The sequence below is a fragment of the Myotis daubentonii genome, chromosome 6 (assembly GCF_963259705.1).
Source record: "Myotis daubentonii chromosome 6, mMyoDau2.1, whole genome shotgun sequence".
NCBI classification, from domain to species: domain Eukaryota; kingdom Metazoa; phylum Chordata; class Mammalia; order Chiroptera; family Vespertilionidae; genus Myotis; species Myotis daubentonii.
Genome location: NC_081845.1, coordinates 93,850,159 through 93,994,337, shown reverse-complemented (window position 1 = coordinate 93,994,337; position 144,179 = coordinate 93,850,159). Strand labels below are relative to the sequence as shown.

The 144,179-nt window shown below is 46.4% G+C and overlaps 2 protein-coding genes, 1 non-coding gene and 1 pseudogene across 4 annotated transcripts in view; 2 read left to right on the top strand and 2 right to left on the bottom strand.

Annotated features, from left to right (window-relative positions):
- SPDEF (SAM pointed domain containing ETS transcription factor) overlaps positions 1-10,697 on the bottom strand; it is an 18,199-nt gene extending 7,502 nt beyond the window's left edge. The window contains exons 1-2 of one of the 2 annotated variants that reach the window (XM_059701924.1): positions 10,297-10,697; positions 1-137 (exon numbers count right to left, since the gene is read on the bottom strand). The exon at positions 1-137 is cut by the window's left edge and continues 328 nt beyond it. In XM_059701924.1, the coding sequence (XP_059557907.1) occupies positions 1-108 (108 nt within the window). In that variant the 5' untranslated portion in view covers positions 109-137; positions 10,297-10,697. Of the gene's footprint in view, positions 138-8,457; positions 8,481-10,296 lie in introns of those variants that run through there. The other variant, XM_059701923.1, reaches the window with a different exon arrangement.
- A 21,705-nt stretch (positions 10,698-32,402) lies between these two features.
- ILRUN (inflammation and lipid regulator with UBA-like and NBR1-like domains) lies at positions 32,403-137,300 on the bottom strand. The gene is made up of 5 exons (XM_059701939.1): positions 136,958-137,300; positions 92,182-92,336; positions 83,265-83,462; positions 55,776-56,104; positions 32,403-35,495 (listed from the first exon to the last, which is right to left on the bottom strand). Exons 1-5 carry the CDS (start codon positions 137,113-137,115, stop codon positions 35,460-35,462), a joined length of 876 nt encoding a protein of 291 aa, XP_059557922.1. The 5' UTR covers positions 137,116-137,300; the 3' UTR covers positions 32,403-35,459.
- On the top strand, positions 109,939-110,045 carry LOC132237739 (U6 spliceosomal RNA). Its single transcript, XR_009453583.1, has one exon. It is a non-coding gene; the product is annotated as a U6 spliceosomal RNA (small nuclear RNA).
- On the top strand, positions 137,114-141,417 carry LOC132237637 (keratin, type I cytoskeletal 18-like; annotated as a pseudogene).
- Positions 141,418-144,179: the final 2,762 nt, after the last annotated feature.

Below are 144,179 nucleotides of genomic sequence, written 5' to 3'. Positions count from 1 at the left end.
CGCCACCCCGGCTGTCACCTTCTCGGGGCCTGTCCGCAGCACAGTGTTGGGGGGCAGAAGGAGGCGGCTGGGGGGCAGGCTGCTCAGGCTGGGGCTGGCGCTGCCCATGCCGCTGCTACTCGGGCCAGCGGCTGCGTCTACAGAAATAAGAGGGAGTCAGGTCCGGCTGCTTCCCACCCCCATGGGGCCGCTAGGCTGGTTACAGGGATGAGGGGCCCCGTGGGCAGTGGCTGGGCCTGAGGGAGTCGGCTTCTGGGTCACTGGGCAGCTAGGATGGGGCTGGAAAGACAGTGGGGCGGGGGGGGGGGGGCGGCGTTGGGGCAGGATAGGACGCGGCAGCCCCCTCACTCCCAAGGAGCCAGGCTGCGGGCAGCGCAGGTCTTTACGCGTGTGGGTCGCTTAAAACCGCCTTCTGCTTCTTGACCTCCTTCAGGCCTCACAGCGGAAGCCACGAGAGTCCCACTTGACAGATGAGCAAACTGAGACCTAGACAAGGAGCCGTTAATGTCTAGCCCCGTTTCCCCTCCGGCCCACACCCGGCTCCCAGACCACTGTCCTGTGGAGGAAGTTCCTTCTGAGAGCTGGCCTAGATCTTTCCTGCTCTGGCAAAGCTTGCTTTCCTTTGCTCGGCTCTTGAAGGAAGTTGGGAAGGGGGAGGGCCACCATCATCTTTTTTTTTTTTTTCCCCCACCACCATCTTCATCCGCCAGGTGCAGGAAGAGAGGAGCGAGGAGGGGTGCGGTGGGATTAGAGTCCCTCACAGGGTGGGCAGGCAGCCCCCTCCCCTTCCCACAGGCCATTTGCGGGGTGCGTGTGAATAAATTCCCAGTGTGAGGCTGATGAGGTGGTCAGTGAGTACCACACAGGTGTGCCTGGCCCCTGCTCAGGGCTCGCACCCACCCCCCCTGGTCCTCCCCTGAAAGGTGCTGCCCCAGGCCCCTCTCCACTCCCAGGCCCTGAGGTGGTGCCCACGTGCTGACCTGCAGGCCCACTTTCTGGGGGCAGCGGGGCTGGTGAGCAGGCCCCCCAGGGGCAGCGGCTAGAGCTCCACCCCCCCATCAGTCACCCGGCTCTGCGGTGCCCGGCCCTGTCCTCTGAGCCCGTGACTGGAGTGTGCGGTCTGGGTGACCAGGGCACTGGAGACAGGGGCAGACACCAAACTGGGGTTTCTGGGGTATTTCCGTGCCGTGCTGGCCCAAGACTGAGGATTAAAATAATAAGAGAAGGAGACACCAGCAGCGGTGGAAGATCACCAACAAACACACGCTGCCCAGGTACGGGGTGCCGCCCCGGGAGGAAGGAGCGTGGGACCTGCCAGGATCCGTGCCCCCCGGGCACTGCCCCCCGAAAGCAGAGGCTCTGGGGGCACACCCGCCAGCAGCGCCGGGTCGGCGCCTGAGAACTGTCTGGGAAGGCGAGTCCTCAGGCCGGAACCGGGGCGGGGGGAGCAGTGCCGTCCATGGCCCTGGGTGATCCTGACGCGAGTTCACGTGGGAGACGCGCTGCCCAAGGGCATCTGGCCATAGGGGGCTGGTGGCTGCCCTAGCGGTGGAATTGATGTGCCCGTCTCCAGGCCCCGTGGGACCGACCTGCTCCGCTGGTGGGAGGGAAAGGAACCCCATTTGGGAACTACCCCGGCTCCTCTAGGGCCGCAGCCAGCCCGCTCCACACCCGCGCCCTTTCCTCGGGGGAGCATGGCCGGGTGAACGCCGCCCAGGGGCAGCGGCCCCCCATCCCGTCCCGTCCTGTGCGGGCCCAGCCTTCCCAGCTTCCTTGGCAGCCCTGCCATCGACCGTGGCGGAGAGAACGCCAGCAGGAGAGAGGGCGTTCCCTTGGAAGCTCCCTTTCAAGGGCTCCTCTAAGTGACAAGGAAGGAAAGGTCAGGGGTGGGGCGGGGGAGGGCGGGATGGGGCTTCGGGGGACAGAGGGCAGGCCTGGATCGTCCAAGTCCTTCTGTGCAAACATGCTTGTGTGCCGTGGGCTCACATTATTTGCCCAGGCAGCACCCACAGCCCGCTCTTCCCCGGGTCCCCACCCCGGCCAGCACCCACGCCCTGCCCCTAGGCGACCCCGCCCCTGGAGGGCCCCCTCAGCTCCCCGCCCGCCCGTCACCCCAACCTGCCTCCCGCCCCGTCCACGTCCCCATCACCCCAGCCTGCCTCCCGCCCCGTCCACGTCCCCATCACCCCTGCCTGCCTCCCGCCCCGTCCACGTCCCCATCGCCCCTGCCTGCCTCCCGCCCCGTCCACGTCCCCATCGCCCCTGCCTGCCTCCCGCCCCGTCCACGTCCCCATCACCCCTGCCTGCCTCCCGCCCCGTCCACGTCCCCATCGCCCCTGCCTGCCTCCCGCCCCGTCCACGTCCCCATCGCCCCTGCCTGCCTCCCGCCCCGTCCACGTCCCCATCGCCCCTGCCTGCCTCCCGCCCCGTCCACGTCCCCATCGCCCCTGCCTGCCTCCCGCCCCGTCCACGTCCCCATCACCCCTGCCTGCCTCCCGCCCCGTCCACGTCCCCATCGCCCCTGCCTGCCTCCCGCCCCGTCCACGTCCCCATCGCCCCTGCCTGCCTCCCGCCTGTCCACGTCCCCATCACCCCTGCCTGCCTCCCGCCCCGTCCACGTCCCCATCGCCCCTGCCTGCCTCCCGCCCCGTCCACCGCCCCTGCCTGCCTCCCGCCCCGTCCACGTCCCCATCACCCCTGCCTGCCTCCCGCCCCGTCCACCGCCCCTGCCCGCCTCCCGCCCCGTCCACGTCCCCATCGCCCCTGCCCGCCTCCCGCCCCGTCCACGTCCCCACCGCCCCTGCCTGCCACGTGAGGACAGTTTCTGCCAACACCCGGGCCACGTGCCAGGAGCGGAAGCTTTTCCAAGAAGCAGGAGCCCTTGCCTCCCTCGTGGCCCCGCGTTTGCTTGGCCTCGGCCACAGGTAGGGTGGGAGGCCGCTGCTGTGCTTCGGGGCCCGTGGCACGAGGGGTCAGTGAGGATGAATGGGCAGGGCAGGTGGCGGTGTTTGCCGGGCGGGGATGTGATGACACGTTCCCGTCACGTTTGTCAAGGGAGCTGTGTGGCTCTCGCATCGTCCCCGTCCCGCTGCCGGGAGAGAGGCAGCAGGGCCTCCTCGGTCCTATTGGTGGGTGCGGGAGTCCAGTGCAGCCAAGTGACGTGCACCCGGGTCTCCACTCCTGCCTCCCCCGCACCCCAGACCAGCTCCCCATCGTCTTGCCCCTGAGCCCAGGAGCCTGCTTGCAGCCGGAGCTCGGTCCCTGGAGAACATACTCGCTACTGAGAAACCTTGAAAGCAAGAGACACACGAGGCGCAGGTGTGTGCGTGACTAGCTGTGCGGCAGGAAGAAAGGCCGCTCACTCGTAGATGAGACCCAGGGGCCCAGGGCTGGGGGCCCCTTGCCTTACTGGTCAGGGAGCCAGGAGCGGGTGTGCCCGGCCTGCAATTCTGGCCTCTCCCCCGGGCACCGGGGCGGACTCGGTGGGAAGAGAGAACTGCGGTGAGCACCTCTATGCCCCCTTTCCTGCCCACAGCCTGGGTGACGTCGACGGGAGCGCCCCATTTTCTAGATGCTGACAGGGAGGCTCAGGGAGGTCACGCAGCTGCCCGAGGTGCCCGCTGGCCGTGGGGGCTCTGTTCGCCGCACACGGTCCCTCGGAGGCTCTGCTGTGGCCGGTTCCCTCTGCCCACCTCTGGACTGGGCAGCGTGATCCTCCAGAGTCCATTCCCACCTCCTGAGTTCTCATTCCACCCACGGTCCAGCTCCTTCCTCTCCATCCCCCTTCCATCGGGCACCCCTGCCTCAAGAGCCTCCCATGGCTCCCACCGCCTGTCCTGCCTGACCCCGCTGGCTGGCGCCCACCTCTGAGCCCACCTGCTCCCCAGCCCAGGTGATCATGTGACTGTGTTATAGAAGGGACACAAAGCCGGAGTGGGGAAGGGGTTCATTTGCTGGTTGTGCCGGGTCTGGCTCAGACCAGGGGTCAATGGACACATCCAGGCGCCCCTGTGCTGTGGGCAAGACCTGGCTCTTCCCTCTTGTGTTGTTGTCCCCCTGCCCAAGCTGCCCTTCCTTCTCATCACAGCTCAGCCCAAAGCCCTCCTCCCCCAGGAAGCCCTTCCGAACAGCTCCCTGGTCTGACTTCCCAGCGCTCCCCATCTGTGCCATGCAATTCAGCTCTAATTACATTCACAGGGGACTGTCGCCCATGAGAACACACGTTACTGAGAAAAATGAAGCTCGGTGAGTGGCAGGGACGTGCCCATAGCCACACGGCAGAGCTAGGACCAGACTAGAGGCCTGCTGAGCCTCAGGCCACTGCTCCCCAGACCTCGGTCCTGGGAGAAGCCCAGTGTTTGGCAGGTCCAGGTGCCTGGACGGCAGACCCAGCCCTCCCGACAGCCTCTGCTGGCTGGGCCCAGGGCTGCCCGTCTCCTGAGCGATGCTGCCCGTTTCCTAACCTCGCGCGGATCTGTTCTGGATTAAGGATCAGGGTGTCCTGGCTCCACCTGCCCCAGAGGCTTTGGCTCCGACTCCAGACAAAGAAACTTTGGTAACAGCTGGTGGAGGCCAAGGCCCAGCGACAGGGACAGGCCCTGGGGCAGTGGCCAAAGGGATTAGCCACCTACCGCCCCTTCTCTCAGCACCTCCTGCTCCCCCACGAAGACAGGTCGAGGGGATGAGGCCAGGGACCCAAAGTCACAGATTCACAGCAGCTCTCCTGCCACCCTGGGCCTGCTCTCACCCCTGGGGCCAGGAATGTGGCCAGGTTCTCACTCCCACCCCCTCCCCCGATTTCTCTAAAAACAGCCTCAGGGAAGTGGTGTTACCAGGGGCTCTGCACTAAGGCCTGGGCTGTCCTGGCTCCATGATCTTTACCCGGGAGGATTGTGAGGGGTTAATGTGCCGGAGTCCCCACCTCAACGCTGAGACCCAACCGCAGTCTGCCCAGAGCCCAGGACCCTGGCTGCAGACCCCAGTGAGGAGGGCACTGAGGGGCACAGGGTGGGGCCAAGTGACGGAGCCCCACTCAGCTCCGAGTCGGCCTCACTTCCACTGGAGCAGACCTTCAGCCAGCTTACCTGCTGGGGTCCCCGGCCCTGGCTGTCAGCCCTCCCTCTGCACCCCAAGGGCCTCCTTTATTGGGTCAGAGTCAGGAGGCCGCGGGGTGACTGGGCCTGGCCAGGAGCCATGCATGGTCAGCACCTTGGAGAGAAGCCTGGCCACAGGAGGTCCCGGCCCTGCCCTAGGCTGCCCCTCCAGACACCCCCTGCTCACCCTGCCGCTCCTCCCCGGCCCCCACTTCTCCTTGGACGGCTCTGGCCCCCCATGGAGCCACAGCTGCCTGGCCCTTTGACACTGCTCTTCAGACTAGCTGTGCTCAAGAAAAGCCCCAGCCCCTCCTCACTGACCGCCTTCCACGGCCCAGAGTGCTGGCCTCTCTCCAGTGGACGGCCACCCTCGTACCCAGGCAGGGCCCCGGGGCGGCCACCTGCAGGCAGCCCTCTCCCAAGCTCCCTGCTGCGGCCATCCCTAAGCACCTGCTGCCACGGGGTCTCCGAGGCGAGAGAAGGGAGGGGGCTCCTGGAGGGACTCGCCCGTCTTGGGCTCAGCTTAGGTTAGACCCGGTGGCTATCCCCACCTCCTCGGCTCCTGACTCGTCCAGCCACTGGCCTCCTTGCTCAGGAGCCCTGCTCTCCGGAAGGTTCAACTTGAGGAGCCAGCAGGGGCCGGGGAGCTGGGGTGTGTGGGAGACAGGGGGATGGGATGAGGCCATGTGGGGGCCAGAGAGTGGTGGGGAGGTGGGGGACAGGGCACAGGAAACAACAGGGTCAGGAAATATCAAGGAAACCTGGTCTCTGCCATTGTTCCCGCGGATCCCACGGCAGCCAGGAGCCGCAGGCACAATTCCATCAGCTCTGTCCCCCTCTGGCTCCTGCCGCCGCACTGACTCGCGTCCAGCCCCTCCGGGTCAAGGTGAAGGGTTCTCTCTCCACTGGGCTCTCCCAGCCTCAGTCCCGTGTGACTGCTCCAGGCCTTGGGGACCGAGTCCCACCCTCTGTTTGGGGGGCTGGGTCCCCTGCACCTGTTCCCTGGAGTCGGGGTCCAGAGCCTCTGGAAGACGTGGCCCACCCTTCTGGGCTGGCAGGGCACCCGCCCAGCGGCCCTCACCTCTCGTGTCGGCATCGCCCTTGGGCCGCCCCTGCCCAGGGCATCCCCTCCCCAGCGCCTCGGTGGGCACAGACGCCCAGCCCAGACAGGCCCAGGCCAGGGAGAGCGAGAGGCTGAGGCCAGGCCAGTACCCGACTTCCCGCATGTCAAGTACAAATCCTGCCAGACGTTCAGTTTCCAGAAACCGCAAATCACGTCCTCACTCGGCTCTGCTTGAGCGCACACCGTGTGTGAACACCTTCCGCGTTTCAGGCCTGGCGAGCTCCTGGCCCTCCCTGGCCGCCATGCCCGGCCGCTGCACGTCCCCTCTTTGGTCACCACCCAGAGGCTGCCTCCACAGCCCCCTTCCGCAGCCCCTGCGCCCCTGCACTCCTCCGGCACCTTGTCTACCCTCCCGCCCCCCAACACTCGCTACCTGACAGGGCTTTGTGGGTTTGAGCGTCGGGTCCCCACTCTCCGCCCCTGGGCAGCGGCCCCTGCGTGAGGACACACGATTTCACCTGCCTCTGCCTGTGGCGCTTTCACCAACCCTCAGCCCCGGGGGGAAAGGGGGTTCCCAGACACTGCGTCCTGGGGTTGGCATGACAAGGCAGAGCAGTGATGTGAGCAGATGCTTGTCTCCCGAGAGGGTGCCCACGCTGGCCCCTCGCACCCGGTGCTCACCCTCCGTGGCTCCTGCAGGCCCACAGGCTGGAAGGAGACGGCTCCACCAGCCCTGGGGTCCTGACCGGGCTGAGGGGGGATGTGCCCTGGGCCCAACACCTAGGGCTTGGAAAGGGCGTTAGGTGAAGTGAAGGCACCCCAATATTCAGAAAGTGATAACAGTCCAGAATGGACTGTCCTGAGAGACTAAGAAAAGAAATCACTTAAAAAAAAGGTTTAAATGGGGGTGGGTGGGCTATTAAGGGGTTATTAGGCAGCCACCCCCAGATCTCTCGCCTCAATCCCAGAGCTGGAGGGAGAAGGAGGGGGCTCCTCCATTCTGGTGGTGCCCTTTCTCCGGTCCTGGTGGGCGCTGGTCCTTCCGGCCACCAGCAGGGTCACACTAGGCCCCACCTGGGAGGAGTGGGCAAGGGAGAAGGGCGCGCACCCTCCCCTCCGCAGAGGGGAGAGAGGAGAACCCGGCAGGGCACGTCCTGAGCTGGGAACATGCAAACGAGGCAGGGGAAGGAGCCAGGCATTAAATGTCAGCAAGAGCCCAGGGCAACTCGCTTGTGCAAAGTTTGCTTTGGGAAGAGTTGTTCCACCTGACAGGCCACTTGCTCGGCTGGGGGCGCAGGGTGGGGCGTGGAATGGGATGGGGTGGGGGAGGGCCCCAGACCAGGTTTGAGCCCCAGCTTCCTAGCTCTGGGACTAGGGAAGTGACTTGGCTTCCTCTGAGACTCAGTTGTCCCGTCTGTAAAATGGGCCATCAGGAGCATGTCTTAAAGGGGTGGTGAAGATTGAGGGAGCGGGTGGATGGAAATTCCTTGTGAATTATGGTGGGCTGAGCATACATGAAGGTGGCACCTGGGAGCAGGTGAGGGAATGAGACTGGAGAAGAGGGGAGAGAAAGGTGCCCTGGCTGGGTGGCTCAGTTGGTTGGAGCGTTGTCCCATATACCAAAAGGTTGCAGGTTTGATTCCCAGTCAGGGCACCTGCCTAGGTTTCGGGTTTGGTCTCCGGTTGGGTCGTGTATGGGAGGCAACCGATGGAGTTTCTCTCTCACATCAATGGCTCTCTCTCTCTTATCCTCTCTCTAAAATCAATTTTAGAAAAAGAGAGAGAGGGAAGGGAAAGGTAACGGGGTACAGAATGAGGAGAACAAAGGAAGAAGCAGGTGGTGACGGTGGAGGGGCAGGGCTGAGGGTGGAGTCTGGGGAAGAGTTGAGGGTGGTGGTGAGGGAGGCCTGAGCCCTGCCCTGAGGCCGTCTTGCTCTCCAGCCGGTCTAGGACAGCTGTGAGCTTCAACCGCCCCTCCCTGACCTCTAGGAGGGGCCAGAGCCTGGGCCACAAGGCGGGGAGGCACACACGACCCGGCCAGCCAGCCTGCTCCACCAACTCCTACACAGCCTTCAAAACCCGGCTCCAGGTTGCCTCCTCCGTGAAGCCCCCCTGAACAGATGAAGCCACCTGCCTAACCTCCTGACATAGGCGGTGCAGGAGGAAAAGTGACTTCCCCCAAGTCACACACCGTGGGCCTCCCGTTCCTTCTCGCCCTCCCCGGAGGGTCTCTGTCCCCAGGTCAGCCTGAACTGACCTCCTAGGTCGCACTCACGCTGCACCACGCCCTTTAGCACCAACCTGTGCTCTCATTGCTTCAGTTATTAACTGTTTATCTGCAACGACCTCGGTGGGAAACAGTGGGCTCTCCCAGGCTCTTCTCCCTGCTGCCTGGTCGCCATCTCTGAGCCTTGATTGAGCACCTACTGGGTGCTCCACTCCCTCAGGCTTGGTTGACAGAGCAGCTCATCTGCTCAGGGGTCCATGGGACCGGCCGAAGTGTGTTAGGATTGCTGACACCGTGAGCAGGTCTGGTGGGGACTGAGTTTTCAGCTCTGGCCCCGCCTCTGCCTGGAGCAGAGGGGTCACTTGTCCATTCACTGTTGGGCTCTCAGAGGGGAGGGTGGTCCCCTATCCTGTGAGTGCTCACCTCCTCCACACCCCAACCTCCCGGGGAGCCCTGAGGATGTATCCTCTCCCCAAAGCTCTGTGAATTTGGGGTGGTGAGACTCCAAGTTTGGCGTCACTGGCTCTCGCTCCTCCTCCAGGGGGCCAGGGGGCAGGCAGGACGGTCCTCGCTGGCCTTGGCAGTGGTCTGGGTCTCCCTATCTATGGGTCGCCTCCTGCCCATCCCTGCCTGCCACCTCAGAGCTGGGCAGCCCAGCGCCTGTTTGCTTTGTTACTCAGCTGAGCAGCTGGTGCTGGGGAGATGCCGCTTTATTGGGGGTGCTGTGAAGCTGTTTATTGGGAAGGTGGGGGCAGGAAATGAGGCCAAGTCCTAGCCCTGGCTAGGGAGGAAAAGAAAGGCCATGACCTCCATAGAGGGACAGACACTTGAGGCTTATGGCCTGGGTGTGCCCAGCTGGCAGGGTGCGGAGAAATCCAGGGCTAGCTTGGTGGGACTGCCCACTCCCTAACATGCACAGATGGGCACACATTCATGCACAGACACCTGCACACACAAGCACACACATATGCACATTCACACACACAATATACATGCACACACATGTGCGTACACTCACACACAATATGCACGTGCGTGCGTGTAAGGCACATACATGCACACACTCAACACGCGCTCACGTGTACACACATGCGTATGCACACACATGCACGTATACACACTCACATATATACGCACCTATGCACACACCTTTTCTGACCTCAGGGGAGTCCTCAGACCTCCAGACCCTTCAGCTTCCCACCCGTCACCCCCGCCACCTACTTCCCCCTCCTCCCACAGAAGGAATCTGCAGATCTTAGAAATGAGCCTCTTCATGGACCCGTTTCTCTCCGAGTGTGCCCAGCCCGGACCAGGGGCCTCTGCTCCTCCGGGTGCCCAGGCAGCCAGCTGGTTTGCTCTGCAGCTCCCCAACCTCCTGGTTCCCGTGCCCACCACTGCCCTGATGGGCCCCTGGCTCTGGGCTTGTCCCCACTGCTCCAACCTGGACCCTGCCCCTGAGCCTCCAGACTCCGGCGAGCCCCCACCCACGTGTGCCGGCCCGGGGAGAGCTCTGTGGCCAGCAGCCCTGGCAGCAGCAGGAAGACCGCTGTGATCCACCGGCCGAACACAGCGGCCAGGTCTCAGCCGAGTCTCTGCATCTGCAGAGCAGCCACCCGCAGGCCAGCAGGTGGGCTCAGCGCTGAGCCCGGAGGGGCCATCACAGACACGGCCCCCAGGCCTCGCCCGGCCAAGGGACTCACCGTGGCGCTGGGGCGGCCCAGGAAGGCAGACTGGGCAGCACGCAGAGAGGCGGGGGCTTCTGAGGGTGAAGGACCAGGTCGCAGGGTCACTGGTGCCTGGGAGGTCCCTTCTGAGCTTGCAAAGTGCACCTCCAAGTCCTCTCAGTCACCCCGTCCCCGCCGCTGGCAGGAAAAAGCCCGTGCAGGGCACTGGGTACCTCCCCCTGCACTTACCCGTTAGCTGCCTGGCGCCCAAGTCGCCTGCTGCAGTGGCAACCTCCGGGGCCAGGAGGAGGCGGGGCAGCTTGGGCCACTGCTGAGTCTCAGCCGGGCATCTGGGGAGCCAGTGGGACCAGGGGCCAGCAAGGCTGGGGACAGAGGTGAGGGCCGCTGGCGGCCTGGCCACCCTCAAAGGGTAGCCCTCTGAGGTCTCAGGGCTGTGTGCCCTGTAGAGAGCCCCAGCGCCCAGCCCAAGGCCACCTGCTGGCACCGTGGCGGGACCCAGCCGGAGGGCTTCCTGGGGGCCTCCGCGGGCTCTGGGCACTGGCCTAGGTCCCCGGGGCAGTGTGGACGCAGCTGGAGTGCAGGAATGTGCTGGGAGGAAGTCAGGCTGCCGTGGGATGAAGAGTTGGCTGGGCCTGATTTCCCATTATAAGTAATCCTTCCTTATTTACCTGAACAAATACACTCCCTGCTTACCTCAGACCACAGGCGGGCTCCCGGTTAACCCTTGCAGGCCTTCCTCTCCTCACCGGGGGAATCTATACCCTGGCAGCCAGGGAACTCATTCATTCATTCACACACTCACTTACATTTGTTCATTAGTTGATGCATAGCTCCTAAACTCATACTGTGTGCGAGGCACAGGGTATATATCAAGAGGGAGCACTAAAAGGGACCAGCCAAGGGTGAGGGACAGACAAGCAAGCAGCAGTGGAAATTCAGAGCCTCAATGGAAGGCTGTGGGAACCCTGAGGCCAGGGAAGTCAGGGAGGGCTTCCTGGAGGAAGTGCCTGGCTCCCCAGGCCAGGGATGGAGGGAGTTTCAGAGAACCCTGAGGAAAGGGACCTGAGGCTCATGGGCCACCCGCCCTGCAGGGGAACGATGCTCCCTGTGCCCCTGGGCACAGGCCCGGCACACAGTGGTACCGGAAAGGGCTGGTAGCTAGCTTTCCCAAGCCCGATGCGGAGATCGGCCAGCAGCAGCTTGCTCTCCCACAGCCCCTGAAGGGTGGAGGCAAGGAGGGAGGCTGCGTGCACACCCACGTCTAGGCACCCACCGCCCAGGCCCCTCCACGAGTCCAAGGAGGGCCACCCAGTCGAGCTCCCAGCTTCCTCCTCTTCCTGCCAGGAGGGCTGCGGATGTCTCCGGAGGGCAGGGCGTGGCTCCTCTTTCTCTGGAACACTTTGGAAGGCCACGGAGCACCAGCTACCCCCATTCTGTCAGATGAGGGCATTTTGTTGCTGTTTTCTAGTTTCAGAAGGAATTGTGTGACTGCCCACACGTGAGCACTCCAGGGCTTCCGGAAGATTCCCAGGCCTTCGGAACCAGCCCTCACCCCAACTGATGCCATAGTTCCCCGGCCTGTGGCTTCACTTTTCACCCTGGAGAGGCCGTGCCTGCCTGCCTGCATCGTCACCGGCACGTTGGTGAGGATGAGGTAGCAGAGTCGTTCTGGAGAAGGTTGGGTAGGATGGGATGGAGGAGGTGATGCAAATTCTAAAATGGCTACAGTGCCCACCCCAGCTCCCAGGGTCAGTAGAAAGAAAGACCCCCTTTCCCAGGCAGGACCTCCCCCAGGGCTCCCTGAGGGGCAGGCAGCCCTCCTCTGCACTCCCACAGAAGCGTGGGCTTACCCTGCCTCTGATGCGGTGCTCAGTAGACACTGGCTATGTGCCAGGCACCGTTCAGTGCGCAGGAGACGCTATGACATTAATCACATACAAATACTCTAGCCTGGGTAAGGACAAGGACTTCCCAAAAAATGTTTATTGAATGGATCATGTGTCAGAGATAGTTTCCCTAATGTACATTCTTATCTTTCCTCTATAACAAGCCCCTCATTTCCAGCTGGGAATTAAGACTATGCCAGACTCCCTTGCAGCTAGCTGTGACTAATCAAGTAAAAGTGTCATGTGTCAATTTCTAAGAATCTTTCTTTTTTAGGTTTTTGGTTATTTTTTTTAATCCACATCTGAGGATATTTTTCCATTGATTTTTAGAGAGAGTGGAAGAGAGAGGGAAAGACAGAAACATTGATGTGAGAGAGACACATCGATTGGTTGCCTCCTGCATGAGCCCTGACCAGGGCTGGGCTGGGGAGGAGCCTGCAACTGAGGTACATGCCCTTGCTGGGAATCGAAACCGGGACCCTGTTGTCTGCAGGCCGATGCTCTAATCCACTGAGCTAAATTGACTAGGGCTCTGGGAATCTTTCTTAAAAGTAAAAAAAGTAAACCGGCATGTCCATTTGAGCCTTTTTCGTTATCCTTCCTTCATCTTGCTGCCTGGAAGGGCCAAGTATCGACGCCTGTGGAACACTGCCCGGGGACGCTCAGAGCTGTTGCGAGGAGTGAGATACTGTGGGTGAAGGGGCTCCGTGAACCCAGACGCCCTGTGCCAGCAGGGCCTTGCTCACCCCCAGCCACATGCCATGTGTTTGACATGCATCATCCTAGTCCCCATAGCAACCCCTCCAGGCAGATATTATTATGCCCAGTTTTCAGGTGAAGACATGGAGGCCTGAATGTTTCAAATGTCTCGCCCCAAGCGAGAGGAGAGCCGTGTCGTGTCCCCCTTGACCTGTCCCCTGCTCCATCCCCGTCTGGACTCCCCAAAGCACAGGGGGTTCTCCCTGCGCTCCCCACCCCGGGCGGCTGCTTGGCTGAGCGGAGAGGAAGAACACCAGGAAGGGCCAGGGCGGGCTGGAGCCAGAGCCCAGGAGGATTACGTCCCCTCGTCCCCCGTGGCCGGGCCGAGTGTCTAGTTTTCCAGTCGGATAATAAAAGAGACCAATGCTGCCCTGACCGGTTTGGCTCAGTGGATAGAGCGTTGGCCTGCGGTCACAAGGGTCCCAGGTTCGATTCCGGTCAGGGGCATGTACCTTGGTTGCGGGCACATCCGCAGTGGGGTGTGCAGGAGGCAGCTGATCGATGTTTCTCTCTCATCGATGTTTCTAACTCTCTATCCCTCTCCCTTCCTCTCTGTAAAAAATCAATAAAATATATTTAAAAAAACAAAACGAAACACAGACCAATGTTGAAAGAAAAAATTACTTGCCCAAGGTCAATAGCTGGGAAGCAGATTCAAACTCAGATCTCCAGTTCCCTCGATCAGCCATGCCTGCTGGGACCCTGTTACTATATCCTGCCCCCTCCGGTCAGGTCCCAGGTGACTGGGTCCACCAGAGCCCTGCCTCCTGCCCACAGCTCCCGAAAGCTGGTGGTCCACCCTCCTCCGGCCAGTGCCCCCAGGGTGGAATGTGCCCCTGCTGCTCTCCCCCAAGCCAGACCCCACCCAGCTACGTGGGCGACACCTGCCCATGCCCGCCCTCCCCAGCTCTGGGGTCCCGCACATGGGCCCTGGTGACTCCATCCCGGAGCTTTCTCCCGACTCACTGAGATAACATGGTCTCTCTTGTGGGGGTTCTGAACCTTACGGGTGAGCTGGGGGCTGCCGCCCAGGGAGTCTGCTGCGACGGCCGGAAGGGCCTCCTGGCACCGGCCGGAACACCTGGGCAGCCGGTCACTCCCCTTTTCTGTTGTTGAAACAGATCTGAATTGAGTTGCTTCTACTTGGGAGTGGGACTCGGCCCCTCCCCCGGGCCCTATGCAGAGCCTCTCCCACAGCCCCCTCCTCAGTCGCCTCCCGTGGCCCAGCCCTCGCAGACGTCCGTGTCCGTTCTGTGAGCTCCACTTACCAGCTTTCTCTTCTTCCCAAGATTCTAACTCAAGGGCAGAGACCCTGGAGCAGCGGCAGCATCAGACCCAAGCAGCTGACCTGAGCCCCCCTCCCGACCTGGTCCCCTGGCCGGCCCTGAGCGCGGAGAGCGCTGGGTGGGAGGCAGGGCGCAGGGCGCGGGCTCGGGGGCTGCCGCTCACTAGGGTGTGATGCCAGCGGGTCTCAGGCCGCTCTTGAAATGGAAACTCGTGCCCTGCTGACCTCGTGCACAGGGGGTCGTGATGAGTGAGTGACATTCGACCAGGGGAGTGGACGCCCTTGGAAAGCCAGTCTGTCTTTTCATTGGTCCCAGCCTTTTTTCTGCCCCCAACTCCCGCCCTCTGAGGACCCACAGCCGGGAGCGCTGCAGGGACAAGGCTGAGACCCACACCAGGCACCGAGGGATGGGCTGCCCCTCCCCAGGCTCCAGCTGTGGGAGGTGGGAGCCTCGGGGAAGCGGAGAGGGCTCCCCTGCTGAGGGGCAGGCTGGTCACCCAGATGGGACCGTGTGGCAGGGTGGGCAGGGAGCTTGGTTTCTGGGACCCAGAGACCATCCAGCCCTCAGGGCCCAGCGGGAGACCCTGAGACCAGAGAGGCGAGGGCAGACCCGCGGGCACCCAGCCCAGCCTGTGCTCGTGCGGCAGGAGCTGTCTGGGCTAACCCTACAAGCCCAGCACCCGAGGGTTGGCGGGCCTTCTCAGCTCAGGCGAGGAACAAGGCTCCTGAACTCCCCAAAGTCAAGGCTAGAAGGCGGCAGGGCAGGATTCGGGAGGGTCCGTTGGAGCCCTCTGCTCAGGACACCCGGCTGCAGCTGGAGGGTGGACACAGGGACCAGGAATACCCTATGGGGTGGGGCTGTGTCCCCAGGGGCCACCCAACGAGGCATTTCCATACACAGGAGCGTGCCCCTGGGCACCTGTGGACCATGCCACACGGCTCTGCTCAGACCAGCATGCACGAATTGAGCACTTGCCTGTGCCAGGCCTGCACCAGCATGGGGGGCGGGGGGCCGGGCACACTCTGTCCTGAGTAGTCACAGCCTGGTGGCCTCAGAGGGCACAGACTCCCAGGTCCCTCCCAAGGCCACTGTGGGCTACTGGCTTCATGAACACCTATTATATGCAAAATGGGGAAACCGGCAGGTAGGAGATGCCAAAGGCGTCCCAGCTTGTGACCTGGTTCCCAGGCGCTGGGCATCCTCCCAGGTACCCCACTCCCCGAGAGGGTGGCTGAGCAGACGGGCCCGTCTGTCCTGTGTCCGCGGCCCGACTGTATCCCCCATCCCTTGCCAGGAGCCTCATCCATCAACCCTCATTGCTGATTCAACCTGGACGCCATCTGGGGAGGCCTCACCCAGGGCCCCAGCGCAGCCCTCAGGGTCCCCGAGTGCCGCTGTGCACTGAGCCAGGCTTGTCCTGAGGGCAGACAGCGCGCACACAGCACCCTCCCTCCCCGCCCAGGCCGCGATGGTGGAGCAGGGTGGCGTCCCTGCCTGGCCTCTGCCTGGGGAATCCATTCACCCCGCAAATCCGCGCTGCAGGCCCGTGGACAGCCTGGCCTGCGTCACGGGATGCGGCAGTGAGCCCCGTTGGATTTACGTTCAAGGGTGCTAGGTGGGGCGTGGGGAGCAGCGTCTCCTGGAGAAGGTGGGATTTGAGCAGAAGCATGAAGGCGGAGGCGCGAGCCCTGCGTTTAGCTGTGAGCCCCGGGTAGAGGCAGATCTCCAGCCAAGGCCCTGAGGCGGCTGCTGCCTGGAGCAGGGACTTGAGAGGCTGTGAGGAGGCGGGTGAGCTGGAGCGGAGAAGCGTGGGTGGGGAGGACAAAGCGGGGGCAGTGGAGGCAGACTGCGGGGCCTGGAGGCCGCTCCCTCCTTTCCGAGTCCTCCCTGCCGAGCACCTCACTCAGCTGGTGCTCTCTGGTTGCCACGTGCCAGGCCGATGACTTCACAGAGAGGACCAGCCCTTTTGGTAGCACCCTATCCTCAGTGTCCCTGTGTAACTCGACGAGGAAACTGAGGCAGGGGGAGCTCCTGGCCGCGGAGCTGGGACCTGAAGCAAAGCCCTGCTCCGAGCCCGGGCAGGGCCTCCGTCTCTGCCCCCTCCTGAGCGCCAGGTGCGCCCCTGCCTGGCCGCCGTGGGGGGCGGAGGTGGAGGGCTGCGTCACTGCCCACGCGAGCCAGCAGAGCCTTCCAAAGCCACAGGCCCAGATAAGAGCACAATCGGAACCTGTTCTGCCTGCGGGGCTGGGCCTGGCGCAGCGAAGGGGGAGCCGCTATCAGCAGCCCTGCCCTCCCCTTCCCCATTAGCCCCTTTGAGACCTACCCGCCTTATCAGGGGGCGAGGGCCGGGGGAGGCTGTTGTGCCTTTGTGTCCAGCTGTGCAAGGTGGCCTTCCGCCCGGCCGGCCTCTGCCCAGAAGAGGCCACGGGGGCGCATGTGGCCCTGGGACACTGAAGGGCCCCTCCTCTCACACAGGCCTGTGCGCGTGCTCTGCCCAGGTGCTCCCCTTCCCTGCCCTCACCCCACACCCTTGCATTGAGCCTGCACCCACCCCCCCCCAACTCTCTCATCCCTTCCTGCAGACTTCACTCAGCCCGCATTCCCCCGCAGCGCAGCCTCCAACCCCTTTCCCCTGTTCCACGCCTGACCTCCCAGTCACACCTTCAGCAAATGTTTATTGAGCAGCTACTATACGCCAGGCCCTGGGCACAGCAGTGAACAGCACAGACCGGCCTCGACCCCCCATGGAGCGGCAGAGCCTGATAAACAAGCACAAACGGGTAGGATAGAGAGCATTCGGAGAGGGACGCCTGCGGCTAGCGGGCAAGAAGGAAGCAGGGACGGGGGACAGAAAGTGTGTGTGTGAGGGTCAGAGAGACCGGCCCCAAAGGAGAGATTTGCATCAAGGCCGGAAGGGTCCCACGGCTCTTCCTCGATGGGGTTAGAGTCACAAGCACAGAAGGGAGAGCCAAGAGGAGGCTAGAGACCGACCAGTCCACAAGCTTCCTTCTTCCTGAGGCTCAGAGGGGGCAGTGAGGTGCCCAAGGTCACACAGCAGGATGGCAGCTGAGCGGAGTAGGAATTAGAGCCCAGCCAGGACCCTTCCCCTGTTCCTGCTGCCCCCAGCCTGGGGCACTGCCAGGGCCCTGCGGTGAGTGGCCTGCCAGGGAGGTGGCAGCCGCATCTTGCTGGTGTGTGGAGTCCTGGGGTGAGACAGGCAGGTCCTGGGGCCCGACTGTGTCAAAGGAGCTCTGAGGAGACAGGTGAGACAGGGGTGCTGAGGGGCGCTTCTGCTGGCGGGCTGCTGGGTGGCAGCCCCTTGGGGCCGGGCGATGGGGGCGTGTCCATCAGGTTCCTGGGCTGCTAGGGAGGAGCCCTGGGTCTGGAGTTCAAATCCCATTCTCCCTGCAAGCTAGCGAGGGCTCAGGGCCCGCGGAGTGGGGTGGGCGTGAGGCTGCGAGTGGGAGGTCCTGCATGTTCTCAGCAGCGTGTGATGCGATGTTGGGTGAAGCGCCTCTTTCCCACACCTGTGGGTCTTGCCCCGTGTGGGGAGGGGTTGCTCTGAGAATCTGCTAAGCCCTATGGGCCCCCTACCTCAGAATGCACACCCCACACACGATTCCAGGGGCTCACAGACCCTGGCACCCCAATGGACCCCAGGTGAAGAGCCCCTGTCTTGAATGGTGGGTAAGGTGTGGGCAGGACTGTAGGGTTCCCCTCCGGCTCACAGCACGTCGGGCACGCACGGGGCTCTTCACATCGGCCGCCCGTGCTGCTTCAGCTCCAGCGGGTGCGGCCCTGGGAGCTGCTGGGAGGCCCCCCTCCCGACAGTGCTCACCCAGCACTCCCTGAGCATCGCTGCCTGCCCGCTGTCCTGGACACTGGGGCACAGACTGTGTTCAGTGCCCTTGTGCACTGGCAAGGCTTAGCTTCCAGACTTTTCTACGTGCCCTCGGGCTTCATCTTCAGGACCCGCATGGCATCTCCTCTAAGAAGCCCCCTGCCCCGCCGGTTCTCAGGACCAGCATGTGTCACACAGCAGCTCCCAGTGCCCGGCCCTGGGCGGGGAGCCCACAGGGACGAGGCCGCTGTCTTGCTGGGTTGGCCTCCTTGGGCTCCAGTGCAGCGCCTAGTGAATATCTGTGCATGGAATCGAGGGATGGACAGGTGCACAGACCAACGGACGGACAGATGGATGGACGGTGGGATGGAATTTGTTGGGGTTGAGGGTACCGACTGGGAGGTGGGAGGTGGGGACTGGGCTGAGGTGGGCCTGGGAATGTCCCTGAGGAGGTCAGAGGTGCCAGGCTGGGCTCCCTCCTACCAGGTCCCAGGAAAGACCTAAGTGTCTTGGACAACAATGGCCACAGGCGTGTGGGAACGAGCAGGGCCAGGGGAGGGGTGACTGATCTGGGGTTTGCTTCCTGATCTGGGGTTTTTAGCCGTTCCCACCCCACCCTGCGACACCCCCTCCCCTGAAGTGCTAAAGGCCTGCCCATGGGGAGGGGGAGGACCTTGAGCTCCCACCTCCTGCTCTGTGACCCTGGATGGGCTGAGACACTGCCTGCCCTGTGCCCAGACCAGGGCCTCCTGAGAGAACAGGGGCCGCCCGAGGTCACGTAGCCGGGGTGCCGCCTCCTCCTCTATTGTCTTCACCTCCGGCAGCGCCTGCCCAGCTCGGCCAAGTCAGAGGGGCTTCCCTGAGGGTCCTTGCTCCCGATGGAGGGCCAGGCCTGCCTCTGAGGGTCCCACCCCAGTGGGAGGCACGAGCAGCCTGGCCCAGCTACCCATCCCTGGGCCACCAGTGGGCAGCCCTCCTCTCCCCCTCACCCAGCCCTGCTTCTGTCCCCACCTCCCTCACCCCCAAGGCTGCCCCTTCCTTTGGTGCCATTCTGGAGGAGGAGAAACGGGGGGCGAGCGTGGGGGGGGACAGCAGCTGGGAGCGATCCCCTCCCTGGGGTGCAAAGACTGTGAAAGTGGGAGAGGGTGTGTGTGAGCCCGCGGACCTCCACTCCCCAGAGCTATGGCTCTCAGAGCCAGCAGGCGCCGGCAGCTAAACTCGTCTAATTATCCCTCTCACAGGGAGGTGGTGGAGGCCCAAGCAGCTTGCTCAAGGTTTCTTATAAGTGCTGAGCTCATGGTGTGTTTTCCATGGTTCAAGGCACTTTTCCATGCGCGTGACACACACACGAACTCCTGAGCCCTCCCAGCAGCCTGTGAGGCAGGTGCACTATTGTCATCTCTGTTGCACAGGTGAAGAGACGAGGCACAGGGAGGGTAAGGAAGTTGCCCGAGGTCACACAGCTTGTGAGGGGCTGAGCTGATCTGGTGCACAGTCCCAGGCTGTGGTGCCTCTTGTCGTTACCAAATAGGAGTCTTGGTCTCTCCTTGGCTTCTGCCTGCTGTGTGGCTTCAATTCAGTCTCTCCAGGTCTCTGTGCCTTTATATTAATAAATATAATAATAATGTTACTATTTGCATTTATCGAACCCTTTCTATGATATAGGCACTGTAAACAGAGATCTTTTCTACAGAATGTCATTTAATTCTCATAATAACCCTATGGTGTATTCATTTATAGATGAGGAAACAGGCCCAGAGAGGTTTATTAACTTGCCCAGGGACACACAGCTAGTAAAAGACAGCCAGGATACAAAGTGAGCCAAGCCCAAGCTCTGCTCATGACGGTCCTGCCTGCACATGGCCAGCCTGGACAAGGGGTCGCAGTCAGTCTGTCTAGGGCAGTGGTCAGCAAACTGCGGCTCTCGAGCCACATGCGGCTCTTTGGCCCCTTGAGTGTGGCTCTTCCTAAGCCTTAGGAGTGCCCTAATTAAGTTAATAACAATGTACCTACCTATATAGTATAAGTTTAAAAAAATTTGGCTCTCCAAAGAAATTTCAATCGTCGTACTGTTGATATTTGCCGACCACTGGTAGGGAGATTGTTCTGTCCCGCCTGCCCCTCCTTCCACCTTTGCGGACCTCTTGCTATGTGCTCCCTTCACCGGCCCAGCAGCCTGGTGGCTCCCGGGGCTGCCCCACCCCCGCGATGACCCTTGCCCCCTCTGCCACCTGACGCAGTCCTGCGTCACACGGGGGAAGCCAGGATCCCTGAGCCCAGGCTGCTACGCACTTGGCAGCAGCTGCAGGAAGCAGGTCCTGCCGGCGTCTCAGGTGTCACTCACAAACCCTCTCGTCCTCCAGGCTCACGCACTCCCTCATTCCACACCCGCCACTTTGTTCGGCCTCACTGTGTGCCCCGCGAGGGCAGGGTGGGCAGGAAGGACTCCGGGAGCAGGGGGGGCAGTCTTGGGGTTGAGAGGCTCGGACAGCCTCATGGCAGAGGCAGCAGGCGCCAGGCGTAGGGGGCCCCCTAGGGTTTGGATGGTGGGCAGAGGGGAGGGCACACAGGCTGTGCTTTCTGAGGTGGTGCTGTGCTCGGTGTTCCTCACAGGGGAGCACATACAGGAGTGGGGTGGGGTGCGTGGGGCCTTGGTTCACCCCTGGGCCCTCCCAACAACCTTGGGTGGGGTGCTGTTCTTACCCCCATTTCAGAGGTAAACGGAGCCAGGGCCGGGGCGCCGGGGCGAGGTGAGCTGCGCACAGCTGGGCAGCAGCAGAGCTGCCTGGAGCCAGGCCTGCCTAACCAGGCCTCCCAGAGTGCTCGAGGCAGGAGGGGTGGGGCACAGGGGAGCTGAGGCCGGGCTCTCTCTGTCCGCACCCCTCCCGGGGGGCGGGTCAATACGGCACTGGGGGTCGCAATACCCACCTCTAGCCTGAGCTCTGCCTCCGACTTGCTGTGCAATGTCGACAAGTCCTTTCCCTCTCTGGGCCTTAGCAGGCCTTCTGAAAGCTGAGTTTGGATTACAGCCTGTCACCAGGCCGCTGTGGGCCCTCCCAGCACATGAACACAGTCCTCTCACCGGGGAGGGACCCCACCTGCCCCTCACGGAGTTGACTCTCCATCGCCGTCCCCCACAACATCAGCACAGCTTCCCCTTTCCTCCCCACACAGTTCCAGTTCACAGACGAGGACGCAGGCACAGAGGGGGCCCGTGGGCGCGTAAGGCCCGCAGAGAGCAGGCGAGTGGGCAGAATGAAGAGCCCCAAATCTCCAGCCCCTGTGTCTCCTCTCAGGGCGGGCGGGCACCTGGCCCAGTGGAGGCCATGGCAGGCTTGTCCTCTAGCCCAGCAGACTCGGTGGCGGGAGACTTCAGGGCGGGGTGCCTTCACTCGCGGCCCTAGGCTGGGGTCCTGGGCCTCGGCCGCGCCCCTCCCATGGTTCGGCCTTTTGCCAGGCGGGGCTGGCAACATGCATCCTCGTCCCTGTGCTTTGTGCCTTCCTCCGGCAGCGAGCTTCCCGGGGCACCCCGTGGAGCACAAGCCTGCGATCTGGGGGTCCCTTCCTCCCGGGAGTAGAGGATTAACAATGAGACCACGCACAGACCCTCATGGTTCTCAGCGCTTTGCACACATTAACAGTTTAAGCTGCACGTCCACACTACGAGGAGGGCATCGCTATGAACAGCCCCATTTCACAGATGAGGAAACTGAGGCAGAGAACCCTGCCCCCAGGTAGCACAAGTGGCAAGTGCAGAGCGAGGACTTGAACCCTGGCAGCTTGGCCCCAGAACTACTGCCCTCTGCTCCCTCCCAACCCATAAAACAAAGGGAAACAATAGCGGACAGGCAATCTGTACCTGAGAATGGAACTGCATGGGACAGACTGTCCGTGCCCCGGAGAGGGGGAGGGTCCGGGTTGAGCACAGGTCTCCTGGGAAAGGTGCCTGTCACACAGCCACTTTACCCAGCCCACACCAACCCTGCCACTCACTGCACAGATGGGAAAACTGAGACCCGAGTTCCATTGAGCAGGGCCCTCTGGGAAGAAGGGCGGGAGGTATGAGGCTGAAGGGATGAGTCCCGAGGAGGCAGGAGAAGGGGGTGTGGGCCCCGCTGTGTGGCCTGGCGCCTCAGCTCTCCAGGCTTCCTGTTCCTCCACCCCACCCCCCCACCCCAGAGGAGAGAGGAGGCGGCCAGCTGGCTGCCCTTCACCGGGGCCTCCCAAAGCCCATGCTCCCAGCTCCCTGCCCACTTCTCAGTCTCCGGTCGGCTTCCCCTCCCTGTCTCAGAAAGGACAGATCACAGCCTGATCCTGAACTGCTGTCCCTCACACCTGGCCCCAGGGACGAGGCAGCCTGCCTGCAGGGGGTTAGTGGGGGTGAGGGCTCCAGTGGGGTGTGGCCTCCTGGGAGGGGCTGTTTGTTCCAGGGCGGGTGGCCCAGGTTCGGGGATGGCTTTATGGTGCCATCTGGAAGATGTGCATGGGCGGGCCTAGCTGACACAGGGCCAGGGCAGGGACAGGGGCACCAGGTCACAGTGGGGAGCTGCCCCCCAGCTGTTGCCTGGCCCCTAGAGGAGGCGGGGACTCAGGCGGGCATGAGCCATCGCAGTCTGACAAAAACCCTGTGAATCGGCAACTGGCCCCATTTCATGGGTGGGGACACCGAGGCCCAGCCAATCAGCAAACTGCCCAAGGTCACACTTGGCCAGGTATGAGTGACATTTTCCTACTGGCCTCTCCGCACTGCCACATGGGTGCTGGGCACCAAGAGCAGGCCTAGACCTGCAGGGCCTGGCCAGGCAGCCCACGCTTGGGCTCGGGCAAGGGTCGCCACCTCTGCAGGGCTCAGCTTCCTGTACTGTAAGATGAGGGTGACATACGGGGTGGGGAAAACTAGGGTTATGTGTTGTGAGTACGCCAAACACAGTTTATTCTTGTATTATTAATTACTGTATTATTTTTCATAGGAACAACTGCAACCTACTTGTGCCCCACCCTGGATAGCTTCCGGGGGAGCGATGGAGAAGAGGACAGCAGTCCCAGGATGGACGCCCGTTTTTACCAGGTGGGTTCAAGCTGACAATCCCACAGGGCTCACTGCTGCCACTGGGTACAGTCCTAGCCTGGCACCCAAGACCTGTGACCCAGGAGCCAGTGGGCCCCTCCCCCAGCCACTGTCCCTCTGGGGAGCTGGAGCAAGTTTTCTCCTCTCTGACCTGAAGGCTTCTCACGTGTCAGGGTGTGGAGGCTCCAGGGAGCCCTGGATGAGAAAATGCATCACAGTCCTGGCGGCAGCTCAGTTGTTTGAAGCATGGGCCCGATACCCCAAGGTTGTGGGTTCAATCCCCACACACAGGACTCAACCAATGAAGACATAAATAAGTGGAACAATAAATTGATGTCTCCCACCCCCTGCCTAAAAAATCATTACATTTAAAATTTTTTTAAAGAAAATGCATCACATACACACATAAGGTATTATTACTTAACTAGAGGCCCAGTGCACTAGAGGCGGGTGGGGTCCCTCGGCCTGGCCAGATGGGGTGGGGGGGGTGGAGGGGGCGACCGCAGGAGGTTGGCTGTGGGAGCGCACTAACCACCAGGGGGTAGCTCCTGCGTTGAGTGTCTGCCCCCTGGTGGCCAGTGCACATCATAGCTACTGGCCAGTCATCCGGTCCTCCAGTCCTAACGGTCGCTTAGGCTTTTATATATATAGATAACAGCACTGACACCGTATGCAGCTTCAGTGAGCTTCCCGAGGCCGCAGAGATATGGGGAGACAAGGTCTGGGGAGCAGGACTTGAGAAAGGGGCACTTGGGGAGCCAGCTGGTCTCCTTCCTTCCCCCGTGCCCCCCCCCCCCCCAGGCAGCTTTCTCCATGGAGACGGGTGCTCAGGGCGTGGCAACTCTGCTCCTTGGGGTGAAAGTTACTTTCCTCGCATGGCCGGTTTGGGGATAGGACCGGCTCTCCTTCCAACCCGGTGAGCTGCCAGGAGGCCTGCCTCCTTTGCCCACCATTCACCTGCAACCTGGGACACAACCCACTCAGGGGACCCACTGGGACCAGGCTCCGGCCTACAGCACTTGCTAGGTGTCTGAACCCAGTAGCTCCTCTGAACAGCCTCAGCACTGGCCGCCCCTACCCGCACCCCAATTCTCTTTTGTCCCTTCTCCAGGCTGGGGCCAGCCCTGCGCTGAAGACCCCAGTGTCTGACCCCTGTCCTGGGGCCTTCCGTCCGGCGCTGTCCCATCACCTGCCCCTCAAGGTCTACAGCTGTTGGATTCTGGGCCACTTCCCTGAGGGCTACGTCCAATACACTCTCACCCAGTGCCACTGCGTGCCTGGTGCTCCCTGACACCAGGTTTATCTCTACTGACTGCCTTATCTTCTTGGCACTGAGAGGAGCCTGAAAGGATCTAGGTTTTGGTCGGTGTGATGGGTATCAGCTCCCTGGAAGCAGGTCTGGACCTGGCTGTGTCTCCAGCCCCGGCCCTCTGAGCAGGGCAGTGGGGAGCCCTGCCCTGCTCCTCTGATGGACCCCACAGGCTGGTATTGTGTTCTTACAATTAACTCCACCCTCCCCCTTTTCACTTGAGCAGCCCCAGGGGTTTCTGTTACTGGCAACCCCAAGAGATTCAGAAAATGTGCTGTGGGCTCCTTACCAGAGAATAGATGGGTGGGCGTGAGGGTAGACGGGCCTCACATGTGGAAGGAACAGCATGCATTTTTTTAAGAAACAGATGGAAGAGTGCAGGGCATGTATAGGGAAGAGATTGCAAGTTGCTTCCTCAATATCCATTCTCTCCTTATTTCTTACCAATGGAATTATAATTTTCTTGGATGAAATAATGCCAGCATTCCTTCATATACAAGAAGTTGTTGAGTAGGGATCACAGGACAGTTCCTTAAAGGGGGGACTAATTCATTCTTTCCTCCTATCTACCTGGCACTGAGATGTGATGGCTGGAGCTGTGGTGACTGTACTGTGACCACAAGGAGGCCCTGGGGCTGGAAGCCAGAACTGTAATTATCTTCAGACTTTACATTTAATGACAGAAAATAAGTCCCTGTCTTGTTTAAGCCACTGTCTTTCAGGATGATGTCACTGCAGCTGAATGCCATTTCTGAGCAACTCCAGAGGGCCTGTCAACCTCTCCTTGGCCAGCTCCTTCTGTGTAGAAGGTCTTGGTAACCATTTCCCTTGAGGAGGTGTGGGAAGCAAAGAGGGTGAAGGGGAGGGAAACAGGAGCCAGCCCTGGGAGGAGGTCAGCTATGAGGTCCTCCAGACACCAGGCCTAGGAGTGCTCAGGGCGGGTGGAGTCTGAAGGGACCTAGCCTCAGCTCTCATCCACTGCTCCCTCAGCAATAAGCTTGCAGGGAAACATATGGCATACAAATCCCTGGTAAGGCCACCCGTTCTCCCAATACCCGACAATGCTCAGATATCCAGGAACTATGCCAGGGTCTCCCCTACCACCACCACTGGCCACTGCATCCAAGGCATCAGGGCCCGGGATTGAGGCTGTGGGCAGCCCTGGAGTGAGGGTGGCCAGGCCCAAGGTATTGCCATGAACTCTGCCAGGCCCAGTCCTCAGACCTGGGGGTGACCACAGAAGTTCCTCTGCTGCTAAGGGCAGGCACTCGGGGACACAGAGAGTGCTCAGGTGGACAGGGCAGCTCATCTAAGCTTCACTTCATGGGAGTGAAAAGAGCCCAGAGATGGGGAGTGGCTCCATCCAAGTCACACAGCATCAAGGACGGGGCAGATGCCATAACCTGCCTTTCACAAAATCCACAATCGGCACCTAAATATGACGAGCACCTATCTTTCTTTTGTTTGGCTGTTCTTGCCTGGCATGCTCTTCTCCCAGATACCCACTATGAGCCTCCCTCAGCTGCTCCACATCTTGCCTCAAATGTTACCTTCTCGGTGGGACCTCCTATTTAAAGTTCCACTTCGCCCTCCTTTCCTATCCCCTCCCGTTTCTCCATATCCCTTCTGGCCACCCCATAGACCAGGGGTGGGCAAACTTTTTGACTCGAGGGCCACAATGGGTTCTTAAACTGGACCGGAGGGCCGGAACAAAAGCATGGATGGAGTGTTTGTGTGAACTAATATAAATTCAAAGTAAACATCATTACATAAAAGGGTACGGTCTTTTTTTTTTTTTTTTTTTTTTTTTAGTTTTATTCATTTCAAATGGACCAGATCCGGCCCGCAGGCCGTAGTTTGCCCACGGCTGCCATAGACCATACATCTCACTGTATGTCAGCTCCATGACACAGGGATATTTTTGTCTGTTTCACTGTTGCATCCTCAGCACCTAGGACAGGGCTGGGAACATGGCAGGTAAGTGTTCAATACATATTTATAAACAAACGAATGAATAGATGGATGAAGGCCAAGCTTCATCAACAGGGTTTCCGAAGATGGAGGGCATGATGAAAATGCTTGAATGGCTTCTTCCAGTGAGAGATGTCCACGCCATGGACACACCATGCCCCAGGGCAGCAGCTGCAGCCCCAGATCACAGACACCCTTTTAAGGGCAGATTGAAGACAAGCTTAGGTGGCCTCTGCTGCTTTCCTCATGGGAAAAGCAAAATAGGCCCTTTCGGCCCTTTTCGGCCGGCCCTCTACTGTGAGGGTGCGCAGTGCACATTAGTGGGCATTTATTTATGCAACGTGGCGGTCTGGGGTCAGGGAGCTCCCAGTCTGGTCACTTGTTAGTATGTGACTGTCGACCTGAGCCTCAGTTTTTCCACCTCGTAAATGGGAATAACATTGGCTCCTCTTGTGTGAGGTGTGGATGAGGAAGGCACACTGGGGAGCCTGCTGAGGCGCTGGGCATGTTCTAGTCATCGATTTGCAACCTTTTTCATGCCATGGCACACATAAATTACTGACATTCTGCGGCACACCAAAAAATACATTTCTTGTCAAGCTGACCAAAAAATAGGTATAATTTTGATTTTTCACACCAGACTTCTGTGTTGGCTGCTGTCATTTTTCATTTGACAATCCAAGAGAAAAGAGGTCAGTGCCCCTGGCTAAATAGTCAGGAATTGCGTGTTTTAAAAACCCTTCCAGCACACCGGTTGAAAATCGGTTCTAGATCTTGACCTGGGTGATTATGAAGGGTGTATCAAGCCGAACCCCCAAGTGTCGGGGTTTTCCCTGTATGTAGTGTACACATCAGTAAGAAACACGTTACGTGTTCGTTGTTGTTGACCAAAAACTTTCACAACATTTTACTGGAGAAAAGTAGTCCAGAATCCAGAGTGCAGTCACTGTTACCACTCACTAGTACTCATTCCTAGTCACTGTGGCCAATTCACAAAGTGCCAGTACTGCTGCTCTCCCTCCGCGCGTCAGGGGAACAACCACACTCAACTGCATTCCCGCGGGGTCAGGAGCCTGGCTCCTTCCCGGCTGCTAACGGTGTGGTTCTGCCTCTGTGGTTTCACAAGTGCTGATGACCGTGGACCTAAAGGGGAAAGACTGAAGTTTCCAGTCGGAGTGCGAGAGGGGCCTGGTACACGGGCCGAGGGGGGCAGGGAGCACAGTCCCTGCCGGCCAGCCCCCAGGGCAGAGCTCACGGAATCCCACAACTTCCTCCTGAAGGTGGTGTGAGGTGGGAATAGAAAAAATTTCAAATATACCCGACTTGAAAAACTGGTTAAAAAATATCAACTATTAAGTATGAATGTGTGCGTGGGCACGTGCCGGTGTGAGATTACGTGACCCTCTGGTGTGGTAGTGTGTCTGTGGATGAACGAAGGTGATGAGTGGGCACCCGTGTCAGTACGTGGATACAGGTATGTTGTGTGAACATGATCCGGTGTGAGTGGTGCGCGGAACCGCACATGTATGTTGAGCACATGCTTGTGAATGTGTGCGCATGTGCAGGTGTGAGGGGTCGGCCCCTCTGTGTGCTCCACATGGACAGAGCCTGAATGCTGACCAACAGCATAGGGACTCAGCTGGGCTCCTCGCACCAGGTAAGGTCGGGGCCTGCTCCCCCCTCACCCCCCAGGGGAGGCAGGAGACTGAAGACATGGCTAACCACCCCCCCTCCCGCCCGCCCTGTCCCTTCCCACAGCTATAACTTTTTGAAGATGCAAATTCCTCTTCCCTCCATGCAAACGAGACTCAGGAGCCAAGGCTACCTTCCCTCAGGCCCAACCACCGCCATTAGGATTGGACTCCACCGGACCCCCGCCTGCTGCGGGCGTGGGGATCAGAGCCAGTTGGAGTCTGTTCCCGTTTCTCTTCCCCGGGGACCTTGGCTCCCCTTGCTGGCTCAGGTGCCTCCGGAGCCTGGGCAGGGAGTGGCCACACTGGCTGTGGGGCTATGGAAAGCAGGGCCCTCTCTGCCTGGGCTCTAAGGTCCTTCCTGGCCTCAGGTTTGGGGATGCTCTGAGCGGTTACTGTCCCCACTCATAGAACCCTAAGCTGCCCAATCCCCCACCAGTGCCCTTTTCACCTCCCCAAGATTCTGTCTCCCCAACAGGGACATGTGTTTTCATCACCACCGGGGGCAGCAGGGCCTCAACATATACATAAACTGCCCCCCTGATCCGCCAGTTCTCTGTGGGCACCCCAACCCCAAGCCTTCACCCCCATGGCTCCTGGTTCAAGTGTGCTCAGGAAGCCGAATGTGGGAGTCAGTGAAGGAGCCAGTATGAAAGCAAGAGCTGGAGGTGCTCAGAGGATCCGGGTGCCATCTGGCACCAGCAAGTGCCATGAGGATGGTGCCTACCTGTGGCCTGGCCTCCATGCCTGGCCCTGGTGCCGTTACGGGTCTTTGTGGAAGCAAACGTGTCAGCCTGTGCTCCACCCTCGCAGTGTCCAAACCAGTTGCCAGGCATAGGTTTCTGGGCTGTCACTCAGCCTCGGGCACACCAGGGCCACCCCCTGCCCACCTCTCCAGGAGCCTGCCACTGTGTGGGGACTGAGCTGGGCAGTGCCCACCTCCAGAAATCAGGCCAGTCCAGCACAGGCAGTATCTCCCAGTCTCTCCGCCATGTGTGTTCTTTCTCCATCCAACAACCGTGCACAGAGAGCCTCCCCGAGCCTCCCCTCGGGAAACAAGGATCTCCTGGACTCTTCCAGCCTGCGCCTTCCCTGTATCTCAACTCCCGCCCCAGATCAAGAAAGACCCACCAGGCAAGAATTTGCTGGAAATAAGGACTGTGGTCCAGGGAGACTCCTATGCAGGCTGCAGATTTTTTTGACTCTGCCCCTCAAATGCCCAGTGTCCCAGACCCTCTCTCGGGAGCCCAGACGTGCCACACCTGGCAGGTCACAAAAATGTAACAATGGTGACCACATACTGGACACTTCCCATGTGTCAGGTATACGATGCTACACTTTAGTAGTGAGTTTTACTTCTCATAATGCCTCTGGAGAAAGAAACTATTGATTTTCGGATTAGGACACAGGCTGAGGCAAGCCGCAGAGCCTAGATTTGAGCCCACGCTTGCCTCCGTGTAGTGGAGTCAGAGGTAACGTGGCCTGGAAGGTGGGGTTTGGAAAACATACTTCACAGGGAGGCCAGGCCAGGCCAGGCCAGTGTCCCCCCTTTCCAGAGAGGCGGGCCACATGGTGCCCTCTGCTGGCCTTGGGCCCACCCTGCACCAGCTCTGAGGTGACCACACTCCTAGCCCCCTCAGCCCTACTATGGCTGTCCACACATTCCCCCGCCCACCCCCAGAGTGGCTCAGGACAGCCATACCGAGAGGGCACTCCTCACAGCGCAGCCACAACCCCTTCCTGGCCCTGCTGTCTCACTGCCACGCGAGCGCCCGGAGCAGTGACAGCCCAGCCTTCCGGGGATCTTGGGTGTCTTGGTTGCTGACCAGGGATGGGGGCTTGGTACAGGCAAGCATGGCCCCCACTCAGACACAGCCCCGCTTCTCTCAGCCTCCCCCACCCCCCACCCCCGCCAGTAGAAGGAAGTCCTAGAACTTGGCTCCAGGGCCTAGCCTGTCCTTGGGAGGACAGGACCACAGGAACTAAGCTACGCCGTGCTGGGCCCTGGCCCCTGCCTCCTGGGTGGGGGACCCTCCTGGTCTGGCCAGCACCTAGCCCTGTCCGCTCCATACCCATCTGCAGAGCTGCCCCGGAGGGAGAAGGCTGGGGCACAGGTCTGGAGAAGGCCAGGAGAGGTCAGCTGCGGCCATCGACCCTCGGAGTCTGAGGAGGGTCTTATTGAAGCCGGGGCATTTGGGGGTGTGTCACCAATGAGGTCAAAGCCACTGACACTCCTCTGATGAGCTCATCCAGTCCTCTGACTAAACTCCATCTAACGGCAGACAGCAAGTTGGAGAAGCACTTTCCCAGATTACAGCGTCTCAGAACTAAGAGCTAAAAGTGATATTCAGAAAAGCCATGGTTTCTAAACCAGTATATCTCCATTTATTGTATAGAGGAGTCACCTGAAACGCATCAGTCAATCACGCTAGCCTGTCAGAATCCGTTCTCTGGACACCCTGACCCCCAAACCCACATCCTCCCCAGCTCAAATAGTCTTGCCTGCTCCCTGTTCCCACTTTGAAACGAAGGGCTGCCATGAGCGCCTCTGGTGCCTGTCCTCTCGGCTGCCAGACAGGGCTGGACACCAGGTGGTGTGGAGTCTGGGAAAGTGGCCGGGTCACAGCATGTAGTTACAGGAGGGGCCTTCTTGAGAACAGGGTGGGAGGCACCCAGGACAACCTGAGCTGGGGCAGGGAGGTGGCTTGTGAGGACCTGTTTGCTTTGCCAGGAGGGCTGGGCCCGGACCACTGCCACTGCCTCCCCCGCCCCTCACCTCCCAGACAAAAGCTCAGCTGAGAGCCCCCTCCCTGTCACCCAGCCCCCGTGGGAATGGCTTGGGCCAGGAGCTACCATCGAACCTGCTCCCTTCTCCCAGGGCCTGGTGACTTCTTGACAGGTTACAGCCCCAAAGACAAACAGATTCTGCCAAGCAAATAACTGTCCAGCAGCAGGGGTGTTGGGGAAGGCCTGAGTCTGAGCTGCCAGAAGACCCAGGTGACAGGGCGGGGGCCCTGTCCTGCACAGAACAAACAGCCATGGGCACCTGGAAGGAAGCAGGATGCAGGTGCCCTGTCACAGTAGCGGGGCAGGGGTTTCAGGGCCAGTCTCCCAGCTCCCTCACCCTGGGCTGTGCATCAGGCTACACAGAGGAACAGGAGTCTTCTCAGCCCTTGGGGCGGGGGCCAGTTCTTTGGTGATGCCTCCCTTTTCTCATGCAATCTGTGGCCACAGGTCCCCTCACTGAGCTGCCTACGGGGAACTGGCCAGGGAACCCCTGCCCAGAGACATGGCTTCCATCCAGGCCGCCACCATTTAGAACACGCAGCTTTGCCAGCCAGGGTGAGGACCCAACCTGGGGGTCTGCAATTTCAGTGAAAACAATGCCAGCATTTGGACGCTGAGGGCATGGGTCCACGCCTGTAAGACCCAGGCAACTCCTTCCCCTCTGATCTCACTCTCCTGTCAACGCAGAGGAGCGACTGAGGACAAACCTGAGTTCTGGGTTACAAAGAGTGCTACATGCCCGGCTGGTATGGCTCAGTGACTGAGCATTGACTCATGAACCAAGAAGTCACTGGGTCAATTCCAGGTCACGGGCACATGCTCAGGTTACAGGCTCCATCCCCAGTAGGGGGCGTACAGGAGGCAGCCAATAGATGCTTCTCTCTCATCGATGCTTTCTATCTCTCTCTCCCCCTATCCCTTCCTCTCTCTCTCAAATCAATACAATTAAAAATAATTTTTTAAAGGAGTGTTACAGACAGGAAGAAATGGATCCAGTGAACCCATCATTTGCCATCATATTTGCCAATTAAGTTTCTTTCATGCTGACGACCATGTAACCCACCTCCCCATCTCTTGGCCAAGGTCTTAGGCCTGTCATATATATATATATATATATATACTTGTTTGCCAGCTGCCTGGAGTGTGGTCCCTACCTGACTCTCAGGATCCCAGGCCAGTCTGTAAAAACTTCCCTAATCCATAATATGACAGAAGGAGAGCCTGGAGACCACCATGGGAAACACATAAGGGAAGATGCATTCCCAGGCATTCCCCCTTCTAAGTCTAGGATGTTTCCTGTGCTGTGTGCCAGACCCCAGTGAAGCTGGGATAGAGTAGTGCTCAACAGACACATGGGACTGAGGGTCCTAGGAGCCAGAAAGGGCAGCTAATCTTATATAATAAAAGGCTAATATGCAAATTGCCCCTTGACAGGGAATTCAACCGGGAGTTCAACCAGGGGACAGGGCTGGCCAACTGCCCACGACCCCTCCTCATGGCTGGCCCCCCCTGCCCCCCCCCAAATCAGGGCAGGCTGGCTGGACCCCACCTTTGCACGAATTTGTGCACTGGACCTCTAGTCTAATTATAACCCCAGGACTGACTTCCCAAACATATAACAAACCTCAGGGTTTTCCACTTGCTAAAGGGACAGACCCAGAGACCAAAGAGAACCACCATGGGGCTAAGCAGGTACAGCGGGCTTCAGGGTACAATAAAACCCACTGACACATATGGACATTTTTTTGTGTGTTAATTTAATCATACAAATATTCATTTATACAGTAAGGAAAAACCTCCTCATCTTCATCTCCTCCCAGGCACCACAAAGCCCCACTACAAACACCCACCCAGCTTGCTCACTACACACCACTGTTCAGGTGGAGGGCAGCCATCGCCGCTCCAGCATTCACCCACAGAAACGAAGGAAAGGCAAGGCAGGGTGGGGCTGAGGATCAGCTTGCTTTTCTGAGCCCTGGCAACCCCACACTATCCTCTCCTGCTGGGGCTCAGATTGAATTTGGGGAGGTATTTATTCTCATGCCCATTTCCCACCTTGGCCACCCTCAGGCCACACCAGCTGTCTTGCTTGGGTTTTTTCTAGGTTGGAATTGCCTTTGATGGGCTTCAAGTTTACAGCCAGTCCTTACGGAGGGAGAGATGTCTGTTTCTTGTAGAAAAATGCCCCGAATTCAACTGTCCCCATGACAGAAAGAAAAAATAAGCATGCACGCGTGCACACACATCCACACACACCTCACTCCATGCACACAGACAGGCTCTTCCCAAGCCTCAGCCCCTCTGCCTCCCAGACACTGCTCAGGCCCCTAAAGATGGTGTCGGTCTCACCCCGTGGGCACGACACTGGTGGTCCTGCCCACTGGCAGCTGCTGCTTGGTGAAGAGGAGCAGAAGCTATGAGCAGCGGAGGAGGGGCTCTAGGCATTGCTCAGCCCTCAAACCAGTGGGAGGAGGCTGAATGAATGGCACTGCTAGCCCCCTGGTGCTAGGGAGCAGTGGACTCCCTGCCCCACTCCATGGCTTGCCCTTGCTCTGGCCCTCTGCGAGGATGTGTACAGAAATGGTTTGTTCTTGGGAGGGAAGCCAGCGTGCTTGGGACAGTTTCCTTGCCAGGCTGGGTTGCCTACAAGCAAGAGGAGCAGGACACCTCTGCTGAATAACCGCAGGCCTTCCCTCCTGGGAAATGGTGAAGGGCACCTTGCGTGTAGCAGATGAGGAAGCCAGGAAATCAGGGGATGGAAAGCCCCCACGATCCTGTCAGGGGCAGCTGGAGATGTGCTGCTTTGAGAGCTATCAAATGAGGAGAATGCTGGGCATGGGTGGGCTCCAGGGTGGCAGTGTCCCAGGAGATTGGCACCAACAGTAGCGGCAGTCTAGGCTAATAGCGCCCTCAGCCAAAAAGCCATTGTGAGCCCCTGGCTTGGGCACCTGACAGGTTCTCCACTCAGGAATGGGGCACTCTTCGTGTGCACAAGTTGGTGCTCCAGCCCAGTCCCCGCCCCAGCTGTACTGCCCTGCTCAGCAGGCTATCTCCACTCTCCCCTAGGGCTTCTCCAGTGGACAAAAATCTACCCCCCCTTTTAATTTTTGGGAGGTGGGGAGGCAAAAGGGTAATTTCATACAAGCTTATCTCCCACAATCAAGCTTTTAAAAAACAGTCTCAGAAGAGGATGAGGAGGAACAAACACACATTTTTGGAACTCACACACCCAGACAGAGACAGACAGGCAGGCAGACCCTCATCCACATCAAGGCTATATGACCCCTTGCAGCCACTCATCACCTGGTCTCCTTCCTTGACTCACACGCTTGGGGTGTGGTAATAGGCAGGCAACCACACCCTTGATCCTAGATCCATACCTCCTGGCTATCAAACCAACCAACACTCGAGGGAAGGAGGGGGTGAGAAGAGAAGAGGGACTTTGCATATTCTTGTATCTTTGGCAGACAGCTGTTCTAGCCTGGTTCAAGCCTCCCACAGAGATACCCACATCTCAACCTGCTCAGAATCCACAGGATGCCAGTGGGGCCACCTGCCCAAGGGAGCAGCCAGCCACTCTGCTCTGGCTGGGTGGGCTGGTCCCACCACCTCCCAACAACCAGGCATCCTGCTCAGGATGGGGTCCTCTCATTTCCATCAAAATGTGGTCTCCAAGATCACAGAGCAACTCCGGCGCTTCCCCATGGCAATTCCCCACTTGTGGCTGTATTTTCATACCTTAAAGGCTCAGCCCCCACTAACAGGCTGCAAGAACACCACAAAAGACAACTGAGAGGAAACACAGGGAAGGGAGTTGTGTGACAACAGAGAAGAATGGGACCTTCACTTCACACTCGCTGGTGAGCTCACCCACACCCTGTGCACGTGGCACACGCATAAACGCAGCACAAAATGAACGGGGAGCCACTGTGGATGAAGAAGCCAAAAAGCAGCAAGTATGACGGCCTTTGTGCCAGGAGAAGCATGGGAGAAAGCAATCTGAACTGTTACAAGTGTGTGCAGAAGACCTCTCAGCCCCAGAAACTCCCACGCCACCCGAGATCCGTCCTCAAGGCTTCCTCTGCGGGCACACAGGGAAGTTTGGTCTTTCAGAGAGGTTCTGATGGTAACAAGCCGCAGGGTTGATGAATACAAATGTCAAAGGTATAAATCAACAAAAGACTAAAGAGAAAGAAGAGGAAAAGGGCGATGGCTCAATGGCTGATGCCATTAGACTCCTGGGTTACGTGGCACAGCTGACGCCCTCCTGCAGCACTGCCTACAGAGCCCCCCACACACCACACCAGCTTTGAACCTGAATCGCTCCCAGAGCAAGCAGCTATTCTATAAAGAGTATGTTATCCCTTATCTAAAAAGAAATAAAATAAAAGTGCGGAAAGAGGGGGAAAATTAACATGTGCTCAAAACTACAACCTGTCTGTAGGCAAAATAATTTTTGTTTAAAAAGATGGCTTTTTTCCCCCATTTTAAGCTTTTTTTCCCCTTCCCGAGTGACCTAATGACTTATTAGACTGACGCCTAATAAAACCCAAGGTGGCTGCATGGATTTCTTCTTGGTAGCCTCAACACCACTCCAGCGATTCAGCATTCACACATGCACACTGAGTTTACTCAAAACTAGTCTGTTCTGCTTCTTCCTCTTCTTCCGGGATGGATGGTCAGAGCCAGAGGTCCGTGCGATGTGGTCTGCAATCCTGAGGAACCCCTTGCCCGCCCCCCACCAAAGTCAGACCTTCTGTCTTTTGTTAATTTTTCTTCTTGCTGACACCCGTTTAAGACTGGCCGAAGGGGTAAGGCCCGTGGAGCCCCTAGAAGAGAGTGAACACAGTCAGTGATGGTAGACACAGCAGGTACAATCTGAAAACCGAAACCAAGTAATAGAATCCACAGTTCCCAGTGCGCCACAGACCGAGCCTGAGGGCTGTCCTTGCCAGGCCAAACATGAGCACATTTCAAGGGGCTAAGTGTTCTCACTCGATCACACCATGCAGAGAGGGGAGACTCGGGAGAGAGTCCTCATCTTTCATCTTTCCTCTAGTTCACAAAGCCTTCTCTCTTTCTTGACAAACGTCACCACCTCTCAGCTAAAGATTCTCTTGCTGCCCCTTAACTTCCACAATGTAGGTTATTGCTGGCTAATGACAAAACTTTTATCAACGACAAAAACACTGCAGCAGAAAAGCAACTATCTACTGGCACCTACTACCAGGCCCGGTATTAGCAGCTTTGCGCACATCTTCTTGAACCCGCATCCCAAAAGCCAGCTGAGTGTTATTACACCCGTATGACTGAAGACACTGAGGCTTGCTCAAAGTCAATGGGTAGCAAAAGGCAGACCCAAGCTTCAAACCCGAGTCTGACCTTAGTTCTCCCCATAATGCTTCTCCCTTGCCACATGGCAATAAGGACTAATCCAAATTCTCAAAGGCATTTTCTATGCCGCTTGGCTGGGTGCAGAAGGCATCAATCTCACTTTTTCCTTTGGTTAAGATGTGCCAACACCAAAAGCACCCGCATGAACTTGGTGCAGGATGACCTGTGCTTCCTTCCACTCCCACGCCCCGCCCTGGAGTGTGCTCCTGGGAAAGACCTGGTCATTGCTAAGACCAAGAGGGCACAGATAACTGGTGACCACCTTCACTATTGCCCTACACCCCAAATTGGCCCAGAAGCAGCAGGGCCCTTGGACCAAAGAAACCAAATGGGAGCAGAGAACAGGCACCTCAGCCATAGCCACAACAAATGACCAGAGAGGGGCTTCCTGATTGGCAACTACTTTAAGAATCCTGAATCTAGGCCCTTGGAGGGAGGAGGTACAAGAATTACTGAGATGACATTTGCTATTAGCTTGATGGGATGTGGGCAGTTAAAACCTAATTGCCTTAAAAAAAAAAAAAGGGGCATGTTTCTTTGAAAAGAAATAAAGGTGCTTGGTTGCCAGTGATTAGAATCCCTTTTCAGTATGACTTTTGCTGCCATCTCCCCAGCACGCCACCTGGCCCTTAGCAGGCACCCAGTAAGTATTTGCTGAAATAATAACTGAAAGAAGACAGGTATTTCTCAGACTACTACCTAGACCAGTGGTTCTCAGCCTTGGCTGCACATTAGAATCACCTGGGAATATTTTTAAAATCCTGATTTCTGGGCCCCATCCTCCAGAAATTCTGTTTCTTTGTACGGGGTGGGGCCACAACATTATTAACAAAGAAACAGAATTTCTGGAGGATGGGGCCCAGAAATCAGGATTTTAAAAAGATTCCCAGGTGATTCTAATGTGTGGCCAAGGTTAAGAACCACTGACCTAGAGTGTCAGATCCCTCTAAGTCACAGAAGTATTAGCCCCTCCAAACCCAAGTTTTTAAATAGCTGCTGAGGCCTGGGAACACAAGAGTCTGGGTTATGCCAAACATCTTGTCACAGGCCCCCAGGTCCCAGGAGAGGCTGGGGTCTCTGGAGGGGGGTTGCTGGTCCTGCACAGTTTGCACTGCAGTGGGATCCAGGTTATGTAGAAATAGGAGAGGAGCCCAGCCAGCGTGGCTCAGTGGTTGAGCATCAACCTATGAACAAGGAGGTCACAGTTTGATTCAGGGCACATGCCCGGTTTGCAGGTTCGATCCCCAGTGTGGATGTACAGGAGGCAGCCAATCAATGATTCTCTCTCATCATTGATGTTTCTATTTCTCTCTCCATCTCCTTTCCTATCTGAAATCAATAAAAAAGAAACAGGAGAGATCTGGGTTCTGCCCGTTCCTCCCTAAATCTTTCCACATTTAAGGTTCTAGGAGTTGACACAAAATGCCTTCGCTCAGGAGGCTGAAAAACAGTATTCCAAGAAAAACTGCGCTTTGGTCATGTTTACACCAGCAGTCAAAAACTGCCAAGAATAGGAAATATGCCCTGACTGGGTGGCTCAGTTGGTTGGAGTACTGTCCCTACAACAAAAGGTTGCAGGTTCGATCCCTGGTCAGGGCATGTATGGGAGGCAATCGATCAATGTCTCTCTCTCTCTCTCTCTCTCTCTCTCTCAAATCAATAACTACATATCCTCAGGTACAGATTAAAAAATAGAAAACGTGAGATTCAAATTTCCGTGTGTGTGTGTGTGTGTGTGTGTGTGTGTATGTGTTTCAGTGAAAAGCATTGAAATTGCTTTTGCGTCTAAATCCCCTCCCCTGACATAAAGTCACAAAAGACCAGCTAGAGAGTTGCTTGGTGGTATCACTGAACAAAAGAGCCCAAGGTGCATTTGGAGGACAGGCAGGCCAACATTGATGGAGCATCAACTATGTGTCAGGTGCTGCTCTTTAATTCTTACAAAGATCCGTTGAGACAAGTATGATCTCCAAGCTCAGAAAGGTGTGGTAACTTAATCAAGGGCACAGAGCTGTAAGTAGAGCAGTGGTGTTTAAAAATGCCAAAATGTCACATGTCTTGCCAGCCCCTACGCCAATCAAGCCTTAGGTAAGCTAAAGCTGTAACCATCTCAGTAGTCATGGCACCTACCCACTCAACCAAGCAGGGGCCAGGGTAGCAAAGGGCCCTCAGACTCCACTTTGTGGGACCTGGTCAGAGGGTCACACACACCACAGGTGGCAAGTAAAGAAGCTTAAAACAAGCTGCTCTCAGTTCTTCCCAACAACATTCACTCATCCGGAACAATCCAAGGAAAGCAATAAAGGCTTAGATAACCGTAAGATTTAAAACCAATACAATGCTCAAAGGTCTCTGTCCTGGGGGTAGGGGGGGAGAGGGGATGGCACAGAGGAAAGAAAACTCCAAACCAAACAGCATGTTTTCTATGAAATATTTCCCCTTTACCCTAAATTTAACTGCTTTCCAGACCAAAGCTCCACACGGTTCACATGAGCCTTTATAAACTAGCCTTCAAACTTGTCTGAAATGCTTGGAGAAGGGAAATTATGCCTTTGCCAAAGAGCTGTCATACATTCTTATTTTACAGGCAAATAAAATAGGTCCTGTGATACTGAGAGAAAGAGAGAAATAAAGACATGGCATTTTCAGATTTCCACTTGAGTGCCCTGGCCCTTAGACCATTCATTTGGTGTGGTATTTACCTAGCTTAGATTCCGCAGTTATCGTTGGTCCTCTATTTACTGACTGAGGTCCCATGCCTTTTGGAAAGAAAAATGCTACCTAATTCCCTTTCACCCAGAGCATGGCATATTGAAGCTGTTGCTTAATTGGTATAGAAAGGTGACTTGAGAACAAGCTGTATTTTCCTTCCCCCAAATTAACTACCACCACTTCAAGAAAGGGAGAAAAAAACAATTCTATTTCAAAACCCCTTTATCATCCAGACTCCCCACACGCAAGATTATAGGTGTAACAAGTGGATCACAGAGCACAGGTAATGCAACACCAGTTATAAAGGAAAAGCCTGGCGGAGATTCCAAGAACAGCTTGTTCAGGGCGCCCGATGGCAGGAGGCCAAGTGGGAAGTGCCTTTTCTACCAGTGGGATGGAGGTATATTCAAAACAGGAGGCCCAACCACATTTCAGGTTCTACTGAAGTTCCAAGACCCGGTGTAACAGGTTCTCGGGCTAATGTCTCCAACCCCAGCCAAAAAGCAGGGTTTGGCAATACAGATAATGTTCACTCTCTTCTGGGGCCTAGCAATTCTACTTTATCTGCAGGAAAAGCAAATGCCAAATATTTTAACTAACCTGACATCACCAACATCTTTCCTGTCACAGTTGCACCACTACGAATAAGGAAAACAGATCAAGGGACAGACATATTAGATGGTACTATCGAGCCCTGAATTCAACTCCAACTCAAGCAAAAACTGAGGCTATTAGCATGATTACAAAACTGAGTTTGACACAGAAGGCCAGCCTCTTCTCTGAGGAACCACTTCTCTCCACAGACGCAGCACTACAGAGAGCAAGGCAGGACGGATCCAGGCCAACAGGGGAGGAACATTCAGACCCCAAAAAGAATTCCTTTACCTGACTCCAGGTCTGAAGGTCAATTCTCCCGTACCTTCCCAACTCCCACAAAAATGGGTTTGCTAAAGCCCCATTTCTTGGGGCAGCCTCACATCTGTCAGGGGACAACAAAGTGTTCCTGGGGAAGGAGAGACAGCCTTTACGGCCACAAGGATTGAGGTGTTGCCTGTTTACCTCAACCTTTCTTAAGCTTTCCATGAACAGCTGCCATAGCTGTGAGCCCTGGGGCCTGACCTTCCCTTGGCTACAGGACAGGCAAGCCCTCTTAGAGCACAGAGGCTCCATCCTCACCAGCTAAGAGCAGGAGCCTCTATTGGGGTGAAAGGTCCTGAACTGCACTTCCACAATGGGATAACTTCGGCAAGCTATACTTGGTTACTTCTAAAAAACATTTTTAAAAAAGAACATTTATATCGTCCTGGCCAGTGTGGCTTAGTTAGTTGGAGCATCATCCCATGAACCAAAGGGTCATGGGTTCAATTCCCAGTCAAGGCACATACCTAGATTGCGGGTTCAATCCCTGATTGGGGCCCATATGGGAGGCAACCGATGTCTGTCTGTCTGTCTGTCTGTCTGTCTCTCTCTCCCGCTCTCTCCTTCCCTCCCTCCCTCTAAACAAAACACAAAACAATACACACAAAAGAGAGAACATTTATAGGCATAGAAGAAAAGCTTAGTCTTATTTACCACAATCTACTGAAAGGATAAAATAAGAGCCAGTACCTACAATCTTGTTTTCAAAAGCAAACCTAAAAAATAACTCAGATGCGTATTTCACGGTGGTTTACAGCTGCCCCCATGGAAAAGCAGGGTCACTCCCAGCAGTGATTTGGTTGCCACTGATTTTACATGAGAGTGCACCTACAATATCTTAAAGTTCTTCCTAAAATTTCGCAGACATCAAATTAACTTTTCAAAAAGGAATACAAAAAATTGTCACAGATGGAAAACATTAAATGTATATTAATGTACTAAAAAACTGGAAACTAGTTCTATTTCAGCTAGAATTTTAAAAAAGATTCATCAATTTTCAACAGTAGGAAGTACAGTGTTATTGAAGAGCAAGCTGCCCTTTTATGAGGGTGGCAACCATTTGTAAGACTCAAACATAAGTAAAACAAATGAACTGAAATGCTTTGCAGTAGTGAGCCACCTCTCTGCTTTTAACCTTGCAGGAGAAAAAGGAAGGCTGAAATTGCTCCGGAAACAAGGATGCCTCACGAGGACTTTCTGGGTTGCTCTTTTTCTCTATGAAAGCTTGTTTAGAAATCACTACAACACAAAACTTTCACATACCTGTCTTTATTTTGCTTTTATTTGTGATTTCATTTTAATAAATAAAAAGGTTCACACAGGTTAAAGGTTAACAAGCTCTGTGGAGCATACTGATGGCAGCATTGGTAGTACCAGGAGGGCCCTCCTCATTTCCTGGGCCAGTCCCACCGCCTACTGCTCCTTTTCCACCATTTATGTACACAGAGTACAAATACAGAAGAGTACAGGGCTTAGTACCAAGTTATAGCCTGACCCTGTAGTGCAAACATGGCGTGATGAGACCCTGCTCATCAGGGGGGACACCTGGTTGGCAAGGGCCAGAGACTAAGCCTTGATCAAACTCATTAGCCTCTCGTTAATTAGAAATAAAACAGTCTGGACAGGAGTAATGGGCAGGACAATGAGGACTCTCTCAGAAATCCTCAAACCAGGCCCTTCCCTTGATGGATGCCAACAGCCTGGGAAGGCTTCTAGTGGGATAACGGTGCCACATCAGCATGATGGGAACGTCTGCAGATGCTTTAACCCTGATGTTCATGCCACTTCATGTGACAGTCCTCAAAACTTCAAACATGTATTTTATGCACTGGCTGAGTATGACTATGAGAACAAGCCAAAGAAAATAAACCTACTTTTAAGCATTAGGTCTGATGGTAGGAAGATCAGTTCACAACCTTCTGGTTGTGCCAAAACTGTGTTTAAGAAGCTTAATTCAGTTATAAGCATGCTGAATCTATTTTTTAAAGCCCCTGTAAAAAAAAAAAAAGTCATTTTTTATATTTAACTTCTGTAACACAGTTTTTCTGTTGCTCTTAACTAACTTCTATAGCCCTGTTGGGGACCTTCTCATCTGTCCATCCATCTATCCATTCTTCCTCTGCCCATTCACCCTGATTCCCTCACCATACATCCCTCATTCTTCCTCCCTTCATCCTCCATCTTCCCATCCACCCACAGCTCCCCCTGGCCAAGGGCAACTCCTACAGCCTTCACCTAACCTCTGACAAATCATGAAAATGACTGTGAAGAGTAAAACTCAAAAACTGTGAATGAGAACACATTATTTAAAGTTCTACAGGGAGAAGGAGAACACTGCTGAGTCTGACTTCCCCTTTCAGGAAACCCTTCAGCAAGAGCTGTTTGCTACTTGAAATTCTAGCGCAGATGGGGTCCTGGCAGACAGAGCTCTCTCCTGGCCATGTCCTCCAGTAGAGGAGATGCCTAAAAAGGAAGAAAACTGGCCAAGAGTCTCACTGGGGAGGACACCCAAAAGGTGAGAAACTTATCCAAGTTCCTAGCCATGTGGCCACTGGTGTTGCACTGTGGGAGTCCTGCGAAGGGACAGGGTGAGGCTGCTGGTCCCATCTCCTCTCGGAATTTCCACTGGGGTCCCTGGTGCCTTCTGTCAACTACATTTTCCTCACACGCCATTGTCTTCCCCATCTCTCTTACAATGAATTCACACCACCATTCCCCCAACCCCCCAAGTGACTGCCTAATTGAGAATAAACTGTCTTTTCTTGGTCCTATTCAGCCATATTTGGTTTCATCTTGCCACTCCCGTGCTCAAAAGCAATGTTGGCACTGCTTCCTTTCACATTAAAAGTAAACTCTCCTTTGCTTGGCTTTCAAAGATCTTCCTCCAAAATTCGCCCCACCCTCTTTAAGCACATCTCACTCACCACGTCAGGCTGGCCAGTGTCCCGTGAACACACCTTGCCTGTGGCTGCCTCTGGGTCTTCCTGCATGTCATACCTCTTTCTTCCAATTCAGCTTAAATATATCATCTATGAAGGTATCATTCTTCTGGCTACTCCAAACCACACTGATTTCTCCTTCCTCCAAACTTATATGAGCATTTAAAAGACAACTGGGACTCAATATACTCTATCTTTACTGACTCTCATTCTTTCCTATAAGCTAGGCTCGTCTTTGTGGCCAGAAAGCAAATTCTTTGAAGAAAAGGATTAGCACTAGCTGAGCATCTACGAGGCCTCACTAATCGACTAATAATATTGAATCTATCTCTGTGTAAAGCAAAGTTTTAAGTGACTTTTTAAAAATATCTATTTCTATTGATTTCAGAGAGGAAGGGAGAGGGAGAGAGAGAAACATCAATGCTGAGAGAAAATCATTGATTAGCTGCCCCCTGCATGCCTCACACTGGGGACGGAGCCCACAACTCAGGAATATGTCCTGACTGGGAATCGAACCGTGACCTCCTGGTTCATAGGTCGATGCTCAACCACTGAACCACGCTGGCTGGGCTCAAGTAACTCTTTGGCAAAACAAAATACTCAGGACCATCTTCCTCTGCAGGTGAATGTCCACAGCTTTGGAAAGGATCTCACTTTTAGCCGAGCTCTCAGAACAGTGGTTCTCAACCTTGGCTGCACATTAGAATCACCTGGGAATCTTTTTAAATCCTGACTTCTGGGCCTCATCCTCCGGAAATTCTGTTTCTTTGTTACTAATGTTGTGGCCTCACCCCATAACAAAGAAACAGAATTTCCGGAGGATGAGGCCCAGAAATCAGGATTTAAAAAAGATTCCCAGAGAAACCAAGATGGCAGCATAAGTAAACAGCGGAAATTGCTGCCTCCCACAACAACTTCAAAAATACAACTAAAAGACAAAATGGACATCAACCAGAACTATAGGAAGGCTGGCTGAGTGGAAATTCTACAACTAGAAGGAAAGAGAAAAGCACACTGAGACTCAGAGGAGTTGCGGAAGTAAGGTGCAGAGGTACGGAGGCTCGAGCACGTGGAAAGGGGCTGGTACCGGAGGAAGCAGCTGTCTTTTTGAATTGGGAGGGAGTCACAAGCTCCCGACTGTGCTGAACTCCAGTTCCGGGAAGTCTCTGGGGACCCAGGACTCATACGGGGAGAAACTGGACTGTCTGGCAGAGGACACAACTCGGAACTCGAGGGCGGCTTTCTCTCAGAGGTGCTTGCAGCGATTACCGGGACACTGAGACCTGGGGCCCCTTAGGGCAGGGCTGAGGATCAGCCATAGCTGCTTGCTCCACCCTGTTGATTCCCTGAGACCCCGCCCCACCCAAGCTGCGGCAGAGGCTTTTGCATATGAAAGGCCTGGCCCTTTGCAATCTGATAATTACCTAACAAATTGCAGCTGGGCCAGACAGACCCAGAACTTCCAAGAGAAGGCCCAAGGCCCCACAGCAGCTTGCAGTGCTTCACAGCTGGGCCTCATCTGGGCACCTCTGAACCCCAAAAAAGGAAGGGAAACCTGCAGATCTCTCCGTAGCTCCTGCTGGGTAGTCTCAGGCAGAGGCTAAATTAGCACCTCCTTAGATCCAAGAGCCACTGTACCCAGTGGTCATAGTGGGACCATCCAGATTACAACTCCTCACATCCATAAGGGACACACTCAGGGGGCAGACTCAGTGAGCACCAAAGCCCCACTGAAGCAAGTCTTGCTCCAGAAGGGTGTCTTCAGCACAGAAGTTCTCCCACTGCAGACACAGCTGATTCTCACAGCCAGTTGGCCTGGAGGTCAATTCCTCCCAGTGATACCTACAACAATCAAGGCTTAAATACTACAAGACTGTGCACAAAGCCCACAAAGGGGTGCACCAAGAGTCTCCACCTCAGGTAATTGCGGGTGGAGGCTGAGCCACTGGGTCCGATAGGACACCTAGCACACAAAGCCACTCTACCAACACAGGGAAGCATAAAAAATGCGGAGACAAAGAAACAGGTCGCAAATGACAGCAATGGAGGAAAGCAAACTACTGGATATAGAGTTCAAAATCACGGTTATAAGGTTTTTCAAGAATTTTCTGGAAACGGCCGATAAATTTAGTGAGACCCTGGAGGATATGAAAAAAAGACCAACTAGAATTTAAGCATACACTGACTGAAATAAAGAATAATATACAGAGATCCAACAGTAGACAAGAGGATCCCAAGAATCAAGTCAAAGATTTGAAATATGAAGAAACAAAAAATACCCAACTGGAAAAGCAAAAAAAAAAAAAAAAAAAAAAAAAAAAAGAATCCAATAATATGAAGATAGTGTAAGGAGCCTCTGGGACAACTTCAAGTGTACCAACATCCGAATTATAGGGGTGCCAGAAGAAGAGAGAGGGCAAGATATTGAAAACCTATTTGAAGAAATAATGACAGAAAACTTCCCCTACCTGGTGAAAGAAATAGACTTACAAGACCAGGAAGCACAGAGAACCCCAAACAAAAGGAATCCAAAGAGGACCACACCAAGACACATCATCATTAAAATGCCAAGAGCAAAAGACAAAGAGAGAATCTTAAAAGCAGCAAGAGAAAAAAAGTCAGTTACCTACAAGGGAGTACCCATACGACTGTCAGCTGATTTCTCAACAGAAACTATGCAGGCCAGAAGAGAATGGCAAGAAATATTCAAAGTGATAAATAGCAAGAACCTACAACCAAGACTACTTTATCCAGCAAAGCTATCATTCAGAACTGAAGGTCAGATAAAGAGCTTCACAGATAAGAAAAAGCTAAAAGAGTTCATCACCACCAAACCAGCATTATATGCAATGCTGAAAGGTATTCTTTAAGAAGAGGAAGAAGAAAAAGGTAAAGATAAAAATTATGAACAGCTAATACATATCTATCAACAAGTGAATCTAAAAATCAAGTGAATAAAAAATCTGATGAACAGAGTAAACTGGTGAATATAATAGAACCAGGGGCATGGAAAGGGAGTGGACTGAGAATTCTTGGGGGGAAAGGGGTGTAGGGGTGCAGGAAGAGACTGGACAAAAATCGTACACCTATGGATGAGGACAGTGGGAGGGGTAAGGGCAGAGGGTGGGGTGGGAACTGGGTGGAGGAGAGCTATGGGGGGGCGGGGGAGAGGAACAACTGTAATAATCTGAACAATAAAGATTTAATTAAAAAAAAAAAAGATTCCCAGGTGATCTAATGTGCAGCCAAGGTTGAGAACCACTGTCTCAGGAAGCCCACATATTCCCCCTGTGGTACAAGAGTTTGTAACCTTCCATTCTGCATCTGGTCCTGCCAGAAATGCAGTTACAGCAGACTTAGCTGAGGACAAGTCATTTGAAACCTGAGCATCTAGGCCAGGAGAAAATTATCACAGTTGTGAATTACACTTATCTCTTTGAACCTGTAATTTTGCTAGTCCTACTTTGAGAACTTTCATCAGAAATTAAAATGCTAAATTCAGAGTATACGGAAGAGAATGCATCATTACAATCAAAACAAAATATTCTGGCAACCTTGGGAACACTAGCTCTGTTTCAGCTCTAAGACTGCCCAGCATCACATCAGCATAAAATAATACTCAGAGCCCCACATCAAATAAAAGGGAGCAAAGCAGCTCTGAAACTGTTGAGGTACAAAAGGGAGAGTTCCTGAAGATAATTTTTATTCTCAGTTAGATAGTAATGTTACAGACAACAAAAGACATTTTCTAAGGCTCACAGTGTTTGCTTAATTCATTTTTAATGTACACATGACCCATGCCAGTTCAAACACCAGCCAGGCTGGCAGGGCTTTCCTGGCTCCTCAGGGTTTTCAAAAGAGATTCATCGAAATATCACTAAACCAGAGGCTCTTGGCAAACCCCTTTTGGTACAGAATGTGCTAATCTGCCAGCAAACCTGAGGCAGGGGTGGGGGTGGGGGTGGGATGCAGGTTCCTCAGTTGCTTTGCGTTGCTTCCTCCTTGGTCACAAAGTCGTTTGTAGCTGCTGAAGGTGAACAAAGAGATCTCTACAAGCTGACACTAGTATATAAACTACCTTTAGAGAATAGCCAACAGACTTTGCTTCTGCCAGCAAACCTCATCAGTGTGGTCTAGAAGAACATTAGGCTCAACCTGGGTTCCAGCCCACGGCCCAACCCCAATTTCACCCCCAATTTGCTCTGTGAATGTGAGTAAATCACAACTTCCTGATTAGTTTGTCAAATAAACAGTGTAACTACAAAACTCACAAGTGTGTTGTGAATTAAGAATAAAAGCAGTAAAGGTGGCCTGGATAACTGGAAGTGGTTTGTTTACACATTAGACACAGTATTTTTATGTCAGTCCTTGGACCTCTTCTCTATCTCTACCAGTGGTCCCCTGGCAGGGCGATTCCCCTCACTCCCCTCACCCCCGCCTCCGCCCAAGGAACATTTGGCAATGTCTGAGGACATTTTTGGTGCTTAAACTCAAAGTTGGGGAGGTCAAGGCCAGAGATGTTGCTAAACATCTTATAATGCATAATACCCCTCCACGCCAAGACTCTTCTGGCCTGGAATGCCAGTAGTGTTAGTCCACTGGCTGAGAAACCCTGCTCTACACTCCGGCACTCAGTGCACTGCAGCCAGTCTCACCGCATTAGATGCCATCCACACAACACAACTCTCCAATTTCCATCTCCACCCAGACCTCTCTCCTAAATTCTATACCCGATTTGGATATACAATAGCCCACTTGACACCTCCATTTGGATATTTAGAGAAACTGTCCACGTGCCCAAAATGGAACTCCCGATCACTCTCCACCTCTACCCCAGCCTTTCCCTTCTCCACTGATGGCAATTCCATCCTAAATTTAGTTGCTCAGGCCAAAAACCTTGGTGTCATCCTTTACCCTCTCTTACATCCCCCATTCCGACTTACTAGCAAATCCTGTTGGCTACAAACTGGATCCAGACTCGGACCTTCTACCTCCACTGCCACCACTCTGGTCCAAACTACTGCCCCACCTCCCCTGAATGACTGTGCCAACTTCTCTACTGTCCTCTGCTTCTATGCTTGCCCTATATTCTCCACACCAGAGCCAGAGTGATCCTTTTACAACCCTAGGACAGACCACATCACCTCTCTGCTCACCTTTCATGTTCCTGTCCCTCAGAACAAAAGCCCAAAGCTTTGCAAGGGTCCACAAAGCCCTCCATGACTTGGTTTCCGTCCTCTGACTTCATCTCCCTCTACTCTCCTCCTCACTCATTCTGTTCCTTGAAAAAACCAGGTAAACTTCCACTTCAGGACTTACACTGGCTGTCCCTTTTTTCTAAAATATTCTTTTTCAAGAGAGCCTTTATAGAAATAAAATCCAACTTTAAAGGGAGTAAGATAGCCCCTAACTATGTTCTAGTTCTGAAATGCTAAGTATGTTCAAGGGAGATTTTACATTTGTTTCAGAAAAATAAAACTCCAGAGACTATCTTTTGGCAACGATCAAGGAATACAAATAGGTTTTGTGACTGCAAGAGGCATAGGTGTTGTTGTCATAAGAGTGAGCTAGTGGAAATTTCAATTTCAACAAAAACCTAAACCCAAGTGACTAGGGAGGTTCTAGGGCAGGGGTGGGCAACCCCTGGCACGCGTGCCAAACATGGCACGCCAATAACTTTTGCTGGCACGTGAAACCCTCTCTTATAATCTTCCATTTACAATTTTTTTCTTAATATCGACTTTTTTATTTTTCAGATAAATTCAGTGTAGGTGCATCTTAGATAAATAATTTTACATAACAAGTTATCTTAAAGACCATAGACATGGATTGACGAGAGAGGGGAAGAGCAATTTCTATGCCTCTGCCTTAACTCTCCCTGCCTTCCTAGATCCAACCAGTGTTTTGGTTCCAACCACATACGCTTGTGAATCTTTGTTCTCAGTGATGAATTTTGTTAAGTCTCGTAATAGGAGTAGCCTGCCAGATGAAAGTAGAAGCTCGTGCATATCTCTGAAGGTCACAAAATATAAACCTGATGTAAAATCTCTGTCATCAGTGATGCAGCAGCAAAAGCCCCACTGATAATATCAAACGGAGTCATAAAGTTTTCTGTCGGACTATCAGTGTACATATATACATTTAAAATATGTATTTTTCATCATCCTATATGGTGCTTTTGTCACTCGAGTGAATTTTATTATTTCTTCAAGGTTCTTCACATACGTACACCTTAAGAGATATCAAGTAGGCGTAACATGTTCTCAAAAAATTAGGGTTGGCACACAGAAGAATTTTGAGTAAGAGATTTTGCTGGTTTTGGCACGCATTCACAAAAAGGTTGCCCACCCCTGTTCTAGGGAATCTTTTCTGTTCCTGTAGGCTAGAGATAAAGGGTGATTTCTGTAGCTTCCAATGTACTTATGGGGAGAGGGGCTTATTATAGAGAAGTCACATAATAGCTTGTCAATAACGGGCTTGCTCCTCATTTGAAATGTAGCAGTATGCTGCAGAAAGCATGTCCTCCCGAGCCCACAACTATTAGCTCAGCTGATAAAAATGTGTGTGTGAACACTGTTTATATTGGAAAGCAATGGAGTGCACTGTTAGGAGAGCAGCCTTGAGAGTAAAAGACAACTGCTTTTGTTCATATCCTGATTTCAACACTCTATAGCTACATGACCTTGGGCAATTCATGGGATCTGTGTACCCCAAGTCTCAGAGCTGTGAAGTAGGGCTAATAACTGTACCTGCAGCGTGGTACTGTTGTGTGGACTAAATGAAGTAACGCACATCAAACACGGAGCCTGCTACCTCTGGGGAACAAATACTGGAGGTTGGGAGGCAGGGAGGTGACTGGTATTTTTTGTAATAAGCTTTGTAGAACTACTTGGCTACTTAAACTACATGCATTGATAATTTTAACAATAAAAATTAAATTTAAAAAGCCCCCAGCACAGTGCCTAGCACATAGTGTTCAACAAATGGTAGTTTCACGGCTTTGATGATAGTACTTTCAATGGCCTCTGGGAGTAGCATGCTTTGCTACCTGTCCCTTGTCAGAGAAGACACAAGCTGGATAAAATATCAAATGAAACAGCTTTCCTTCCAGCTTCTCCTTCAGCCATCTTTAAACCTTTTGTGGAAAGGGTCTGTATCTGAGAACAGACTCATTTCATGGCAGTGAAAAGTTAGTTACACTGCCCTCTATTGCCTCACATAAGTATTAGCCCAGATAAGGACACCAACCACCTGCCCTGTGGTCAAATTCAGTGCCCTCTGAATTGGGCGAATGAATTTGGGGGTGGTCAGTGGTTGAGCATCGACCTACAAACAGGTCAGGGCACATGCCCAGGTTGTGGGATTGATCCCCAGTGTGGGGCCTGCAGGAGGCAGTCCATCAATGATTCTCATCATGGGTGTTTTTATCTCTTCCTCTCCCTTCCTCTCTGAAATCAATACAAATATATTTTTTAAAAAATGAATTGGGCGAATGATGAGCCCAATTCCACTGTCACCCTAAAGCAGCCGTGGGCAAACTACGGGCCCGTGGTTTGAAATGAATAAAACTAAAAAAAAAAAAAAAAGACCGTACCCTTTTATGTAATGATGTTTACTTTGAATTTATATTAGTTCACACAAACACTCCATCCATGCTTTTGTTCCGGCCCTCCGGTCCAGTTTAAGAACCCATTGTGGCCCTCGAGTCAAAAAGTTTGCCCACCCCTGCCCTAAACCTATCCCTTATTATGTTAAACTGACCGGCTACTTCAATGTAGATAATAAGAGTCACAAGCCATTAATTACATGCTCAGGCCCCTACCATAAAAGACTTGCTTTTTTCAAACCTTCCCCTCTAGTAGCCTCTACTACAACTTTTAAACCCTCACCTAAACAGAGGGAAAATAACTCTTCTATGCTTCAGTCAACACAGATAAGCAGCAGGTTAGAAGTCAGCTGATTTCTGATGTAATAAAAGTAGACTGACTTCTCTAGCTTCAGATCCAAAATGTACTAAAGAGTGGCTGCCGGGGAGAGAGAGGAGGAGCAGGTGGGAATGTGGGCAGGCAGGGCAGATGGCAACCGGCAGTGGCGGACAATGGAGGAGAGAGAACCTCCCCACAAAGATAATAACAAGTTTCTCCTTCTGAACCAACACTTGGCGGAAGTAATAACAGTGGCTCAGACTGTAATCCAGTTTAAAGGAAGAGTATATGACATACACCAGCTCCAAACATTTTTTAAAGTAAGAACAAACACAAAATAAGGACTATAGTCCAAGTAACAACATAAATACATTTGGGATGCTACTCAGCTCCCAAATGTAAATTATTCCTCTCAGAGAAAGGAAGTGAGGCATCTGCTATCCTGAACAACAGCCCCTTGGGTTTTGCCAGCCACACTCTAATCCCCAGCTGTCCTGAATCAGATCATTTGGTTGGTGTCTTATTCTTCTGTAAGGCCTTCTTAGAAAATATTTAGAGATTTAAAAAAGTTACTGGCAAATAAGAAAAGGGTTATCTAATTTTAACAGGAGTTATTTTCTCCTTCCACACCTCTAGAGGTATTTTTTCACTACTTTCACATTATTCAAACAGAAGCTATCTTGGCCTGCAGAGATGAATCAGAGAGCTAGAATTCATGACAAGAATATCCTTGAATCAACAGAGTGAGCACCTACCCTACTGTGACTGTTTGTACTCTGAGATTCTTGCGCTAATCACATAAAAATGGTTTCTTTAAAACAGCAGCTGACCATCACCAATACTTGATTTGACTGTTCACCTAGGACAGGTCAGCCTCAATTGAGCTGACAATGAGGCCAGCCAATTTCTAACAAAAGGGAGGAGTCAGATTTATGAATCTTTGGAGCAAGTCCGCATATACTTACTTTTCTGACTCCCTCTGACAGTTCACACAGGGAGGAGCCAGGGTTGTGGGATGGAGCTAGGGCTGGTGTTCCCCCTCAGAGCTTCCCCCCAGGCAAGAAGCACAGTCCAGAAAGCTAATGGTTATTTAAGGGCAGCTGGGGAAGCGCTCCACGGGTGTCCAGTTCCTAGCACTGACAGATGGGCCATTATGTTGACACATCCACCCAGTCCTCACAGAGCAGGTGCATGAAGCAATCTTTTCATTTAATCCTACCAACCTTAGCAAGTTAAACTGTAACTATGGAGGCAGCAGGAAACGGTAGCTGCTACTAAAACTGTGGTCATGGGCTTCCAAGAGCATCTTGTTCTCTCCCAGACTTAATGGCAGGCAGGGAATTTCTTTAGAGTAACTCAAATCTCTTGCCAACTCAGTGATCCCAGACACCAAGGCATCAGGTCCTCCTCCTACTCATCCAAGAAAACACTTGCCCCCAACTCTAGAGCCTCAGGGGTCTCTTTCATCCTTTCTATTCATTCATAAATAAAAGGCACTATTTATTAGAAGCACCACATGGTTTATGTACCTGGAGAGTTGTAAAAATATTTTATTTTTATCAAACAAGAAAAGAAGTCACTACTTTTAACGACTCAGCAAACGGGAATTCTTAAAAAAGATGGCAAAGGCAATCCTCAATTTACATATTAGAACCACTTATCGACCACTTATTTCGACTGGGCTTCCTTCATGCCTTCTTGATAGTAACTGGTGCTCAGTGAATGCTTTCACTCAACACACTTTAGTAATGTGGCACCTGGATTTGAATCTCAGCTCTGCCTCTCTCTACTAGCTGTGTGATACTGGCAAGTTACTTAGCCCCTCAGAGCCTTTCTTATCAGAAAGTGAGATGAGGTTTGTAAAGTACTGGCAGCACACCTGGGCACACAGGAACAGTTAAAAATACCCCTGATGTGTCCCTGATCTCAACACTTTGTCAAGTGCACCATTCAGAATCTCAAAATTTAAGGCTTTTCTTATACAACAATCAAGCACAAAATGTGGTCTTGATTGGATCCTGGTTTGAACAGACGAATTCTAAGAGACACTTAGAAATCTGTATAAGTACCGCGCGCTAACCGATTGCGCCACTGGAGCTCCGACACTTAGAAATCTGAATGTGAACTGATAATATTGGGAAATAATTGGGAACTGATAATATTGGGAAATTATTATTAATCATTAGGTAAGTTAAAGGTATTTTTGAAAATCCTTATTTCGTAAAGATGCATATTAAAGTGGAAAAATGTCAAAATGTCATAATTTCCTTTTAAATATTTCAAATATTTCAGAAAATAAAGAATGGCAAGTTAACAATTGTGAAACCTAAGTAATGAGCATACAAATGCTTATTATACTATTCTTTCCACTTTACTGTATATTTGAAATTTTTTCGTATTACAAAATTCCAAGTTTTCTAAAAAAAAAAAAAAAAAGAAGAATAAGAAGAAGAAGAGAGAGAACCTCAAGCATGCCACTTTTAAAAATAAATAAATCTCTATTCTGAAGCCAAACACAAATGTTTAGAACTATGAATTATCCCTGCTTTAAGATATCTATTAAATATAGTTCCACTTTTTTTCAAAGCCATTATTTCATCCACTGTTCCTCAAAGGAACACAGTATAGCAGTGGAATCTATCTCTCATCGTCTGTTACCCACATCAGGACCTCACAACCTTTCCACATTCTGCCCTCAGCACTATAACAGTTCTCCACACCATTGTCCTTCCTGTCTTTCCACCTGCCCATTCTCTGAAAAGCTCTTTCCATCAACTCCAGTTCTGCCTTCTCTAACTCTAACCTCCAAGCATATATAAAAATTATACATTTGACTGTTGTTCTCTACTGACCAAATTCATACTTGTCCTGACTGAACTGGATGTATGTCTCATCACTTCTACTGTACTGTAAGCTGCTGGCTGGCAGGGGTCACTTGTTTTATTCTTCAAGTCCCCTACTGAACAATGTACACTGCTCTAAATAGTGCACAAATCTGTTAGTACTTCCTGATGACTGTTTACACCAGGGGTCCTCAAACTTTTTAAACAGGGGGCCAGTTCACTGTCCCTCAGACCGTTGGAGGGCTGGACTATAGTTTAAAAAAAAAAAACTATGAACAAATTCCTATGCACACTGCACATATCTTATTTTGAAGTAAAAAACAAAATGGGAACAAATACAGTATTTGTATTTGCATGTGGCCCGCGGGCCGTAGTTTGAGGACCCCTGGTTTACACCGACCCCATTCCTTAGGAGCCTGAGAGGCAGAGCTGATTCAACTTTAGCCAGAACTGCTTCCAGATGTTCACATATGTGCTTTATGAATAGTATTCTACTTCAAGTTAGAAAAAAGGGAGGCTCCAATTTCTCTTTGGGATCTAAGTGCCACATTCTCAGTGTATTATAGCCAAAAGTCTCATCAACCCAATGAGAATCTTACTCTGTGGTTCTTACAAGTGCTGCTTCTACATGACCCTGCAGCATTCATGAAAACAAATTTAGATAACATGCCATGAGTTCATCAAGTTTAAGAAATATCTCAATAGCCTCACCACAGCTCAGCCGTTCCAAAAAAGCAGTATGCTGGAACCTTAATTAAGGCTGATAAGTAATTCATTCTGACAGTGCACCTACAAACACGCCAGGGCAAAGAGAGTTGGTTAAAAGCATCAGCCCAAAAGGAAAAGAAAACAACTAACAGGTTCATGACTCAGGAAGATGAGTGCAGGGCCCTAGCCAGGAATGCCAGCCCCCCGCCAAGACTACAATGATGGCTGAGCCAAGTAGTTTGATCTTGAGTAAAGGAGCTTCGATTATAGAAAACAATGGATCAACTAACTGGTTTTGCCTCCTCCAATTCTCACCTTCCCATTAAACTCAACTGCCTCAAGTTTCCGTTCTACCAAGGTATTTTAGAACAGTCATACTCTGAAGGGTTAAAATTAAGACAGACAAATCTGGAGCAATAGGAATGTAGAGGAAAGTCTTTGATTAAGTGTTAAGATGTGAAGTCTTTCCTCAAATATAGGCAATTTACTGGTTTATCAATTTACTTCTCTAATTTCCTGGAGAATTAACATGACTATACAGAACCCTTTGCGACTATTCAACCAACCAATAAATTAACCCTTTGCTACACTACTGCTAAATGAAGTCCCTCTTACCAGACCATGTAACAAAAGAGAATTCACATCACCAGGTTTCTTTTCTTAATCTAGACCATATTTTAATAAAGCATTGGTCAGAAAAATACCATTCTTACAACAATGCAACTTGTCCCTCAAATAAACATTAACTTTATTTTTTAATTTTTGAGGGTAAATTTTGAGACTTAACAGTTATATGATTATATAGATGGGATGCTGGGCCTAACATGCAGCATTATTAATCAGAGAAGAATGCACAGAAATACTCACAGGCCCCAATACGTGAACCACCTACAACAGTGAACTCTTAGCATAAGGGCTTTATTCAACCAACCAAAACCAACAACCAGGAACCATCACCCCCTTAGCAGAGTGTGGAAGACATTGTCAATCAACTAGCATAAGGAAAAACAGATCAAGAAATCAAACACCTAGAAGTGTCTCAGAACAATCATAAACTTAAAATCATAATTAAACAATTCTTTCTCATTCCCCACACGTGAAAAGTCAAAATATCACTTGGGCCACTCTGGGTTGTAGATGAGGGAGTAGATGGGCCACATAGACTGAAAAGACATCAACAAGAAGACATGCAAACAAGGCAAATAAAGTAAAAGCCCAACAACAGTTAGGATAAATAACTGAGCTTGCCCTTTTCCTCCAAAAACAAACAAACAAAAACAAGAATCCCACCCAAACCCCAAAAAATCAAAGTAGGAACCTATTCCAAAGGTGTGTTGTTGTTGCTCAGTATACATTAAAAATGGAAGCATGGCTGGCGATATTTTGACTTTCTTTTCTTAAAATGTAAAGGTAAAGAACTTTGTTCTTTCAACACCCAAACCAGAGCAGAGAGACAGTAGTAAATTATAAATGTGGATGAAGTAATATCCACAGGACATGAAGATGGGGGAGGGGGGAGGGGAGAAGGGGTAGGTTTTGTGTTGTTGCTGTTGGCAGGAGAGCTAAGCAGTCTTAAAGAACATTCTAGGATTCAAGATTTGCCATGAAGGGGTATCACAAATCCCAAGGCCCACCACCTACCCCTTCTCCTCTTCTCCAAGGGCACCTACCTTACTGTAAGTCACTACTGATAAGTTGTTTGCGTGACTGCTGGGGGACAGATTTACAGAGTTCTGTGAGAGTCTATTCTCATCTTGCTCGGTTTGGTCAGGAGCAGGAGCCCATGTGTTTTTGCTGATTGAGTCGAACTCGGAACCCCCAGGGTCTTTTAAGTTGTTTTCATCTGATTGTCGGTTCTTTTGGGGAGAGGCAAACGGGTTGAAGTTTCCTTCTACCTTGCGATGTGGCTGTGTGTTGAACTCCGTTTCGAAAGATGACAGCTGCTGCGTTACTCCTAAAAGTCCACCCACCTCCACACTGAGAATCACCCAGATGACATCTGAAACAAAAAAACAACTCATGTCAACACCAAATACACCCTCAAGGCCCAAAGCAGCTACCCCCAAGAACCTCAACCACCACCCAAACCATACAGAGTAGCGTTCTTCTACATGTTAGTTTAGAACAGTGGTTCTCAACCTTCTGGCCCTTTAAATACAGTTCTTCATGTTGTGACCCAACCATAAAATTATTTTCGTTGCTACTTCATAACTGTAATGTTGCTACTGTTATGAACCGTAATGTAAATATCTGATATGCAGGATGGTCGTAGGCGACCCCTGTGAAAGGGTCGTTCAACTGCCAAAGGGGTTGCGACCCACAGGTTGAGAACCGCTGATTTAGAAGCTTGCTCACAAATAGTCCAGTACATTTGCATTGCATGTTTGGTTCTACATTTTTGGTAATGTCAAGTTCAAGCTCTGGAACAAATTCAGTAGAGGTCTATGAGAACCCTGAAACTATTTGTAAAAAAAACCCTGGTACTAGTTGATTCTGATGCACAGCCATCTTTGGAAATCATTACTCCAGAAGGACAATTATCAATAGAAACCTAAAATCTATTTTTCCAGAATTACAAGTTCTTAGTGGGTTTTGCTTATTTTACATGTGTTTAACTCAGAAAACTCAGGGCATGCATAATTCCTGAATTTAAAAAAAGGTTATTATTACTAAAATTGGAAATTATAGATTGCCCCACCACCACCACGGCAATTTAGAGAGATCATAATGTTCAACCTAGGTCAACTGAGAGTGAAAGATGGAACTACTAATAATTGCACCACTATATAAGTGTAAACCTGGCATATTAGGACAGATATCACCCTGGCTATACCACAATATATGTGAGCAAAAGATGCCAAAAATTTAATATGTCTCAGACTTTCTAAAATAATCTAACTTTACCTTTCTGTCAGATAGGGAAACCCTACTATCTACACTGAAACCATAAGAGATATGTTTTAAAAAGATGCCCCATAGAACTTTTGTCCCAATTCAGTTTTTTATTTCCTCAACTACCGAAGCTAAGGGTTCAAAAAAATAATAAGGAAAGTGGCAGTTTCCTCTATGTTCAGCACCTCAATTCAGAGAACAGTGGCATCAACTTTACTGCTGGAAGGTTTTTAAAATGCAAGCTACAGAAAGGCCAAGAAGCATTTCAGTGTAAAGACAAATATAAAAAATTGTCCCAGTTCCTAAACAACTGTAAGGTTGATAGGAAAAGGCAAATAAACCTCATCAGTTAGCTACATGAAAATACAGATAACATTTAAGTAAAGAGGATAGTGAAGGAATTGAGGAAAACCTCTTGGGCTGTGTTTATCATCAATTTTAAATTTGGGTTCTGTATCTGAGGAAGGGGATCTTAGGGTGTCAGAGAGCAATAAATACTCAAGTTGAGGTCAGTGGTTTGAGAGCTGTATGAAGAACTGGGTTGCATCCAAACAATTATAATCCAGAGCCTGGTAAGTGAAGATGCAGTGACATCTGCTGTTCACTTCAAGAAGTAGCAACTCATTTCACTTGAGAATAGGAAGCTAAAATCACTAGCAGCATTAGCAGGACTCACAGGAATGGGCATCTCCAAACTCACCTGTCATTAAAGCAAATGTAAATCCTCATGCAACTAGTACCAAAAGTTCTACCTGTTGATTTAACACTGTAAGCCAGGATATGCAGTGTGCCACTTCACTCAGAAATGTGGGACAGTGACAGGTGTGGTGGGTCAGAGGACTTTCATTCAGAGCTCTGAGTCAATCTCATAAACCAGTGTGATGTGGGCCTTAAAGAACAACTCAGTGGCAGGCAGCCTGAGGAAGTCATTCCATGCTCTTCTATCCTAGTTTTCTAACCAAAAGCAACATTCCTTTACTCTACTGCTCCTTATTCCCAAATGAATATGCCCTGTTTCACAGTACATTAGTTCCTCCTTGTCCTCCACCCATCTGCTTTCAGTATATGAAACTAATGACATTCTCCCGCCGACATACACCGGCTTTGAGAACTAAAGTGTCTTTAATATAACTCATTGGGCCTTATCATACTTAAGCCACCACATTCTATTCACCTTGGCTACTTTGCTAGACTGTTCACACACTATATAGTTGCTATAAAAGGAATGTCATTTAAGAAGCCACTGATTTATAAATACTAGTAATAAACAATCCAGTTCCGATCCTCCAAAGTTATTATTGTGGGGTCATTAATGAACAGCAAAACATGCCTTCTCCACCATACGAGACATCGAGGCATCACCTCTAGACCTGCATTTCTGAATGTGCTCATTCCATGCACTGTGTGTGTGTGTGTGTGTGTGTGTGTGTGTGTGTGTTTAATCAAGTAAATAAAAAGGATGATAAAGAAGATAGACCCAATAAGCTTGTTTCAGAGAAGTTGGCCAGTCCCAACTCTTGCCTTGATTATTGAGATGAGACCTACCAGCCCGATATTTTACTATATCGCTGATGATAAAATCACAGCTGTGAGCAATCTTAGGGGCCATCTAATGGAAATGTTTCATTTTCTAGATAAAGGCTCTGAAGTCTGGTGGTAGAAGAAATGGGCCCAAGAACTCCCAGCTCTCAGTAAAATTTTTTAAACTCACACTTGTTTCTTCCCCAACAGCGACTTGGGAAGCACATCCAGGGAACTAAAGCTACAGTTACAGTCCCACTCCCCAGGCCATAGTAGCTTTACCTACAGACATGTTCTTTGGCGCCAATAGCAAATAAATGAGCCATCAGGATGTCCTAGAAAAGTAGTTAAGGAAGTAGAACCAAGGGCCAAGGCTACACAATCAGGGATTAGTAAGCAAATGGAGAAAGTTATTTTAGAATATCTGATTTTAAGGTGAGTTTTTTAAAGCTCCTGGTTCAGAACTTTGGAGCTAGCTAGAAGGTACTATAATGTTATTTCATTCAACTCATCCCTTTTACATATGATTAAACCTTTAATAATAAGTACAGAATTAGAACAATTTGGTAAGCAAAACAAATACCGAAGTATTGCATTATAACTCAAAGTATAAAATATACATGACTCCATAGTTATATAAATAAATGACTAATAGGGCAGAAGAGACACACTTCCTTATAGAAGAATTACAAATATTATATACAGATGCTCCCCCTTCCAAAAGGTGGGACTTAATTCTATATATCCCCCAGCGAGCTAAACTTAGTGATTCGTTTCTAAACAATAGAGTAGGAAGCACAGTAACTTTATGGTGGAGAACTAACTACTTGGGGACAAACTACTTGACCAAGTGATCATGGTTAACATCTCCAATGAAGTTATACAAATTTCAAGTACTCCTTATGACATTTATTTCCCCACTGTGGATTCTTCCCCAAACTCATAACATCAGTCTAATCATGAAGAAAATATCAGACAAACTCAGATTGAAAGTATTATAAAGGACGCTAGATGGTATTCCTCAAAAACGATCAGAGGTTATGAAAAACATGGAAAGACTGAGAAACTGTCACAGACCAGAGGAAATGGGGAGACATGACAACTAAATATAATGTGGCACCTAGACTGGATTCTTGAACAGAAAGAGGTACTAAGAGGAAAACTGCCGGGAGCCGATCCATCCTTGCTGTTTCAAGGGACCTGGCATATATGGCATACTGTTCTTGATATGTTTGCTCACCTTCTTGGCACTATGTGTTTTAACCAAGGTCACCTCTCTGAGAAAGGTTGTTTCCCCAGGTAGGGATTTTCCCCTGAAGTTAGGGAGGGAATAAAACCTCTTAACTAAGTGCCAGGCGGGTAATTAATCACTTTAACTACGAACAATCATGCTTAAGCTACATAATCTTTACTCCCTGGAATGGAGATAAGAAACACCCTAACCTTTGCAATAGAGATTGATAGGACTGGAATCAACTGGTATAAATACAGATGTAACAAGACAGAACCTACACAGAACCTAGACACAGAACCTAGACACAGAACCTACACAGAACCTAGATACAGAAGAACTTCGCTGGAGAGAACATGGCAAAAGATCCTGGACAGAAACTGGCCACAGAACCTAGAGACAGAGCCTAGCGAGAGAACCTGGCTGAAGAACCTAGAGACAGAACCTGGCTACAGAACCTGGATAGAACATGGCAAGAGAACCTGACTAGAACCTGGTGACTGAACCTGGCTGGAGAACCTGGACAGAACCTGGCTGGAGAACCTAGCGAGGGAACATGGCTACAGAACCTGGCTGGAGAAGCTGGAGAACCTAGCAAGAGAACATGGACACAGAACCTGGCTGGAGATCCGAACCAGAACTTCGCTGGAGATCCAGACCAGAACTTGGCTGGAGATCCTAGCTAGAGATCCTGGCTAGGCTGCTGATCAACTGAACGCTGCCTCCAAGTCTTTCCCTCTTCGCCGTCTCCGTCCACACCTTTGGGGATCCCTGGACCTGCTGGGGTTGGACCCCAGCAACTGGCACCCGAACAGGGATCCCTAGGTAAGCGCCCCACACTCGGGACGGATCGGACTCCACTGTAGGAAGAGGGTGGATAGTCTTCGCCGACTCCATCCACACCTTTGGGAACCCCTGGAACAGGTTTCCCCTAGGTAAGCCCCCCCCCCCCGCCGCCCCATTGAGAAATCTAAATAAACAATAATGTTCCAATGTTGATGTCTTCACTCTAACAAGCGTGTGGTGGTTATGTAAGATGCTGACAATGGGGAAAACTGGGTATATGGGAGCTCTCTATCGTCTCTGAAACTTTCCTGTAAGTCTAAAATCAGTTCAGAGTAAAATTTACTAAAGAAATTAATGTAGCATTAAAAATTGTATCTTCAGGTATTAAGAGGGAAAGCTGCAACACAGCCAACACAAATCATTCTCTCTGTAGTGAATTGACTACAAAGGGGAGGGCTTTCATCCAGTGGGCAAAACAGGTTGTAGGAGGGCAGGGAGGCAGGGCCTATCATATGCTCAAGTTCTTCAGAGGCCTCAAAAGCCCACCTTATCAACCCTACAAGAGTCACTCCTATCTACAGGGAGATGGCTCCTTTCCAGGGCAACTCCTCAGTAGAGCTTAAGGAAAGGGCCAGTTAACAGTCTTCAAACAGGGGCAACAGTACAAATGAACCACATGTTGGGCTGAGGCTGCCTAATTCTAGAGTCTACCTCTGCCTGCGCAGAGGCCATCAGAAGCCACAGGTACGCAAACAATACTGTGGCATTGATAGGTTTCACTTGGTCTGGGCTCCCGCACCAGGAAGCATAACCTGGCTTAGGTGGCACACACATGGCAGATTACCATGGAAGTCACTGGTAGATTTGGAGGTTGGGGATTCAAATCCTTCCTAAAACTCAACTCATCTTCAAAGCACAACAGGAACCTCACATTTCCCTAGGATTAAGAAACAACACTCAGTGGTTGAGTGTTGACATATGAACGGGGGTGGGGTGGGGGGGTGGGGGGTAGTCACAGTTTGATTCCCAGTCAAGGACTTAGCACAGGTTGAGGGCTCGATCCCCAGTGTGCAGCATGCAGGAGGCAGCTGATCAATGATTCTTTCTCATCACTGATGTTTCTGTATCTCTCTCCCTTTCCCTGCCCCCACCCCCCCATAAAAAGAAAGAAACAAACTGCGCCCTAGCCAGTTTGGCTCAGTGGATAGAGCGTCAGCTGCGGACTCAAGGTCCCAGGTTCGATTCCGGTCAAGGGCATGTACCTTGGTTGCGGGCACATCCCCGGTAGAAAGTGTGCAGGAGGCAGCTGATCGATGTTTCTCTCTCATAGATGTTTCTAACTCTCTATCCCTCTCCCTTCCTCTCTGTAAAAAAAAAAATCAATAAAATATATTTTTTTTAAAAAAGAAAGAAAGAAACAACTTGGGTCTGGAGAGGTAAAAGGTACCAGTCAGTTACTGGGCCACAAGCTACGGGCTCACATTTCTTCTTGAGGGAAAACTGGGTATGTATTGCCTAGCTTCAGTGAGAAAGGCTTGAAAGGAGAAAGTCTGATCACTGGTTGTCTCTGGACTAAAACAAGTCCCGACAGTTAGTGCATAGGTCAACACTATGAGCAGGTCTCCACATCTTGGTGTCTGTCTCTTGGAACTACCAAGGTAACAGTGTGTGTACCACTGTAAGAAGAGGGCACTTCCAATTGTCCTTACACTGATCTGCCTGAAGTTCAACTTCCAGCATGCATTTCCACATTATTTACTTAACACAATAGCCTTGCTTTCCTGACACATGCCCAGCAGGCACTCAGATGCTTTTACTATGTCTTCCTCAGCACCTAAGGGAGAAGAGGGAAAGGCAGGCACCACCAGTCATCAGCTTCTCAGAGGACAACTTCTGATTTTGGGGGCCCCATTTAGACAGACTGACTGCGTAAGGTCTGATCTCTACTCAAATAACTGCTTCCCTTTCCATCCTCACTCCCCACCACCTCATCTCGCCAGAAATGTGCATTAGAAACTTGTTCCTTAGTTTCAGTATTATTCTCAGAAATTTCCTTTTAAAATGAAAATGCCCCTCAAAGGAACATATTAAGCTACCTTAACCTCATCATCAGGTCAACCAATGGGCACAAGTTCACATAGGGGAAAAGAAAGAAATGCCTAAGAAGGAATACTGGAAGCCTAGGTGAGATGAGACAGTGAAGGGTCCCAGGTGCCCCTCAGAGGGACAGGGGCTCAGAAAGCAAAGTGGAAATGGCAATAACAAATAAACTATTCCTACTTCACAATTTTTCCAAATCATGCTCCATTTACTAATCATGAACTTTTACCTTAAAGGGGGGGGGGGAGATTTTAATCACTTATTTATTTGCTTCAAGTCTTAAGATACTATGATTCCCTACTTCCCAAATCCATTAAAAGAGTAAAAACATGTCAGGCACGAAAGATAAAAATCAGCTCAGAATGAAAGAAAAAAATAACCCTGCCATTAACTGGGCTGGGAGAGCAGACAAAGATAAAGGCAGGTGCAAAGTTAATAGAAAACATTATTTCTCCCAAGGTCGGTCAGCAGCTGTAAAATGCTGTAACAGCTCTCTCTGAGGGCCACTGCTTTCTTACCAATGATGCCCCCAGACCTGCTTTGTTACTGAGGATACCCAACTGCCAAACTGTCCTTGTCTCATGACAGCACCCAAACCCTAATTAATCCTCTCTTCTAACCTTGCCTCAGAAACAGCAGCCAATCCAAAATTGATCCCCACATGCTTGAGAGCCTCTTCAGAATTGTTCAGCAGAAACCCAAACCTTAGAGAAGTCTCTCCCCTCCTCCCCTTATTGCAATGGAGAGATCAGGCAGGTTGTCACCACCTGAACCCTTTGATTCATCTTAGCATCACTAATAGCGAAATAATTTTGAAAATGAAGAACAAAGTTAGAGGTCTCACAGTTCCTGACTTCAAGACTTATTACAAAACTACAAAATAGTGTAGTACTGGCAGAAAGACAGGCATATATACCATGGAAGAGAATGGAGAACTAAGAAATAAATCCTCATATTTACTGGTCAAATGATTTTCTACAAGAATGCCAATTCCACTTCAAAGGAGAAGGGTAGTTTTTTTCCCAACAAATGATATTAAGAAAACTGGATATTCACGTGCAAAATAATGAGGCTGGAATCTTACCTTACACCATATATAAAAACTAACTAAAAATGGATCAAAGACCTAACCATTAAGAGCTAAAATTGTAAAGCTTCTAGAAGAAAACACAAAAGGAAAGCTTCATTATGTTGGATTTTGAAATGATTTTTTGGGTATGATACCAAAAGCACAGGTAATCAAAGAAAAAAGATAAATTGGAATACATCAAAATTCAAACTTTTTGTACATCAAAGGATACGATCAACAGAGTGAAAAAGCAAACAATGGAATGAAAAAAATACTTGTAAATCACCTATCTGATAAGGAGCTAATATGCAGAATATATTAAAGAACTCTTAAAAATAAAACAAATAGCCTGATTAAAAAATGGGCAAAGGACTTGAATAGACAAACTGAATGATCAACAAGCATATGAAAAATGCTCATCATCACTCAACATTAGGGAAATGCAAATCAATGAGACACACTCATTAGGATGTTTACTCTAAAGAAACAGAAGGTAAGTCTTGGTGAGGATGTAGAGAAACTGGAACCTTTGTGCACTACTGGTGAGAGGGTAAAATGGGACAGCCGCTATGGAAAACAGTATGGCAGTTCCTCAAAAAAATTAAAAAATAGAATTGCCATATGGTCTAGCAACTCCACTTCTAGGTATATACCTAAAAGAACTAAAAGCAGGGTCCTGAACAAATATTTGTATATCCATTTTCACAGCAACATTATTCATGATACCAAAAGAAATAATCCAAGTATATACTGATGGATGAATTAATTTTAAAAGTGTGGTCTATACATACAATGGAATAATTAAGCTTTAGAAAGGAAGGAAATTCTGAGACATGATACAATTTGATGAGATGTATGCTAAGTGAAATAAGCCAGTCACAAAAGGATAAATCCTGTATGATACCTCTTATTTGAGATCCCTGGGGTAGTCGAATTCATAAGAGGGGCCAGAGGGAGAGGAAAATGAGGAGTTCTTTTTTAATAGGTACAGTGTCAGTTTTACAAGATGAAAAGAAAAAGAGTTCTGGAGATACAGGGTGGTTAGTTGCATAATAATGTCAATGTACTTAATGCCACTAATGTATACTTTAAAGTGGCTAAAAAGGTACATTTTGTTATGTGTATTTCACCACAATTGATTTAAACACACACACACACCCTTTATGCCAGTTGCTGAAGGTTAATGGGTACTGTATTATGTGGCAGAATCAAAACCAGAAGTCAGTTCTTTTGAACCCTGGTCTCGTGCTTAGCTACAATACCACGCAGCACTCCTTCCCCACCCCCTAGTCAGTTTTGAGAGTTCAGTCCATCAGGAAATAGATAATACTCTTCCTGGCAGAAAAGATGGAAATATTAACATCCTAATAATTTGAACTTTTGTAGCATATTAATAGAGCACAATCTGAGTGGGTGATAGCACAACTGCAGAAAATTAATATAGCAAGAAAGTACATTTAAGCAACTTAAATTACTACTCTAAATTTCAAAGTACAATTACATTTTAGGATAACGCAGGGAATCAAAACTATAGCTACGAGAACATTAAGAGCCAAACATATGCAACCGGACTAAAATACACAGCTTAAAACTGATTTTTAACAATAATTTTTAGTATTAACACTGAAAAGCACTTAAATACGGTGCTTGATAAAATGGCTTAACATTTAAATATTGTCCATTTTATATGCAAATACGTAGAGAAATGGCTGGTATTTTTATTCCTTCACTTCTTGCTGAATTTCTCAACCAGTCTGACTGGGACACGTGGTGCTTCTTGATATCTGTGGTATTTTCATCAAAGGGTAATTAAAAATAGAAATATTCAACCGGAAGTACTTCCAAGTAAATATTTAGTTCAACAAGAAAGTAAAATTTTTAATGTTTTTATTGATTTTAGAGAGGAAGAGGAATAGAGAGATAGAAACATCAATGATGAGAAACACCAATCAGCTGCCTCCTGCAAGCTCCCACCAGGGATCAAGCCCCCAATCCAGGCATGTGCCCTGACCTGGAATCGAACCAGCACTCTCTTGCCTCATGGGTTGATGCTCAACCACTGAGCTACACCAGCTGGGCCAGAAAGTCAAATTTTAGTCTAGCAACTAATTTACCTTATTTGATCAATCTTAAATATCTTCATTAATAATAATAATAATTATAAAGGCCACTCCTGCCCTAGCCAAGTGTCTCGGTTGGAGTGTTTTCCAGTACACCAAAAGGCTGCAGGTCCAATTCCTGGTCAGGGCACATACCTAGCTTTCAGATTCCATCCCCAGTTGGGGTGCGAAGGGTAGGCAGCTAACCAATTGATGTTTCTCTCACACATCTATGTTTCTCTCTTTCTCTCTCCCTTCCTCTTTCTCTAAAATTCAATATAAAACATATCCTTGGGAGCTCAGGAGGATGCTGTGTGCAGTGGTGGTGGTGGCTGTGCCTGGACCTCATGGTGCAGAAGGCCTGGAGCCTGGTGGAGCCAATGGAGCAGAGCCAGCCACACACGGTGCCGCAGGGGCAGAACCTGGTGTTGATGGAAACCATTTTCAGCATCCTGCTGGTGACCATGATCCTTATGGCATTTTGTGTCTACAAACCCATCGGAATCGATGACAGCCGAGCAAGCGCTTCCAGGAGTATTTGGGAACAGAGTAAGTTGTGTTGCACATGGGTCAGTGGAGAAGTTGGAATCTGAACTTTCATGCTTCGAAATGACCTTTGGTCTGGACAATTGGTAAATGCTGATTTAGAAAAAACACGTAGCAGTTTTTTTGTAACACTGTAATGCAAATAATTGGCCACTGAGTCTGCATCTAGTATTTCTTTTTATATGTGGCTACACTTGTTAAAAGACCTAAAGCTCAGCATAAAGTTCTGGGTAAAAATGGAGTGCTCATGAGAAAGAAAACACGGTAACCTTGTGAGTGATATAAAACCACATTGGGAAGGACTAATCGTTAATGTCTGAAAAGATTAAGAAGACTTAACATGCAGACAGACATTCCCTACTTAAGAACCACTTGGTGACAATAGGTTAAGAATCACAAACGTTTGTAATTACACTGAACTGGCCTAAAGTACTTTGGTTGCAAAGCAGTGTCCACTGTGGAGAGCTTGGGCCATCATTCCTCATGCAGCATCGGCTCTGCACTCAGGTGCCCCACTGAAGTCAGGGTCACATCAGGCAGACCTATGGTCATGTGTACGCTTAGGCTGGAAGGCTCTAGGGTTGGACTGAAAATGTTTCTAGTTGACCCATCTGAAAAAGAACTCCTTCCTGCTCAAGCATACGGATCTCCCTTGTACTGCACTTAAATCTTTCCAGCCCTTGGCCTAAAACTTGCGGCAACTTATCAGATTCGGAATCTAAGAGACTTAGCAGGAACTTTTTCTTTTCGGCCCTGGGTGGGAAGGACTTACTCACTGTACTAGGCAGAGTGGCGAGTGGGTATGTGTTTACACACATTTAATTTCAGCTTTGGAAATGCTGCTATTTGTTTGCACTGTTGGTGAACTGGATCCCCCCCCCCCCATTTAAATGATACTTTTGTACTTACAATGTGGTCATCAGTATTTATATTATTTTAAAGGTGCTAAGTTTGTGTTGTTAAATTGAAATGCGTATCTTGTGCTCCAAACAGCACTAATTTTTTTTAAACCTGCACTTAATGTGAAATAACTGATGTGGGATCCTGTAACTCTTTGACTTAAGGATTTTGTCTGTAACCTTAACATTGAGGCATTCAAATGTTAACTGTTCTGTGCTTTTCAGCAAATGTCAAAGTAAAATAAAAAACACAACAAAAACATACCCTTGGGTGAGGATTTAAAAAAAAAAAATCACTCCTCTTGGTATACACATGCTTTTTTTAAAAAAAAATATTTTATTGATTTTTTACAGAGAGTAAGGGAGAGGGATAGAGAGTTAGAAACATCGATGAGAGAGAAACATCGATCAGCTGTCTCCTGAACACCCCCTATTGGGGATGTGCCCACAACCAAGGTACATGCCCTTGACCAGAATCAAACCCAGGACTCTTCAGTCCGCAGGCCGACGCTTTATCCACTGAGCCAAACTGGTTAGGGCTACACATGCTTTTAATATGAGATTTAACTTAGGACTCTGACACCTTCCCACAGAGTTACTACTATGTTTCGAATACTTAACAGCATAAGACATAAACCCCATTTGTCTTTTTTTAGCAACTCAAACTCTAACTTTAACACAATTAGGGACAAAAGTATAAAATAGCATTACTGACAGGAGTCATCACTGGTGAAAGCTCTTTGACCTAGAGATTTCAGATCATGCACACTGCATTCACTCTGCTCTCCCATCTCCCTCCTAAAACAACCAGCTTTGTTTCTGGCTTCAGGGAACTGCTCCCAGTCAACATCATCATCCTAATTGGACCGATGCAAGAATCACCAAAACAAAACAGTAACCACTCCCTCTCAACATTCTCTCCGAGGAGAACTACACATCAGATATCACATTCACTGACATCACAGCCAAAGACAGTGATAAAGCAAAACTTCTGGAATATTTCTTCATTTTCTCCCTACCCCCTACCCCCATTTTTTACTTTCTTCTTCATTTCTTTGGTCTGACACAACTTTTCCAAGCATCCATTACTCTTCATTTCTATTGTGGGCTCTTAATAGGACAAAATATTTTCCAGGCTTGAATCTGAGTATAGAGTTTTGGAGAAATGAATGATTATTCATCCCTAGACTAAAGTAGGTCTAGCAACATCCACACAGAGGGTACCTTAGGGCTCATTCATGGCCCTCTGGACTTCTCAATCCTATAAAAGGAAGTCAACTTTACCGCCCACTCACATCTGAGGCTTGAAAGGGCTGGCTGGGCTCCCACAGAGCAGCTGAAGTTCTGGAGAGATAGCTCAGCTGTGGGAGGGAGGTTGCCACCGAGAACTCTAAGGTCTAAACCCCAAACTAGGCTTCCCAGCCCAGAGAGGCAGAACTGATAAAGGTGCCCACATAACATCTCGTTATGAAAAGCAGCAGAGTTGCTGTCTGTCAGGGAGAGATGGCTGGAAACACAGGCACCCTCTTAAAGGGCCAACACACAAAATTCATGTGCAGCCATTTACCTTGGGCTCCAGCAGAGGGAGGGCAGAGTAGACTGGAGCTGTGTGAGCAGAAGCCAGGGTTGGGGGCTCTGGGGTTAGAGACCGGTTTCCTGAGCTGAGTCATTTCCTCACACTGTGAAGAACATCTTTCTCAGGCAGACCTTTGCCATCCATGTGGTTTTTGCCTGAGAGGAAGGCAGTTGCCCCATCCTATTGGAAAATCCTTGCCCCACCCTGTATAGTTTCTGAGACCCATTAAGAGACTGAGAATAACAATCAGCCCCCAGGCAGAAGCAATTGCCCCACCCTGTTGGAAAACCTCTCGCCACACCTGTGATGATTGCCTGAAGCTCAAGACTGAATAAAATCAATCTGAAGGCAGAGGAAGTTCATAGGAGACTTTGAGTTTTGTTCTGACCTAATTAGAAACAGTGGTTGACACTGTCCTGCACTAGAGATTTTAAGGTGTAGCAGATCTAACTAATACACAGTCACAAACTCAAACAAGCAGACAATAAACAACCCCCAAACAAAAGAACAAGAGTTCTACAGAAGAAGAGCTAAATGAAATGGAGATAAGAAATTTATCAGACATAGAGTTCAAAATAATGATGGCAAAGATGCTCAAAAGCATGAGAAAAGATATAGTAACTATGAAGAATGACATAGCACTAACAAAGAACACAGTGGGAGGAATACAGAGCAGGTTAGCGGAAGCTGAGGATTCGATCAGTGAACTAGAGACAGAGTAGGAAAAAAAAAATCACTCTATCAGAGAACCAAAAAGAAAAAACAATTTTAAAAAAGGAGGACAGCTTAAGGGAGCTGTTCGACAACGTGAAATGTAGTAATATTTGCGTAATGGGTGTGCCAGAAGAAGAGCGAGCAAGGGACAGAGAATGTGTTTGAAGAAATAATGGCAGAACCCTAGCTGGTTTGGCTCAGTGGATAGAGCAGGGGTGGGCAAACTTTTTGACTCGAGGACCACAATGGGTTCTTAAACTGGACCGGAGGGCCGGAACAAAAGCATGGATGGAGTGTTTGTGTGAACTAATATAAATTCAAAGTAAACATCATTACATAAAAGAGTACGGTCTTTTTTTTTTTTTTTAGTTTTATTCATTTCAAACGGGCCACATTCGGCCCGTGGGCCGTAGTTTGCCCATGGCTGGGATAGAGCATCAGCCTATGGACTGAAGAGTCCCAGGTTCGATTCCCATCAAGGGCACATGGCTAGGTTGTGGGCTCAATCCCCAGGAGGGGATGTGCAGGAGACAGCCAATCAATGATTTTCTCTCATCATTGATGTTTCTATCTCTCCCTTTCCTTTTCTCTCTGAAATCAATAAAAAAAAAAAATGGCAAAAAACTTCCCTAACCTGGTGAAAGAAAAAGTCACACAAGTCCAGGAGACACATGGAGTCCCATGCAAGAAGAATCCCAAAAGGCCCAAGCCCAGGCACATCATAATTAAAATGCCCAAAATTAAAGACAAAGAGAGATTATTTAAGGCAGCAAGAGAAATGCAAACTGTTACCTACAAAGGAGCTCCCATAAGGTTGTCAGCTAATTTCTCATCAGAAACTACAGGCCAGAAGGGAAGGGCATGAAGTATTCAAGGTAATGAAAAGCAAGGATTTGAAACCAAGATTACTATATCCAGCAAGTCTATCATTCAAATTAGACGGTGAAATAAAGAGCTTCCCAGACAAAAAAAAAAAAAAAAAAAAGACTAAAGATGTTTATCACACCAAACCAGCACTGCAAGAAATGCTAAAGGGACTGCTGTAATGAGAAGAAATAAAGACACATAGGAATGCAGAATTAAAATGGCAATAAATAAGTACCTATTAATAATAACCTTAAATGTAAATGGATTAAATGCTCCAATCATAAGACATAGGGTAGCTGAATGGATACAAAAACAAATAAATTATATGTTGTCTACAAGACACCCACCTCAGAACAAAGGACTCACACAGGATGAGAGTGAAGGGATGGGAAAAAAATTTTTTATGCAAATGGAGAGGGAAAAAAAAGCTGGGGTAGCAGTACTCATATCAGACAAAATAGACTTCAAAATGAAGGCCGTCACAAGAGAAAACAATGATACAATAAGTATAACCCTGGTAAACATATATGAACCAAATATAGGAGAACCTAAATATATAAAAAAATTTCTAGAGGGCTTTAAGGGAGAGACTGATAACAATACAGTCATAGTAGGGGACTTTAACACCATGCTGACTTCACTGGATAGCTCTTCCAGACAAAAAAATTACAAAGGAAACAGTGACTCTAAAGGATACACAGAATCAGATGGATTTAATTGACATTTATAGAACATTTCACCCTAAAGGTGAAGAATATACATTCTTCTCAAGTGCACATGGGTCATTCACAAAGATAGACCACATGTTAGGACACAAAACAAGTATAAGTTCAAGAAGACTGAAATCATAGCAAACATCTTGTCAGTTCACAATGGAATGAAATGAGAAATCAATTACAGTAAAAACACCCCAAAACACTCAAGCACATGGAGGTTAAATAACATGTTACTGAACAATGAATGGGTTACCAGTAAGATCAAGAAAGAAAAACTTCCGAGAGCCCTAGTTGGTTTGGCTCAGTGAATAGAATGTAGGCCTGTGAACTAAAGAGTCTGGGGTTCGATTCTGGTCAAGGGCACATGCCTGACCAGAGGATTAGGGGAAGCCGAGGATTAGGGGAAGCCAAGGATTCAATCAGTGAATTAGGAGACAGGGTAGAAAAAAAAATCACTCTATCAGAGAACCAAAAAGAAAAAACAATTTTAAAAAAGGAGGACAGCCCTGACCAGTTTGGCTCAGTGAATAGAGCGTTGGCCTGCAGACTCAAGGGTCCCAGGTTCGATTCCGGTCAAGGGCATGTAACTTGGTTGCGAGCACATTCCCAGTGGAGAGTGTGCAGGAGGCAGCTGATCGATGTTTCTCTCTCATGGATGTTTCTAACTCTCTCTCTCTCTCTCTCCCTTCCTCTCTGTAAAAAATCAATTAAAAAAAAAAAAAAAAAAGAGGACAGCTTAAGGGAGCTGTGCCACAATGTGAAACGTAATAATAATACCCAGGAGAGGGCATGCAGGAGGCAGTCGATCAATATTGTCCCTCATCAATTATGTTTCTATCTCTCTCTCCCTCTCCTTTCCTCTCTGAAATCAATAAAAATATATTTAAAGAAAAACTTCCTGGAAACAAATGAAAATGAACAAAAAACAACCCAGTAAAAGCAGTTCTGAGAGGAAAATTCATAGCACTACAGGCCTACCTTAGAAAACCAAGAAAAATTAATAACAGACTATTTTTTTAATTAAATCTTTACTGTTCAGATTATTACAGTTGTTCCTCTTTTTTACCCCCATAGCTCTCCTCCACCCAGTTCCCACCCCACCCTCTGCCCTTACCCCTCCCACTGTCCTCATCCATAGGTGTACGATTTTTGTCCAGTCTCTTCCCGCATCCTCCTCGCCCCTTTCCCCCCCAAGAATAGCCAGTCCATTCCCTTTCTATGCCCCTGATTCTATTATTTGTTGTTCATAATTTGTATCTTTACCTTTTTCTTCTTCCCCTTCTTAAAGGATACCTTTCAATATTTCATATAATACTGGTTTGGTGGTGATGAACTCCTTTAGCTTTTTCTTATCTGTGAAGCTCTTTATCTGACCTTCAATTCTGAATGATAGCTTTGCTGGATAAAGTAATCTTGGTTACAGGTTCTTGCTATTCATCACTTTGAATAATTCTTGACACTCCCTTATGGCCTGCAAAGTTTCTGTTGAGAAATCAGCTGACATTCGTATGGGTACTCCCTTGTAGGTAACTGAGTTTCTTTCTCTTGCTGCTTTTAAGATTCTCTCTTTGTCTTTTGCTCTTGGCATTTTAATGATGATGTGTCTTGGTGTGGTCCTCTTTGGATTCCTTTTGTTTGGGGTTCTCTGTGCTTCCTGGTCTTGTAAGTCTATTTCTTTCACCAGGTAGGGGAAGTTTTCTGTCATTATTTCTCCAAATAGGTTTTCAATATCTTGCACTCTCTTCTTCTGGCACCCCTATAATTCGGATGTTGGTACGCTTGAAGCTGTCCCAGAGGCTCCTTAAACTATCTTCATATTTTCGGATTCTTTTGACTTTTTGCTTTTCTGGTTGGGTTATTTTTGCTTCTTCGTATTTCAAATCTTTGACTAAATTCTTGCGATCCTCTTGTCTGCTGTTGGATCTCTGTATATTATTCTTTATTTCAGTCAGTGTATGCTTAAATTTCTAGCTGGTCTTTTTTCATATCCTCCAGGGACTCACTAAATTTATCGGCCGTTTCCAGAAAATTCTTGAAAAACCTTATAACCGTGGTTTTGAACTCTATATCCAGTAGTTTGCTTTCCTCCATTTCTGTCATTTGTGACCTGTTTCTTTGTCTCCACTTTTTTTATGCTTCCCTGTGTTGGTAGAGTGGCTTTGTGTGCTAGGTGTCCTATAGGTGTCCTATAGAGTGGCTCAGCCTCCCCCATTACCTGAGGTGGAGACTCTTGGTGCACCCCTTTGTGGGCTTTGTGCACAGTCTTATTGTAGTTAAGCCTTGATTGTTGTAGTTATCACTGGGAGGAATTGACCTCCAGGCCAACTGGCTGTGAGAATCAGCTGTATCTGCAGTGGGAGAACTTCTGTGCTGAAGACACCCTTCTGGAGCAAGACTTGCTTCAGTGGGGCTTTGGTGCTCACTGAGTCTGCCCCCTGAGTGTGTCCCTTATGGATGTGAGGAGTTGTAATCTGGATGGTCCCATTCTGACTACTGGGTACACTGGCACTTAGTTAGGTCTCTAAGGAGGTGCTAATTTAGCCTCTGCCTGAGGCTACCCAGCAGGAGCTATGGAGAGATCTGCAGGTTCCCCTTCCTTTTGTGGGGTTTGGAGGTGCCCAGATGAGGCCCAGCTGTGAAGCAATGCAAGCTGCTGTGGGGCCTTGGGCCTTCTCTTGGAAGTTCTGGGTCTGTCTGGCCCAGCTGCAATTTGTTAGGTAATTGTCAGATTGCAAAGGGCAAGGGCATTCATATGCAAAAGCCTCTGCACACAGCCTGGGTGGAGTGGGTCTCAGGGAAACAACAGGGCGGAGCAAACAACTATGGCTGATCCTTAGTCCTACCCTAAGAGGCCCCCGTCTCAGTGTCCTGGTAATTACTGCAAGCACCTGAGAGAAAGCCGCCCTCTAGTTCCGACTGCTGCCAGACAATCCAGTTTCTCCCCGTATGAGTCCTGGGTCCCCAGAGACTTGCCCAGAACTGGAGTTCAGAGCAGTCGGGAGCTTGAGACTCCCTCCCAATTGAAAAAGACAACCGTGTCCTCAGTTGCCTTTCCACATGTGCCTCCGTACCTCTGCCCTTTACTTCCGCACCTCCTCTGAGTCTGTGTGCTTTTCTCTTTCCTTCTAGTTGTAGAATTTTCACTCAGCCAGCCTTCCTGTGGTTCTGGATGATGTCTGTTTTGTCTTTTAGTTGTATTTTTGAAGTGGTTGTGCGAGGCAGCAATTTCTGGTGTTTATCTATGCTGCCATCTTGGTTTCTCCTTAATTAATCCCCTTTTATTTTTTTATTTTTTTTTTATTTTTTTATTTTTTTAAATATATTTTATTGATCTTTTACAGAGAGGAAGGGAGAGAGATAGAGAGTTAGAAACATCGATGAGAGAGAAACATCGATCAGCCGCCTCCCGCACATCTCCCACTGGGGATGTGCCCGCAACCCAGGTACATGCCCTTGACCGGAATCGAACCTGGTACCCTTCAGTCCGCAGGCCGATGCTCTATCCACTGAGCCAAACCGGTTTCGGCAATTAATCCCCTTTTAATGTGCATGAATTTCGTGCACCAGGCCACTAGTGCATACATAGTATATTTAGAAAAGGAACTATAAGGATGTTCCCTTTGGTTAATATCCAAAATATATAAGGAATTCATACAACTTAACAAAAGGAAGACAAACAATCCAAGTAAAAAATGGACAAAGGACCTAAAATGGACTCTTCTCCAAAGTGGGCATACAGATGGCCAAGAGACATATAAAAAAATGCTGAAAGTCACTGATCATCAGAGAGATGCAAATTAAAACAACAATGAGGTATAATGTCACATCTCTGTCGGAATGGCTACCATCAACAAATCAACAAATGGCAAATGCTGGCAAGGATGTGGAGAAAAGAGAACCCTACCTAGTTCACTGCTGGTGGGAATGAAGACTGGTGCAGCCATTATGGAAAAAGGAATGTAGCTTCCTCAAAAAATTAAATATGGAACTGCCATTTGACCCAGTGATCCCACTTCTAGAAATATACCCTAAGAATCCCAAAACACTAATCAGAAAGAATGTATACGCCCCTATGTTCATAGCAGCACAATTTACAATAGTTAAGACCTGGAAACAGCCCAAGTGCCCATCAGTAGATGAGTGCATAAAAAAGCTGTGGAACATGTATACCATGCAGCAGTTAAAAAAAAAAAAAAAAAGGATCTCTTATCCTTTGAGACAGCATGGAGTGACCTGGAGAGTATTATGCTAAGCCAGTGGTTCTCAACCTTGGCTGCACATTGGAATCAGCCTGGGAATCTTTTTAAATCCTGATTTCTGGGCCTCATCCTCCGGAAATTCTGTTTCTTTTTTACTAATGTTGTGACCCCACCCCATAACAAAGAAACAGAATTTCTGGAGGATGAGGCCCAGAAATCAGGATTTTAAAAAGATTCCCAGGTGAGTCTAATGTGCAGCCAAGGTTGAGAACCACTGCGCTAAGCGAAATAAGCCAGTCAGAGAAATACAAGTATCACATGATCCCACTCATATGTGGAATCTAATGAACAAAATAAATTGACAAACAAAATAGATTCAGAGACAGAAGCATAGAACAGACTGTGGAATCTCAGAGGGGAAACTGGGGGAGGTGGGTGGGTAGGAAGTGATAAACCAAACAACTTGTATGCATATATGCATAACCCAAGGACAAAGAGAATAGGGTGATAAAGGCCTGGGGCGAAGGGGGAGCAGGGCACAGGGGCAGGCTAGCCGGGGTTAATGGGTAAAAAATAGGGGACATATGTAATACTTTCAACAATAAAGACTTAAAATAAATATACCATATAAAAAAGTAAACAACCCCAAAAAACAATTTGCATATTAATATTTTAATAAAAATTTATATTTTCTTTCAAAATTTTTAAAGAACTGTCAATCCCAAAATTCTGTATCCTTGGAACCTAATATTCCAGATCAAAGAAATTTCTGTTAACAAAAGGGCTGTAGCTACCATAAGAAAAAAACATGCTGCTTTCAAATTATATTACTGCCCTTCTACCAAATCCTTGTGTAGTTGTTGACTGCAAAATTATAAAACTATTTGATAAAACAAACAGTGTTAGCACTAAAGAGCACACATTGAAACAATTTTTACTATATTTTATAGATGGATCACTGTTTCATCTGATTTTTTTACATACATTTTTATTGATTTCAGAGAGGAAGGGAGAGGGAGAGGGAGATAGAAACATCAATGATGAGAGAGAATCATTGATCAGCTGCCTCCTGCATGCCCCACACTGGGGATCGAGCCTACAACCCAGGCACGGGCCCTGACTGTGAATCAAACTGTGACCTCCTGATTTATAGGTCCATAGTCAACCACTGAGCCATGCTGGCTAGGCTCACCTGACTTCTTGATTGTCTATGCTCCACAGAGGTTAAGGACCCACATATCTGCATTTTAGAGGTTAATCTGAACAATACAGCCATTTCACATTGCCTTTGACTCATGCAGAACTACCTGGACATGACCACCAATCAGTCACCATCCCCTGGTGGCAGTACAACCAAAGGCAGGCTTCCTTCTCTGAAACTGAAAAAGCCTCTCACCCTATAAACTTATTATAGATTTCATAATATAATTAAGGATTTCAAACCTCATTTACATTTTGAAATGTCTCTTCTAAAAACATTTCCCATACAAATCACAATCAGCTTAGGTTAGCATTTCTTCTGTCAAAAAAGAAATCTGTTGTTTTCAAGGACTACTAATACTTCTGATATCAGAGAATTCTAGAGATCAGAAATGAAACAAAGAGTACCTTATTAAGGATCTTCTAGAAGTAAATGAGGCAGCCTTTTTCAGTCCAACATAAAAGAGAGACATTCTAAAGTTGGGGTTAATAGGTAAAGAACTGGCAGAAATGCCAAATAGAACGGTGTCTAAATAGAAGACTCATGTCTAGAGGAAGTTTGTATGAAACCAGAGCTTTTATAACATGATCAGTTAAAATACAGAAGAATGAGATGGGGCAGTCCTGAAATTACTGGCTAGGGAGGACACTGTAAATTGGAAAAGTTAGAGTAAGTACTTAACAAAGGTTTTAGGAAATAAACAGTTGGTTTACATAGAGCACCCAATAACTCTCCTAATATGTGAGACATATTGCAGTTTGGAAGCATAATAAGGGAAGTTCCATTCCTAACCTCTGGGAGACTATCCTATATAATAAAAGGGTAATATGCAAATTGACCCTAACAGCAGAACAACTGGGAATGACTGGTGACTATGACACACACTGACCACCAAGGGGAAGATGCTCAATGCAGGAGCTGCCCCCTGGTGGTCAGTGCACTCCCACAGGGGAAGCTCTGCTCAGCCACAAGCCAGGCTGATGGCTGCCAGCACAGTGGTGGTGGCGGGAGCCTTTCCTACCTCCTCAGCAGCGCTAAGGATGTCCGACTACAGCTTAGGCCTGCTCCCCGGTGGCAAGTGGACATCCCCCAAGGGCTCCCGGGCTGCCAGAGGGATGTCTGACTGCCAGATTAGGCCTGATCCCTCGGGGAGAGGGCCTAAGCCAGCAGGTGGACATCCCCTGAGGGGTCCCAGACTGCAAGAGGGCACAGGCCAGGCTGAGGGACCCCCCAGAGTGCACAAATTTTTGTGCACCGGGCCTCTAGTAAATTTATAAGTATTCAATGGACACATGAAATGTCCCTAGGGACCCATGTGAAGTATTTAACAAAAAGATCTACTTCAAGTGGGAGAAGCCCTCATCAGCATGTGGTAACAAGTGTATGACCTTAGCCTGGCCGGCTTGGCTCAGTGATTGAGAACCGACTTATGAACCAGGAGGTCACCGTTTGATTCCGGATCAGGGCATATGCCCAGGATTGCGGGCTCGATCCCCAGTAGGGGGCAAGCAGGAGACAGCCGACCAATGATTCTCTCTCATCATTGTTGTTTCTATCTCCCTCTCCCTTTCCCTTCCTCTATGAAATCAATCCTATATAATAAAAGCCGAAATAAGTGTCCAGTCATCCAGTCGGCCATTCAACCAATCAAAGCGTAATATGCTAATGACATGCTAAGGCTGCTCAACTGCTCACTATGACATGCACTGACCACCAGGGGGCAGATAGCTGACCAGTTGCTATGATGTTCACTGACCACCACCAGTAGGTTAGCTTGCTGCTGGTGTCTGGCTGATCAGGACTGAACGATATGGGCCAGGCATGCCCTGGAGCCCTCCCATGGTCCCTCCCCGGCTGACCAACCTCCTGCATCCTTCCTTGGCCCTGATTGATCGTGCACCAGTGGAGTCTCTCGGCCTGGCCTGTGCCCTCTCATAATCCAGGACTCCTCAGGGAATGTCAGAGAGCTGGTTTTCGCCCAATCCTGCAGGCTAGGCCAAGGAACCCCACTGGTGCATGAGTTTGTGCACCGGGTCTCTAGTAAAAATATATTTTTTTAAAAAAAGAGTATGACCTTAGCTTACTTCAGAACTAGGACCCCTATGATTTGTAGGAAAGTATCACAGTGCGGGGGTAAACCTCTCTTGTAGAATTTTGGAAAAGGGCACTCCACTAGGAACAGGGCAGGTATATTACTGCTGGCACCAAGGCTAAAATAGGGATAACCACTCATGCTCTTCTTCCCAAGAGCCAAGTGTTCTATAGGTACTGTGTATCTCCAAGCAGGCAGGAACTCCTTGGGAGAAAACTGATATTTACCCCACTACCTAAGAGAGGCCCTGCCAAACTCAACCCCACCCTCAGTCCCACTCACTCTGGTAGTGGAGAGAGGACTCCCTCCCTAAACCCTAACAAGCATCAACAACCTGGAGGCAAAGTTTCCTTGAGAACTCCATAAAATGCAGTTAGTACTTCCTTCATAAGGTAATTTATATGTAAAAAGTCTAGTACAATGCCTGATATACAGTAGGTACTAGATAACATTGCTTTTATCTAAGAAGCAAAAGTCCATAAAAAGAAGATAAAATAAAATGTTTGGGCTTGAAAATGTATCTATTAGGAATCAGATACTTAGAGCTACTCAACCAAGGGAGTTAGATATGTGTTGAGGGGAGGGTGCGGGGGGGGGGGGGGGGGATCAGTTGTAAAGATGAACATGTGAAATTACAGGTATTTAGTGAGAGAGGGCCAAGGGTCTTATAAATATGCCCACATCATGAAGAACTATCCACACAACGTGCCAATTGCACCCCCGCTGAGAAACTCTGAGAGCACAATCAAGCTAAAATGGGGAAAGGGAACCCATGTGTAAATTATTTAATATAGCAAAAATTCCTTTTGAGGAAGAGAAATTAGCTGAAACACCATAAGCATTATTATAAAAAATAAGAATGGATTCTTTCTAGAGAAGACCGTCTAAAGCAGCGGTTCTCAACCTTCCTAATGCCCCGACCCTTTAATACAGTTCCTCATGTTGTGGTGACCCCCAACCATAAAATTATTTTCGTTGCTACTTCATAACTGTAATTTTGCTACTGTTATGAATCGTAATGTAAATATCTGATATGCAGGATGTATTTTCATTATTACAAATTGAACATAATTAAAGCATAGTGGTTAATCACAAAAACAATATGTAATTATATATGTGTTTTCCGATGGTCTTAGGTGACCCCTGTGAAAGGGTCATTCGACCTCCAAAGGGGTCGCGACCCACGGGTTGAGAACCGCTGGTCTAAATACTATAGAGACCATCCCACCAAAAACAAAACAAAACAAAAATACAAGCTTTGTTGTTAAAACAGAAAGATGAGGTACAGAGAATTACCTAACTTGTCCAAGTTTATGCCCAGGCAACCTGGTTCTACATTCTGAATTCTTACCACCACACTATGCTTAATGAGCTAACAAGCTAAGAATGAGCAAGAAAAACTAGGAAGAGCCAATCATGAGTAACATGGTAGGTGTTTTGTGTGTTTTTTTCATGTATCCTTAGTTGTGGTTTTTATGTATATTATATGCACTTTCTGCCAGTCACTTAACACCTCTGCTATCAGGATGTGTTTTATAATCATCAGTAATCTAAACTCAATGAAATACAGTAAGTTTGTAAAATGAAATTAAATTCCTTGCTAACACAGATAAAGACTTTGCAAACTACACACCACAGAGCCCTGACAGTGGGTCACCTCAGACAGGGAGCTAAACAGGCTAAGGAAGCTTTCAATTCAACAAAACCAGTTTCATTTTTATCTTTTCCCCTTATTTGAAGGGGACATTCACATATGCTACTATCAAGGAAAGGATTCCACTGATTAAGAAAAAAACCTAGAAAATCACGGGACCAGATAAATTAAGATCCCTTAAAACCTGTAGATTCCATCAAGTCCTGAGAAACAACTCAGACTACATGACCAAGAAAGGCTTTAAATATTTTACTGCCTCCAAAGCTAGTATATTTATACTCTACCTACTTTTAGAATTTGAAAGAGATGTTACAAGTACAAATTAAATGTCCCAATACTGATAATTATTTTCAATTTAACACTAAAAACAAATTCACAAAACAGGAAGGACTAGCACTCTCAAACACTGGAGAACACCAAGAAGCAGTATCTTTGCATCAAAGGGTTGTTTTTTTTAAAAAAGTCATGTGTTATCTTCCCCCTCCCTTAAAAATGCTAATATTCATTTTAAAAATCCACTGATCAGCCCTGCCTGGGTAGCTCAGTTGGTTAAAGCGTCATCCCAATACGTTGCAGATTCGATCCTGGGTTAGGGCACATACAAGAAGCAAGAAGCAACCAATGAATGCATAAATAAGTGGAACAACAAATCAATGTCTCACCATCCCTTTCCCCACCTTTCCGCTCTCTAAAATCAATTTTTAAAAAATCTATTAAGAAGCCACTCTCTGCTTTGCACTGGGCTCAGCTTTTTGAAAAGTTACAAAAGTTAAGTAAGACATGTATCACCATTTTTGTTTGTTTGTTAATCCTCACCAGAGGGGGTTTTTCCCATTGATTTTTAGAGAGAGTGGAGGGGAGAAACATTGATGTGAAAGAGACACATCAATTGGTTGCCTCCCATATGGACCCCGACCAGGGCTGGGGATCGAACCTGCAACCCTGATATGTGCCCTTGACCGGGAATCAAACCCAGGACCTTTCAATCCTCAGGTGGACACTCTAACCACTGAGCCAAACCAAACAGGGCTAAACATGTTTGAGGCCGTAAAAGTATTTAAAGTTTCCACTGCCTGTCAAAACATTAATTCCAGGTTTCCTTCAAATAACACCAAAGGCCCCAATGCCAATTAAGAGCTCCCTGAGGAGCCCTAGCCAGTTTGGCTCAGTGGATAGAGCCTGGGCCTGAGGACTCAAGGGTCCCGGGTACGATTCCAATCAAGGGCACATGCCCTGGTTGCAGGCTCGATCACCAGTCAGGGTAGTGCAGGAGGTAGCCAATCAATGATGTTTCTAACTCTCTCTCCCTCTCCCTTCTTCTCTGAAATCAATGAAAAAATATATATATTTTAAAAAAGAGCTCCCTGAGGGGAAGAACTATTTCCTATTTCTTTTTCTTTGGATTTCCAGGACATGGGATATAATAGAACTAATAAGGATTGATCTGTGATTAAGTATAATTACACAGGAAAAAAAAAAAAAAAAAGATGACTCAAGGGTTTCAGGCCTGATCATCTCACTGAGGTGCCAATGAGAAGAATGTAAGTTTGCCTGGGAGATGTCAAAATTCAGAAATCTACAGAATATCCAAGTGTTCTGTCCATAAACAGTTAAAACACAGGTTTGGTGCTCCAAAAAGAGTGTGCAGCCACAGATATGAATTTGAGCATCACCATGAATGCTGTACTGGTGAGAGCTGAAACCATGTGAGTAGATGAGGTCACTGAGCATGATCAGAGCTCAGCTCACAATGTAGTAATCTTAAGGCAAAGATGGGACTCGACAGAGACAGAGCAAGAACATTCAGAGGGGAAAGAGAAACAAGAGAGGTATTATGTGGCTCTAGGAAGGTACACATTTCAAAAAAGTTTTAGAGTATGGTGTCAAATGATAGATTAGTTAGTATGAAGACTGCTAGATCTGGTAACTGGTTTATCACTGATAAACATTTAATTGGAGTGGGTAAAGAACAGATTGGGTTGAGCCCTGGCCAGTGTAGCTCAATTGGTTGGGCGTTATCCCATGCACTGAAACGCTGTCAGTTCGATTCCTGGTCAGAGCACATGCATTAGGGTTTTGGGCTCGATCCCCAGTAGGGTGCATGCAGGAGGCAGCTGTCCAATGTTTCATTGTCACATCAATGTTTCTCTCTCTCTCTCCCTTCCTCTCTTCTTTCTCTCTAAAAATCAGTAAAAAGTGTATTGTTTTTTAAAAGAAAATTTTATAAAAGGAATAGATTGGGTTGAAGAATAAATGGAAAACAGAAAGCCAAGATGGTGAGTATGGATCACTTTGTTTAGAAAGTTTGGCAATAAAGGCGTGAGAGGCATTAGCAGCTTGACAGGTCATCAGGTTGAAGGAAGTATGCACATTTTTTTGTGTGTTAATCCTCACCCAAGAATACTTTTCCATTGATGTTTTAGAGAGAGTGGAAGGGGGAGGGGGAGAGATAGAAACACTGACGTGAGAGACACATAGACCAGCTGCCTTCCGCACACGTCCCACTTGGTGCATGGAGCAAACCCATAACCAAGGTACATGTCCGTGATTGGGAATCGAACCTGTGACCCTTCAGTCCACGGGTCGTCGCTCCAACCATTGTACCTCACCAGCCAAGGCAGAAGTCTGCACATTTTGTACGTTATCTTTTTTAATATGACTTGTGTGTAGATATTCTGTAAACAAAGACTGTCTTCAATGTTCTTATAGTACCTACTAGATTATATAATAAAAACAGCAACATTACTAAATCACTGTTTAGAATGCAATATATATCTCATACAATTCACTAAATTTTAAGTAAAATCCTAGTGTAAAAGGGAAAGCACTAGATTGAACCAGATAGTCATTAAATTCAAGTCATTCACCTGCATGGAGTGACTGTTTAAAAGAGGCCATGCCCTGTAATGTAACTGACAGGGTCTATGAGCAACACTGGGGATGCATTAAGATATAACATTAATTCCTTCACCCTGAGTCGCACAAGGACATACTCACCTCCATAGTAGAGTCCTGTAGCAGTGCACATCCGCCACTGTCCCTGATACATTCCGGCTCTGCTGGGGCTGCACATCTGGACGCTGACATCTGCAATCTCTTGGGGCTCTAGTGATCTCACCATCACCATGTTCACATGTCCAAACTGGTCTCCCCCGACATATTTAAGACAAACCCCTGGAGGCCAGGCCTCTGCCCCTGAGTTCAAGCAAAAGAAAAAATGTTAGGCAATCAGTGGTTCCTTGCTAGGTGCAATTCATTACAAAGCCATAGAAGAAGCCTCTTTCTTTGTCTCTCAGACATGAACTCCTACCCACATACCCCTAAGCTATAGAACATCTCACATGACTAATCAGAGGGAATTATCAAAATAAACAACCTCTGACCAACAGTCTACTCCTAAGAGAGGGTACATACAGCAAAAGCAAGGCAGTTCCTTAAGATGTGTTTCAAGTGACCCCAGAAGAGGCCATACATCAGACTAAACCTGTAGAACCTAAGAAATGATATATGTGCCCTGATCAGTGTTGCTCAATGGTTAGAGCATCAGACTGTGCACTGAAGGGTCGTAAGTTCAATTCTGGGGTGCAGGTTCAATCCCCAGCCTGTTAAGACGCATGTGAGGCAATTAGCCCATGTGTCTCTCTCACATCTATCTATCTATCTATCTATCTATCTATCTATCTATCTATCTATCTCCTTTTCCCTTCCTTCTTTCCATTCTCTCTAAAAATCAATGGAGCCCTAACCAGTGTGGCTCAGTGAATAGAGCGTCGGCCTGTGGACTGAAGGGTCCCAGGTTCGATCCCAGTCAAGGGCACAGACCAGGGTGTGGGCTTGATCCCCTGTACGGGACTTGCAGAAGGCAGCCAATCAATGATTCTCTCTCATCATGGATGTTTCTATCTCTCTCTCCCTCTCCCTTCCTATTTGAAATCAATAAAAATATATTTTTTAAAAATACCAATAGAAAAATATCCTCCGGTAAGGATTAACACAGCATGATATATGTGAAGAGCCATTAAAACAAGCACAGGGCCACATCTTTGGATGCTTTCTCTGGTAACACACGGCCATTTTCACGTTAACATTTTAAGCTGAAATGTATAGTAAAAATATGTCTGACTCTTCCCAGTTTTTTCACCCAGGCAAGAGGATGAAACACACAAGAAGTAATTTCTATGACACTGTTTACATTTCAAAACTGCTTTTATTGCCCAGCCAGAGTGGCTAAAGTGGTTAAGTGTCATTCATCCTGTGCACCCAAAAGGTTGTAGGTCAGTGATGGCGAACCTATGACACGCGTGTTAGAGGTGACATGCGAACTCATTTTTTGGTTGATTTTTCTTTGTTAAATGGCATTTAAATATATAAAATAAATATCAAAAATATAAGTCTTTGTTTTACTATGGTTGCAAAGATAAAAAAATTTCTCTATGTGACATGGCACCAGAGTTAAGTTAGGGTTTTTCAAAATGCTAACACACCGAGCTCAAAAGGTTCACCATCACTGTTGTAGGTTCAATTCGGTCAGGGCACACACCTGGGTTGTGAGTTCAATCCCTGGTTGGGGCGCGTACAGGAGGCAACGGATCAATGTATCTCTATCTCACCCTCTCCCCTCTTCTCTCTCTAAAATCAATTAAAAACATATCCTAGTGTAAGGACTAAAATAAAAATAATTTTTAAAAGAGGTGTCAAGTGAAAGTTTCATGTGCAGGTTCAAACTGTAATGGGGAAAACATGAACAGTGCGATAAACTTCCCTGACAACAACACAATGAAGTGTGTGTGATGACATCAGCCAGAGGACAGGAATGTCAATACAGAGAAATGGCTTTGCAGGAATGTCTTTCCTCTTTTGGAAGTGGCAAAGATCTTATTTGGTACCTACTCCTGTGTATCTATTTTCATGTAAACTAATGCAAATGAGAAATCTATCTATTGGCTTGATCTAGCGAGTCATCGGCAGCCACATCTTGACTAGATATGATTTTTCCTGTGAAGTCTCTCCAATACATTCCTTTTTACTCTAGACAGAAACCCCTATATATCCTTTTTGAGGAATCTATACATTCATTATACAAATAAACCACTATGAAAAGGTTAATATGGCAGGGCTCCCAGGACACATCATGCTTGAAATTTACCTCCTGACAGTATTCTAGGATGCCTCACTATCTTGTTCTAGAACTGTCTGGGTGTTTCTATTATACATGATGGCTTGCTACTGAAAAGAGAACCAGAGAGGAAAGCAACCAGCGTCTACTGCTGAGATCTCAGCCCCATAATAAGCAGCATCCTCTGTGGCTCTTGGATCTGAAGGGCTAACAGACGAAACAGTAGCAGTATGTTTTGTCCCAACTTCTTAAAAACACACACACACAAAACCTGCCAGCAAAGTATCCTCTTAAGTATACACTGCAGAAAGCTACTGTAGCTGGTGCAAAGGTTGTGAGTGATACACTGGTAATATATGCAAATTCTGTTTTTCATTTCTGGGCCTATGTCCTGGCAAAAGCATATCTGTCTTATGTCACGAGTAGTAGCAGCTGACATTAAGCATCTTGTAAAATGTTAATTTCTTTAAAGACCAAGATCCAAGAAGGAAATTAAACTACTGTTATAAGGTTGAATTCACAATTATTCTTTTACATACACACACACACACCCCTGTAACAAGACAATGTCTGTTTATATGAAAATCCAAGAATGTGTCTGTTTTTGAACCTCTAAGAAAATAAGGAAAGCCAAGACTGTCTGGATACAGGAAATACTTGGCTGTCCAGGGAGACTAAGTTGGTAAAACATTAAATGATTAATGTTAATTTATGCAGCTACAGTCCTGATCTTTTTAGTATGCTAGATATCCTATTGATGTTGTAGTTAGAGAGCCTCTTGGGGAAAAAAAAAACAAAAAAAAAAAAAACTGGAAGAACATCTACCATCAACTCTAAAGTGTTAATTCATTATAAAGTGTTAATTTATTATGAACTGAAGAACCATCATCTGCCTTCGGAGAGTTACCAATAAATCACTATGACATACAGTTCTTATAGCCCCAACCATTAGGTCAGGTGATTCTGAAAAAGTCAAAGATATTGATTCTTATACAGAAGGAAGGGTGAGCCATTTGGGCCACCTGGCTAAATATAACTGAAACCAGGGTTTGAGTAGCATAATACAACAGGTTTTAAATTAAGTCTGTTCAAACTGGCTTAATGGGGGATGAATATATTTATAAGAAAGACTAAGCTGTGTTTTATGACTTTCCAAGATAAGTGTCACAAGCCTGCATATGAATAAGGCTGTGATTCTTCAGCTGTCATGGAATAAAATTTTATTTAAAAAAAATAAAAAGTAAAAAAACAAAATTATATTATATTGTGATTTTGAGATGATGGAGAGTATGGCAAACATGAAATAAAAGTCAGTCCGTTCCAGAAAGCCTGGGACTTACTCGGTATGTGATTATAGAAAGTGTTTGGAGACAGGAAGGAACATTCCAAGAGCAATGCAGAAGTCAACAAATCTCAGTAAGGATCGCCTATTCTCTTAACTCCTATAAATTTAAAGACTACATTTCAAATTAAGTGACATAAAAACAGGAACCTTCATTAATTTTGTCACCATTTTTTCCCTGTACCTGATAAATTGACTAGAACATAAAAATTTGTTGAATGAATGAAGCAGAATGAACTCTATAATCATACTGAAGAGAAAGGTAGAAAGCTTAGTATTTTAAGGAGCCAAAAGAAAAATGGAGGACTATTTATTCTTTCTCAAGTTCTTCTCCCAACTCTTTTATATTCACTTCTATGTAGTTCAAAAATTAAAGATGCCTCTAATGGCACTCTCATGTGACAATCACATCTACTTCACCAAGTCAGAGAAACACCGCAGCTATCACTACGTGCCTAACATTCACTACACTTGGACAACAGAGCATGGTTGCAACCACTGAGAAGCTAGCTGTATGTGTTGATAAAGAGTATTGTCTACATTCATCTTTAAGGGACAGTTTCGAATTTTCACTTTAAACTCCAATGTAGTTTCCTGCTCAAGTTTCCCAAGCTTCTAACATATAAAAAGTGACAAAGTTTAGATCATGGAATTTTGTATCTATGTCATTAAAAGTCTCACTTCTGTTTTTCTGTGTTCTAAATAAAAGAATGTTTAAACAGTATTAGGAGTTTAATTTTAAACCATGTGTGACATTTATCTTCTTTGAGGAAGCTGCTGAGACAACTATGTGCAGTTCCTATTAATCTCTTCTGTTGTATATTTGAATGCCTGGCATGCCTAAAACATGACAGCAGAGAAGAATCATGAAAATTATTTATGAACCTTTCAGTGAGCACTATCTCTTAGGGAGGATTATGAATGAGAGTAAGAGTGCCAGAGGAGAAACAACAAAGGCCTGCCCTACTTCTGTGTTACTACTCTAGTTCCAGATAGAAGTCAGGCCAGATTAGGATGATGCCAAAGAACCAGTGCACATGCGCACTTTTCCTTTCTTTAATAACACACCTGTCAGTTTTAGGATACCAGGTTCTCCTTAATCAAATAGAAAGCATTTAGCTTATAGATAGAAAACTATTTTATGACTGGCTGAACAAATTCCAGAAGAATAAAAAAAACTATTTGTTCAAAGTACCTTGAAGGATAAAATCTCTAGCAACTGTTGCCCAACTTTTCAAGAGGTGTTCAAGAACAAAAATGCCTTTTACAGAAAAAAGGCTGCAGACCCAGAAGCTGTTTTAAACTGGAGTTACTATATAAAAACAGGAGGAAAAGGCAGTCAGGCTCGCCAATACAGATTTTCTCCAAATCAGAGTGAAAGGCAGGCGCTTTTGGGTTCTGATTTTACATTGTAGCCATTTTATGTCAATCCTCCCAAACCCTCCTATTAATCCAAGTGACTGTCTAGTGAATGAGCAGATACATCAAGAGCTTTTCTAAAATATAAAACGGTTATTCTGCAACAAGGTAGCATTTAAAATATTTCAACAGTACTCTAACAACTTTCAATATTTAAAAGCACTAAAACAAACTCATGGAAGGCCAGACCATTTTTCCTATAAGTAAACAAGGTCTTAGATTAATTTTTTAAAACTTTTGAATAGTTCATAATTTCTAAACAAGTGTCACTCATTTAAAAATTTCATGTGTAACTTTCAAAGCATTTTTTGATAAATAACAACAGGTTTTAATAATACTACAATGATTTCTCCTATGGGGAAATGAATAGAAGCCGACTAAAGAGATTTTTTCATATTATTAAAAGCATGCAAGCCTTAGCTGATTTTGCTCAGTGGATAGAATGTCGGCCTGCAGACTAAAGGGTCCAGGGTTCAATTCTGGTCAAGTGCACATGCCAGGGTTTCCGGCTCAATCCCCAGTAGGGGGTGTGCAGGAGGCAGCTGATCAATGATTCTCTCCTTCTCCCTCCCTCCTTCTCTGAAATCAATAAAGATATTTTTTTAAAAACAGCATATTAAGAAAGAAATTAGGCAAAGATAATCAAACTTCAAATAAGTAAGAATTTCAAGAAAATAGAAAACATGGGTATTTTCTTATATTACCATGTGCCTCTCAAACTAACAGTGTACCATATTGTTACAACTAAAAGGGAAAAGAAAAGAAGCCAATGAAAATTTCACATAGCCACAGATGTCTCGTCATCTATAACACTAGGTCAATCCAAATTATGTGTTTGCTCCGTGACACAGTGAACTTGCATCCAAGGGAAAGTTACTTCTAAATAAGCCAGAAAAACTAAGATTAACAACTTGGTACATTAGTTATTATATAAAAATCTAGCTTAGCCAATCTTTCTCAGTCATAAAAGAAATATAAAGAATTGAAAAGTAGGGAGAACCAAGATGGCGGCATAGGTTAACGCCGGAGTTTGCTGCTTTGAACAACTACTTCAAAAGGGAAACCAAAAAACGGAAGGGACATCACCCAGAACCACAGGAACGCTGGCTGAGTGAAGTCCTACAACTAGGAGGAAAGAGAAACGCATACGGACACTCAGAGGAGGCGCAGTGCTGAAGTCAAATTCTGAGGTACGGAGTGTGCGGAGCAGGCTGGCGGCGGAGGGCGCGGTTGTTGTTTTCAATCGGGAGGGAGTCGCAGACTCTGAGCTCCAGATACAGGCGAGTCTTTAGGGACCCAGACTCAAACGGGAGAAGCGGGACTGTCTGGCTTCGGTCAGAGCGAGTGCAGCTTTCTCTCCCAGCTTTGCAGCGGGTGCTGGGACTCAGAGAGGCAGAGCCCCTGCGACAGGACTGAGAGCCGCCATAACTGCTCTCTCCAGCCCACCCTGTTGATCCTGTGCGACCCGCCCCGCCCAAGCCCTGCACAGACGCATTTGCCGGATAGCCTCAGGCAAAGGCTAGATTAGCACCTCCCTAGAGGACAGAAGTTCTCTCACTGCTGACACAGCTGATTCTCATAGCCACTTGGCCTGGAGGTCAAACCCTCCCTGGAATTAGCTACAACAATCAAGATTTAACTATAAGACTGCGAACAAAGACCACTAGGGGGTGCACCAAGGAAGCATAACAAAATGCGGAGACAAAGAAACAGGACAAAATTGTCAATGGAAGAAATAGAGTTCAGAGCCACACTTTTAAGGTCTCTCAAGAACTGTTTAGAAGCTGCCGATAAACTTAATGAGATCTACACGAAAACTAATAAGACCCTCGATCTTATATTGGGGAACCAACTAGAAATTAAGCACACGCAGACTGAAATAACGAATATTATACAGACGCCCGACAGCAGACCAGAGGAGCGCAAGAATCAAGTCAATGATTTGAAATGCGAGGAAGCAAAAAACACCCAACCGGAAAAGCAAAATGAAAAAAGAATCCAAAAATGCGAGGATAGTGTAAGGAGCCTCTGGGACAGCTTCAAGCGTACCAACATCAGAATTATAGGGGTGCCAGAAGATGAGAGAGAGCAAGATATTGAAAACCTATTTGAAGAAATAATGACAGAAAACTTCCCCCACCTGGTGAAAGAAATGGACTTACAGGTCCAAGAAGCGCGGAGAACCCCAAACAAAAGGAATCCAAAGAGGACCACACCAAGACACATCATAATTAAAATGCCAAGAGCAAAAGATAAAGAGAGAATCTTAAAAACAGCAAGAGAAAGAAACTTAGTTACCTACAAGGGAATACCCATACGACTGTCAGCTGATTTCTCAACAGAAACTTTGCAGGCCAGAAGGGAGTGGCAAGAAATATTCAAAGTGATGAATACCAAGAACCTACAACCAAGATTACTTTATCCAGCAAAGCTATCATTCAGAATTGAAGGTCAGATAAAGAGCTTCACAGATAAGGAAAAGCTAAAGGAGTTCATCACCACCAAACCAGGATTATATGAAATGCTGAAAGGTATCCTTTAAGAAGAGGAAGAGGAAGAAAAAGGTAAAGATACAAATTATGAACAACAAATATGCATCTATCAACAAGTGAATCTAAGAATCAAGTGAATAAATAATCTGATGAACAGAATGAACTGTTGATTATAATAGAATCAGGGACATAGAAAGGGAATGGACTGACTATTCTTGGGGGGGAAAGGGGTGTGGGAGATGTGGGAAGAGACTGGACAAAAATCGTGCACCTATGGATGAGGACAGTGGGTGGGGAGTGAGGGCGGAGGGTGGGGCGGGAACTGGGAGGAGGGGAGTTATGGGGGGGGGAAAAAAAGGAACAAATGTAATAATCTGAACAATAAAGATTTAATAATAATAAAAAAGAATTGAAAAGTAGTCAATAAAACTCACTTTTATACGGTTTGAGCCCCCAGAATTTTACATCATCTCCTATCAATTACCTTGCTAGCTAGCGTTTTCCCACAACCACCAATTTTTAACTAAATATCTTTTTGCCTACATTTCTATCCCTCAGAATTTCTCTGTCTCATTAATGATAAGGATGTTAAAGCATTCTCATCCAGTCAGCATAAACTGTTATTGGATGGGACAAGGAATACTAAATCCATTCAATTTTAAAGTCATTAGAAAATAATTTAACAATTGAAAGGTAATAATTAACAATTACCAAATACATATTCAGATACTATTTTCAAAGAACTATGGTTAGCTTAATTTTAATCTTTCTTAAAGTAGGCAATATACCAAAACAATGTTTAAAAAAAACAATTTCTCAATCTTTCCATCTTTCCCAAATGAGCAAATCCCCATACTTCTTACTCTGTTTTTCAAAATGGTATTAATGTTTCAGATATCTCAATGAAATTTCAAACAGAATCATCATGTGGTTGTAAAGAAATGAGCTTTCTGCCGAAACCGGTTTGGCTCAGTGGATAGAGCGTCGGCCTGCGGACTGAAGGGTCCCAGGTTTGATGCCGGTCAAGGGCATGTACCTTGGTTGCGGGCACACCCCCAGTAGGAGATGTGCAGGAGGCAGCTGATCGATGTTTCTAACTCTCTATCTCTCTCCCTTCCTCTCTGTAAAAAATCAATAAAATATTTAAAAAAAAAAAAAGAAATGAGCTTTCAAAAGAGCAGATGCTCACAGCTCTTTCTACCTACCTTGTTCTATTCGTGGCTGTACCTCCTCTAGCCTGCTGGAAATAACTGGAGATTAACTAGAGCAGAATTAAAGTGATGGAGTAGAACCACCACACACAGGCCTCGTTCCTGCGGTCAAATGAATACTGAATTCTTTAGGTGCCATCAAGACCAAAATTGTTCTTCCTAATCTAGGGTAGGGAATATTTCATTGATGTTAGGTCATCATATCAGTACAAGAAATGCTACACCATGTATAAGAAAAATCTGAGATACACATTCACATTTGTAAAACATTTATTTCTTTTAACTACTAAGAAAGAGAAAACTGGACAAGGAGAATTGCCGATTACACATTTACCAGAATTCTGGATCCGCCATGTTTTTATAAACTGAGTATCAGGAGGTATTGACTCCCCTTCTCCTATGGTGACATCTTCAACAAAAGACATAGAGGGCATACTGATGTTTGGGCTCTCGAAGTCATAATAGGCGCCAATTGCTGCTTGTAGGTTCCTACAAATAAAGAGAAAAGATAAAGATTCAGTCTTATCTACAGCATATCATCCTCACTGTCAAACAAAAGGAATAAGCCAGTTTCTTAGGGTTTGTAATAGCCATTGGTTTTGACTGAGGAACAACAGAAAAAACACCAGAACCAACAAACTTGTGCACCACTTTCTTCCCAAGGTGCCCACATAAAAAGCAACAAACATTGCCCTGACCAGTATAGCTCAGTTGGTCAGATGTAGTCCCGTACACCAAGAGGTGGCCATTCAATTCCTAGTAGTGCACATACCAGGGTTGCAGGTTCAATCCCCAGTTGGGGTGCTGCAGGAGGCAACTGATCCACGTTTCTCTCTCACATGGATGTGTCTCTGTGTCTGTCTGTCTGTCTGTCTGTCTATCTGTCTGTCTGTCTGTCTGTCTCCCTCTCTCTCCCGCTCCCTCCCTCTCCTCCTCTCTCTAAAAAACGAGTAAAATTTTAGGAGGCAACAAACATTATCCCCATCAGCTACATACAGTGGTTCTCAACCTTCTGGCCCTTTAAATACAGTTCCTCATGTTGCGACCCAACCATAAAATTATTTTTGTTGCTACTACATAACTGTAACGTTGCTACTGTTATGAATCATAATGTAAATATCTGATATACAGGATGGTCTTAGGCGACCCCTGTGAAAGGGTTGTTCGACTGCCAAAGGGGTTGCGACCCACAGGTTGAGAACCGCTGAGCTACAGTATGAGGAGATTTCCCTCTTACCCACATGGATAGCAAGTATGAGTACAGCAAGTCAATTAAAAGAGAACTCCTCTGGCAACTATGGCTGAAAGTCAAAGCAGCTCCACTTTTTAAAACATTCTAATTTTTTCTTTAAAAAAAAAGCAATATATGCACATGGTTTAAGAAGTTTCATATAGTGAAAAATACCCATCTTATCTCCTTTCCTACACACAATCGTTCATATAACTTTAAATATCTTTCCAGAACTTCCTTATGCACAAATAATATATATTATTTCACTCCTTTTTACACACGTAGCAACATATTAGGCACTGCTCTTTGCTTTATTCACTCAACACTGTACCATGAAGACATTTCTATATCAGTACATAATGAGTATCCTTACTGTTTTTTATATCTGTGTCCATTTATAGATACATCATTATTTATGTAACCAGTCCACTTTTGAGACTGTTTCCAAGCTTTAATTCTTCCATAAATAAGTTTATGCACTCAGCAAGTGCATCTATAGGATAAATTCCTCTAATGATACTGCTGGGTCAAAGGGTATATATTTATGGTTTTAATATACACTGAGTGGCCAGATTATTATGACCACCTGACATTTGTAGGCAAATTAGCTATAATTTCACGCTGAAGTTGCTAGAGGGTCAGACCATTATAAATAGGGAAGCAGGTTGTTTACCACAACAGAAGTGATTTTTTTCTGAAGATATGGGTAAACAACACAATTCAACAGCCTTTGAACGTGATATATCTACACTAATAAAAGAGAAAAATGGTAATTGGCGTACGACGATACCCTTTTCATTGGCTAATCAGGGCTATATGTAAATTAACTGCCAACTATGATTGGCAGTTAACTGCCAACTAAGATTGGCAGTTAACTGCCAACAAGATGGCGGTTAATTTGCATATGTAGGCACAATGTAGGGAGGCAAAAGGGAAAGCAGGAAGAAGCCCCCTGCCACTGACAGTGATCGGAAACCCAGGGGGGAGCTAAGAGCTGGGGGGCAGGGCAAAGGCGGCCCTGGGGCCGCCTTTGCCCTGCCCCCCAGCCATGATCGGAGAATCAGGCGCCTTTGCCGCCCTGGCCAGTGAGAGCAGGAAGTAGGGGTGGAGCCAGCGATGGGAGCTGGACACGGTCGAAGCTGGCAGTCCCGGGAGCTAGGGGTCCCTTGCCTGGGCCTAAAGCGGAGCCCACGATCGCGGGGCCGCTGCAGCTGCAGGTCCCCGCTGCCCGAGCCGGACGCCTCAGCCAGAGGCGTTAGGCCTGGGCAGGGGCGGAGCCTGAAACCGCGGGGAGCTGGGGGTCCCCTGCCCAGGCCTGACACCTCTGCCGGAGGCCTCAGGCCTGGTCAAGGGGCCGATCTGGTGATTGGTGATCGGAGGGTGATGAGGGTCAACTCCTCTGGCCGAGGCATCAGGCCTGGGTGGGGGGCGGAGCCGGGGATTGGGGGGATATGATGGTCCCCTTGCCCAGGCCTGAAGCCTGGGTCAGAGGCGTCAGGCTTGGGCGGGGGGTGGAGCAAGCGATCAGAGGGAGATGGGGGTCCCCTGCCCAGGCATGATTCCTGGGCCAGAGGCCTCAGGCCTGGGCAGGGGCCAGAGCCAGTGATCGGGGGGAGATGGGGGGTCCCCTGCCCAGGCCTGACACCTCTGTCAGAGGCGTCACGCCTGGGCAAGGGGACGATCCTGCGATTGGAGGGTGATGGGGGTCAACGCCTGAGGGCTCCCAGTACGTGAGAGGGGGCAGGCTGGGCTGAGGGACACTCCCCCTCCCTCCACACCCAGTGCACGAATTTCGTGCACCGGGCCCCTAGTGTGTGTGTGTGTGTGTGTGTGTGTGTGTGTGTGTGTGTGTGTATATATATATATATATATATATATATATATATATAATTATATATATAATATATATATAATCTAAACTTCCCTCAATAAAAGTTATTCATTTAATGAATGCTCCCACCAAGAATGTATGAGTGTCTATTAACAGTAATTCTCCAACATTTTGGATTTTTGTCAATCTGATAGGTAAAAAATAAGATCTCAATGAGGTCTTAAAATGTTTTTTTCCTTTTGTGAGAGAGGGTATCTTTTACATGTTTATGAGACATTTGTAGTTTCTTTTTTGGAAGCACCATTTTGTAAATGTTGGTGTTCTTTTTAATTACTCACAAACCCCCTTATGTCAGAAGGAACTACCAAGCACACAAACAAGAGTCCCTTACTGAACCAAATCACATGACTGAAAGCTTGGTATATCAGTGCCAGAAACCAAAGGCCACTAAAGTGGTTTAAGTAAGCCCTGTTCATTAGAGAGAGGAAAGAAATTGTCAGTAATTACATTAACTGCTTCTCCCGTGGTCTTACTCAAACTAGTGACATCATTCCTAGTCCCCACAGTAGGCAACAACATAAATTGCATTTTTTGATAAGCATAACCCAACCATAAGCCAATGGATCCAGTGAATTGTCTTTAATTATGCATAAGCGTAGCATGAAATAAGGTCTGACATAGTACACAGTCTAATGTTCAACAGACATGCTATCAACAGCAAATACTTTTTCTGCTGGGGGGCCGGCCTGCTCCTCCAGGTGTTTGCATCAGCCAGAAAGGCTGGCTATATTTAGAGCAGCCACCTCAGGTCATGCAATGGTGGCCTGCTATATTAGTCAGTAATGCCTGGAGTTACAACACCACCAGCTGTGAGCCAGTTCTTTGTGTGCTAGATAAAATTTACATGGAGCAGAGCTGGGCCGGGGGCCAAACTGTGTCCATTTGCTTGACTATTCAATGGGAAGGCTTGTACTTTAGTCACCCTGCAACTTCCTGATCCAGCTGACTGTGATCCAATGTGAAGAATATATGATTGGTCAATCTTGGGGAAGCCCGCCTCTCCTTCCCACAAATGGATTTAGGAATACATCCAGAATCAGCCTTTCACTTAGGGACTGGCGGGAGATAAAAATAAGCTGTTTCCATTTTGTTCTTCTGAAAACTTTTTATAGAGATCATTTTTTCTGCCTGGCCAGAGTGGTTCAGTTGGTTCAGCATCCTCCCATGCACTGAAAGGTTGCTTCCCAGTCAGGGCACATACCTGGGTTGTGGGTTTGATCCCGTCAGGGAAGCATACAGAAGGCAACTACGGAAGGCAACCGATAACCGACCGATGTTTTCTTTCTCTCTCCCTCCCTTCCTCACCATCTCCTCCTCTCTTTAAGCATGTCCTTGGATAAGGATTTTTTTTTTTAAAGATCATTTTCCTGCTTCAAGTCTCCAGCAAGTAGCCTGCTGACTTATTCTCTATTCACTTGGCTGTAAAATACACTTGGGAGAGAAGACACTGTGCACTCAGGACCAAATGCCAATTCTCATCCCCAGTATGTGTCATATTTCATCTCTGGCTCTGCCTGGCATCAGACAGAACTTTGAGACCATTGCAGCAGAAACACAAGTTGAAAAGTCCAGCAACTCTCCGTAGACAGATTCATTCCCCTCCTCAAATCTTGCACACATCTCAATTCATCCCACAGCCGAGCATCAAACTCCTTATTTGTACTTATAGGTAATTCAGGCAGAGAAAGGTTTTTAAAGCCCAAAGTGAAACTGAAAGTAGTGAACTGGACTCCTGGCAGAAAGCAGGAGGGAGGATGACCAAGCAAATTCATTTCCCAAGTACACAGTGGAGAGTGGACTTCAGCCCAGTGGTGCTCTGAGGTACACAGCTCAGAATGTGGGTGTGTGGCTCCTCTGCGCCATTTTGATCACTGACTCACTGGGTCAAGAAACAGCAGGAATAGAACAAATAGCCCCAATTCAGTATAAGAACAAGTAGACATGATAGCATGTATTCCCATTCAAAACAACATACTCAGCTATTATTAACCAACTAGGGGGGGAGGGTGGGGCCCACAGGCAGTTGGTTGGCTGGCCTGCCCCAACCCCTGATCAAACTCCAGGTTAAACTCCTGGTGGAGGGGATAATTTGCATATTAGCCTTTTATTATATAGGATAAGGAATTCTACATGAAACAGAGCTGACTGACGAGATGAGAAAGTTAACCCTTTGCGGTCGTATTAAATTTGGACATGGGTGTCGTACTGGTTGGAATTAATTTCCATTGAAAGAGCAGTGATACATAACATGCAAGATTATGAAGGATGAACAAGATTTATTAATTCTTTTTTTGAACTACGTCACTACTCGTAGAATCACTACAAACGTTATCACTTTCTACGTCAGAGTCAGTATTCAAGGTGCCAAAATAAAACTCTTCATCATTACTTTCAGATTCACAGTACACTTCTTTCGGTAACTTTCTTTTTGCCATTTTGGAGTATTATTTTGAAATATCTTAACAAGCAAGAATGCCTAATTACAGTTAAACGTAACTTGTAAAGCTCTGTTTGAAATTCTGCGAAGTATCTCCGAAGCTTGTCGATTTTTTCACTCTCAAAAGGCGACTGACTTGCCACGGTGTTTTGCATGGCGAGTGTGGAACAACCGCTTTGTTTATATTGAGTTTCGATATCTCCGATTTGTCGGGGCAATGTTTTGGTTCGTGACTAGGTTGCTTAGACACTTAAGAGCTTTCAGAGAAATTATGAACTGATACATGAATGAATAGAGTTAAGATTCGTACAGTTCCTTGCTGTGGTGGCTGAGAGCAGACATACGACCGGAACGGTAAAAAAGCTTTAGTGGCTGAGAGTAGACAAACGACGGCAAAGGGTTAAAACACAGACTCAGTATTCATTCCAGTCTGAAAGTTTAAACTTCCAGGTTCCTTTTTGGCTTAACAAAAAAGAAAAAGAGGCTTTAATCTGATATCAGATGGTTGAAAGAACAAAGGAAGGCAGTGTAACAGTGGAGGAAAAAGGCACAGGCTAATATAAATGATGGTGATGGTTGCACAACACTGTGAATATATTTAATGCTACAGAACTAGACACGTAAAGATGGTTAAAGCGGCCCTGGCCGTGTGGCTCAGTTGGCAGAGTGTTGTCCGGAGCACCCAAGAGTTCACCAGTTTAAGTCAGGGCACATGCCTAGGTTGCAGGTTTGTGGGGGAAGCAACCGATCAATGTTTCTCTCACATCGATGTCTCTCTCTCTCTCCTTTTCTCTCGCTCTAAAATCAATAAGAACATATTTTTTTTAAATGGTAAAAATTTTACAAGTGACATTGTTGAAGAGGCAGCTCCTACCTCTGGGCTTTAAACAAGTGACTAAGCATCTATGTCAGTTTATTCAACCGCAAACCTGAGTTTTTTGTATTATAAGGTTGGCTTGTATTTTATTTTACAAGGTTGGCATTATAAGGTCGACTGTGAAGGTTGCATCAGACAATGTGTGTAAATGCACCAGGTTGTATTTCATTCATTCAACAAATATTTAATTATTGAGCATTTATTCATGTGCTAGGCACTCTACTTAGAACCAGCGATATAACAGATAGCAACACAGGGGAAGCTCCTGCCTCTAAGAAAAGATTTTGTAGCAAACCAGGGACACTCAAGCAAGGAAAGCTCCAACTGTCAACTGCCTCTCACGCTGAGGCTATCAGTCCAAGGCAACTTTTTCTACTTGGGCTGAAAAAATGGGCTTGGTGCACAATACAATTTCAACTGCACTGATTATCAGCTTAACACAATTCAGAGTAAAAGAATGTGGTGATGCTGATATGTGTTCCCTGATGAAATGCAATTTTGTAACTCAGAAGCAATATTGCCCAACCTTCATTTTATAAAGACGCAGATGAACTGACAGGTAAGTAACTTGCTCTTGGCTATTAGTAAAATTTACTATTATTTATAATTTTTTATTATAGAATCAGTTATTAATATAATTTTGAACCATATATATTTAAAAGCATAACACTTTTTAACTTACCTGGAATTTTCTAATTATCTAGTAACACTCTAAACATCTGACTTTCTTAAGAACATATTAATTTCCATCATGAATTCTATAAACACAATAGTTTTAACCTTGTTGTTAAGCTGAATTCTTTAAAGTGGTCAAATAACGTTGTATATATTTACAAAGAGAACATTTATTTTTATACTCTGTATACATACATAAGTCAGATTATTGGTCTTATAAAGAAAAGTAATCTATATGTTGAATATACAGTCAGGAATATCACCCAAAAATATGGGGGTAAAAAACAGTTAAAGTCAGGAAATCGAAATTCAAAAAGGAATGCCAAAGTCTGAGTATTAGCTCATATTCTCAAGGACATGTAATTAGATACCTTCTTTTTCCATTCTCTGATTAGGAAATTCAAAATGATACAAATAATGAGAAAGAGAAAACAACCCATCTTGTCTGGTCACAAATTAAAATGGGAAATCAGAATAATGAACCAATCCAATGAAGCATGGGCAATAACATCTTTGGGCATAAAGTAATACTCATCCCTAAGTTTCCCTCCAGGATCAGGAGGAAGAAAAACCTGACTAAAAAGAGGATCAGCAAAACAGATGGTGGTTATTACTAGGACTTTCCAACATCAACTCAACTGGAATCTAACATGGAAGACCAAAGAGGGGGGCCCAAAAATATGTATTTAAGACTATCATAACTTTTATGACCTGAAAAGAAAATGAGAATTTCATTAAAACAGAAAGATGACTGCAGGTAGAGAATAGGAAATGGGCTAAAGAAATCCCTCACTATTTTAAAACCTAAAAATTAACACATGGATACTATTTAGTATGTGAAGACAGTAAGAAAAGAGAACTTGTGGAAAATTCCATTAAGAGGAACAACAAAGGTCATACCATCATGTTTACAAAATTGACTTCAGAGAGAGAAGAAGGTAGGGGGGGAGGAGAAACATCAATTTGTTATTCCACTTATTTATTCATTCACTCGTTGGTTCTTGTATGTGCTCTGACCAGGGCCTATGCACATTCCCTCCTGGGGATCAAGCCCGAAATCCAGACAGGTGCCCTGACTGGGAATTGAACCATGACCTCCTGGTTGAGAGGTTGATGCTCAAACACCAAGCCACAACGACAGGGCAGGAGTTTAGTTTCTAAGTGACTTTGATAATATGGATCAAACTATTTTTCCTTTAAACAAAAACAATGCTGGTGTAAAACATACATAACATACATACAATTACTTTAAAAAGTATATAATATGTTGGAATTTAGTGCATTCACAATGCTGTGCAAACACCCTCTCTCTCTAGTTACAAAACTTTTTCATCACCTTATACCCATTAAGAACACCCATTGAGTACTCCTCATTTTTCCTCCCCTGGGAGCCACTAATCTGCTTTCTGTCTCTATAAATTTGCCTATTTTGGATAACTTATATAAAAGGGGTCATGAAATCAATATGCCACCTTCTGTGTCTGGCTTCTTTCACTTAAAATGTTTTCAAGATTCATCCCAAATGGAAGCATATGGCTGAATAATATTCTATTGTATGTACATATCATATTTTGTTTATCCATTCATCTGATGATGGTTATCTGGGTGTTTCTACCTTTTTGTAAAAAAAAATATGTTTTTATTGATTTTTTTAGAGGGAGAGGGAGGGAGAGGGAGAGAAACATTGATGAGAGCAGAACATCAACTGGCTGCCTCCTGCATAATCCACCAGGGATTGAGTCCGCAACTTGGGCATGTGCCCTGATTGGGACTTGAGCCAATGACCTCCTGCTTCATGGGTCGACACTCAACCACTGAGCCACACCAGCCAGGCTATACCTTTTGACTATTATGAGTAATGCTGCTATAAACATTCCTATACAAGTGTCTGTGTGGGTGTGTGTATGTATATATATATATATATAAATAAATATCCTATATACTAATAGACAAACATGGTAATTAACTGTAGCTCCAACACGCTTCCCATTGGCTAATCAGGGCGATATGCAAATTAATTGCCAACCAAGATGGCGGCCGGCAGCCAGGCAGCTGAAGTGAACAGGAGGCTTGCTTGCTCCAGTGATGGAGGAAGCCAAGGTTCCCCGCCTGCCGCTGTCGGCCTCTGAGCTTGCACTCTAAGCAACTATGTTGCAATTATAGAAGTTAAACAAAACCCAGAAACCTGCTTTCGGCCAGCCAGGCTTCAGCCAGCAGGATCACAACAGTGTTTCAATTATAGAACAAACCCAGATCCCTGCTTTCAGCAGCTGAGGTCTCAGAGCTGGAGCCGAGTCTCAGAGCTAAAGCCGGCTCTCAGCTCCAGTGACAGCCATAGAAGGTAAATAAATCCCAGAATAAAAAAAAAGAAAAAAGAAAAAAAGGAGAGGTCCTCACCCAGGCTGGCCAGGCACCCCAGTGGGGACCGCCACCCTGAAGCAACAAGATGGCGGCTAATTTGCATGCTGAAGGCAGGCAGCAGTGGGCAAGGCTGTCCGCGGTCCGGGACCCGGATCCGTGACCCTGCCGGGTGGGGGGCAGTGCTTGAGGCTGTCCATGGTCTGGGACCCGGATCTGCGACCTGGCGGGCGGGGGGCAGTGCTTGAGGCTGTCCGCTGTCCCAATACCCGGATCTGTGACCCTGCCAGGCGGGGGGCAGTGCTTGAGGCTGTCCACGGTCTGGGACCCGGATCCGTGACCTGGCGGGCGGGGAGCAGCACTTGAGGCTGTCCACGGGACCAAGACACGGATCCGTGACCCTGCCGGGCGGGGGGCAGTGCCTGAGGCTATCCGCGGTCCCGGGACCTGGATCTGTGACCCTTCCCGGCAGGGCGGCAGCGCGCACAGGGGCAGATCGGCCGGGGTTGGGCAGGGCAGGACACCTGGCTTCCACCCAGCCCCAGTCACTCTGGGCAGGTGAGCAGCGCAGACAGCCTCTGGACAGGGGAGGCAGGCCAGCAGAGGGCAGCCTGTACTCCCCACATGGCGGTGGTGACAGCTGTGAGCGCACCAAGCGGAGTCTGCAGGCTGAGCTGAAGTAGCGCCTGCAGGTCATCAGTGCCCAGGAGTGGCTGCGCAAGATCCGCCTCCTGGCCCAGAAGGTGCAGGATCGCAGGGACAGCCACCGTGGTGGGCCAGACTGACGTCCTCCTGGCCACACCACGGGGGTTTGCGGATCTGCAAAGCCAGAGGCCTCCGGTGTGCACATCACCCCCTGGCGTGCTAACATCCCCCAGCACACTGTCACCCTCCTGCGCCTGCAACAGTTGCAAACCAAGGCGTGCACAAGTTCCCCCCTCCTCTCCACCACACTTCCATCAACCCGGCATGCCTAACACCCCCACAGGATGTGCACACATCCCCTCTGATGCGCTCCCGTCCTTTGGAGAGTGTCTGGGTGCTGAGGGTGGGCGCCTGTGAGATGACAGTGAGAGGGCGGAGTGGTGATGCCCTGTTCCCACGGAGGCCAGTGTAGCTAACAAGATCATCTCTAGAGGGTTAATGCAGGTGCTGAGGTGGGAGCAGATGCAGACAGACACACCTGGTGGGCACGGACGGCCCTCGCTGAGGTGCCTTCGGTCAGCATTCAAGATCAAGAACCCAGAGGTGGAGAGGAATTCCATCCTCTCAGTGAAACAGTGGGATAGTTGGGGCGAATGTAGAGGAGGAATGTGCACTTTGGGTGCCAGCACCCATGAGCGAAGGCTGCCCTGACTGAGCCTCACTTGCTTGGGGCCTAGCGCACTCCTACCGGGCAGCGGGTGACAGGACGTGCTTTTCCAAATTAATGAGAGAAAACGTTGATTCTCCTGCTGCCCACAAAGGTGGAAAGTGAAGTGGGGAGACATGTGGGGAGTGAGCGAGGTTCCCTGTCTGGAGGTTCCAAATCTGCTGTTGGTTTCTTTCACCGCTGACTAGAGATATACAGGGTGTCCCCCCAAAATGTATACACATTTTGAATACCTACTAATTCCAATGGTTTTAAGGATAAGAAAGAAACAATATATATCTAGGAGTAGAACTGCTGGGTCATATGGCAATTCTATGTTTAATTTTTTGAAGAACTGAAAAACTGTTTTCCACAGTAGCTGAACCATTTTATTTACATTTCCACAAACAATATATGAGTTTTCCCTATTTCTCCACAGCTTCACCAACACTTAATTTCTTTTTTATTTTTCATTACAGCCATCCTCGTGAATGTAAAGTGATATCTAACTGTGGTTTTGATTTGCATTTACCAATGATCTTAGACACCTTTTCATGTACTTGATGGCTTCATTAAGAAACCTGGCTGAAACCGGTTTGGCTCAGTGGATAGAGCGTCAGCCTGCGGACTGAAAGGTCCCAGGTTCGATTCCGGTCAAGGGCATGTACCTGGGTTGCGGGCACATCCCCAGTAGGAGATGTGCAGGAGGCAGCTGATCGATGTTTCTCTCTCATCGATGTTTCTAACTCTCTATCTCTCTCCCTTCCTCTCTGTAAAAAAAAAAAATCAATAAAAAAAAATATATATATATATTTAAAAAAAAAAAAAGAAATCTGGAGTTACTTGTAAAAGCAAGGAAAACATCTAAATGTTTTAAAAAACACACTCAATTTCATTGAAGTAAAATTTATGTAGCATAGGGGGATGGGGGGGGAATGGGGGGATGAGGACACACATGTAATACCTTAATAAATAAAGGAAAAAAAATTTATGTAGCATAAAATTCACCCATTTCAATTGTACATTTCAATGATTTTAGTAAAAAACTGTAAAACCATCACGATGTTTTAGAACACTGTCATCATCTCAATAATGTCCTAATTCCTATAATGTGTATACATGTTATGCTGCATGGCAACAGGGAATTAGATTTGCTAGTCAGCTGACCTGAAAATAGGGAAATTATCCTGGATAATCCAGGTAAACTCCATGTGATCACTTCCTTAAGAGTGAGAGAGAACTGGAAGACAAAACCAGGGGGACAGCAATAAGGACACTTTGCAAAGAACAAAGATGGCAGCATAAGTAAATGCTGCCTCCCACAACAACATGAATATTGCAGCTAAAATGCAGAACCACCATCATTCAGAACTGCCTGAAATCTTACTGAATGGAAGTCCTACAACTAGAGAAGTAAAGAAGCAGCACACTGAGACCGGTAGGAGGGGCGGAGGTGTGGGACAAGCTGGTCTGGCACCCATGCGTGGCATTTTTTTTAATCAGGAGGGATATCTCCAAGGCCTTCCAAGAGAAGCAGAAGGTTCCAGCCCCACACCAGACCCCCAGCCCAGAGCTCCAGAGTTTGGAAGAGAAGTTCCCATAACTTCAAGATGTAAAAACCAGCGGGGATTGTGACTGAGTGACACAGAGGCTGCAGGAGTGCCAGGTGTTCCTCTTAAAAGCGCACAAACTTACACAATCTCGCTTCCTCTGAGCTTCAGCACCAGGAGGCAGCTTTGGGGAAATCAAGGGATATATAGGGAGGAACTGGACTGTCTAGAACGGGGGCAGGAACTAGGGGGAAGCTTTCTCCCAGACAGGGGTGTTCTCAGGGGTCATTATTTCTATGCTGGGACCTACCCACATCGCAGAGCTCACAGGCAGCCATAACTAAATTTCCATGAGCGTGGACCATACTGTTCGCTCCGCCCTGGTGATTCCCTGAGACCCCACCCCATCCAATTGCAGCACCACCCAAGCTGTTTTCAGCTGCTTTTCCATATGAATGGCCTGTCCTGGCTCAGGCTTCAGACTTTTCCTAAAATCTCTTATTAAACAAGCAGCAGCTGGAATCAGCATGCCCAAACCTATCAATAATTGGCCCACCACCAGCCTGCCTTGCTTCACAGCTGGGCCTCACCTAGGCACTTCCTAGCCCAATACAAGTAGCAGACATCTGCAGATCTCTCTGTAACTCCTGCCAGGTGGCCCCAGGCAATGGCTGACTTTAACCTCCCAGAGCCAGTGCACCTGCTGGACAACTTCACACCATACTGGATTACAACTCTACACATCGCACATGACTCACACAGGGAGCAGACTCAGTGAGCACCAAAACCCCACTGAAGCAAGTCCTGCTCCAAGAGGGTGTCTCCTGCACAACAGCTCTTCCACTGTAGTCAGAGCTGGTCCTCATAGTCAATTAGCTTGGAGGTCAACTCCCAGTGATGCCAACAGCAATCAAGACTCAACTACAATAAGACAGTGCACACAGCCCACACAGGGACACACCTAGAGTGCCCAGCTCAGGTAACTGGGGAGGCTGAGCCACTGGACCACACCAAGGCAAATCTACCAAGACATAACAGCTCTATCTAATACAAAGAAACAAACATAGGGAAGCTGCAAAAATGCAATGGCAAAGAAACATGTCACAGATGAAAGAAAAGAAATCTCCAGGGGAAAAAACTAAATGAAATGGAAACAAGCAAACTACTCAATACAAAGTTCAAGTTGCTTAAGGATCTTAATGAGAGCTTCAAGGGACTTAGTGAGACTTACAAGAATATAAGTGAGAATGTCAAAGACATGAAAAAGAACCATTAGAAATTAAGCATACACTAACTAAAATTAATAATTTACAGGGATTCAACGATAGAGTAGAGGATTCTGAGAATCAAATCAACAATTTGGAATATGAGGAAGCAAAAACACCCAATCAGAAGAGAAAAAAAGAATCCAAAAATATGAAGATAGTGTAAGGAGCCTCTGGGACAACTTCAAGAGTACCAACATTCGCCCTAACCAGTTTGGCTCAGCGGATAGAGCGTTGGCCTGAGGACTCAAGGATCCCAGGTTCGATTCCAGTCAAGGGCATGTACCTTGGTTGCGGGCACATCCCCAGTGGGGAGTGTACAGGAGGCAGCTGATCAATGTTTCTCTCTCATTGATGTTTCTAACTCTCTATCCCTCTCCCTTCTTCTCTGTAAAAAATCAATAAAATATTTTTTTTTTTTTAAAAAGAGAGTACCAACATTCACATGATGGGATGCCAGAAGAAGAAGAGAAAGAGCAAGATATCGAAAACCTATTTGAAGAAATAATGACAAAAAACTTCCACTACTTGGTAAAAGAAATAAACTTATAAGTCCAGGAAGTGCAGAGATGCCCAAACAAGAGGAACACAAAGAGGCCCACACCAAGACACATCATAATTAAAATGCCAAGGGCCAAAGACAAAGAGAGAACCTTAAAAGCAGCAAGAGAAAAGCAGTTAGTTACCAACAAGAGAGTGCCCATATGACTGTCAGCTGATTTCTCAACAGAAACTTTGCAGGCCAGAAGGGAGTAGCAAGAAATACTCAAAGTGATGAATAGCAAGGACCTACAACCAAGATTACTCTACCCAGCGAAGCTATCATTTAGAATTGAAGGTCAGATAAGAGCTCCGCAGACAAGAAAAAGCTAAAGGAGTTCATCACCACCAAACCAGTATTATATGAAATGTTGAAGGGTATTCTTAAGAAAAGGAGGAAGAGGAAGAAGTAAAAGAAGAAGAAGAAATCCTATCTAATAGACAAACATGGTAATTAAACGTACCTCCAACACGCTTCCCATTGGCTAATTAGGGCAATATGCAAATTAACTGCCAACCAAGATGGCAGCTGGCAACCAGGCAGCTGAAGCGAACAGGAGGAAGGGAGAGGGAGAGAGATAGAAACATCAATGATGAGAGAGAAGTATTGATTGGCTGCCTCCTGAACACCCCACACTGGGGATCGAGCCCCCAACCCGAGCATGTGCCCTGTCTGGGAATCGAACTGTGACCTCCTGGTTCATAGGTCAACATTCAACCACTGAACCAGGCTGGCCGGACAGGAACTTTCGATTTTTAAAAGTAGATATAAAGTGCCAAAACGCTAAGCTATGGAGCAACACTCCATTCATAAATCTAGCTGTTGTTTCTACATACAGAGAAGAAAGCATGGGCTTTGAAAGAAATGCCACACATATTTTACATATACCTTTGATTAAAATGCTCCACACCTGTTTAATATGCCTTGCCTTTGAGATTTACTAATGGTGTGCTACAAGGCCCAACTTCAAAGCCTCTTCAGTTTCATCTCCTCTGTAGAACAACATTAACAACACCATCTTCGAAGATAATACAAAAGTTCACCTAAGCATACGTCACCTCCAAAACTGCATACTAAGGTACACATTTAAAAGAATCTAAAGCCCTATGTTATCAATCTTATTCTCTAGGAACCAAAAGGTAAATAAACCTTAGCCAAGTTCTATTTAATATGATAAAACCAAAACAAAACTACCATCACTACCAAAAATGCCACATAGCATTTAATGCCAACTCTATTCATTCTCCAGCCAACCCATCTCCACTACCCTGTAGGTATATTTGGCTGCTCTCAGGTATCTGTAAGATAGGTACCTTAAAAGCTACACACTTAGAGCTAGGGGACTAAATTAAATTAGAATTAACTTGGAGAAAGAATATGATAAAAAGTCAGACTTTCATAAACCTGAGGGGACCAGATCACTATTTCCTTTATTATTATTTTGTTGGTGGTGCTGTTAATCTTCACCGAAGGATATTTTTTCCCCATTGATTTTCAGAGAGAGTGGAAGGGAGGGGGAGAGATACAGAGAGAGAAACATTAGTTAAGAGAGAGACACATCAATTGGTCACCTCCTGCACACGCCTGCAACTGACCAGAATCAAACCAGGTAGGTCCTCTTTTTCCTTTAAAAACTAATAAAATTACAGTATAAACATATCAGAGACTGCTGCCATCTTAGTAGAAATAATCATTGAGAAAACAAGAAAGACAATATTTAAAGAAGATTTCCTCTAAAAGTCCTGTGATACTTGCAAACATTCTCACATACTCTGTTAATGTTTTAATGTTCTGGACAATGAGTTATTCAGATGACAAGAAGTCAGGTTTAAACACCTCATCCAATTATGACATTTCTTATACATTACAGAAGAAAAGGATTTTTAAAAACAGGCTACTTTTGCATGACACTGCATAATTAACACCAGTTAAATTACTACAAAAAAAAAATCAATCAAAAAGCCATCCAAAGAAACATGGGGAAAGGGGGGACTGTCCATTTTGGTTTACAAAGAAAAACTAATAAAAATTAAGGAGAAAAATAATTACATGTAGTCTTTTCAGATTCTTCCTAAAAAAGAGTAATCTCTCAAAGAGAGAAAAGCAGCAAACATCCCAAATAATGGAAACTCAGTAAAGGAGTTTCTGTATTTCAAGCTTCACAAATTCAAGGAGATCATTCTCTTTAAAGAGTAACGCAAATACACTTAAGTCCACACTGATAAGATATACCAAAAAATAACCAAAATTTTGCTTCTTTCACCATAAAATCCTTCATGGCTCCAACATGATAAGCTCCATTTTAAAAATCAGCAAATAATAATAATAATTTTAAAAATTAATAAAAATAAATAAAAAATCAGCAATATCTTTACAGGAGACCAACAACTAATAAATAAAGGAATAAGAGAATTAGGAAATTACCTTTTTACAACCATTTATGCAATAAATGACTCAGGAAAGGATGAAAAATGGATATTTAAGAAAGATGGAAGAAATATTGCTGGGGGAAAATGATATCCTCACAGTCTCTCACAGATTATTTATTAATTACAAAGGAGAAAAACAGGTGGCCATCATCTTAACCAAATACTCTAATTTAGCACATGCCTCCTGATGTGATACAATGGAAGACACAGAATCACTCATGTATTATTTCTAGCAAAAAAACAAAAGTTAAACCTGAATCTAATTGTGAGAAAATAATCAACAATATGGAAAACTCTAGAATACAACTGACCTGGATTCAAAAAAATGTCAATGACATAAAGGAACTGTTCTAGATTCAAGACTACTAAAGAGACATGACACCCAAATGTAACATTAAATGCTTAAGATGCTGAAGTGGGAGAGGGGGGCTTATAAAGGGCATTTTGGGAATAGGAAATCTAGATATGGACTGTATAATATACAATCCTATTGTTTACATGCTAAATTCCTTGGGAGTGACAATGATACTGCAGTTATGTAGGATGATGCCCTTTGCTTAAGGGCCAAGGGGTGAATGTCCTGATGTTTGCAATTTAATTCAAACAGTTGCAGGGGGGTAGGGGGGAGGTTGTAGTAAATCCATAGAGAGCTTTCGCCTACATTATTGGTGGGAGTATAAAATGGTATTTACTTTGGAAAACAGTTTGGCAGGTTTCTTTAAAAATTAAACACAACTTTACTATGCAAAATAGCAACCAATTCCTAGGTATCTATCCAAAAGAAATTAAAAAACACATGCACACAAAGTCTTGCAAGACCATGTTCATAGCAGTTTTATTCATAATAGCCAAAAAGTACAAACAGCCCATTTATACTATATGATGGAAGCCAGATACAAAAGACCACATATATGACTCCACTGATATAAAAAGTAGACAAAAGGCAACTATTAAGAGACAGAAAAAAGATTAGTGGTTGCATGAGGTTGGGGGTGTGAATGGGGATTAACTCAACAGGCAGAAGAAATCTTACTAGAGTGATGAAAATATATAACTGGAGTGTAGTGAGGGTCGCTCAGTTCTGTAAACTAAAAGAAAATCACTCAATTATCCATTTAAAATGGGTTAATTTATGATATGTCAATTATAATTTAATAAAGGTGCTTTAAAAATAAAGCAAATGTGGTAAAATGTCACTTATACAGGTATTCATTCTACTAGTCTTTCAACTCTTCTATAGTTTTCAAGTTCTTCAAAATAAAAAATTGGGAAACATCCCAGCCAGTGTGGCTCAGTTGGCTGAGTACCATCTCATGCAACAGAAGGTCACCAGTTCGATCCCAGGCCAGGATATATGCTGGTTGCAGGCTTGCCTCCCAGTAAGGGTTGTGCATGAAGCAGCTGATAGATGTTTCTTTCTCTCTCTCTCCCTCTCCCTTTCTCTCTATGAAATCAATAAAAACACTATTTAAAAAAAAAAAGTTGGGTGCTCACTTCAGCAGCACAAATACTACAATTGGAACGATACAGAGAAGATTAGCATGGCCCCTGTGCAAGGATGACACACAAATCTGTGAAGCATTCCATTTAAAAAAATAAATAAATAAGTTGGGGGATAGATCAGAATGAACACTACAACTCCCCCCCCCCACCCCGAAACCCGAATATTAGTGTTTCTAGTTTAGGATTACCTAAAAAAGGCAGAGGACATAGCACAACTCTGAGAGATTTAGGATAAAATTAAAAAAACACCTAGAGCCAATTTTTATCCAAGGATATGATTAACAATTTTTTCTCTATTTAGGTATTATATTGTTCTAATTACCAAGTAACTCATATTCATTAGAAAATTTAGGAATTAAAGTGAAAAAGAAAGAATTAAAGTATAAAAAAGAAATTAAAAACCAACAGTAATACCATCAGCCAGAGATAGCCATTTATAATTTGCTCTTTATCATTCAGGTAAAAGCAGATCCATTTTGGTGAAGGAAAGCTATCTGTATATAGTTATTATCATAACTTGATCAATTACTCAACTGGCCCCTGGCCAGGTAGCACAGCTGGTTAGAGCATCATCCCAATAGCCAAGGTTGCAAGTTTGATCCCCAGTCATGGCACATACAAGAAGCAACCCATGAATGAATAAATAAGTGGAACAACAAATCAATGTGCCCCTCCCACCTTATCTCTCTCCCTTTTCCTCTCTCTAAAAAAAGTAAAAATATCAAAACAATCACATAAATCATACTAAGAATACAAAGGCAGGATAAAAAAATTTTATGCAAATCCAATGCTTTCAGCTTCAAATTAAAAACTGCATCATTGGTCTCAGCTCTCTCCCCAAATACTCCTAAAATTATATCGGCTGAATGAATGTTTGTGTGTCCCCCCAAAAGTGCTGAAATCCTAAGCCCCAATTGGTGGTATTAGAGATAGGGCCTTTGGAGGTGATCAGGTCATGAGGGTGGAGCCCTCATGAATGGGATCAGTGTCCTTATAAAGGACACGACAGAGAGCTCCCTCAACCCTTCCACCATGTGGGATTACAGGGAGAAGTAGGCCATCTATTATTAATCAGGAATTGAGCCCTCACCAGACATCAAATCTGCTGGCACCTTAATTTTGGACTTCCCAGTCTCCAGATCTGTGAGAAGTACTTCTATTGTTTGTAAGCCATACAATCTATGGTATTTTTGTTACAGCAGCTCAAATGGGCTAAAATAAATTTTTTTAAAATTTATAAATTCACGAGGACAAAGTAAACAAGTGAGGAAGCAACATTTGGGGCTCTGTAAAGGAGACAAGTGATAAGTAACTTAGCCAACCAGAACAAGCTGAATCCTCTTCAGCCAACAGTGGGGAAAAGTAAAATAATAACCTAAATTAAAATGAGGATCTCCAAAATGTTCAGGAATTAATGAAGATAGGGATAAAAATTGGAGAGGTTATGCCTTTGCCAACCCAACAGTTAGACCTCAGATCCCCTAATACAGTGCTCTCAACCTTCTGGCCCTTTAAATACACTTCCTCATGTGGTGACCCAACCATGAAATTATTTTCGTTACTACTTCATACCTGTAATGTTGCTACTGTTATGAATCGTAATGTAAATATCTGATATGCAGGATGGTCTTAGACGACCCCTGTGAAAGGGTTGTTCGACCGCCAAAGGGGTCGCAACCCACAGGTTGAGAACCACTGCCCTAATATAATCTAAACACTGCAGGGCCTGGTGACTGCCCCACCCGGGAGGAAATGAGTGGGGCTGTTAAAACCTCAGTTAACAAACCCTATAGTCAGGCTCACAGCTTCCAATCCATTTCTTGTGTCCTCCTCTTAAAACAGGAGTAGGGAGCAAAGAACCACCATATATTTAAGGTAAAGCATCTAACATGAAAGAAATAGATCAAACAAACAGAAATGCAACTTGAAGAATACTGAAGAGATCTCCCTGAAAACTGAGCAAAAAATGTCAAATGGTGAAAAGAGAAAAGAAAGAGGACCAGTCCAGAAGGTCCAATATCTGAAAAATGGGAGGTCTAAGAAAAGAGAACAGAGAAAATGAAGGGAGGAGGCCAAAGGATTAATTTGAGAAAAAATCAAGAACAAGAGGGCAGTTTCCAGACTGAAAGGGCTCCCCAAAGCTGAGCACAATGTTGAACATACAGGCTTAAATTCATCAGCATCAAATTTACGGGCTCTAGGGACACAGTAATGTTACCAAAAGCTTCCAGAGAGGGGAAAAACAGGACTTATTGAAAGAACAAAGAATCAGAACAGCATCACATTTCAACATTTCCACTAGGAGGGGAAAAAAAGACAAAGGATCAGTACCTTCAAAATCCTGAAAAACGTATTTCGAACCTTGAAATTGCTACCTAACCAAACCTGGGATATCAACTAAGCATTATAATAAAATATAGTTTCAGAATACAAAAGTCTCAAATTTTATCTCCTCTGTACTATCATGAAAATTTTAAAAGTAGGGTCCAGGAAACAGAGGTTCCAACAAAGAGGGGAGAGTGTGAAAAAAATCCCAGGTGTCCACAGATCTACAGCACAACCAGTCCAGATCAGAGTAGGTCAGATGCTCTGGAAGAGACTTCTTCACAAAGATGAAACTGAGAGAACACCTAAAGTACCTGCACCCTATTAAGAGATTCAAAATTGGTAAGGAGTTTGAGAATAACTGGTAAAAAATATATGAGATTGAGCAAACCAAAAATCAAGATAATTATTATGCTGGGGGCAGCAAAAGACTGTGCACAAAAGGAAAATAAATTCAAATACACTAATGGCTCAACTGTTTTTAAAACATTTAAGTAGTTAAAGCAGCTATGGCCGGTTTGGCTCAGTGGATAGAGCACTGGCCTGCAGAGTGAAGGTCCCCCGAGTTCGATTCCAGTCAAGGGCATGTACCTTGGTTGCAGGCTCCTCCCCTGGTCAGGGCTCTTGCAGGAAGCAACCAATCAATGTGTTTCTCTCTGTCTTTCCCTCTCCCTCCCACTCTCCCTAAAAGTTAATGGAAAAATATCCTCGGGTGAGGAAATAAATAGGTAGGTAGGTAGGTAGGTAGGTAGACAGACAAATAGATAGATAAAACAATATAAACACTGAAAACTAGATAGATAGATGATAGATAACCAAGTTACAAATAATTAAAATGGGAGATGGGTGAGTGAAACTAACAATTACCAAGTGCCAGGCACAGCTCTAAATCTTTTACATACGTTAATTTATCTAATCCTCAGATAAACACTGATACTGCCCTTATATATTAGGAAACCGAGGCATGGAGAGCGTAAATAACTTTCCAAAGGTCACACAAATAGTAATAACAGAAGCTCTGAACTTTGCTCTTCACCACCACATTGGCTCACCTAGAACAAAATCCTCATTGCACTGTGGAAAGTCAACAGATAATAATTAAAACTGAGGGGTAAAAATCAATAGAGAGGTAAAAACTCAAAAATCAGTTAAAAGAACTGAAATATATTGCCTCTGGACAGTGAGATAAGGAAAAGGGGGTCTAGAATTCCTGTTCCTTTTAACAAGCCTACACTACTTTACTCTTTAAACTATGTGCACGTATAACATGGGTAAAATGAAAATTAAATAAGAAGAAAATGTACTTCACTTTAAAATCACTTTTTCAGTAAATATTAAAACTCTTACTTTAACTATAGAAAACCACACATACATACCAATACAACAGAAAAAAAAAGTGCAAAAGGAAGCCCAAATGTGTGTGTGTATACACACAGTAAACCAAAAAGCAAAATAATTATTACCCTTGGGGCAGCAAAGAGTTGTGCAGAAAAGGAAAATGAATCCAAGTACACTAATGGCTCAAGGGTCAATAAACATTTAAATGGTTAAAACAACATAAACACTGAAAACTTACTTAACCAAATTACAAATAATTAAAATGAGAGATGGGTGAATGAAACTAACAATTACTATGTGCTAGGCCAGCTCTAAATCTTTATACCTGGTATATGCATTTGACACATGATAAAGAGAGCAATATCAAATCATTGGGAAATCCAAATTTCTCAATAAATGAGGGAAAACTGACTAATCATCAAGAAAACATGTTAGATATTGACCTCCAACCACACTGCCAAATACATTTGTTATATAAAAGATTTATATGTAAATTATGCAATCATAAAAATAACTGAGGTGAATAATTATATAATAATTAGGTGAAGAAGAATTTGTACTCATGAAACCAAAAGCAGAAATTAAAAAGGAAAAGATTGCTAGATTCAACTTCTTAATAATTCACAAAAAAGTGCCCCTAGTTAAAAACATTATAAGCCAAGTGAAAAGACAAACTGACAGAAAGGCAAACATTTAATAAGAAGCTATTTTCCTTAATATTCAAAGAGCTTGTACAAACCAATGAGAAAAAAGAATAACAATCCAATAGAAGTAGAGAGGAAACACACAAGTTACAGAAAATTACAAATGGCCTCAGTAAAGCTGGGGGAAAAATACAAATGATCAAAAAAGATATGGAAAGAAATCCAACCTCGCATATAATTAAAGCAACACAAACATAAATTTTTTTAGAGTTTATAATGTATTCTTTAATTTGTTCTTTTTGTTGTTGTTGTTAATCCTCATCCAAGGATATTTTCCAATGATTTTTAGAGAGTGGAAGAGAAGGGGACAACATTTGCAAGTGAGCAAGAAACACATCAATGTGAGAGAGACACATCTATTTGTGAGAGAGACACATCTATTGATTGTCTCCCCCACACGCCCCACCAGGGCTGAGGATCAGAACCTGCAACCCAGACACATGCCCTTGACCAGGAATTAAACCCAAGACCATTCGGTGTGCGGGCCAATGCTCTAACCACTTAGTGTAACAGCCAGGGCTAATTTGTTCTTTATAATGAGTATTTGTTCTGATTTCTCTTTCACTTTTTAATTGATTTTAAAGACAGGGAGGAAGGGAAACACAGGGATTTAAGTACTATATCTAAACTTTTCACGAGAAACATATATTACTTTTATGACTATATATCCAAATAAAATTTTAAAAAATTAAAATACAAATAAGAAACTGGAAAAATATGTGCAAAATATAATTTACTAATACCAATTTTAAAAAATGACAAAGATGCCAAAAAACAAAAACAAAACCAAGGACATTTTTACAGGTATAAAAAGCTACTACATAGAATAACATCCAAAAAGGTATACAAGAAATTAATAGTGGTTACTGTCTCTGGCAAGACACAGTCTAGAATAGGAAAAATACTTATTTACTTTTCATGGAAAAATGGTACTGTTTGGGTAATCATTTTTTAATAATGACTTTTTTAAATATATGTAAAATAATATTCAGCAATAAAATAGAATTTCCTTATGTGATGAATGCTACAACATGGATGAACCTTGAAACATTATGCTAAGGAAAAGGAGCCAGTCATAAAGGCCACATGCTGTATGTTTACGTACGTTTATATGAAATATCCAGAAAGGAAAATCCAAAGAGACAGAAAACAGAATGATGGTTGCCTGTAGCTGGGAATGAGTGTTGGGGCTGAACACAAACTGGCATAAGGATCTTGCTAGTGTGATAGAAATATTCTGAAACTAGATTGTAATGATGGTTGTACAAATCTATACATTTACAAAAATTACTGAATTCGACACTTAAAATTGGTGAATTTTATGATATGTAAATTATATCTCAATAAAGCTGTTATACTTTAAAAGGTAAAACAAGTAGTCACCACATAACTGGAATTTGGTTTAAAACACTGGTGGGGGGAAAAAAAAGCCAAAATATTGCACTAGCTGGTTTGGCTCAGTGGATAGAATGTAGGCCTACAGACTGAAGAGTCCTGAGTTCGATTCTTGTCAAGGTCACATGCCCAGGTTGTGGGCTCAGTCCCCAGTGAGGGCATGCAGGAGGCAGCCAATCAATGATTCTCTCTAATCATTGGTGTTTCTATCTCTCTCCCTCTCCATTCTTAATCTCTGAAATCAATAAAAATATTTTTAAAGATCAGAGCAGAAATAAGTGACATGGAGACTAAAAGAAAACAATACAAAAGGCCTGGCTGGTGTGGCTCAGTGGTTGAGCATTGACAAACAACCCAATTTAAAAATGGGCAGAAGACCTGAATAGACACTTCTCCAAAGAGGATATACAAATGCACAAGAGATATATGAAAAAACTAGAGGCCTGGTACATGAAATTTGTGCACTGGTAGGGTCCCTAGGCCTGGCCAGTGACCAGGACTGATCGGGGACTCGCTTCCCCAGCTGCCGGCTGCCAGCCAGGGCCTTCCTTCGTCCCACACCACTCCCTGGTGGTCAGCACATGTCATAGCGAGCGATTGAACCCCAGTCTCCCAAACTCCTGAGGGGACAATTTGCATAATAGGTTTTTATATATATACTAGGGGCCCGGTGCACGAAATTCGTGCACTGGGTGTGTGTGTGGGGGGGGAGTGTCCCTCAGCCCAGCCTGCCCCCTCTCAAATACTGGGAGCCCTCAGGCGTTGACCCCCATCACCCTCCAATTGCAGGATCGGCCCCTTGCCCAGGCCTGACGCCTCTGGCTGAGGCGTCCGGCCCGGGCAGCGGGGACCCACAGCTGCAGCGGCCCCGCGATCGTGGGCTTCGCTTTAGGCCCAGGCAAGGGACCCCTAGCTCCCGGGACTGCCAGCTTCGACCGTGCCCAGCTCCCATCGCTGGCTCCACCCCTACTTCCTGCTATCACTGGCCAGGGCGGCAAAGGCACCTGATTCTCCGATCATGGCTGGGGGGCAGGGCAAAGGCGGCCCCAGGGCCGCCTTTGCCCTGCCCCCCAGCTCTTAGCTCCCCCCTGGGTTTCCGATCACTGTCAGTGGCAGGGGGCTTCTTCCTGCTTTCCCTTTCGCCTCCCTGCATTGTGCCTGTATATGCAAATTAACCGCCATCTTGTTGGCAGTTAACTGCCAATCTTAGTTGGCAGTTAATTTGCATATAGCCCTGATTAGCCAATGAAAAGGGTAGCTCGTACGCCAATTACCATTTTTCTCTTTTATTAGTGTTGACTAGAAGCCCAGTGCATGAAATTCGTGCATGGGGGGTGGGGGGCGTCCCTCAGCCCAGCCTGCACCCTCTCCAATCTGGAACCCCTAGAAAGATGTCCGACTGCCCATTTAGGCCTGATCCCACCGGGCCTAAACGAGCAGTCAGACATCCCTCTCACAATCGAGAACTGCTGGCTCCCAACTGCTTGCCTGCCTGCCTGTTACCCCTAACTGCTTCTGCCTGCCAGCCTGGTCACCCCCTAACCACTCCCCTGCCAGCCTGATCAATGCTTAACTGCTCCCTTGCCAGCCCGATTGCCCCCAACTGCCCTCCCCTGCAGGCCTGGTTGCCCCCCAACTGCCCTCTCCTGCAGGCCTGGTTGCCCCCCAACTGCCTTCTCCTGCAGGCCCGGGTCCCCCCCAACTGCTTTCCCCAGCAGGCCTGGTCACTCCCAACTGCCCTCCTCTACCGGCCCAGTCACCCCTAACTGTCCTCCCCTGCAGGCCTGATCACACCCAACTGCCCTCCCCTGCTGGCCTGATCACCCACAACTGCCCTCCCCTGCTGGCCATTTTGTGGCGGCCATCTTGTGTGTTGGACTGATGGTCAATTTGCGTATTACCTCTTTATTATATAGGATAGATGCTCAATGTCGCTAATCATCATAAAGATGAAAATTAAAACTACAATGAAGTACCACCTCACACTTGCCGGAATGGTTACCATCAATAAATCAGCAAACAATAGGTTCTAGCAAGAATGTGGAAAAAAAGGAACCCTAGTACACTTTTTGTGGGAATGTTGACTGGTACAACCACTATAGAAAACAGTGTGGAGCTTCCTCAAAAAAATTAATAATGCCATTTGATCCAGTGATCCCACTTTTAGGACTATATCTTAAGAAGAATGAAACACTAATCAGAAAGAATATATGCACCCCTATATTCATAGCAGTTTTATATACAACTAGAGGCCCAGCACGCAAAATCGCACATGGTAGCCCGCCACTGCTGGCTGCCCGGCCCACCTGCCCACCCGCCCACAGGCCCACCCACCTGCCCGCCACTGCTTGCCGCTGCCGCTCACCACGTTCACCACCCCACTGTGCTCACCGCCTGCCTGCCCGCCACTGCTTGCTGCGTTCTCCGCCCTGTCCACCTGCCGCCCACCTTGCTGCGATCAGAGCCTGTGGGCCATGGGGGAGAGACCGAGAGGTGCTCAATGCACCTCATGGCAACTGGTCAAGCAGTCGTTCCGGTCGTGATTCTTATGACCTCTGGCCTTTTTTTTAAAAAATGTATTTTTATTGATTTCAGAGAGGAAAGGAGAGGGAGAGAAATAGAAACATGATGAGAGAGAACCACTGATCGGCTGCCTCCTGCACGCCCCCTACTGGGATCAAGCCCGCAACCTGGGCATGTGCTCTTGACCGTAATCAATCCCAGGACCCTTCAGTCCGCAGGCCGAGGCTCTATCCACTGAACCTAACCAGGTAGGGCTGACCTCTGGCCTTTTATTATATAGGATAGTTAAGATCTGGAAACAACCCAGGTTGAGTCAATAAAAAAGCTGTGGTACAGCCTGGCCGGCATTGCTCAGTGGTTGCGGGTTTACCTATGAACCAGGAGACCATGATTCCATTTACAGTCAAGGCACATGCCCAGGTTGTGGGCTCAATCCTCAGTGTGGGGCATGCAGGAGGCAGCTGATCAATGATTCTCTCTCATCGTTGATGTTTGTCTCTCTATCTCTTTTGCATGCTCTCTTCCTTCCTCTCTGAAATCAATATATTTTTTTAAAAGCTGTGGTACATTATACATGGAATACTATACAGCTATAAAGAAGAAAGATCTCTTACTCTTTGAAATAACATGGCCCTAGCCAGTTTGGCTCAGTGGATAGAGCATTGGATTGTAGACTGAAAGGTGCCAGGTTTGATTCGTCAAGGGTACATGCCTGGGTTGCGAGCTCAATCCCCAGTAGGGGGTGTGCAGGAGATAGCGGATCAATGATTCTCTCTCATCATTGATATTTCTATCTCCCTCTCCCTTTCTTTCTGAAATCAATAAAAATATATTTAGAAAAAAGAAACAACATAAAGGACCCTGCAAAGTATTATGCTAAGTGAAATAAGCCAGTCAGAGAAAGACAAATATCACATGTGGAATCTCATGAACAAAATAAACTGACAAAATAGATCCAGAGACATGGAAGCATGCAACAGAAAGAAGATTCTCACAGGGAAGGAGGACAGGGGTGGGAAGGGATCAACCAAGTAACTTATATGCATATATGCAAAACCCATGGCCTGGCAGGCACGGCTCAGTGGCTGAGCATCAACCTATGAACCAAGAGGCTGTGGCTCAATTTCCGGTAAGGGCACATGCCTGGGTTTCGGACTCAATCCCCAGTGCAGGGCGTGCAGGAGGCAGCCAATCAATGATTCTCTCCCATCATTGATGTTTCTATCTCTCTCTCCAGTTCCCTTCCTCTATGAAATCAATAAAAATTTAAAAAAATAAATAAATAAAACACAGACACAGACAATAGTGCGGTGAAGGCCTAAGGAGGAAGAGGGAGTGGGGAGGAGAAGGTCAATGGAAGAAAAAAGGAGACATCTGAAAAAAAGAAAAAAGAAAAAAGGGGACATCTGTAATACTTTTAACAAAATAAATTTAAAAAATAAATAAAATTACTCATTAGAATAACAAAATTATTAACTAAAAAAGATCACATTTTTTACCTGCAAACTAAAAATTTTTTAATTATAATATGATGCACCGATGAGGTAATTAAATAATTAGTCACTCATACAGTAGTGGCAGTAATACAAATTAGTTCACATTTATGGAGGACACAATTTCACAATCAAGTATTAAGAGCATCAAGTCATGTTTATATTTAGCCCAACAATCTAATTCTAGGAATAAATCCTAAAGAAATAATTAATGATGCAAGCAAAGATTTAGCTACAATGATGTTCAGTACTGAGTTTATATTATCAAAATGCTACAAACAACCTAGAACAAGAAAAGGGGGTTATTAAATTTTTCTATAGCCCTGTAATGGAATAGTGTAAAGCCTTTAAAAGTAAAAGTGTAGGAGAGAAACCAAGATGGCAGCATAGGTAAACACCTGAAATTGCTGCCTCGCACAACCACTTCAAAACTACAACTAAAGACAAAACAGACATCACCCAGAACCACAGGAAGGCTGGCTGAGTGGAAATTCTACAGCTAGAAGGAAAGAGAAAAGCACACTGAGACTCAGAAGGTGCGGAAGTAAAGTGCAGAGGTACTGAGGTGTGCGTGGAAAGGGCTGGCAACGGAGGACGCCAGTGTCTTTTTCAATCGGAAGGGAGTCTCAAGGTCCCGACAGACCTGACTCCAGTTCCGGGTGAGTCTCTGGGGACCCAGACTCACACGGGGAGAAACTGGGCTCTCTGGCAGTGGGCGGAACTTGAGGGCAGCTTTCTCAGAGGTGTTTGCAGCGATTACCGCAGGACACTGAGATGCGGGGCCTCTTAGGGCAGGACTGAGGACCAGCCATAGCTGTTTGCTCCACCCTGTTGATTCCCTGAGACCCCGCCCCACCCAAGCTGCGGCAGAGGCTTCTGAAAATGAATGGGCTGGCCCTTGGAGATCTAAAATTGCCTAGCAAGCTGCAGCTGGGTCAGAAAGAACCAGAACATCCAAGGGAGGGCTCAGGGCCCCACAGCAGCTTGCACTGCTTCACAGCTAGGCCTCGTCTGGGCACCTCCAGACCCCAAACAAGGAGGAGTCTGCAGATCTCTGTAGCTCCTGCTGGGTAGCCTCGGGCGGAGGCTGAATTGGCACCTCCTTGGGGACCCAGGGGCCCGTGTGCCTAGTGGTCAGAGTGGGTCCGTCCAGATTGCAACTCCTCAGATCCATAAGGGACACACTCAGGGGGCAGACTCAGTGAGCACCAAAGCCCCACTGAAGCAAGTCTTGCCCCAGAAGGGTGTCTCCATCACAGAAATTCTCCCACTGTAGAAACAGCTGATTCTCACAGCCAATTGGCCTGGTGGTCAATTCCTCCCAGTGATACCTACAACAATCAAGGCTTAACTACAACAAGACTGTGCACAAAGCCCACAAAGGGGTGCGCCAAGAGTGTCCACCTCAGGTAATTGCGGGTGGAGGCTGAGCCACTGGGTCCTATAAGACACCTAGCACAGAAAGCCACTCTATCAACACAGGTAAGCATAAAAAATGCGGAGACAAAGAAACAGGTCACAAATGACAGCAATGGAGGAAAGCAAACTACTGGATATAGAGTTCAAAACCATGGTTATAAGGTTTTTCAAGAATTTTCTAGAAACTGCCGATAAATTTAGTGAGACCCTCGAGGATATGAAAAAGGACCAACTAGAAATTAAGCATACACTGACTGAAATAAAGAATAATATACAGAGATCCAAAAGCAGACAAGAGGATCCCAAGAATCAAGTCAAAGATTTGAAATATGAAGAAGCAAAAAATACCCAACCAGAAAAGCAAAATGAAAAAAGAATCCAAAAATATGAAGATAGTGTAAGAAGCCTCTGGGACAGCTTCAAGCATACCAAGATCCGAATTATAGGGGTGCCAGAAGAAGAGAGAGGGCAAGATATTGAAAATCTATTTGAAGAAATAATGACAGAAAACTTCCCCTACCTGATGAAAGAAATAGACTTACAAGTCCAGGAAGCGCAGTGAACCCCAAACAAAAGGAATCCAAAGAGGACCACACCAAGATAGATCATAATTAAAATGCCAAGAGCAAAAGACAAAGAGAGAATCTTAAAAGCAGCAAGAGAATAAAGTCAGATACCTACAAGGGAGTACCCATACGGTTGTCAGCTGATTTCTCAACAGAAACTATGCAGGCCAGAAGGGAGTGGCAAGAAATATTCAAAGTGATGAATAGCAAGAACCTACAACCAAGATTACTTTATCCAGCAAAGCTATCATTCAGAACTGAAGGTCAGATAAAGAGCTTCACTGATAAGAAAAAGCTAAAGGAGTTCTTCACCACCAAACCAGTATTATATGAAATACTGAAAGGTATTCAAGAAGAGGAGGAAGAAGAAAAAAGGTAAAGATAAAAATTATGAACAACAATTACATTATCTATCAATAAGTGAATCTAAAAATCAAGTGAATAAAAAATCTGATGAACAGAGTAAACTGGTGAGTATAATAGAATCAGGGGCACAGAAAGGGAGTGGAGTGACAATTCTCGGGGGGGGGGGGAGGTGTGTGGGGCGTGGGGGAAGAGACTGGACAAAAATCGTACACCTATGGATAAGGACAGTGGGGGGGTAAGGGCAGAGGGTGGGGTGGCAACTGGGTGGAGGAGAGTTATGGGGGGGAAAAAGAGGAACAACTGTAATAATCTGAACAATAAAGATTTAATTTTTTAAAAAAAGTAAGAGTGTAAAGTCATATTTATTAAGAATGGGAAAATGATCATAAGAGATTAAGTGAAAACAGATTATTAACAGTGTGTACTGGTATACTGAAGAGTGTCCCCCAAAATTCACATCCACCCAAACCTCAGAACATACCTTATTTGGAAACAGTCTTTGCAGATGTAATTAGTAATGAGGTCATACTAGATTAGGTTGGACCCTAAATCCAGCTGACTGGTGTCCTTTGAAGGAGTAGGAGATTTGGAGACACACAAAGGAAGAAGGAAGGCCATGTGGCTTCGGAGGCAGAGATTATGAACTATGCAGCTACAAGCCATGGGACACCAAGAAATGCCAGGAGCCATAGAAGCTAGGAGGTAATTTAGGTTTCTTCCCTAGGTCCTTCAGAGGCAGCATGACCTGCTGATGCCTTGATCTCAAATTTCTAGCCTCCAGAACTGTAAGAAAATAAATTTCTGTTTCATGCCACCCAGTTTGCCAATTTGTTGGAATTTGTTATGGCAGCCCTAGAAACCAGTGTGTAGCACACACACAATAGTTTAAGATAATAGGTTTAAAGGTTAAAATTGTTTCTCTCTCAGTCCTGTGAGTATGATTTATTTATTTTTTCTTTTTGCGTATTGGCACTTTTAACTTAACCATTTTATCATGACAGTTTTATTATGATATAAATCCTTTTATAGATATTTTTAAATTTGAAAAAATGTAAAAAGGCACTCATTCCAGTTACAGTTATATGCAAACCCTATCATTCAGTCAGTTATTCCCATTCTTTCAAAGCCTGTTATCAACGTATTAGAAAAAATAAAAAGCAAAATTTCTTTTTCAAAATAAATGATAATGACAAAGCATTTCATAAGGGCATCTTGTATCATTTAATCAATCATTAATAGGCTCTTGCTCCACAATAGGCTGTGAATCACTCTGACCTCAAGTATAATAATTTAAGTGTGAACCCTCAGAAACACTTGATAGACCTACAGCTCAAACATCGTAAGAAAACACAACTGTTCATTTTTTAAAAGAGTCTTAGTCAATTCAGTGGGGATGCATTCCATATTTGGAATAAACTGTCACCCCTGCCCCCAAGATATATATTAACTTTGGGAAATCATTAGAAAAACCACTTACAATATTAATTACCCTTCCAACAAGTGAAAAATTAGTTTCATCTGCACAAGAAATTTAATAAGAATTACATCTCTTCAGTGAATTTTAGTCTTGTTGTATTTCAACTTACCTGACAATATCTCTAGTAAGTAAATTCAGATGAGCTAATTACTAGATAGCTTACTTAACACACTTTGCTCTTAACACAGCAAAACAAAGTTTTAATAATTATATGTAATTACTGGATGACAGCCTGTTGTTTAATACAGTGAAGAAATTCTACTGTATTTGAACAGATCAAAGTCCACCTCTACCATTAAAAAGCATCTATTTGATCAGGATATCTAAGTACCTTGACAACTAATTTCCCTTCCTACTGAAGCAAAGGACGTACAAGGACCATGGTGCCCACTACTCTGAACAGAAAAAAAACTTAACTCAAATTGCAATACCATTGTTGTTAAAATTTTCTGTGCATATATACATATGCACAGAAAAATCTCTATGTATGTGTGTATGTGTGTGTGTGTGTACATATCTACATAGAATTCTACAGACATGGAAATTCTCTACAAGGTACAAAAGAAATAGTGGTGGCTGTATCTGGAAAGGAGAGAGGATTTTTGCTTTTCACTTTTTATCTAAAGACTACAAATTGGTGGCCCAAGGACCATATCCTACCTACATGTATGCTTCATTTGGCCCACATAGTTTTTTTAAATATTTAAATTAGTTGTCAAAATAAGGAAATTTCCCATGACAATCTGAATTTCTGACTCTTGGGTGGGGGTGGGGGGAATATGTAAGAACACTGGGCCCCCATTCCAGCATGGCAGCATTTGACATAAGGCAAGGATCGGGTATCCTCTTTAAAAAAGGCAAGTGCTTTCAGCTCACACACACTTCAATTATTGGTGTTCCCCACCTGGCAACTACAGGCATTTTATTTTATTTTTTATTGTTTTATTTTTAATATATTTTTTATTTATTTCAGAGAGGAAGGGAGAGGGAGAGAGAGATAGAAACATCAATGGTGAAAGAGCATCATTGATGGACCGCCTTTCCTGCACAGTCTCTACTGGGGATTAAGCCCGCAACCCGGGCATGTGCCCTTGACGGGAATCGAGCCTGGGACCCTTCAGTCTGCAGGCCAACGCTCTATCCACTGAGCCAAACCAGCTAGAGCAACTATAGACATTTTAGTTTGCAACCCCTTTTTAGAACCTTCTAAACTATTTAAACTTATTATGTGCTTATATTACTCTTTAAAGTTTTTCCTCAATGAAAAACACAGGCAAAGACAAAGAGAACTTTAGAGAGTTTGCAAAATATTATTCTCCATTCATATCTAAATACCTAATTTATCTGAATAAATTTTCTCATAAACTGACTTACAAAGAATATTCAATACAAGAAAATATGCCTGGAAAGATAGGTACATAAGCTGGGGCCAATCTTTAGAGGACTCAAATTGCTCCCAGAAATAATATTCTTATTGTTAATTAAATATTAATTTCCTTTCAAGTCATGTAGAAACTATTTAAATCTCATGCTCAAACTTACAAACAAAAAAGCCTGAAAAGGAGCTTAGTTTGTAGGACTTTGTTTCTTTTAACAGCACTATACTTCAACATTTCCGTTAAAACGAAGCCTTTACTCCCATGTCTTCATTCATGACTTCAAGAAATATTTGCTGAGCATCTACTATATACAAAGCATTGTATCAGATGTTTAGGGAGAAGGCTGTTAAGGGATATGTATTGCATATGATGTTACAAAAAGCAATAGTATTTCATGAGACATAAAGAGAGAAAAGAGCAGCATTCTAGATAAAAGAAAAAAGTTTTGAATTGGGAAAGCAAAAGTATATACTGGGAAATGAGCAGCAGACCAGTTTGAATGGGGCACAAAAAAGGAGTTCAGCACAACGACATGACAGAAAGATAGAGGCAGATAAGTTGGAATCAATCTTTGGAGGACTCTGAATGTCAAGCTAAAGCTCTCTGCTCTCTCTCTGGTACACACACTGTTAAAGACTGCTGAGAAAAGAAGGGCCCAGATCAAAGCTGTGACTTAGAAAGATTGATCTGGTAGTAATATGCCCATAAAATGGACTAGAAGCAAAAAAGCCCAGTGCAGAAAACCAATATGAAACTATTCCTATGTTACCCTGTTTGAGTAGTAACACAACCTACAAACTTAAGTGGTGGCAAAAAGAATGGAAAAAAGAAACAGTTGGGAGGTGCACTGCAGAGTGGAAATGAACTGGGTTTGGCAAATGATCTGGGGTGTCCAGGAAAAAGAGGGCATTGGAAATAACTCAGTTCAAGCCTAGGGCTTGAGGGAACATTGGAGCTATTAAGAGAACAGGGAAAAGTCAGAAGAAAAGCTGGTTGGGGATGGGTAGGAGGATAAACTGACCTTTTAAACACATTTAGTTTGGGGTGCCCCCCATTAGTCAATCTGCACTCTTTTCTGGCCCAATTTTTAGTGACAGCTAAAGAGAGTAAAATATACATATAATACAAATAAAGAATATTTTTAATGTAGAGTCAATGAGAAGCCTGTCCCAGAGCATATAACATGACAAAAATTAAACTCTACAGAATGAAGTTAAACTCCTACCTCACAAGATATACAAAAATTAACTCAAAATGAATCAATGACCTAAATATAAGAAAGCCATTAAACTCTTAGTGTAAAACATAGGTAAATCTTCATAACTTTGGATTGGCAATGGATTATTAGATATAATAAATACCAAAAGCACAAGCAACAACAAAAAATTAGATAAATTGGACCTCATCAAAATTAAAAATATTTGTGTATTAAAAGACATTACCAAGAAAATGAAAGACACCTATTGAATGGGAGAAAATATCTGCAAATCACATATAAGAGTCTAGTACATAGAATGTATTAAAAAAAAAACTCTTAGAACAAAAAGACAATCCAGTTTTTAAAAAAGCAACGGACTTAAATAGACATTCTTCAAAGAAATATATAAATGTCAGACTGGCTATCATCAACAAATCAACAAATGACAAGTGCTGGAGAGGATGTGGAGAAAAAGGAACACTTGTGCACTGCTGGTGGGAATGCAGACTGGTGCAGTCACTATGGAAGACAGTATGGAGTTTCCTCAAAAAACTACAAATGGAACTCCCATTTGACCCTGTGATCCATCCCACTTCTAGGAATATATCCCAAGAAACCAGAAACACCAATCAGAAAGGATATATGCACCCCTATGTTCATAGCAGCACAATTCACCATAGCTAAGATCTGGAAACAGCCTAAGTGCCCATCAGTAGATGAATGGATTAGAAAACTGTGGTACATCTACACGATGGAATACTATGCTGCTGTAAAAAGGAAGGAACTCTTACCATTTGCAACGGCATGGATGGAACTGGAGAGCATTATGCTAAGTGAAATAAGCCAGTCAATGAAGGAAAAGTACCACATGATCTCACTCATTCATGGATAATAGAGACCATTATAAACTTTTGAACAATAATAGATAGAGGCAGAGCTGCCTCGAACAGATTGTCAAACTGCAGCGGGAAGGCCGGGGAGGGTTGGGGGGCAGGAGGGGGGTAAGAGATCAACCTAAGGACTTGTATGCATGCATATAAGCATAACCAATGGACATAAGACACTGGGGGATAGGGGAGGCTAGGGGACTGTCAAGGGCAGGGGGGGAAAAAAGGACACATATGTAATACCCTTTGTAATACTTTAAGCAATAAAAAATAAATAAATAAATAAATTTTTAAAAAAGAAATATATAAATGGCTAACAAGTACATGAAAAGACATTAATAGCATTGGTAATTAGAGAAATGCAAATCAAATTCACAATGAGGTACCATTTCATACCCATTAGAATGGCTGTAATTAAAAAAAGAAAAATAAGTGTTGATAAGGGTACAGAAAAACCCTTCTACATTGCTAAGGGGAATGTAAAATGATTCAGTCACTGTGGAAAAGTTTGGTGGTTCCTCAAAAGTTAAACACAGAATTACCATAAGACCCAACAACTCAACTGTTAGGTATATACCCAAAAGAACTGAAAACAGGCACTCAAAGAAATACATGTATGCACATGCTCACAGCAGCACTATACACAATAGCCAAAAGGTGGAAACAGCTTAAGTGTTCACCAATATATGAATGGACCAATTGTGGTATAAGCATACACTGAATATTGTTCACCAGTAAAAAGGGATGAAGTACTGCCTAGCCAGTTTTGCTCAGTGGATAGAGCATCGAAATCGAAGGGTCCTGGTTTCGATTCCAGTCAAGGGCATGTAACTTGGTTGCAGGCTCCTCCCCGACCCGGGCCCCGGTAGGGGCACATGAAGGAGGCAACCAATCGATGTGTTTCTCTCACCGATGTTTCTCTCTGTCTTTCCCTCTCTCCCACTCTCTCTCTGAAAATCAATGGAAAAATATCCTTGGGTAAGGATGAAAAAAAAGAAAGAAGAATGTCCAAAGCAAGAACTCCGAACCTTTAAAATGTAAAAGAATATATAATATTCTATCACTGAATATCATACAATCCTAAAACTGCTCCTTGGCGTACATTTTTAAAAAATATATATTTCATTGATTTTTACAGTGAGGAAGGGAGAGGGATAGAGAATCAGAAACACTGATGCAAGAGAAATATCAATCAGCTTTGGCACACATTTTTTAGAAAACTAGTATTAATATCAAGTTTTATCTGTCATAAAGGGACTTTTCCTAGATTCACACATGTAACCCAGAGAGTAAATCAGAAACTCATTTAGCATTGCAGGTGACTGAGAAATAGATTAAGATCAGGCAAGGGAGGCACTGTGAGATGGTACACTACATTTTCACATCTAAATTCTGATTTAACTTTATTTTATTTTATTTATTTTCTTGCCTTTGACAATAGTCAATAGGACACTGTTTTACATAATTGTTTTCCCAAGTTAGTTTTCTAGAAAATACACCTGTTCCATCCATGATGGGCACAGATATATAGTATTCCACAAAATAAACACTGTTTCCTAAAGATACCTGGAGGCAACCTAAGATATTGCAACACTCAAACTGCAAAGCCCTAGCCTAATGGCTAGGAGGGAGAGAAACAGTTGATGTTGTCTATATTCTAGTGAAAGATATTTTACTTATACTGAGAAATAAGGCCAGTAGTAACTCCTAAGCTAATGTCCTCTAAAAATCTAGAAGTATTACCTGTATTTGCCTCTTTTTTTTGTTGTTTTCCCATACTTATTTATTTATTTTATTCTAATTTTGTTTTCCCATATTTATTTTTTTTATTTAATTTTGTTTTATTTCTTAAAGTATTACAAAGAGTATTACATATGTCAACTTCCCACCCCCCCCACTTGACATTCCCCCGGCCTCCCCCACACCCCAGTGTTTGTGTCCATTGCTTATTCTTATATGCATGCATACAAATCCTTGGGTTGATCTCTACCACCCCTCCAAACCTCCCCAGGCTTCCCACTGTAGTTTGACAGTCTGCTCAATGCTGCTCTGCCTCTGTATCCATTTTTGTTCATCAGTCTATAATGGTCCTTATTATCCATAAATGAGTGAGATCATGTGGTATTTTTCTCGGCTTCCCAGGCGCCGTCTCCGCCTGTATTTGCCTCTTGTCATAAATGCTAAAGTACAACTCACTTTAAAAACGTAACAGAGACAGAACGAACCAAGATGGCGGCGTAGGTAAAAGCTGGTACTTGCCACCTCCCACAATCACATCAAAATTACAAACTAAAATACAGAACAACCATCATTCAGAACCACCTGAAATCTGGCTGAATGGAAATCTTGCAACTAGAGAAGTAAAGAAGAAAGCACACCGAGACTGGTAGGAGGGGCGGAGGCACAGAACTGCTTGGTCCAACACTCACATTTGGCGTTTTTTTAATCAGGAGGGATATCTCAGCTGCAGAGGCCTCCAATGCGGAACAACGGGTGCCAGCCCCACACCAGACCCCTCAGCCCAGGGTACCAGTGCTGGGAAGAGAAGTACCCATAACTTCGGGCTGTAAAAACCAGCGGAGATTGTGGGTGAGTGACACAGAGGCTACTGGAGTCTCAGGCAGTTCCTCTTAAAGGGTCAGTAAACAAACTTAACACAGTTCCACTCCCTCTGAGCTCCAGTGCTGGGGGGTTTTGGGAGAACCAGGGACATATGAGGAAGAACTACTGGATTGTCTGGAACAAGGGCAGGAACTCAGGGGCTGTATTCTCCCAGACGGGGGTGCTCGGAGGGGTCACTGTTCCTGTGCTGGGACCTCCCCCATTCGCAAAGCTCACTGGCAGCCATATCTGTTTCCATCAGCATATCTCACACTGTTCAATCCACCCTGGTGATTCCCTGAGACCCACCAACTTGCAGCACCACCCAAGCTGTTTGCAGCTGCTTTTCCATATGAATGGTCAGTCCTGGCTCAGGCTTCAGACTTTCCTAAAATCAAACAAGCAGCAGCTGGCGTCACCGTGTCCCAATCTTCAGTAAGAGGCCCAAGACCTGGCACTAGCACCAGCCTGCCTTACTTCACAGCTGGGCCTCACCTGGGCACTTCCTAGCCTGACACAAGTAGCAAACATCTGCAGATCTCTCTGTAGTTCCTGCCAGGTGGCCCCAGAGCCAGTACAATGGCTAGACAACATCAGACCATACTGGATTACAGTTCTACACATCCACAAGTGACACACTCAAGGGGCAGACTCAGTGAGCACCAAAAACCCTACTGAAGCAAGTCCTGCTCCAAGAGGGTGTCTCCTACACAATAGCTCTTCCACTACAGTCACAGCTGGTCCTCAAGAATCAATTGACTTGGAGGTCAACTCCCAGTGATGCCAACAGCAATCAAGGCTCAACTACAAGACTGTACACACAGCCCACACAGGGGCACTCCTAAAGTGCCCAGCTCAGGTAACTGGGGAAGCTGAGCCACTGGACCACATCAAGGCAAATCTACCAATTCCAGGAGACATAATAGCTCTACCTAATACAAAAACAAACACACACAGGGAAGCCACCAAAATGCAGAGACAAAGAAACATGTCACAGATGAAAGAACAAAAGAAATCTCCGGGGGGGGGGGGGGGGCGACTCAAAATGAAATGGAAGCAAGCAAACTACTCAATACAGAGTTCAAGGCTGCTCAAGGATCTTAATGAGAGCTTCAAGGAACTTAGTGAGACTTACAAGAATATTAGTGAGAATGTCACAAACGTGAAAAAGAACCATTTAGAAACTAAGCATACACATGGTTAAACAACCATGTCAAACTCATGGCAGGTGGGCCGCATGCTGTGAGTTTGACATGTTTGAACTGAAATTAATAATTTACAGGGATTCAACAGTAGAGTAGAGGATTCTGAGAATCAAATCAACGATTTGGAATATGAGGAAGCAAAATACACCCAATCAGAAGAGAAAAAAGAATCCAAAAATATGAAGACAGTGTGAGGGGCCTCTGGAACAGCTTCAAGAGTACCAGAAAGAGAAGAGATAGAGCAAGATATTGAAAAGCTATTTGACGAATAATGACAGAAAACTTCCACTATCTGGTAAAAGAAACAGACTTACAAGTCCAGGAAGTGTAGACTCCCAAACAAGAGGAACGCAAAGAGGACCACACCAAGACACATCATAATTAAAATGCCAAGGGCCAAAGACAAAGAGAGAATCTTTTTAAAAGCATGCGAGTGCCCATATGACTGTCAGCTGATTTCTCAACAGAAACTTTGCAGGCCAGAAGGGAGTGGCAAGAAATATTCAAAGTGATGAATAACAAGGACCTACAACCAAGATTACCCTACCCAGCGAAGCTATCATTTAGAATTGAAGGTCAGATAAAGAGCCTCACAGACAAGAAAAAGTTAAAGGGGTTCATTACTACCAAACCAGTATTATATGAAATGTTGAAGGGTATTCTTTAAGAAGAGGAAGAAGAAAATATCAAAAATATAAACAAAAAAATGGCTACAAATACATACCTATCAACAACTAAATCTAAAAATCAAAATAAATGAATAAGATATCTATTTAACAGAATAATCTGGTGAATAAAGTAGAATCAGAGGCATGGAAATGGAACAGACTGACGATTCTCAGAGGGAAGGGGGGTTGGGGTGGGAAGAGATTAAATAAAGATCATATGTGCATGTATGCATTACCTATGGACACAGACAATAGGGTAGTGGAGGTCTGGGGCTGTATGGGAACTGGGTGAAAGGGAGCAATGAGGGGGAAGAGGGGGGACATCTGTAATACTCTCAACAATAAAGATTGAAAAAAAAAAAAAAAGCCCTAACCAGTTTGGCTCAGTGGATAGAGCATTGGCCTAAAGACCCAAGGGTCCCGGGTTCTATTCTGGTCAAGAGCACATACCTCGGTTGCAGGCTCCTTGCCAGCCCAGGCCTGGTCGGGCGCATGCGGGAGGCAACCAATTGACATGTTTCTCTCACATCGATATTTCTCTCTGTCTTTCCCTCTCTCTTCCTCTCTCTCTAAAAAAATCAATGGAAAAATATCCTTGGATGAGAACTAAAAAAAAAAAAAAGAAAGAAAAACATAACAGAGCCCTGGCTGGGTACCTCAATTGGTTAGTGTCATCCCGATATGCCAAGGTTTCAGGTTCAATCTCTGGTCAGGGCACATACAAGAAGCAACCAAGAAATTCACAACAAAGCAACGTTCTTTCTTTCACTCTTTCTAAAATCAATAAACAATTAAAAAGCGTAACAGAGAAAACTGATTGTGCAGGCCAGAAGGAAATTTAAAATGTTTTTTAAAATATATTTTCATTGACTTCAGAGAGAGAGGGAGAGGGAGAGAGAGACAGAGACATCAATGATGAGAGAGAATCACTTATCAGCCACCTCCAGCACAACCCCCACCAGAGATCCAGCCAGCAACCTGCACATGGGCCCCTGACCGGAACAGAACCTGGGACATCCCCCCGGCTTCCGCCAGTCCGCAGGCTGACACTCCATCCCCTGAGCCAAAACAGCCAGGGCTTGGTTACATTACTTAACAATGAACTTAAAATTGGCTAAAATGATATTTTGTTATGTATATTTTACCACAACTTTTTAAAAATCATATGTACACTCTCCTGACTCTTGTTAGTTACCCCTGAAAAAAATATATTAATGTATTAGACTACCTTAAAGGATGAGAAGCCATTAAATTGAATGTGTTTAAATTACAAATGGTTGAAAACTTTTAGTGATTTGAATAGAAACTTTCTAGCCCCTTTAAGGGTAATGTTCACTAGATATTCTCCATCTCTAAAGGGGATATAAGCAAATAAAAAAAGCTTAAATTGCAGTAAGAGAGACTTAAGTTTTGACATAATTCTAACTAGAAAAGTAATTAAACACTATACGATATCATACAAATTTCTGCCCTCAGAGACGCAAGAATAAGCTCTCTTGGAAGGGTTACATGCAATTCTGCAGGAGAAACTGGAATGAACTACAGAAACTCTTAAACCAACTTCCAGTTTTAGAAGTCCAGGTTCTATATTCACAGCCCAATAGTATCACTGCAAGATATTCCACCTACAGAGTGGGGGGAGGTAGAAGAGAGTGGGCGATAAATGGTGATGAAAAGAGACTTGACTTACGGTGGTGAATACACAATATACAGATGATGTATTATAGAATTACACACTTGAAACCTATATAATTTTATTAACCAATGTCACCCCAATAAGTTCAATGAAAACAAATATTCCAGCTATAAAAGGACATACTAATCTACAAGTCATTTCAGTTTGGCTTCAGATACTGTTTTTTCACTACACCATTTATTCATTTTATGCACTCATAAATTGGGAATTGAAAATTGACTACTTTTGTTAGAGGCAATTCCACCCATTTCCAGCAGCATGGCTGCCAGCTCAAATATAAACACTATAAAAATGCTTAAACTGAAATGATACTTGCTTCTAAAATAAATAAAGAGAAATTACATAATGCACACCCAACCTAAGCAAAAAAAAAAAATCTGTGCTTACAGGGTAGAAAATTAATAAGGCCAAAACATTCCATTTAAACCAGTTTTTCAACAGCTTCTTAGAAAGTTGTTACAAACCAAAAAAAAAAAATCTTACTTTGGAAAACAAAAACAGTCTTTCCAACTCATTTTAGGATACTCATGACCTTCATTTAAAAAAAAAAATGTGGTTTTTTTTTTTAATTCTCACCCGAGGGTATGTTTTCCATTGATTTTTTTAGAGAGGACGGGAGAGAAAGAGAGAAACATCCCCAACAGGGGATCAACAGGCAACATGTTTTTTTGTTTGTTTGTTTTTTGTTAATCTTCACTGGAAGGTATTTTTCCATTGATTTTCAGAGAAAGTAGAAGGGGTGGGGAGAGAGAGAAACATCAATGTGAGAGAGCCACATCGATTGGTTGCCTCCACAGGCATTCTGACCAGGGCTGGGGATTGAGCCTGCAACCTGCAACTGAGGTACATGCCCTTGACTAGAATGGAACCCTCAATCCTTTAGTCCAAGTGCCGACGCTCTATTCACTGAGCCAAAATGCTAGGGCAACAGGCACCATTTTTGGTGTATGTGATGACTCTCCAACCGAGACACCCAGCCAGGGCTTAAAATACTTTTTAATTTTCCACATTATTTTTTAACAGTCATCAAACAACTGAATGGTGATTATTTATTACAACCAGAAACAGGCACTTATGAAGTCACAGGAAGGTTAATTATCCTAAACCCAACAGGTTAACTACAGCAGTTTGAGAGCTATTTTACCAACCTGTATTAGGCCATCTCAACAGGTCCCAGTTAGACATTAAATGACACTTAAAAGCAATAAATTTCTAGATTCTAGAGATTTACTTAAACAACAAGTATTTTGACCAAATATGCATCCATGCATGTATTTTTTTTAACTAAATTTTGCTAATTATGACAGGTATTTGTTTAAAACAAAAGTCTAACAAGACAGAGTAAGCCAGGTCAACATAGGAATCAAAAACACAATATTGGATTATTGAGCTAACCGCTTTCATTGGAAAAGAATAACGAGCCTCACTGCTTTCAGTTCACAAATGATTTTTCATTTTATAATCAAAGAAAATAAAAAACATGACTTCTACAACCAAAAAATAATGAGGCTTAAAGCTAAGTTATCACTTAACTGCCTGGATTCCTAAGAAGCTACTAACTTCTAACTGCTTTAAAACCAGAATAATTTTTTTAATGGCTCACTCCTTTGTTCAGAAATGTGTCATACCTTATTTTATACAGAGATAACATCTTATCAGAATATATGCCACTCCGTGTCTTTGAGCCTAATAACTTTTCTAAAAATTCAAATAAAATTTTATCATGCAGCTATGATTTTTGTTGTTGTTTTCTCATCCACACTGGGCCTCATCTTTCACAACACCTAAAAACAAACAATCTTAGTTGTTAAACACACACACACACCTCAAGCATATAAAATTCATTACACTGGTTTTGTAGCCATAGTAATTGTACTAATAAATACTGACTCTAAAGAACTAAAAACTAATTTCTTAGGGCAGGGTTTGACTCACATGGTACGACTCACAAGGGGGTGGGGAGAAATAATGATCCTCCCCTACCAAACTGGCAGCAACAATATGCCAAGTTTCCTACGCTGAACTAGTGTAAACAAGGAAGAAAAAGAGCCCGGTGGGAAAGAAGGCAGGCAAGAGAACAACCCTCCACAAGATAGCTTTATTTCTAAATTTCATCAGTGTAATAATACCTCTTCTCAGTGTTTTCAGTAATCCCTGTCACTCTCTTTAAACACCATAGGTTGGTGTTCAGAAAAGTATTGGAGGTTACAGGCCATGCTTGAGATCACCCTAGATATAGAAGATACAAGTGGTGCTGACAAATGCTTCTTTAATTCTTAAGACTAGCTCCTGCATTCAATGCCTCAGAGTTTTCTAGGCATCTAGAAATTCAATCCCACTCTTGCAATAACAATCAACTTTAAAGCTAAAATAACAGAACTGACCAATGATGCTACACAGGAAAAAAAAAATCACACCATCACCTTTGCAGTCACAACTACAAGGTTCCCATCATTAGTCAGATGAGCATCTTTCCAGATAGGGCCAGATGAGGAATGGGATAAAGGCTAGGCTTACAGCCTCTTTTTTTCTGGCAGTGCCTGAGGCATTTAGTGGGCATGGGATAAAGGGGAGGCTAGTTGTACAAGGGATGCCAAAGGAAACAAGATTCCACATGTCAGGGGACTGCCCAACACAGAGAGCAAAGGGCATTCCATTCCCTGGCTTTTTGACCAAAGAAAGATGAGCTGCTTTACCTAAAATCTTTTCAAAGGAAGGCTAATGGCCTCCCCTTTCTCGATCTCCCTGAGTGAACCCAACCATCCCGCCTCAGAGAACAGGAGGAAGCCTTGCTTATCAAAAACAGCAAGTGCTACATCCAAAGCCAAGAAACACTCCCTGAGTCTCAGTGCCATGGTCTCCTGCCCCAATTCCAGTCTTCTGCAAGGAGACGCCGAGCTACAAACACTTGGTTCCCAGCCTGGGCCAAGTCCTCCGTCTCCCCAAATACCTACCGACCCAGCTCCCAGAACTCCCCATGCCAGCACTCTGGAGCAGAGGGCCCTGGTCCCCTCAAAAGGTGCCCTTCCCCAAGATAAACGCCTTTCCTTCACTTTTCCTAAAGTTTTCCCCAGACACTGCCCCAGGTCTGATACTTCCAGTTCTCCATTAGCCAATCTGCTAGCAGATTTCCCCCGCCCCCCACACACCTCCCTGGCACAACTCTTCCGAAAGTCGTACACACGTACGTACACGTACGTACACACACACAACAACACAACACAACACAACACACCACACCACACACATCTGTTCTTCTCAACTCCTAATTCCCAAGTCTTCCCGTGCCCCAGGTGCCTCCACAGCACCTAGCCCGTCCCCGGCGTTTCCCCTCATCCCCGTCTTCCTCACCCCTAACTCCGCGCGAAGCTCTTTCCCACTCCCCAAATTCAGATTTCCTGTGCTCCTCTCGGCCAACACCAAAGCCCTCGTCCTCCGAGTCTAGCCGCCAGCCTCGAGGCTCCAGTCTTGCCCCTCGCGCCGCGTTCCACGGCCCCTAACACTCCACGGAGCCTCGGGACCCTCCCCACCATCTCTCCGCCCCTCCTGCCTTCCGTGGGCCCCAGCACTCCCCGTGCGTCCTCTGGAACCTGCTCGGCCCCCACATTTCTCCCATGCCCCTAGGGCTCCCCCCCACGCCTTTCCCGCCGCGGAAAGGGGGTGCCCCTCAGAGCCCGCCCGGACCGCCCCGCCGCGGGGCTCGGGTGTCCCTCCCTCCCTCGGGGCCCCGAGGCCGCTGCCAACGCCGGCGCGGCGGCTCACCAGTTGGTCATGTCCAGGAAGAAGGCGCAGCCGGCCGGGTTGAGCTGGAAGCCGAGCAGCCGCTGGAACTCGGAGATGAGCACGTCCTTGTCGGTGGTGCCCAGACAGCTGAACTTCTGCATCAGCTCGGGGTCCAGGTCCACGTCCATGCCCTCCATGTCTGGGGCCGAACAGCGCTCCCCGCCTCCTCGCGCCGAGCCGCCGCCGCGCCTTCGGGCCCGGGGACCAGGGGGGCCGCTGCTGCCGGCGCCGCCCGCTCCTCTGAGTAGGCCCCGGGCCTCTCACCGCCTCATACGGGTAAACTCACTCAGCACTCGCGCGCTCCCCCCCTCCCACCCCCCCCTAGCCGCCGCCTCCGTCGCCGCCGCCTCTCGCTTCTCCGCCGCCTCCGCCTCCACCCGCGCCGCGCCCACTGCGCAAGCGTCGCCCGCCTAGGCCCCGCCCCTTCCTCCCCGGAAGCCCGCCCCTCAGTGGCGTCACAACCCCGTGACGTCCCCCGCGTGACCTCACCGCGGTGAAGCGAGAGGGCGGGAAGGAAGGAGGAAAGGCCCCGCCCAGCGGCGGGGGGGCGGGGGGTCACTCCTGGCCTGACCTTCGCCTCGCCCCGCCCCATCCTCAAGGGGCGGAGTGGAAGCCCGGGGCTGGGGGAGAAGCTTCCAGCCCTTCGCTTAGGACAGCTCCGCCATTTTGGAGGTGAGGGAACTTCTTCAGAAAGTTCCGGGAAGAGCAGAGACGATGGCAAGGTCAAGAACCGGGGAGTAGCCGGGGCCCAGTCCTGCCAGCCAGGAGTTTGCCTTTCGCGTTGAAGGACTTGTTTGCATAAGTTACAGAGCTGCTGTCCCAGAGGGAGTCTGCTGTCAGCCCCTGGTGCCCGGCCCCTCGGTGGTATTGCTACAGCGGGTCCGTGCAGTTTCCGTTATGCAATGGCCCTGGCTAGTCTGGGGAAGTACAGGAGGCCTTGGTGTAAACGTCAATCACAGGTCCAAACAAACCACACATAATCGGTCAAGACCAAACCTCTAAAATAAAGATTAAGTCACGAGGATTTGGAATGCCTTGTTCTGTTTTTAAAATAGAAGCGAAAATAAATTAAAATAAAATAAAATAGATACTATACTGTATGTGGTACACCTACCTGGTCAAGGCCCCGATTCAAGATCAAAGAATGAGAAAAGAAACAGGAACCATCTCGTCTAGCCCCTTACATTCCTTCATTCAGGAAGTGCTTTTGAACAATATTTGCCCCACACTCTGCTACAGTCAAGGGAGGGAAATGGTGAGGAGGAAATGGTCTCCTGCCTTCAGGTAGCTCTCTGTTTTACAAATAAGGAAAATGAGATCCAAAAGCGTATATGCCTTGTCCAAAAATACAGAGCAGCAAACCTAGATCCCAGCTTTCAGATTCCTAATGGAGTATGTTTCCAACAGCAGACAGAACTAGAATGACCAGTAGTGTCTAGGGTGCTAGGAGGTTTTGGAAAGGGAAAGCATTCTACCTCCCGTCCCACTACCAAATAAGAGTAAAACATAATGGCTCTAAAAGCCTGGGTCCTGGGGTCACACACATTGGAGATTCAAGTTCTCGTTTTGCCAATTATTGGTAAAGTCGGTCAATCCAACTTTCTCCAGTGACTTTTCCCCTCCAATGTGAATGTCTTACAGGAAACACACCTTACAGTAAGGATATTACAAACTCATACCATACAGTCATTATAAACATTCTGTAAGAAACTGTTCTTGGGCCTCAGAGATCTGTGTGGAAGCTTAGGGCCTAATTTTTGGGTGACCACAATGTTGAAATATTTCACTAATATTAAGGAAAGTTCAGTCTCCCTCAGAAGTGAGCACGTATTGTCCCAATCTTATGGATGATGGAATGGGGACAGAGAAAGATTTAAAAATCACAATATTAGAGCTGAAAAGAACTGATACTTTCTAGTCCCGTGCTCAGCAAACTGCGGCTTGCGAGCCACATGCGGTTCTTTGGCCCCTTGAGTATGGCTCTTCCTAAGCCTTAGGAGTACCCTAATTAAGTTAATAACAATGTACCTACCTATATAGTTTACATTGAAAAAATTTGGCTCTCAAAAGAAATTTCAGTCGTTGTACTGTTGATATTTGGCTCTGTTGACTAATATGTTTGCCGACCACTGGTCTAGTTCAACCTCCCCATTTTGCAAATGAAATTGAAACCAAGAGTAGGGAATTGATTTACCCAAGATACCACAGCTAGTCAGGGGTCTTCAAACTTCTAGTCTAGCTCCCCTCCCACTATACCCTGCTACAGTTCCCTTTATAGTTTGAGTTCAATTTGGCCTTACATACAAAATAATCAGAAATTTTGACCCAAGAACTGATTTTATGCTAGACCATAGACTTTCTAGGAAGCATTTTAACTTGCAACATCCATGGACTAAAGCTGGATTGACCAAAGATCCAAAAGAAAATGTTATTGGAACCTGAGAACCCAAGAAAAACTAAAAACTCTTGGCCAATTACTTGGGTCTTAACTCACACCTGAACAGCCCACATAATGCAAAGAGATCCTTGCAAATAAGAGACCCAAATGGCTAAGAACTGCAGTTCATGATGGGCATTATCTCAAAGGAGTGCAACTACTCTTCAAGTGAATTCTAAAACTTTGTGGGGACATTTTTGGTTCTCATGCACAATAAAGAACTGTCCCATTCCTAACCACTGTGCAGAAACAATGGCCAAGGTGGCTGGCACATTAGATATGAAGGAAGAACCACCACCACCTCCATCCCCATGGGAAGGTTCTCTTGTGGGGATGGGATATGAAATGGACAAAATGAGGTGTTACCTAATCAGGAGACTCCTAGAAATGTGAATTTCCACTTGAGTCTGAGGAGATATTAACACCTACATTTCTACCCTGATAGCTTTGTTTTGTGTTTGTTATGAAGAGAGCCTGGAGAGGACTGATTGAGAGGCAAAGGGACAAATTGCTGAACACCACTCTAAAGAAGGAAAGCTGACAGCAGTATGCCAACAGGGCTTCTAGGGACCAGCTCAGAAATGTCAGGGCTATGTTTGGATATGTCACTGCCTGGTTTATGCCCAAGACCAGCCAGTTTCTTTCTGAATTTCTTAGGCTGGTGATCTTGTGTAAAAAAAAAATAATTAAACTAATTCCAGATCCCAAGACCAGGTCAGTTTCAGGGGTTCATAAAAGAGTTAAGCCAGCCTATCATTCAGCAGTGCCGTCAGTATCTGTGTAGGCACCGAGGGTGAGGGCTCCTGGATCTCCATGTCCTACTCCACCAGTGTCCAGGGGCCTGGCTGTGGGGTTGGCCGGGGGTCTGGCAGGCATACGGGGCATCCAGAGTGAGAAGGAGACTATTCAATGACTCAGTGACCACCTGGCCTACCTGGAGAGGGTGAGAAGCTGGAAGCTGATAATCAGAGACTGGAGAGCAAAATCTGGGAACCCCTGGAGAAGAAGGAACCCCAGGTCAGAGATTGGAGCATTATTTCAAGACCATGAGGACCCGATGGCTCAGATCTTTGCAAGTTCTGTGGACATCATTCTGCAGATTGACAATATTCATCTTCCTGCTGATGACTTCAGAGTCAAAAATGAGACAGAGCTGGCCATGTGCCTGTCTGTGGACAGTAGTATCAGTGGGCTCTGAAAGGTCATTGATGACACCTCAGTCACTCGGCTGCAGCTGGTGACAGAGAGCAAGGCTCTCAAGGAGGAGGTGCTTTTAGTGAAGAAGAACCACGAGGAGGAAGTAAATGACCTACAAAACCAGATCGCCAACTCTGGGTTAACCATGGAGTTGGGTGCCCCCACATCCTCAGCAAGATCATGGCAGACATCCGGGCCCAGTGTGGTGAGCTGGCTCAGAAGAACCAAGAGGAGCTACTAGACAAATACTGGTCCCACCAGGTTGAGGAGAGCACCACTGTGGTCGCCTCGCAGACTGCAGAGACAGGAGCTGCTGAGATGACACTCACGGAGCTGAACCGTATGGCTCAGTCCTCGGAGATTAGCCTGGACTTGATGAGAAATCCAAAGGCCAGCTTGGTGAGCAGCCTGAGGGAGGTGGAGACACACTCTGCCACACAGATGGAATAGCTCAGTGGGATCCCGCTGCTCTGGGAGTCAGAGCAGGCCCAGACCCAGGCAGAAGGGCAGCGCCAAGCCCAGGAGTAGGAGGCCCTGCTAAACTCAAGGTCAACCTGGAGGTTGAGAGCAACACTTCTGCCGCCTGCTGGTAGAAGGGGAGGACTTCAATCTTGGTGATGCCCTGGACCACAGCCACTCCATACAATCCATCCAAAAGACTACCACCCACAGGACTGTGGACAGCAAAGTGGTATCTGAGGTGAAGGACACCGAAGTTCTGAGGCATTAAAGTCAGCAGAAGTGGGACACCCCCTGGGGGGTTAGGAGGCCAGTAAAAAGTTCAGATATCGTTGTGGGAAAAAAAGTAGAATGTAAAATTAGTATACTGTATGTATCTAACTATATAACAAGAGGTTGGAAATACTAATAATTAAAATTATTAATACTTTTAATTTTTTATACTTTTCTATATTTAAAGAAATAAATAGATCAACTTTATTTTCTTTTTTAAAAATATGTTTTTATTGATTTTAGAGAGAGAGGAAGAGAGAAGGAGAAAGAGAGAGAGAGAGAGAGAGAGAGAGAGAGAGAGAGAAATATCCATGTGAGAGAGAAATGTTGATTGGTTGCTTCCCACATGCACCTGGACTGGGAACCGAACCAGAAACCTCCTGATGCACAGGACAAAGTTCAACCAATTGAGCCACACCAGCTGGGATACAATATATTTTTAAATGATAAAAGATATGACAAAAATAGTGTTACATGTGATCCAGATAAGAGAGAATCACCAACAAGTGCAAGAGACATCTGGAAGGATATACTCCATGGTATTATCAATGACAGTCTCTGAGTATGGGAAATCATGAATATTTTTACATTTTTATCAGTATTTTCAGATTTTTTTTTTGCTTTTATTTTATTTTATTTTTTTTTATTGCTTAAAGTATTACAAAGAGTATTACATATGTATCCATTTTATCCCCCCGCTCTAGACAGTCCCCTAGCTTCCCCTATCCCCCAGTGTCTTATGTCCATTGGTTATGCTTATATGCATGCATACAAGTCCTTTAGTTGATCTCTTACCCCCCTACCTCCTGCCCCCCAACCCTCCCCGGCCTTCCCGCTGCAGTTTGACAATCTGTTTGAGGCAGCTCTGCCTCTGTATCTATTATTGTTCAAAAGTTTATAATGGTCTCTATTGTCCATGAATGAGTGAGATCATGTGGTACTTTTCCTTCATTGACTGGCTTATTTCACTTAGCATAATGCTCTCCAGTTCCATCCATGACGTTGCAAATGGTAAGAGTTCCTTCCTTTTTACAGCAGCATAGTATTCCATCGTGTAGATGTACCACAGTTTTCTAATCCATTCATCTACTGATGGGCACTTAGGCTGTTTCCAGATCTTAGCTATGGTGAATTGTGCTGCTATGAACATAGGGGTGCATATATCCTTTCTGATTGGTGTTTCTGGTTTCTTGGGATATATTCCTAGAAGTGGGATCACAGGGTCAAATGGGAGTTCCATTTTCAGTTTTTTAAGGAAACTCCATACTGTCTTCCATAGTGGCTGCACCAGTCTGCATTCCCACCAGCAGTGCACAAGTGTTCCTTTTTCTCCACATCCTCTCCAGCACTTGTCGTTTGTTGATTTGTTGATGATAGCCAGTCTGACAGGTGTGAGGTGGTACCTCATTGCTGTTTTGATTTGCATCTCTCGGATGATTAGTGACTTTGAGCATGTTTTCATATGTCTCTTGGCTTTCTGAATGTCCTCTTTTGAAAGGTGTCTATTTAGGTCCTTTGCCCATTTTTTGATTGGATTGTTTATCTTCCTTTTGTTAAGTTGTATGAGTTCCTTATAAATTTTGGAGATTAGGCCCTTATCAGATATGTCATTGGCAAATATGTTTTCCCACACAGTGGGTTTTCTTGTTGTTTTGTTGATGGTTTCTTTTGCTGTGCAGAAGCTTTTTATTTTGATGTAGTCCCATTTGTTGATTTTTTCTTTAGTTTCAAGTGCCCTAGGAGCTGTATCAGTGAAGAAATTGCTTCGGCATATGTCTGAGATTTTGTTGCCTTTGGATTCTTCTAGAATTTTTATGGTTTCCTGTCGTACATTTAAGTCCTTTATCCATTTTGAGTTTATTTTTGTGTATGGTGTAAGTTGGTGGTCTAGTTTCATTTTCTTGCATATATCTGTCCAATTTTCCCAACACCATTTATTGAAGAGACTATCTTGGCTCCATTGTATGTTCTTGCCTCCTTTGTCAAATATTAATTGAGCATATTGGTTCGGGCCGATTTCTGGGCACTCTATTCTATTCCATTGATCTATATGCCTATTCTTGTGCCAGTACCAGGCAGTTTTGAGAACAGTGGCTTTGTAATACAACTTGATATCTGGTATTGAGATCCCACCTACTTTGTTCTTTTTCAGGATTGCTGCAGCTATTCGGGGTCTTTTTTTATTCCAGATGAATTTTTGGAAAGTTCGTTCTAGATCTCTGAAGTATGCCGTTGGTATTTTAATGGGAAGTGCGTTGAATTTATAGATTGCTTTGGGTAGTATGGACATTTTAATGATGTTGATTCTACCAATCCATGAACACGGTATGTTCTTCCATCTGTTTATGTCTTCCTCTATATCTTTTTTCAACGTCCTGTAGTTTTCTGAGTAGAGGTCTTTTACCTCTTTAGTTAAGTTTATTCCTAGGTAGCTTAATTTTTTTGGTGCAATGGTAAACGGGATTGTTTTTATAATCTCTCTTTCTGAAAGTTCACTATTGGTGTATAGAAATGCCTCAGATTTCTTGGGGTTAATTTTGTATCCTGCTACATTGCCAAATTCATGTATTAAGTCTAGTAGTTTTTTGATGGAGTCTCTAGGGTTTTGTATGTATAATATCATGTCGTCTGCAAATAAGGACAGTTTTACTTCCTCTTTTCCAATTTGGATGCCTTTTATTTCTTCTTCTTGCCGAATTGCAATGGCTAACACTTCCAATACTATGTTGAACAGGAGTGGTGAGAGGGGGCATCCCTGTCTTGTTCCTGTTCTTAGGGGAAATGGTGTTAGTTTTTGTCCATTGAGTATGATGTTGGCTGTGGGCCTGTCATATA

Bases quoted from the DNA above. Each gene is read 5' to 3' on its own strand.
- ILRUN (XM_059701939.1), bottom strand. From the start codon at position 137,115: ATGGAGGGCATGGACGTGGACCTGGACCCCGAGCTGATGCAGAAGTTC. The intron at 92,337-136,957 runs GTGAGCCGCCGC...CTTTATTTGTAG, and splicing joins TTCCTGGACATGACCAACTG to GAACCTACAAGCAGCAATTG. The intron at 83,463-92,181 runs GTAAATGTGTAA...GCTTGAACTCAG, and splicing joins ATGGCGGATCCAGAATTCTG to GGGCAGAGGCCTGGCCTCCA.